Genomic DNA, 144,179 nt, shown 5'->3' with positions numbered 1-144,179 from the left:
GAAATGATAATCAAGAAAGAGATTCAAGCTATTTTGATCATTGTAAAGTTCAGAATATCCATTTTCGTAATTCTAGAAATGAATCTTTCCCATTAGAATCTTTAAACTTAGATTTTGCAAAACATAAGTATTTGAAAGTTTATGAAATGTATACGGTATATAAGCGAGCTACAATTGGAAATACTGAGATGTTTTATTATCCTAAGGAATTTTTAGAAAATAGGCCGATGTTCGTAATTAACACAAGCAAGCATAAATCAGTAACTGTAAGTGATAGAACTAATTTGAAACTGACTGTTAATTTTGAAAGCGATGTACCAGATAAAACAATTTGCTATGTTGTTATGATTGGTAAGAAAAATTTAGAGTATGATGTTGAGAAAGAAAAAATAATTGAGAAGATATAAATCAATTATATAATATGTTTATTAGATTAGTTTAGTTTGTAAGTGTTTTTATGATAATATCATAAAAACTTATTTAATAAAATGACTATGCCAGATAACATTCCACGTGAGAATTTAATTGTGTTAATTGAAGATACTATATTAAATCTTGAGAAGTTATTAATGAAAAACAAAAGGAAGTTTAAGAGAATAAAATGTGTTTATATTACTCTTATTACGTTATCAATTCTATTATCAGCTTCTACAGGGTTCATCAATGTATTTATTCCTGTTACAGTGTATTCAATTATTACAACTGCATTTGCTTCGGCTTCTGCTGTTATCACTGGTCTATCAACACGGTTTAATATAGCTTCAAAGAAAGAATATTATAAAAATATGGTGAATCGAATTCGACTGTTTAAAGATGAGTTTAATGTAATTAAGCTCATGAATGGTGAATTAACAGATGAAAATGTAAAAGATATTGTTAACAGAATCAATGACATACTTAACGAAATTCGAGGCTATTAGAAACTGATTTTTAAAAAGTTTTAATATAATAAATACGATGGCGAGTCATATTGAACTTTTAAACAAACTTGGAAGTCTTGAACAAAAACAGGTTATTGGATTAAGAGAATTAGAATTAAATACAGAATATAAGATTGTGAAAATGGAAAAGATTAAAACTAAGTTTGGAAAGAGTGTTTTAGTTGAATGTGAGGAGTTTAAGGTATTCTTCCACCTAGATTTACAAAACACTTAACAGATAAAATGATTGATGAGATCGTTAAAGATGGAATAAAAATCAAATACACTGGTTTAAAAGATAACTATCCAACTGTTGAGTTCTGTATGTGAATCCAAAAAATAATAAAAATGATCAAAAATATGTTGTCAGAAGTAAAAAATGGAGTGAATAGAATGGATCCTCAAAAGAAATTTATACTTACTAATAACTTCAATGTAATTGTGAAAAATGTGCAAACCGAAGTTCAAGTTGGTTTTGATATTAACGGCTGTCTATTCAGTTTGAATTATGATCAGTGGACAGAGTTTAAGAAGTCATTGTTTCCTATAGAGAACGAGGTTAGCAGAAGATTCCATTATCAGTATCCGAACTTGTAACTATTAATATATTAATTTGTAAGTATTATGTAATTATGTAGAATTTAGTTAACTTTTATGGTAAAATCATAAAAGTGTTTTGTAATTTTATTTTACTAAATTTAGTGATTTTTATAACTAGATTTAGTGATTTTTTTGGTTTTTGTAACTAGATTTAGTGATAGAATGCATTAGAAGTTATTATGAGTAAGATAGAAGTTATTTGAGATGTGATAGAAGTTATTTGGGAAATAGGGAGTGCGGTAGAAATTATTAGGGGTAGTTTAGAAGTTATTTGGAGGTAGGGGGATGCGCTATTGTTATTAGGAGTGCGCTATTATTATTGATGGTGTGCTAGATTGTTATTGGAAATGATGAGGTGGCGCAGAATCCCCATCCCACACCTACTCTTAGGTGTAAAGAAAAAGTTTTTACAAAAAATATCGTTAGAAACATTTACAACTGTTCAGGCCTTACAAACTGATTTACATAATCTGGAAAAAGCAAATGACCTAATGAAGAAATGTGATTACGTGGAATTACAACAGGTTATTTTTTCATTCTGCGATCAGAATTCACCACTCAGCAAATTTACACTCATCAGCAATCGCTGGCGCTTCCTTCCCTGTGTGTGTAACAACGATATAGTTATGAGTAATCCGTAAATATTGGCGATGAAGTCGCAGCGCTTCAAGGTTGCCCGTAGTTATGTATTCACGGAACGCTCTGCGTGAGGCTGTAATAAATGGTAAATATTGTGGAGGTAGCTTAGGTTTATGTAACTGAACTTCGATTGTTGGAATGGAACGTTGTGCTGCGTCCTGTATGGCTGAAGTTAGAGCAGTTATTGTTCTATCAAGTTCGTATTGTGAACTAGGCATAGTGAGCGAAGTTACGGCAGCGTCTAAGTCAGAACAATATTGGCCCCAATTTGCCCTTTGGTAGCAGTAGACCTTCTGAGGAGAAGGCCTAAGCTGAGTGCTAGGAGAACAGTGAAGTTCGACTTTGATCGGAACATGGTCGCTACCTATGGAGTCTAGTACAGATATATGGATGGACTGAGAGAGAGAAGATAAGGTTATGACTACGTCAGGAGTAGTGCCACTGATAGGACGTGTAGGTTTCGGTAAATTATGGAATTCAGCTCCTGTTTCATTCTGAACAAAATCTAAAAAATTGTCCTTGTCGCGTTGTGAGCGACTATGAAAATTTAGGTCGGCCATGATATTATAATGCCGGAAATTAGAATCAATGTGGCGGAAGAAATCATAGTTGATAGCTCGTACTGAACGATAGTAAATTGTGATAAGGGTAACTGTGCGGCCTCGAAAACAGATCGTCGTGATGTTATGTTCGGGAAGGTGAAGTGTAGGTGGAACCGTAACTGCACGATAAGGAAGATTGTGCCGGATACCAATAGCTGTGCCTCCGTAGAGACGTGGACCTGTTGGAGCATCGTGACGAAGTAGATGATACTTTGGTATATAACACGTTAAATATGGTGCAAGGTAAGTTTCATTTAGTGCAAATGCGGCAATCTGTTCTTCCTGGAGAAGCTGTGTGAAGAGCACTTGATGCGTCAACAGAGATCGTATGTCAAGAAACAGTATGTTGTAACTCATAATGATAAAGAATATAAGTGAATAGGTTGAATGATCCATATTAAACATAAACTTCAAGTGGTTGGATTTGGAAATGCACTATTGGTCCGGAGTAAGTTGCCTGAAGTTGTAAATTAAACAATAGTTTGGCTGCGTGCATGATTTGAGTTAGAATATGGTTGCGAAGAAATGGATGGATGGTCTTTAATGAAATGGATGACGTAACGAATTTGCTGGTGGAGTTGGTGCATCGACCGAACGTATAGGAACAACAAGTTCAGGCTTAACTGGATCAGGTTGAGGCTTAGCTTTACATTTATAGCTGTAGGTTGGGTGACGTTCAGAACAGCGATCACAACGTGTTGGTTCTTGAAGATTTGGACAGGTTTTAGTAGGACAATTTTTTTAGGGGTACGGGAATAGGGTAACATATATACATCTTTATTCATCAATTTTAGTTTTATAAAATAACTTCCTACTACCAGCCATTAGAGGGTTACGCCCTCTCTTTGGCATGGAGTTCAAAGTATCACTATTGATTTCAAGGTAATGATATATGGGCAAAGTGCAGTAATCATGAACACATAGATTAGTAAATGGAAAATAAATCCATAGATTATTTCTGAAAAGAAATATATATATATATATATATATATATATATATATATATATATATATATATATATATATATATAATAGAAAAGTGCAGATATATGTTTGAGGTGCTAGGATACTAATAGGAATTACAGTACATAAGAAATATAATAGAATAAAGAATAATGATTATGAAAATGAGGTGAAGTGCTTACACGTCACAAACACAGAGTTTGATTAGTGAGACAGATGCAGGGTTAAATCTTCTGTCCCGGGGCGGCTTAGGACTAATGAACACATTGGGAAGCCCTTGTTAGTGATGAGGATATATGTGCTAAGATGGAAAGAGATGAGGAAGATGATGATTAATGACATATAATGCATATATTTCCCTTTCAACCACAGGAAGATGTTCGTGTTTCACATACATAGATACGAAGATATTTAATGGGGAGTGCTTGTATCGGTATGCTGCGTCGATAAGTGCGTCAGTGTGAAGTATATCCAAGAAAAGCGGATGGCCTGTTTGGATGCGAGAGGTTATGTATCTATGGCGAAGTTGTGCGAGATGCTCGGTGATCTTTGGAAAGTCTATGTATTCATACGTAAGCCACGTCGGATATGGAAGTTTAATTCGATGCGCCAGTCGAATGGCATGTCGTTCCAGGATGCTAAGCTTTTCATACAAAGAAACGGAAGCATTGCACCAAGCGGTATGCCCAAAGGTAAGGATCGGACGAAGGAATGCTTTGTAAGTATGAAGCAAAATATCGGCTTTTAGTCCCCAAGTTGTTCCGGTGAGGCGTCGCAAAAGATTTAATCTAAGATTAGCTTTGTCCGTTAGTTTTTTCAAGTGAGCATTCCAACTGAGCTTTGAATCGAAAACCACGCCTAGATAGGTAGCAGTGGTGGAAGGGCGTACAGGGTACCCATCAACACTTAGGCGCAAGAGAGTTGGATTTCTATGGACTTTGGAACGACATTTAGGCGGTAGAAATACTAGAGGTTGCGTTTTCTCGGAGTTGATCATTAAGTGCCATTTCTTACACCACTTGACGAAATTATCGAGTGTTGCTTGTAAAGCAATGTTAAGCTGGTTCACAGTTTTGCCGAGTGCAAGAAAAGCTGTATCGTCAGCATATTGAAAAATAAAGACGTTGCGTGTTACAGAAGGGATATCGGACGCATAGAGGATATATAATAAAGGGCTGAGAGCTGATCCTTGTGGTACACCAGTTAGAGGAAAAATCGGCCAAGAGAGGGCTGTACCAACTGTAACATATGCAATGCGATTTGAAATGAAAGAATATATTAACCTAAGATAGCACACGGGAAGTTTGAACGACTGCAATTTTTTAATGAGGCCATAATGCCAAACCTTATCAAACGCCTTCTCTAAATCCATGAGAATAAGACATGATGGTAAAGCTTTGTTATATTGGTTAGTAATTATTGTACTGAGACGAAGTAGCTGGTCATTTAAAGAAAATCCAGGGCGAAAGCCCGCCTGATGGATAGGTAACAGAGAAGATGTGTCAAGATACTTATGGAGTCGACAAACGATAATTTTTTCCAGTAGCTTACTGAAGACTGAGGTGAGCTGGATGGGTCTGTAAGAGGATACTGAATGTACAGGTTTATGAGGTTTGTGAAACATGCAAATTTTGGAGACTTTCCAATCTGAAGGGTAGAAACCAGTTTTAAGAATGAAATTGTATATTGTTACTAGGAGTAGCAGGAGTGATGGCGGGGCTTCTTTGATATGTCGGTAAGAGATCGAATCGATCCCAGGTGCAGTATTTCTTTTTCGTGCTAGTGCCGTACGGAATTCATCGACTGTGATGGGTGAAGTAAGAGGATGGTCTGGGTCAATGGCGTGCTCCGTGGAAGGCTGTAAGGCAGTAAGACATGATATGTCTGTCCGTTCACAACGCTTGGAAGCGGCTGATGGTGTAAAAACGGCCTGTAACTGGGTAGCAAATGCATTTGCTTTTTCAGCGTCAGAATAGAAAGGTGTACCGTCAGCTATGAGAGGGTAGGTTATTGTAGTGCTTTTACCAACAAGCTGATGAAATCGCTTCCAATAGCGAGAAGGATGAGCTTCTTCGGATAAGGTGTTACAAGCTTTTATCCAGTTTCTACGTTTATACGCAACAAGATAGTTACGTACCGTTCTTTGCCATTGATGATGAAGCCGTAAATATGAATCATTCCCAGTCCTATAATATTCTCGAAGATGTTTTCGAGCTTGCTGTATAAGTGGAATGTAGGTTGGCGGTAATTTTGGTCTGTGTGCGTGCACTTGCTCTGTTGGCATATGGTTCTGAGCACTTATTTGGATGGCTTTAGTGACATTTGTAACACAGGAAACTAACTCAGTTTCATTAGTTGGAGACTTTTCACAATGAATAATGCGTTCAAGATCCTGCCGGAAAAGAGGCCAGTTAGCCTTATCATATCTCGGAACATGACGAGGGGCGATTTCTTGGCGTGGTCGTTGCCCTCGAGTTAGTGTGAGTTTTACTGGATGGTGATCGCTCCCAATCGAGTCCAAAACTTTTAGCTGACAGTCTGAAAGAAGATTTAGAGAAGTAATGACAACGTCAGGCGTGGTCTGACTGACAGGTCTAGTGTGCGATGGAAGGACATGTAGATGAAGATGGAGATCGTTAATTAAATACTGTTGAAAATCTGCTTTCTCACGATCACTTCTACTATGGAGATTAATGTCCGCCATGATAATAATATTTCGATAATTATTGGCAATGTATCGGAAATATTCTAGCGGGATAGGTTGACGTGGACGAATATAAATCGTACTAAAATTGATGATTATAGACGGAAAGTATATGGAGTAAAGAAGATATTCCGGGAAAGTACTGAAAGCTGGCGGATTGTACGCTCTAGTTGGATATTTTGGAGAAAAGCCTATTGCAACTCCGCCTTGTGCACGAGCTAAGTGATTATGATAGTCTTGGCGTTGTAGTTGATAGCCCGGAATGCGAGCTGGCATGTTTGGTTTTAAAGCGGTTTCATTCAGTGCAAAAACATTAATATGTTCCTCCAACAACAGCGCCTCTAATAATAGTTTATGTTGCGAAAATGATCGAATGTTGACAAATAAGAAATTAATACCCATAATGAAGAATACTATGCAGATTGTATTAAACAGTAGTTTCCAGTGATCCAATATGAAAATGAACATAATTGTTTGAATAAGTGGCATGGAGATTGATGTGAAAGATGGATTTTGCGGCTGTGATAATGTGGTGAAGGATATTGGTTCGCTGAAAGGGAAAGATATTTTGTAGCGAAGAAGATCTTCGAGTGTTAGCGGTGGTAAGATTGATTGGTTAGGTTGAGTTGTTGTATCGGTCGTTTTTAGTGGTACTGTTAGCTCCGGGTGCTCTGGTTTCGGTACTGGTTTCGCTTTGCAACGATAGCTATATGTAGGGTGATCCACACTGCCACAGGTGTTACACTTAGGTGGCCCTCGTAAGTTGGGACATGCTTTGGTTTCATGTAGACCCGAGCAATAACCGCACTTAGATGGGTTGGAACAAGCTGCTGTGGTATGGTCATTGTACGTCTGACATTTTTCGCAGCGAATAGGTAATGGTCCTTGTGTTTTGGATGGTTCAACGCGATGTATTTTCTTGTAAATGGGTGCACCAAAACGTAACAGGTAATCAATAGTGTCCTGTTGCTTAGAAAGGACACGAACCATGTACGTCGGACCATTATTATTCCTAATACGAATGTACTTTTCTACTGAGATTCCTTCTTGCTTTAATTCCTCTTGAATTTCTGCATCGGTAAGCTCTGGAGAGACACCTCTAATAACGACTGATAGAAATGGTGGTTTCCGAGGTGGTGGAGGTTGTTTCTGCCGCTTATCCGTCAATTTTGTTAGTTTTGCGTTTTTACCGAAGATTTCGTAGGAGGCTTTGTTGCGAATAGTAATTCCGAAATTCGGATCTTTAGATTTAAGAATGTAGCTGTTTTTAGTGGGAACAATTTGGACCAGAGTATCCCGTACCCGTGGAACATATTTCATGATTTGCAGGAAAATTAGTTTGGGATTAGTGTACTTTGCGTCGTAGTCTGTGAGTATGAAATGATAGACAGGATCGACATTCGATTGTACTGAGGATGTACCTTGAACCGCAGTAGCAATATTGGTATTCTGTGGAATGAGTTCTACATCCATTGTAACCGTTGGGGACCGTGACCGTATGCGTTTTGCTGACTGTGTTGAGTCATTAGATGGATGTCTTTCTCTAGATGTACACGGTAATGGTTGACTTCCCCAGGAGAAGTGACGAGTGCGGTTAGAAGGTGCAATGGGTGCCGTCTGTGCAGATTGAGCGCCTAGATTTGAAGGAACGGTAGCAGGTAATCCGAAATGCTTCCCAAGATTCGATTGCCGGTTAGTGTTGCTAGAGTCCGCCATCTTAATGAAGCTGCCCGGGGCCGAAGCCCAAACGAGGATGAAAAGGATGAACAAGATGATCAGATGAAGTTCAAAAAACAAGTTTGCCCTTCGAAAGTGAAAACTTCCGTCAACCCTCTAAGTGTTGTATGTGTGCTTTGCTCCCAAATGCGTATTGCAACACTTCTTCCTTGCTGGCACACTAACTAGCACAAGAGAGGTTAGGCTCCTTGATTCAGTATGTAGTAGGACAAGCAACGCGCCGTTGCATCTTACCAATATCTTTTTATATTAGCCGCGAGTACTTGAAATTTCTACCTGTTTATATAAAAATTCAGAAAAATGTTTACATTTTAAACACAGCGTTCAGATAAAGTTTATACTGTAAGTTAAACCTGAAGTTTATATTAAAATATCTGACACAGGTCTGTATTCTTTCGCGAAATAAGTAGGCTCAAATCTGCTGCCACTTATGTTCACATTTATGCTTTATACATAAATACTATAATTCGTTATGCCTCATGGTTACCGAAATATGAGGAAATAAAGAGCGACATTATAGGTACGTGGGACTAGAGAACAATTTAAAATAAATAAATAAATAAATTTTGTCCTTTATTCAAGATGAATGCTAAAAAGACGATAACAACGCGAACACTACTTTGTAGCAGAAAGTTAAGAGGTCAGCGTCACGTGGTTTTTGAGAACAACTGAAAATCGAACGCCCACTGGCTTTTTACTTCAATCTAAAGAAAAGTGTCTCGCAAGTGAAGCTTGGGTTGCCCGTACTGCGCTAAGCAGAAATAAGCTTTTGTGTAAAAGCCAAAGCGAAATAAAATCAAATAAAAGCAACAGGCAAGCTTGCGGCAAGCAAGCATGCTGTCTGGGTAAATATTCTACAGGATGTTCCAAAAATCATGATCACTATGGAGGAGGTCCAGAAATTCAGGACCATCATCATCATCAGCGGCAGTATTTAAAATTGGATTATTCTATTAGAATATATAGATCCTTACCTAAAGTATTTTACACCTTATAAAGGGTTTTCACGAAATCAAATTCGAAAAGTATCATTATTTTTCAAATTCTAAATTCAAGTAACTGTTAAATGTAGAAAAAATGGAAAAAATAATGCAATACAATAGAATTATTAAGCGTGCACTTTACAGTACTCAACTCGAACACATTAAACTTAAGATTTCCACCTATAACGATTTCCAGATCGACAACAACAAGTTCATCAAACATTTGCGGCTGTTTAACAGCGCCTATCTTAAACCGGCATACTATTCCCTCGGCAGAACTTCTGCGTACGACCGCATGGAGTGCGCACACTCAAGATTTAGGAACGTGTGTTACAAATGGTGGAAAACGATCCTGGTACGAGTTCAAGACTGGAGGCTTGTGAGACTAATTTTCCGCATGTGACGATTTTAGCAATTCTTTATGCTAATGCATTGTATCCGCATCACGAGCAAAGAGTAAAGGGATTAACCAATGCGGATTTTCATCCGCGGTAACTCTTTAGAAGGTGGTTCATTCGTCAGGACAGGAACTGTTTCTCGTTTCTGTCGTCTGTATAGTTTACGAATGAAACGATGTTCGGGAGAAATAGGATTACAAACTTACACAGCACACATCTGTGGACCGAAGAAAATCCCCATGGTCTCATCGCTACCAATCACCAAGAACGTTATGGCAGTAATGTATGGGCGGGTATTTTGTGAGATCATTTGGTGAGGCCCTATTTTCTTCTGCAAAGATTGACTGGTGTTGCACATGAGCGGTTCTTGCGCGACACGCTTTCTGTGTTGCTGAAAGATGTTGCCCTAGCAGTGTGCCAACGCATGTGGTTCATGCACGATGCCGCTCCTGCTAACTTTCGTGCTGATGCATGCCAATATCTAGATCGCACATTTCCAAGACGATGGATCGGACGGGAGCCCGTGTCGCATGGCCTATCCGGTTTCCCGATCTAAATCATTTGGAGTTTTATTGAAGAGTGTGGTACCATTTGAAGAGTGTGGTATATGCTACGCAATCTTCTGACACCAACGTGTTGGAGGAACGTCTCCGAGACGCCTTTCGTGCTGTTCACCAGGACCTTGGGCTCTTCACCATGCATTCACGTTGGAATGTGTGCATAACAACTCATAGTGGTAACTTCGAGCATCTGTAGTACAGCAATTAAAGTAAGTGGATTACACTGTTCAGTAGACTTTCTACTCATACTTTGGTTGTTTCAGAGTAGTTTCGGCCTACTTGTATGTGTCTCCTCTAGTCTTATGTTGTCATTGACCAGACATATTGGCGTGGGGTATGGCAATTTTTGCCTCTTCAGCTTGCACAGTATAACCGTTATTTTCAATGGGTTTAAGGGTAAATTGATGAACCGAGAATGAATTTTGTGTTTCTGATGCTTTTCTTACATTTCCGTCGCTTTGCACGTACGTTTGCTTGATACATATTCTGAAATTTATCATTGCTTGCTCCTACATTTATGAACCACCCTCTTCGTATCTTTTTGAGATATCGACTTATTATGTACAAATTATGACAAATTATGGTTACCAGATGGGAAATCCCTCCATACACAACGATTTCGGCGCATCTTTACTTGCAAAGTTATAGGTAATCCCTACGTTCCTTTGGGGAATCTCACGCACAGGTTTGCGGAGGTGTGAAGCATACACTTCTCAATAGAGGTGACTTCATGACAGGTATAACTTCAAGTGTCTTGTTTTAAACCGCACTCTACATTGCGTTGTTTTTGAATTACAGCCCTCTAAAGTTCATTTTCCCACGCTTCCGGCATTTTATATCACCGAAATTATCCTTCGTTGACCAAAGTTCCAGACGACTTTTTTCCTGGTTTCTGTGTCGGTAATCGGCTCCCGAAGTTTCTTCAAATAGTTTTACCATCCTGTCTATTCCACCGTACAATCGCCATTTAACCGAATACCACCAATACATCCTTTCAGTACCAAAAGAACATTATCACGATTTGAAGGAGAGTGGAGAATTCATGAGCAATCAAGAAATCTTCCTCAACGTCAATCCCCAGACACATTATGTTCACAGCAAAACAAGATAACGATGACACATTAGGCGCCATCTTCTCTCTCTAGAGTTGTAAATATCTTCTTAAATTTGTTTAAGATTATCTCAAGTACTATTGACTAAACATTACATAAACTGACATAAATTACCGGGTACTTACGGTTGATATGGAAAGTTGAAATTTTGTATGATTTCAACTAGAACCCTAGTAAAACTGCCAAAACTGCAGTTAGGAGTCTAAAGGAGGGATGAAAAAATTTCCCATGTTATTTAAAAGGTTTTTTACTTATATCATTTCTAGGTACTTTGTATTAGAAAAATGAAATTTTTAAGTTTAACGTCCCACGGTTATGCCGTTAGGCTAAAGGAGACGGTGATAATGAGAAATGAGTGAAATGGTGCAATGAAGAAAGTGGGAGGAAACGGGAGAATCCCGAGAAAACCCACGAGCACGGTGTTTGTCCACCACAAAGTCCACACGGCGCGAGCTGGGATCGAACCAGGCACCCCAAACACCGGAGATTAACGCTCTACCACTGAGCCACCGCGCCCCCAAACTTTACTTTGTATTAGAGTAAAAACTTGAAACTAGGTATGATTGTACGTTTTCTATACGGTTACTTATCAAAATCACTAGAAATGAAAATTTCCTACTTTAGAGTGGTTTTATGGGGTACTAAAAGATCTTCCCAATGTTATTTATAGGGGACGCTTTTATACAGTCCAAAATTATTGGGCACTTTCTGTAAGGCAAGGCTACAATGATTAAATTTGACATGAATGTATTATTTTGGGACTACCCTACAGGGAAATTGGAAGAAGTGAATATTTTAATTTTTTAGGGGTTTAAAGGGACAATGAAGGAATTCCCCATGTTATTTAAAAGAGCTTTCCTATGGACCTATGATCTCATCTTTTAAGTACTTTGAATTGCAATAAAGACTTGAAATTCGGAATGTTTGTACGTTTTTGTTAGTGTCACCTAAGTAAATTATCAAAAATAAAAATTTCGAACTTTGGAGAGGTGTTATGGGAAACTGAAAAATCTTTCCCATGTAATTTACATGAGACATCTTCTACACACCAAAATGTTTAGGCAGTTACGCCTGGATTAGAACGATTAAACTTGACATGATTGTAGCCTTCCAAGACTAACTAACAGGAAAATTGCCGAAAGTGAATATTTTTTAGATTTTAAGGAGTCTTAAGGGGGATGAAGAAGTATCCATATTATTTAAATGGGTTCTTTCTTGGGATACAAAATATTATCTTTTAGATAGTTGAAAAGCGAAAAGAAACTTGAAATTTGTTAGAATTGCAGGTACAAGAGGCGCAAGGCTGTAGAATGAGAAAACGCGGTGGTCAGGAAGCGAAGCCCCCAGTTGGCCAAATTCAGGAAATGTTTAGGCGGGAAATTCACTCTCCATGCAAAAGGCTGATACATGAGATGCGAGGCCGTAGGCCGAGCAAACGCGTGGATGTGGGGGCGGAGCTCCAAGCTAGCCAAAGGCTAGTTTTATATAAAATTATAATCTACTATTGGAGCCTTTCTACAGGACATAACAAGTAATGGAAATGTAGGAAGAGGTTCAAACTTCGTTTCTGTAAACATGAATCATTTTGTGTATTAATCAGTCTTCGTTAATCTCCCCTCTTCATAAAGTAAATAATGTAATTTTTAAAATTTATTGAGAAACCTTTTATTATGACGTAATTCAATCAAGGATATGACACATGAAAAGAACAAACTTCTTTTTGTTTGTAGTATTTTAATGGCCAAAGTTGAAACATTAGAACTAGTTGGTATCAACAACCATAAATAATAATATTAACTTATTGTCTATATTTCTACAGGACCCGCAAGACACTAACCGGTCCCAGGTCACACAGAAATCAATCATCGAAGAGATTTATGGATTGTTTAACACATCAACCACTACTGTGAGACCTCAAAACACTCTGAAGAACTGTTCGTGTAGTGAGTAAACATTCGACAACTTTATATTTTCGCTACCTTTTAGTGAACATTTTCATGTATTTTATTATTTATTTACTTTAATAATTTTCTCATATTTGCAAAATGGACTTCATTATTGTGGAATTCCGTTCAAATAAAATACCTGAAAATCAAGAATGTTTTAAACTTTTTTCGTTCTCAGTAAAAATAATGTCATTTATTTTCCTATTTTTCTTCTTATTGGTGCATGTTACACTTAAGTACACCAGAATTTGAAAAATTTATAACAAAAAATAAGTACCTGACTTTGATGTACTGTACATTAGGGTGGTTCGAAAAAAAAAACACTTTTTTCGAAAATGGCTTCCTACTAGTGCTAAGTTTGGCGAAATTGACAATAACAAGTGTGTAAAATTTGAACTGATCGGTACTGCATCGAACCTAAAGTTTCTCTCTCTCTCTCTCTCTCTCAAAAAGAAAGAACACATTTCAAACATTTATTTCTTCCAAACTACAAAAGATAGAAACATGATTCGGACGTTACTTGATTAAGACAAGTATTTAAACAGCCCGGATAGAAGTTCCAATCACGGCCACATTGGCGCTGTTGTTCGTTGTTGTTTGTCTGTATGGAAATGGCAGCGTCACCACAGGAGAAGTCTTTTTGTGTGATACAATTGCCAAAACTTGAGTCTATTGTTGCAGTTCAGCGAGCATTTCGCCGTCAATTTAATAAACAACTGAAGCATCATAAGAAAATTTACAAGTGGCATCGAAAATTCGTAGAAGATGGGAAGGGAAAAGCACGGGACGTCCACGCACATCGAACGAGAATGTCGAACGTATTCGTACACTTTACGAAAGGAGCCCAAAGAAATCCACATCGCGAGCAAGCAAAGAACTTAACATTTCTCAACAAACGGTATAGCAAGTTCTAAAACATCGTCTGCACATGAAGCCATACATACTGCAGTTACTGCAAGCATTGCACCCTGACGACCACAACAAAAGGTACGAATTTTGCATTAGCATGTTAGATAATATGGAAAAAGACAATTTTGCTCGACGATTAATTTTTTCCGATGAATCCACTTTTCATCTTTCTGGTAAAGTTAATCGCCATAACGTTAGAATTTGGGCAAGTGAAAATCCTGAGGCAGGTATTCAACATGAAAGAGATTCACCAAAGATGTACGTCTTCTGTGCGATATTTGTAACCAAAGTTTATGGGCCTTTCTTCTTCATGGAGAAAACTGTGACAGGATTAACCTATATAGACATGCTTCAAAACTGATTATTTCCCCAACTTAAAGATGATTCAGATGACTTCATCTTCATGGAAGATTGTGCCCCGCCTCATTTCTCTAACCACGTTCGACGTTACTTGAATGACACCATTCAAGGACGTTGGATTGGAAGAGGAGGAGCAGATCAACTTTATCGCCAGCGGCCTCTCAGGTCCCCAGATCTCACTCCGTGTGATTTTTATCTATGGGTTACGTAAAAGACCATGTTTTTATCCCTCCTATGTCTGACACTCTTGAAGGTCTACGACATCGAATTGTTGAAGGTGTGTATTCGTTAACTAGGACCAGCTAATTCGTGTGTGGCAAGAAATGAGCCACAGTTTTGACATTTGTCGTGTAACACGGTGTTCATATTGAATGCACCAATAAATTATATACTTTTCTTAATCAAGTAACGTTCGAATCATGTTTCTATATTTTGTAGTTTGTAAGAAATAAATGTTTGAAACCGGTTCTTTCTTTTTGAATAACCCTTATATATATATATATATATATATATATATATATATAGAGAGAGAGAGAGAGAGAGAGATAAACGTTATTTTTTGTAAATATTTTGAAAAAAAGTATATTTTATCTATAGATGGTATTTTGCTGCGGGTAGGTGGGTAAATCAATCCAATTTCCCTGTTGCAATGCGTAGTGGACTCGCCCAAGGTGCAAGCATCAACAAATTAGTATCGGCTTGAGTTCTGCCAGTGATGATGTGGTTCTTATTAGTTTGTTGCATTTTGAAAAACTTTGTTTACACTTTTAATATTTATCACTACGAGTATTATACTCTTGTGAAAGTATTACTTATTGGTAGGGCTATATTTCATTTGTTAAAAGTTTGAGATCAACATATTTTAACTAAAATCAGAGAAGGTGCGTTCTCATCAAGGGGATCGTCCCTTCGTTGAATATGATGAGTCTTGATTTCGTGAAATGATATTGGCTGTAGTGTCCGAACGTAGAACATGTGTTAGACTGTGTTATTTTCTCATTTTTGCGGAACAATAGCCAAGAAATCAAGTTCGAGATCTACTATGTTCATGACATAATAGGAATACCACAGGATCGTAGTGGGGTGCAGTTGACAACAATTTCATCTATCTTAATGCATTTTTTGTGAGAGAGACATTAGAAGAGAGCTAAATGCTCAGAAGGATCCATTTGCTAAAGAAATAGCTAGATTACTTGCCCGGAAACTAATCCACATTTGTAAAAAGGTTTCGATTAGCAAAGTTGCTATCTTAAGTGAACGAAGAATCATAGCTTAAATATTGGATTATCATTCAAAAACTCGCAAGCTTCAAATGTCGTTCAAGAGGTCATCTAGGGCTTCCAAGGTGGCTCATTTTTAGAAGATGGCTCATACTACTTTGTTTGATATTGCAAAGTGCAAATGTGTCAATCCACTTGTTCATTGCAATTGTGGAAGAAAGAATTCGGCTCCTTCTTTGGGAATACCCGTCTTGATTGATCAGCTCACACAAGGAAACATGTTTGTTGGAAGTTTAGACACAAAAGAAACTAAACGTTGACAAAACTAGATTCGTCGTAATGAAGAGAGGTCTAAATCAAGGTAAAAACATGAAGTTGGTGGTGCCTAAGTTTTACCACTGATTTCTTTCTCAATGAACCTGAAACTGAGACGAAGGAAACCTCGGATTCAGAAAAGGAGTACAACCCTTCTAAAAGACAAAACACGCCCATAAAATCTTTCCAGCAAATGAGGCTAAAACTTCCTAACTTCTCTAGTGCAGTTTATGAATGTAAATTTCTAAAAGAAAAGCAGGTCTTCTACCTTCGTCTTTTTGGAACATGTAAGCCTTGTTTCTGCTGATTGTAAAGAAAAAGTGATTTACTTAAACAAAGTTCTTAGAGACAGAGAAAGAAAATAGGCGAAACATTTGCAGAGGAAGCTGCTTCATCACTTAAGTCAAGTAAAGTAAAAGAGTTATATTTTGACGGAAGACGTGAGGAAACAATAATGATCCGAGAAAAAGGACATAACTCTTTTTGTGTTTTTGCGACGGAGGAGCGCATTGTTCTTACATAGGAGCCAGGGCCGAACTACATCGGTCACATAGCATTTACATCCGGAAAAGGAAACGACATTGCTGAAGCCATCCGAAATTTTCTCTTAGAAAATGATATTGAAATGTAGGGACTCATCGTAGTAGGTTGCGGTTGAACATCCATTAATACGGGACGGAAGTATGGTGTTATGCTTAAACTGGAATACCATCTCAAAAAGCCTCTTCAAAGATTTATTTGTCTTTTGCACACAAATGAACTTCCTTTGCGGCATACCATTGATGAAATTGATGGAAAAGTGTTAGATCTACGACGTTTGCAGGACCAATTGGAATGGCACTACAAGACTGAGAGAACATTCCGGTGCAACGGTTTAACTTATACGAGTACCTTGGACTACCGACTTAACGTAGGAGAACCCAACCAACGACCAAACTTATCTTCTCTGCATTTGTAAAGCTGTTTTAAGCGACCATTGCAACACTGGATGGCTGAGTGTCATACTTGGAAGTACACATCATGATAGGTGACTGACAACTGCTAATAGAATGCTAAGTCTGTACATTGCAACAGAGAATCCGTCTGAAATGTTGCAGGCAATCGTCCAGTACATTATGAACGTGTATACTTTTCTTTGTTTTTTATCAGGACAAAACCATCGTGCGTAGAAAGCGGCCGACACCACAGGTTCTTTGTTTTTTATCTACTTCCGGCTGCATGGACGAAAAGTACAAAAAAATTATCAATCCTATGTTGAAGAGAAACACCTGGTTTGCCCACTCGGAAAACCTTCTTCTGGCAATGATTTCTGATAGTGACCCAAACGTGCGGATATCTGGTTAGAGGAGACTTCTAGAAGCACGGTATTAAGTTTTTCATCTCCTAATGTTACCCGAGAATTCATAGTTCCAGAAATTGTGATCGACGCATGCAACTATGTCGATATGATTGATTAGTTTAAGTGCCAATCGTCTGAACCATCATTGACACGACACTTAAGTGTGAAACAAGCTTATTCGAGATAATATATCACTTATTTTCCCGTTCATACACAAGCAGTCGCAAGACATGTAAAAATGTGACAATGCAAGAGCGTCAGTGTGCGGCAAAAAAAAAAGCGTGGTAAATTTGTGTTGGCAACACGTAAATCGCGTGACCATATTCCATGATTTTAACTAAGGCTGAGTAAGAAATTGCTACATAGAAACACACTGGTTGAACATTGCATACTAAACCAATATTTATACAATTATGCAACAGTGGATGGGAGGGTGGAACTCGACCTGCAGCCATCTCCTAGTGATGAGTTCTGGGCTATTCTCGAAGAAAAGTTTAAAAAATAGACGGAGAACTGCAGACAAAGCATTATAAACCGTACGAGTTGTCAAAATAAATGCACTTTATTTTAATCGGAACAAAAAACTTAATAAGTAAACATGTACACATTTTGTTGATGTTAAGCAAATTTCGGCAAAATTTCGAGCTCAGGTATTCTTTTAGAGACTCTAAATGCCCATTAATATTATTTGTAACATTGTTTATATCATTTAGATATAACTGACATGCAAAATTCTCAAACCAGAGAAAAAATTCATGTTTTAAAAATTTTCACCAAAAGTACCATTTTTCCAATTTTTCTCAAATTTTAGATCCGATGCGGCACCTCAAGACTTTCACCAATCGCGCTCAAGCTTTGCACACTTCTTGTTAAGCCAATTTTACCAAAACTTAGCCCGAACCGTAAGCCAATTTCGAAAAAGGCGCTTTCTCGAACCACCCTACAGTACTGTACATGTAATGAACAAATATCTGTAGCTAGCAGAAATAAACAGTAAATGATAAAGAAAAAGTAAAAATTAAACTTGCGTTATATCTCCCTGAGCATGAACTATGATTGTTGACAAAAATAATTAAATAAAGCATATCACCATAAAAAGATTTACAATCTATCCCCCAAATATAATGTAGCGGCGATGGTTTCCCTAATGACTTTTGCATATCTAATATAAAGGATATTTGGGAAAGTCGTTGTTTTTCACGTAATTCACAATAATTCATTTAATTTAACAATTTAAGAGTTTACTTAGTCTTCGTAATGGGTCCGTGTGACACCTCGTGTTGAAGAAGAATATTCTGCTTCCTATATATGACAGGACTAAGTGCTCAAGTAGTATACCTAGGTGTACATTTCCCTATGGTGTTTCCTGCGAACAGAAATAGACGAGCACTCATAATGTGTGGGTTGTCACTTGACACATTCATTTTAGGATTATCGAGCACCTGTTCTGCTATATTTGGATTTTCTCATCTTATAAACTTATCGTTGTATTGATTGACGTGCCCAGCCGAGTGGTAGTTAGTCTCCTCGAAGACCATTATGTGCGAAAGAAAGGTTTCATTGTCAGCTATGCGTTCTAGAACCATCGGTGCGTGTAAGCACTGATAACGAACTTCACGAACTATCGACCAGTTCATCGGTAAGAAACCAAGAATTCAAACATATTTTTCTATATTTTCGTAAAACAAATTCTTTTAAGGTTTCATGGTTCAAGTCTTTGATTTGTTGCAATTAGGAATAAAACTTGCAACAAATGTTTAACATGATACTGAGTTATAGTCTATTAGCGGTAGACAGGGTATAGGGAGAAAATCTCGCGGCCGAACCATCGCCGCCCAAAATCTCGCGTGGCTAAACCGTCGTAATCCAAAACCTCGCGGAACAAAATTTCGCCAGGCCAAAACATCGCCTGGCCAAACATTCGCCGCCGAAACCTCACCATAAAGTTAGGTGATCCATCTCGTTTCCTTTCATGGATAAAAAAATGCCCCAAATTTAAATTTCGGAGGTTATTTGCCCAATTTTAACCTAATTTATCCTTTTTGATGAGGTCCTATTGCCTTATATGGTTATATGGGCATGTATAGGGGTTCATTCTCTTACATAATACATAGGTACATTGAGGAACCCTTCTTAAAATTTGGGAGGGGTACCTTGGCCAACCCCTTACATTTTGGAAATTGTCCAATTTAAGCATTTGGTATAATAATATAGGACCTTAATATGTATCACTATAAATTTGGATGGTGCATCTCGTTCCCTTTTATGAGTAAAAAAAAAGGCCAAAAATTCAAATTTCGGGGGTTAATGACCCCCTTTGATGAGGTTTTCTTACCTCATATTTTGGATATTGCCCAATTTAAACATTTAATATAGTACTTTAGGATCCTAATGTGTATAACCATAAATTTGGGTGGTCCATCTCGTTCCCTTTTATGGATAAAAAATGCCCAAAATTTAAATTCCGGAGGTTATTGCCCCAATTTATCCCTCTTAACGAGGACATTATTATTTTATACGAACATATGAATGTGTTCAGGGGTCTATTTTCTTTCAAAGGCTTACGTACATTGATGCTTTCATCTTAAAATTTGGCAGAGATACATTGACTCACCCCTTAAAGTTTAAAAATTGCCCCATTTGGTATAATAGTACAGGACCCTAACAAATATCATTATAAATTTCCTCCCCTTTCATGGGTAAAACAATTGTCAAAATGTACATTTTAGTAGTAATTGAACCCCTTTGATAAGGATGAATGTGTATAGGGAGTCATTTCTTTTATACTTTGATGCTCACTTTTTAAAATCTGTTAGGTACATAGAACAATTTCTTAAATTTGGGGATTACCAAATAACATAATTCGGTAAACATTCTCTAGGACCCATTGTAAATGTTGGTGTCCCTCTTATGACTAAATATTCAAACTTCGAAGGTTATTGACCTATTTTATCTTATTTGATACGGCTTTATTATTGAATGAGTACAGGATTTATTACTTTTTCTTACGACAGGTATATTTGTGCACCAATCTTAAATTTTGAGAACGGTACATTTAATTGGTAATTGTTCTTAGAATTGGGTAGTATCCCATTCTTTGGGTAAATCATTAGTATGACCACGTGATCACTTATTGACCTGATAGGATTATGGGTCCAGGACATTGGTACATTGATACCTTCCTCTTAGACTTTGTATTATAATTTTGAGAATTGACCAAATGAAATTACGTCATTGGTCTTGATTATTCCTACCTACGGCCAAAATATAAACATAGGCAATACGTTGTACCACGTGATTGACCTTAATGAGGTAGTGTACAGGGATTCATTTCGTTTTCAAAATTCGTGGGACTTATGAAATAACACACTTCCAAACAACAGTTGGTTCTGCTAAGATAAACAATTGACGGAGGTTACTGACCTCATTGAGAGCTAACTACAACATGTCACTATATGGTTAATTCTAAGACTTGGGTATATCGAGAGAGTGACATAGGACCATTCTTTAAATTTGGGACTTGTGATAAACAAAATTTTAGCATGAGGCGCGAATTTTGAATGTTTAATACCTGATTAATATGAAACAATACTTTGGAAGTTACTCACAGCTCATTGTCTAAGATCATTGGTGTTTTTTTTTACCTTGAGCTTTACAAACCTGATAGGTAACCTTATTGAATCTTATGACTTATAGTCTAAAGACAATATGATATCTGAAATGCTACAATAATTTGAACTCCCTCATAGTCTAAAGGGAATACACGCTACAACACTGAAATTATTCAAAAGGTAATGTAATCTGATCACTGGCAAATTATAATACAAAGTTTAAGAGGAAGGTATCAATGTACCAATGTCCTGGACCCATAATTCCATCAGGTCAATAAGTGATCACGTGGTCATACTAATGATTTACCCAAAGAATGGGATACCACCCAATTCTAAGAACAATTACCAATTATTGATTTGACAATAAGAAATGTACCCTTTTCAAAATTTAAGATTGGTGCACAAATATATCTGTCTTAAGAAAAAGTAATAAATCCTATACTCATTCATTAATAAAGCCGTATCAAATATGATAAGATAGGTCAATAACTTTCGAAGTTTGAATGTTTAGTCAAAGAGGGACACCAACATTTACAAAGGGTTCTAGAGAACGTTTACCAAATTCTGTTATTTGGTAATCTCCAAATTTAAGAAATGGTTCTATGTACCCAACAGATTTTAAAAAGTGAGCATCAAAGTATAAAAGAAATGAATTCCTGTACAGTGGGCCACATAAATTCTTGATGTACAAAATGCGTGAGATAGGCAACCCAACTAACGCCTGCTCCAAGATTAATTACGCCTGATACAGTAGCTAGAATAGCAGCGTGAAGTTGCCCCCACTTGTTAAAAGAAGAAATCCGAAAAGAGTTTTTTCGTGCAGAAGTAGAGTGAAACGGTGACTGACGAAATAACAAAAGGAAGTCTTTAGATACTTGTACTCACAGTAGTGCTTGTTTGTATGATGCACTTAGATTTAAAAAGCTAACGACGTTAGTGTTCAGATTACTGATTGAGCGCCAAATAAAGGAGTTTTGTATTTTGTTTTTAAAAAATCTGTAATGTTGATAATTTAGTGAATACAGTGATATAATGCCCTGCGATCCTGTGTTTTGCAAATCAATGTGACTATTAACAAGCTACTGTTTTGAGCGAGAAGAAATAGCTCGTTATTTAGTTATGTCGGAAGAAGTAACGCTTTAGATGAGTGGTGAGAGTTGTAGTTTTTTTACTCTGGTGGCCCGGGTTGGATTCCCGCCTTCGCCGTTTAACCTTTCTAAAATGTTTCATTTACAAGGCTAAGGTCCAGTTGGATGCTGCTAAATGAAAGATAATCTCCGGTGGAGAAATTCAGTGACGATGTAATCCTGAAAATAAAGGGAAGAAAATAAATGGAGAAAATGTGTTGCAGAGTTAATTTTGTGTATGGTTCGATATTTGATATTAACCGTTAATTTCGTGCATTTTTAAGTGTTTATTGACACTATATTATCCCCTTTTCTCTTTATGTCTCAATGTGTAAGATTTCTCAAATATTATACAAATCATGAACCCTCAGTTATATTTGTAACCTAACGGAAATACGTTGATAGGGAATAAATTCTCCAACTCGTTTGAGTGTTATCGAATTTTGCATTTTTAATATTTACAAATAAATTGCCAATAGTTAGTATTTTCAAAAATTATTTAACGAATAATGAAATCAGCAATTTCTTATTTCGAAGTAGTATTACGTATGAATCAGTACCGCCGGAACATAGGAGTTCATGCCCTATTAGATCCCCAAAATTTTCATTAGATTTCAAAATCAAAATCAATTCATCAAAATTTAATTTTGTTAGATTCTTGCCCCCAAACGATACATCCATACTTTTAATTGATTTGCAGGTAGGACTAGCGCGGAACTCGGCGCAAAGCTTTGGGTTAGTTAAAAGAAAATAACCTACCATATACCGCATAATCTATCCGTATATGACCTAAGTAAACTTGTTTGTATAATCGTCATTTGAGTTAATTATAAGATTAACTAAGTCCCCCGACAGTTAACTTCTCATCAGCGCCTCTGGTATCCGTATATTTTTTTAAGTGTCTGTGTATATTTTACATCATACAAACAAGCAGTACTATGAGTACAAGTATCCAAAGACTCCCTTTTGTTATTTCGTCGGCTAGCGTTTCGCTCCACCTCTGCACGATTTCTGCTTTTAACAGCTGAGGCTACTTCACGCTGCTGTGCTAGCTACCAGGCGTAATTAATATTGGAGCAGGCGTTAGTTGGGTTGCCTATCTCACGGACTTTGTACATCACGAATTTCTGTGACCCACTCTACTTAAAATGACTTTACGTATATGCGTATCAAATAATATACGGATAAATTATGCGCTATATGTAGTAGGTCTTTTGTTTGAATTTTGAAACAATTAACTGTAGTCCTACCTGCAAATCAATTAAAGTATGGAACGATCATTCGAGGAAACAGCCCAGCCTCCAATGAAAATTTTGGGGGTCTAACAGAGCCTGAGCTCCTTGGTTGCGGCGCCACTGATTGATAGGTAATATTTCGAAGAAGAACGTTTCCGATTTCATTATTCGTTCAATGACTTTTAAGAATGCTAAATATTGGTATGCAGTAATTTATTTGTAAATGTTAACACCCAAACGAGATGGAAAACTTATCCCTACTAAGCGTATTTCCCATTAGGTTGCAAATACAACTGGTGGTTCCTCATTTCTATAATATTTTTGAAAATTTACACATTGATACACAAGGAGAAAAGGGAATAGTATAGTGTTAATTAACAACAATTTAAAAATGTACGAAATTAACGGATAATATAAAATATAAACCCATTAACAGAATTAACTCTGTAACTCGTTTTCTCCATTCATTTTTCTTCCTTTATTTTCAGAATTACATCATCACTGAATTTCTCCACTTTAGATTATCTTAGTTTACCAGCATCCAACTGGAGCTCAGTCTCCTAAATGAAACATAGGAAAAAGTCTAAAGGAAGAGGACGCGAATCGAACGCAGACTGAAAAATTAGGAAATCTCCACGCTAACCATTCACCTAAAGCGTTACTTACTATGGCTCGCCTAAATAAAGAAACCTTTCATGTCACTCAAAACAGTAACTTGCTTATAGTCAAATAGATTGGCAAAACACAGGAATATGTAATTGAGAACTGGCAAGGCATTATATCATTGTATTCACTAAATTATCAACATTGCAAATTTAAAAAAAAAAACTAAATTCAAAACTCCTTTATTTTGAATTAAATACGGTGCGTATATTATATACGAAAACAGACTAAAGTCCAATCAATTAACGCGTAGTAATCGTGGTTCAGTTGTCAAGGCGCTCGATCACTAATCTGAAGGTGTGGCAAGTTTTATTTCAATATATAGAAACAGTTCCTTAAATATAAAGTTCTGTTTTGTAATGCTCGAAAAAATAAAATCAATTCGTTTCGTCAAATTTCAAACCTCAGTCACAATTATTCACAATGTCCATCATTTATATACGAAGACGCTAAAATGAGGAACGTTAACATTGCTTTAATTGGAACGGATTTCTGATTTGAATACCAACCTTAAATCATACGTCCAAAATGAAAATTATTTATGTTCCTGATACCTATGGCAATATACAAGTGTATATGTAGAGAAAGAGAGATACCTTGTGTGAGAGAGGGGGGGGGAAGAAAGAGAGAGAGAGAGAGAGTATATACGTGAGAGAGATAAACAATATATGCTTCTATTTTTACTAACAATGTAAAAAGTTTTTGTAATTCATAATCTGGATCTTTATGACGCGATTTGAACGCTTGAAGCGACTTAATGTTCATAAAACTTCTTTTTCTTAAAGCTTTTATAATTAATGTTGCAAATATTGCGATGCTTTGTAATGTGTGCCAAAGAAATAAATGCATGGTTTTAGCAGGATAGTATCGTCTACCACTTGCTTCTATTGATGGTATAAAACTAACGTTGAGTTTATGTTGAGTTTAACGTTCCGTTCAGCAGCGAGGCTATATGAGACGTTTACCTACTGATAAGCGTGGAAGTCGAACCACATGAGCTCACACCGGGAATTGAGCCGGGTCTCTTACGTCAAAGGTACGTACGCTAATCGCTTAGCCACGAAGGAACTCGGTATAAAAAGAGAATACCACATATTACCCCATATTACTTCACCGACATATTTCTGTTTTATGGTGAGTTACAATAGTATTTCTGGACATCGTTGTAATTTGTTATTTTATGTGCTATACGAAATATACAAAGAATAAACACAAAAACGAAACAAGGACAAAGATTCAACGTAAAATACTTTGCCTCTCTCGAGTAAATTTATCAGTGTATTACAAGTACATATCTCGAGCATTTCCAGTAGACTACTAAAACGCACTGACCTTGTAGCTCCCTGTGTGGCTTAGAGGCTAGCACGTGCGTCTGTGGTATGTGGGGTCCCGGGTTTGATTCCCGGTGAGAGAACTTTGGGAATTTTAAATATTCTCGATGTTTCTGTTCATGTCCCTGTCGATCAAGGTTACTGCAAATAACTGTAGAACGTGTATAACCGATTAGGAACACAAGTTATTCACAAGAGGAAAGGAGACTTTGCTAAATGAATTTCCGCGTTACCTTTCGCGAAGTAGGAGTGCACATTTAAAGTGTCAATATTACTAACTATAATAGCCAGAAAACCCGTCTGATAAATGATAGAACGCGTTAAGTTATCAAGAGGCAGAGTGAGGAATATCTATACCTAACGCAAAAAAAGGTCCCACTCGAGTCATTTTTCTTGTTGTAATTAATAAAGTAGCCATTTGTAACTACAAGTAAAATGTTTATTCACCATATGTTTATAATGCATACAACAATAAAAATGTTCAAATCAGTTGTATCCGTAAATATATTGACAGTGGCGTAATTAGGGGGTGGCCATCGGACACAAGCCCCCTCGAAATAAATTTCGTATATACACAATTTCATTAAAATTTGTCGGCACCCAAAACGAAAACGGTAAGTGCTAATTGAAGTGTTGTGCATAGCCCTTCCCAAAACAAAATCCTAAATACGCCACTGTTTATTGATGTCACTAGATATATTATGGTTACCACAGTCGTTGTGCAAAAAATGTTCTTGACGCTTCATATCCATGTCTGTGGACAGTGCGAATTACAAGGGATACCTGGGAGGAAATCCCCTTTGGTAATACTGGATATATGCTACATCCAGAGGCATAATTTGAGACCTTGCTTGAGGGGGGCAAGAGCACCACCGACATAAGACTTTCATGTTTGGTAGTAGTATATTAATAGAAAATTGATTAAAGTATATGTATTCCTCAAACTCTTGGGGGGGGGGGGTAATTGTCTCATCTTGCTCCCCTAAATGACGCCATTGGATACAACTGTTATAGTTTCCCATGCAACTGTCGTTTGAAATGACGCTCCTGGTTATAACATACATCCAGTATTACCAAAGGGAATTTCCCCTTATCCCTCTTGTAATTCGCACACTGTCCACTGATAAAGGCACCAAGTGCCAACAACATCTTTTACATAAAGACTGTGGTAACCATTATATATGTAGTGATATTAATATACAGTGGCGGATTTAGGATTTTGTTTCGGGGAGGGGCTATGCACAACACGTAAATAAGCACTTACATAAGCAAAAGAAGGGAACAAAAACGTTATGGAAATATGGGTTGGCAGGTCCGTGTTATGTGATCATGCGGTTAGCGTATTGGCCTGCGGAATCAGAGATCCCAGTTTCATCCGCGTGCAAAGTAAAAATTTTATATGTACTTTTTTTAACTCAAATAATAAGTTTATACCTTTTAACTTCGATAAAAGTAATGTATTTAACCGTAATTTATTAGTTTGCAAGAAAATACAAATTGCAACAAAAATGGTTTGGTTTTGTTGTAAATAACCCTATGACCTCTAATCATAATAACCCTAGTACTAAGTACCACATCATAAAGCTTGTATGCAAAACAATTATCGAAATTTGTATTGTGTGTAACTTGAATAAAGTATTAATTGAAGCTAAAATGTATAAAATTTTTATTTGGAAAACAAATAAAGAGATTGCCTTGCGCGGGTATACAATCCAAGACCTCTGAAGCAGGTCTTCAGTACTCTAACCATCTGACCACAGATTATGGGACTGATATTCTATATTTTCATAACCTTTTCTTACTCGCTTTTTGTGTGTCAATTCAATAGAGAACGATACTTTACTATGAATTTTCTAGAGGAGAAAGAAAATTGACTTACATGTGACACTTTTCAAGTATAACACTCCGATTTTTATTAAAATTTAGCAGGTAGATACTACACATAAACGAATACGTGTTTTTTTTTTTTTTTTTGTTTCTGCGGAACAACGGTTTTAGGTGGCAAAAGCCCCCATCCAAAATTGTAAAAGTTGACGTTCGAAATGTCAGAAGAAGTGAACCGAATTGAATGAAATTGTGCACAGATATTGTGGACGCAAAATGAAGGAATACGTATTTCGCATTTTCCTGGAAGAAACGCTTGGGTGGAGCATGGACCCTTTCCAAATCTTTGATCACGAAATATCAAAAGTGCTAAAGACAGTATGTCAGAAGTGCCTAAAGGACATGAAGAATTGCAACGAAATTTTGAGTAGTGACAATACGCAAAAAATAAATAAGTATGTGTTTTCTTTTTTTATGCCGAAAAACGGGTTGAGGCCCCACCCAAAATTTTGAAAGCGCATATGGTTTATTATAGAAGAATATATTTTACTGGGAATATTCTAGAGGAGGAAGACCAATTGACTTACAAATAACACTTCACAAGTGTAACACTCCGATTTTGATAAAATTTAACAGGTAGATACTACACATAAACGAATACGTGCTTTTTTACTTTCTGTGAAACAATCGTTTTAGGGGGCAGAAGCCCCGAGCCAAAATTTTGAAAGTTGAGGTCTGAAAGGCAAGAAAAAGTGGACCAAAGTCAATGAAACTGTGCATACAAATTGTAGACGTAAAATAAGGGAATACTATTTCGTATTTTCCTTTAAAAAGAAAGTTGGACGGAGCACATTCCTTCTAAACCATTGATTACGAAATATCGAAATTATATTTCTGAGAGGGCCTTGGCCCCAATACTGTTTTGGGGGCCAAGACCCCCTCTGAAAATAGTAAATTTTACAGTAGTAGCGCAGCAAGGACTGGACCGAAGCAAATGAAATTGTCTGTATTTATTGTATATGTTAAATAAAGCCTGTCGTGTTTCTCAAATGTCCGCATCCAATTTGCTTCAAATTTTGGACATCAACAGGAAATAGGAAATAAATCGTCACGTCTTTCGGTTTATGCGGAAAAACATTGTAAGGGTTAGAGACGCCTCCCGAAATACTATAAAATACGCTATACTGTTTGTGCTTACTGTTGATATGCCAAATTTGAAGAAATAGGATGGGGACACTTGTTGAACACGAAAGACCTTATTTTATATACATAACATCTACACACAATTTTATTCGCTTCGGTCCACTCTTTCCGCCACCTAACCCTTCGGTCCACCCAACATTTATTATTATTATTATTATTATTATTATTATTATTATTATTATTATTATTATTATTATTATTATTATTATTATTATTATTATTACTATTATTATTATTATCAGGAAAATTCGAATCACGTATTCCGTCATCTTATGTCTACAATATCTCTACACAATTTCATTAATGCTGTCCACTTTCTCTTACCTTTCAGACCTCAACTTTCAAAATTTTGGGTCGGGGCTTCTGCCCCCTAAAACGATTGTTTCACAGAAAGTAAAAAAGCACGTATTCGTTTATGTGTAGTATCTACCTGTTAAATTTTATCAAAATCGGAGTGTTACACTTGTGAAGTGTTATTTGTAAGTCAATTGGTCTTCCTCCTCTAGAATATTCCCAGTAAAATATATTCTTCTATAATAAACCATATGCGCTTTCACATTCAGAAACCGGATTTACTTTCAGATTCAAACTCAGATGTCTCGCACCAAAGACGAGGATGCTAATAATTAAAAAAAAATCATTCAACATATTTGCTCCTTGGCCTTATATTTGCTTTGAAACTTCTACACCTGTATGTCCTTTTATTACAACACATTAGAAAAAACATAATTTTAAAGATCCACTCCCGAAGCCGGATTCAAACCAACAACAGACATAGCGTGTGTTCTTTATCCCAAATCTTGTATCGGTACGGTTATATCACGATATGAGTTGAGTTGATCTTGAGTTTAACGTCCTTTTCAGCAGGAGGCTAGTCATAAGAAGTGAAAAATTAGAAAACCTGACTATCATTGATTGTTAGTATTACGATTTAAATCCATATTAGGAAGTAGGAATTTTGTATTTGGAAACATTTTGTAAATTGACAAAATTCTGAATTACACTTGCACCTTTTTATGGAAAACACAAGCATTCTATATGTGTTTATGCCTTCATAGTCCCGGAACGATCAATTATCTCGCGAAATATACAAATCAGGAAAACAAAAGCAACACTTGTTAAATATTTGGAAAGGCTATTCAATGATACCAAACGAAACCCCTATCCCTACCTTGAAAGGAAACGGTAAAAAAAAAGTAGTTAACGAAAAAGTACTGCATGTAGTGGAGAGGAGTCGCTAAAAATTAATTTTCTTTTAACGAGGGCGATTACGAAACATCACCTACTAATTGAAATCATGATTATTTTCCAATAAAGTAAAATTCAATAAACTTTCTTGTTATTGTTCGTCCCTCAATGTATACTCATCTCATGGTTAATTATCCCATATCGGACTTCCGAAGAAACTCATCGAAACAACTTATTGACCGTGCCAATAGCGACTACTCTCAGTCATGACTCCGTTTTCTTTCATTCAGAAAGAGAAAAGAAAAAGAAGGAAGTAGAAGGGTAAAAGAAGGAGTTAGGAAAAGGGAGGAAAAAGAAAAAAACAAATAGAGTATTTTAATAAGAAATAGATTACTGGTTAATTCCCGGGAATATAGTAAGAAGTCGGGAGAGTCATTGAAAGATGAATCATGTTAAGCGTTATTAACGACTAATCAATTTTAGAATGCTTCGGAATAGACACATGTTCCTCCCGACCTAGCTCCAGGCACCACGTTCGTGGGGTTGCCCAGACCTAGACCAGGAAAGGAGAAAATCGAAATTATTCTTTGTAAAGTTATTCCAAACGATGATTGATAACCATCCAGTATCTCTAGGATCGACCACACATATGAATTAGCCAAGGAAAAAAAATCAAAGTTATAATCTCAATATAAATTTATGTATCGTATCAATAAGGGTTTCAACTTCCTGGAAGAAAGATGTCATATTTAGGCTCATCCTGCTATTTTCGTCTCACTCCTAGAGCCGATTTAAACCGTTAGTAGCGGTCCTTCATGACCTAGGTTATTTACCTTAACACATATATTAAAACATGACACATATATTATAGACGTTAATATGACAAATGATATTACTAAAATTACTTAAATTAAATCTATCATGCATTCACTCGCTCACTCACTCAGGACAGTGTATATATGTTTAAAGGAAACCAACTAACTACAAAGGTACAAATAGTTTATTACATTCATAGTGAAAAGAAAAAAAATTAATTATAAAAAATAAAAAAAATATTAAAAGCACAAGTTCTTGGTTATATATCAATAGAATACATAGGGTTATACTTTAGTAAGTCTTTATACATATGATCATATTGACAAATGGGAAGAAAAAAAATAATTGCATGTATTATATCTTAGGCATGCTAAAGCAAAATTACGATTTGCGACATACGCAAAGAAGATACTTATTTCACTTAAAAAAATGGACAAAAAAGGAGGAAAAGAATAAACTTTTAGGTGTAATAGAACTCACGAGTCTCTACTTCACATTGAGCAATAAAATATTAATAATTCCGAGCGTTCAAATCACAGATCGCGCACTACTCGTAGCGTCCAAAATATTTTGCTCCATTTAACTTAGTTTGTGTTTATACATATATATATATATATATATATATATATATATATATATATATATATATAACTATTGGTTTATAAAAACCATTCATCAACTATATTTAATTTGTGACTATTAGCAGTTTACGTCTGCACTCGCATACTGCGACGTTTATACCCATGTAGGGATTTTAAAATCACTTTCCGCCAGAGGATGCTTCTCCTCTTAGTCAGTCCATTTACAAATTTATTAATCAGATAATTTTGAGTTACTTGTTCATCACTGGGACACGTCACGAGACCTTTCATTTATCCAGGATCACTTTTGTGTATGTATATATATATATATATATAGTTCGAATTTGAGATGATCTTCCACAGGTATAAGGAGTATAATGATTTAAATTAAGGAAAAACACTGGTCAAGTCATAGGATACATATGCAGGTGAGAGGGATTAAAGGTACACTTTCCACAATGGTTTTAGGTTGGTAGCTCAGGAATAATATTCATTATGATGTGGGTTACATTTAGACCTGCCGTTACTTCTTAATACATGCCATTAAATAATGATAACATAGGTTATGATTTACATCTATTCAGAAGAAAGGAAAATTATTTGAGTGCACGGCGGTATTCTTGACAAAAATCTATATTATTATATTCGTCGGAAACTTACTTGTAAACTATAGCAACCAATACACGTTTGGGGGACAGACACGAGCGCTCTTACATATATCCATATAATACATTTAATATCATACTTTTACTTTAACATCATATTCACATACTAAGCACATGTACATTTCGACGTATTCATTTATCTCTATATATATTTAATAAATGCGCACACATTTAAAGTAATAACCCCAACAATAATTTCAGAAAAGGTTGCAAACATTGTACAAGAAAAACAAATGACATCCGACATTACATATGAAAAAAGAATTGATTTTGTTTTTTTTTCTTACCTAATACCGCGCATCTATAAATTTCAACTTTCATATAGTCAATTCGTGCATGAATCGTAAAAAAAACTTTGTGAGGCAGGCACGTAACACAGAACATTCCTAAAGATATAAATAGATAAACCAAAATACAATTTCTGGGCCCAGGTTAACTACAAGGTAAATGAAAACCAAAACGGAAGGAAAGTGACCGATGGATTAAAAAAAAACTTAGAGGGACGACGATGAAAGAACGTAATTGAAGTGTCGTCAAATATAAAGTCGTTATTCATTTTGGCAATAGGTCAAAATGTGATGGAGAACCCAATCACTATCTACTCTATCCATGAATTGTGTCTTGCAACGTCTCAGCTGGTAATTTCAGATCAGAGTTGTACGTTAAATGAATTGTAAGCGACAAGTTCAAAATCGGGGTGGGGGGAAGGTTGAAATTAAAAAAAAATCTCGAAGTAAGAAGGAAGAGACAAGAGAGAGAAAGCGGCGCCAACGAAAGGAGAAAGATTAAAGTACTACTCACTACACAGAAGAGTGATCGAATTTAAATATATAACAACTCATAGCCAAAAATATTCACATATGCCGAAAGAGGATGGTTTACTTAAATACGTAAACTAGGAGGGAGGTCCTGCTGCCAAGGATGCAAGTTCTGTGTCCATCAGATCCCAATCCCACAAGAGTTTGCTTGTAAGATTGAAATCCGAGCCCCGTATCCGGCCCAGACCAGCAGGATAAAAGGAGAGGGGGAAGGGACCAGGTAACTGCGTCCCCAATTTTGAAATCTCTAAGGAAAAAATATTCGACCCCTCAGAACAACTAAGAAGGTTCTAGGACAGTAATGAAACTAGAGTAAAAGTATTAGCTAAGATATCCCTAACTAATGATTTGCCGAAATAATAAAAAAAAATTAAATAAACTGAATTTTGGATCGGTGATTTCAATTACCAAAACATCACCGATAGCTACCCTGCGGAGACATGCCACAGTCTGGGATGTCGTTAATTTCCCTCATCTAATTAAACTAAGAAAAGAAATAAAAATACTTAAGGGGACTAGGGGTCGACATCCGGGTACGCGAAAATAAATTTCAATAACTAATTGTTTTGATTCTGTAACCCTGTCAGAGCTGTCGCCTCCATGAATATTGTAAGCTAGCCCGAGTAGGTAACGTGAAAAAAAATCTCACGGAGCAGGATATTCTATTTTAAAACCGACCCAAAAAAGAAAATAAAATAAAAAATATAATTCACTACAGCCCCGTTGTGTAACAACTATTGTCTTTCCACAATTGATTAGTAAATATGTCCAGTCAGCGATTATATGATGCTACAAATATTATTTAACGAGATTATTATGAACGAATACGACTGCAATAACAAATTAAGCTATTAAGCACTAACATAGTCCGGCAATATCTCACCCACATGTTCGCAGGATGCTCCGGTGTAGGGACCAGAACCCGAGATGTTGCTAGCTATACATAATCCTTAACTATATATATATCTATTCTTTTTACCGAAACGTGACTAATCATAAACTGGGCTTATATATATATCTATATATATATGTATATGTGGGTGTCCTCTCATTCATTTCGTTTCACAATATATTCATACTATCATTTTATTCTTTTATTACGACGTCGTATTTCATAAACACCCTATTTCTTTAATTACACCCAGACTATATGCACACTTCGTCATATACTTCTAAATCTATAAATCATTGCCAACATTTCATGTTCCGGCCACCACACAAAACATCCGTCGAACTCAAGACTCCCTTACCACGCAAACGATACTATGTTATACTTCGTAGCTTCATGTAAAAAAAATATATGTATGTTCACAGAAAGTAGAGTTCTCCGCGATATTATTCAATTTTATAAAATTCTGACAACAATGAAATTATTCTGCAGCCACAGAGGAAAAAAATGAACATTTAATATAATTTCAAAGCGAAAAACTAGCATCATATCGCCTGACTTGTGTTAAGAATTTACGTATTGTTTATTTACTTAAATATTTCGATTTCTAGACTAAGTAGAATGTTGTAATTTTCAGAAAATATTAATTTTGAATCACTTAACCTAACTGTATATGCATTTGGGCTGGGAATTATATTTACTAGGTTTTATTTCGAAAAGAAAGGCCAATTCCATGGAAACTAAATCACTAAGAGTATCGACGTAAGAATGACGGTTAGTACTGAATTTTGACACTAGGGGGCTAGCGACGATATGATCAACCCTTGAACCACTGAATGTGACCTTGTACACGGAAATTTTGTTACTATGACACTCTCATTTTCGGATATTACTATAGATCGATATGTTACGTTTAGTTATTGATCGAATACGAATGATACACTGTCCATACTTCATTATTTCACACACTCTTCCATCACTTAACTACAATCACTACTAATAATACTACATTACAAACACATACATGCCACATCCATACTACACACTACATTAATACATGTTATAATACATATTAATCATTATTACTTACTCACATAAACAACATTCAGATTTCACCATTTTCTTTAAAATCGGCTCTATCGGTTACGAAAGGAAAGGGAAAGAAAGGAACAGGGCCAGCTGGCCCTTGTATTCACTAAATCACATTCTTAAACTATTTAGTTAATACCCAAACTATTTATTGAGAAATATATGCCCCTTTCCTGAAGGGAAAAGAACCTTATGACAACTATACTTTCAACCCATCCCTGCTGGAAGCCGTACCCCCAAGTTGGGAGTAGACAGGAGCCCTCCTGAAACTTTACACGTGCATTATGATCACTATCCTAACTACAAAGAAATTAAATACCGCCATGTTACTACTAAATAAGTACAAAAAGAAATCACATCCACTACATACACGAACACAAACGGCAGTGGGGCAGGCCTTACGTAACTCTTAAAGGAATAATTTTTTCAGGATGAGAATATTTTAAGGGAGAAACACTGCTCTTCCGAAACTGTTTATAGATCTTTATGAACAACTAACGAACTGATGCACTTCGCTTGGTAGAAACTGTCCACCACTAATTATATCTGCAAAAACATGGCGTCACTGAATTACGCTTCCTATTTCAGCTCTACAGTCCGGTTTTTTACTATGAAATTTAATGAATTATGGCTCCGTGGCTTCCTGGATGATAGTTATTCAATTATTACACTAGCTTTACCTTCTTAATGCAGCTTTTCCAGCTAATTTCTACCTTTTATATGCTGGGAAGATCTGGGTCTGCTGTGCAATATATTCTCGGCAGGGAACGGGAATAATCGCGCTCTAACATCATAGCGTGGGTGAATCCTCCAATCAAAACAAAGCATTTTTGGCGGTGGGGCTTTGAAACGAATAAAATTTGGTAAAATCTGGATTAAACTAGATTTCAGAAGGACCTAGATATCTAAAAGAGAGGTGAAGGGTGGTCCTGAAAATTCTGTCGAATTTTAGATTGGTTATTTATTGGAAAAGTTCTGTCCAATGGTGGACCTATATTTTCAGATCGCACTGACACCGTAAGAATTGTAATAATCCATTTACATATCCATATACAAGACTTATAACTAATTTAATATATAAATAAAGATATTGATTCCCAAAACTATGATTCCTAATGAATATTTTACAGCTTTCCATGTTAATTTGAAATAGAATAACAAACAAAATTACGAATTATATGAACAGCCAGAAATTTTTTGTTAAACGTCAAGTACAGTCGATGCAAAAAATTTCGGGCACCCTCCTATTAAAAACATCATCACATTAGACTGTAATGGCATATTACAACCTCCTTCGGAAGTACGAGGAGTAACTTTAAAATTTTAAATATGAACCCACATTTCTGATTGCACATTTGGATTCTGCAGGAAAAAATGATAAACGATTTAACCCAGAATGAAGACAGGCCCTTCACTGATGGCGCCTCAATCGACACACAAAAAAGCGAGAAAGAAATAGTTATGAAAATATCGATTTTCAATCACGTAGTCTGTGGTCAGATGGTTAGCGTACTTGAGTCCTGCTTCAGAGGACTTGAGTTTTATTCCCGCGCAAGGCACTCTCTTTATTTGGTTTCCTAATAAAAATTTTATACATTTTAGCTTCAATTAATACTTTATTCAAGCTACACAATACAAATTTCGATAATTGTTCTGCAAACTAGCTTTATGAAGTGGTAAAACCAAACCATTTTTGTTGCAATTTGTATTTTCTTGCAAATTAATAAATTACTGATAAATACATTATTATTATCGAGGTTAAAATGTATGAACTTATTATTTGAGTAAAAAACGTACATATAAAATTGTTACTCTGTGCACAAATTGGAATTAGGATCTCTGATTCCGCAGGCCAATACGCTAACCGTATGACCACACAACACGGGCCTGCCAATCCACATGGTCATAGTGTTTTGGTGCCCTCCTCTGCTTATGTAAGTGCTTATTTACGTGTTGTGCATAGCCCCTCCCAGAAACTAAATCCTAAATGCGCCACTGTATATTATTATCACTAGATATATTATGGTTACCACAGTCGTTGTGTAAAAATTGTTCTTGGCACTTTGTTTCTTTATCAGTGGACAGGGTGCGAATTACAAGGGGATATGGGGAAATTCCCTTTGGTAATGCTGGATGTATGTTATAACCAGGAGCGTCATTTCAAACGACAGTTGCATGGGAAACTATAACAGTTGTATCCAAGGGTGTCATTTAGGGGAGCAACAAGAGTTGGAGGAATACATATACTTTAATCAATTTTCTATTAATATACTACTACCAAACATGAAAGTCTGATATCGGTGGTGTTCTTGCCCCCCTCAAGCAAGGTCTCAAATTATGCCTCTGGATGTAGCATATATCCAGTATTACCAAAGGGGATTTCCTCCCAGGTATCCCTTGTATTTCGCACTGTCCACAGACATGGATACGAAGCGTCAAGAACATTTTTTGCACAACGACTGTGGTAACCATAATATATCTAGTGTTCTGGCTATTATAGTTGATAATATTGACACTTAAAATGTGCACTCCTACCTCGCGAAAGGTAACGCGGAAATTCATTTAGTCTCCTTTCCCCTTGTCAATAACTTGTGTTCCTACTCGGTTATACACGTTCTACAGTTATTTGCAGTAACCTTGAACGACAGGGACACCAACAGACACATTGAGAATATTTAAAATGCCAAAAGTTCTCTCACCGGGAATCGAACCCGAGACCCCGTATAGGGCTGTTCCGATAATCGAGTAATCGACAACAATTCGATAAAATTTCAAAACCGTTTCATCGATAAAGAATTTTAACCCTTATCCGGGCAACCGGGGCCTCCCAGGCCCAGTAGCTTCATTTTTCTAAAATTTCTCAATAACCATACATATTTCGAAGATATAAAATACTGAATTCTTCTATCTTTCGTCGAAGTTAAAATCATGAACATTTCAAGTTGGTAGAGCTAATGTTTTTTTTTTTTAATTTGTAAATCTTTTCCTGACGAAAACTTTTCCTAGGAGGCCCCGTGTAACTTTAGTGAAATTCCTGTTAAATATTAGATCAAATTGTCACATAATTATATATTGAGCACGTGACTATTGTAACCTTTAGTCGGAACAGTATGCGGCAACAGACATTGAATTTTAAGTTTTTCTGCACTTAAGATATATACTGGGCCTCACAGGCCCCGGTTGCCCGTTTACGTTACAAAAATGTCTTGCCCGGATAAGGGTTAATTTTATCGAATTATCGAACTTTCGAAACTCCCGAAATGTTCAAGACTCTCGAAATGTTCGAGACTCTCGAAATGATCGAGACTCCCGAAATGTTCGAGACTCCCGAAATGTTCGAGACTCCCGAAATCTTCGGGACTCTCGAAGTGTTCGAGGCACTCGAAATGTAAGAAACATTAGACAACTTTGAGGCACTTGAACTGTTCTAGAGTCTCGAATTGTTTGAAAGCAGCAAAAACAGAAACATATCAATATGATCGCATTTACCGAGTCACTTTTATATTTTGAAAAGTTCGGGATTATCGGATTGTTCGGAAGAAACAATGTATTCGAGGTTATCATAGTTGTATATGCGAAACATGTATGGTTGCGAAACATGGTCTCTTACTCTGAGGGAAGAACATAGACTGAAAGTATTTGAGAACAGGATCCTGAGAAGAATATTCGGACCCAAGAGGAACGAGAATGGGGAATGGCGGAAGCTTCATAACGAGGAACTACATAGTTTATACGGTTTACCCAACATTGTTAGGGTCGTGAAGTCTAGGAGGCTTAGGTGGGCAGGTCACGTAGCTAGAATGGAAGAAAGTAGAAACGCTTTCAAAGTCTTGACTGGTAGACCCATAGGAAAACGACCATTAGGAAGACCTAGGCGCAGATGGGAGGATAATATTAAGATGGATCTCGCAGAGATAGGAATACAAAGTAGAAACTGGATCCAATTAGCTAAGGATAGAAGTCAGTGGAGAGCTTTTGTGAACGCGGCACTGAACCTCCGGGTTCCATAGGCCATAGAGTTAGTTCATAGTTGTATATAATATGTATTACATATATGCAGTGTGTTCACTTTAAAACTTCTCTCCTTAGCAATGAAGTGAAGGAAAAGTTTTTGCCCATAGATCTGTATAAGCAGTCTGTCAGAAGAGAGAAAGAGGAATAGAAAACATGCATCACCGAATGGAATTGGAATCCAAGACACCACTACTAATAGTCTACTAATAGTCACTTTGCCGATTGCGCCAATAACGGGGCAGGCAGAAAAATAATTTTACGTATGATTTCGAGGATTTAATTTAAAGTTCTGTATAGAGACTGCTACTGATATAGGTAGAGGTAAGGAAATTCGATAAGGATGAAGACTTATCAAACTTCCGTTTCGAAAATTTACTATCCGGCGCTCGAATGCCTTTGAGTATTTGAGATTATCGTAAAACAAACCTCGAGAATTTTGGGTGCGAAGCTCCCTATTACAGGCCGTCATGTCTGTTTGTATGTGGCATCTGATGATAACTTTCGAACGGATTGTCCGATTTTGTTGGAACTCATTTTTAAATGCTCACGTTTTCTTTCACCAGACACCTATTGTTTTGGTTGCAATACGACAAGTGGAATTTTCCTGAATTCAAGTATTTGTTCCTACTTTGAGCGTGGGTGTGTGAAAACTACGATAACTTTCGAATGAATTGTCCGATTTTAAAGGGGATTGATCGAAATGCGAATGTCAGGTATCTGTTGCTCTTGGTTACTTTACGATATTTGATTTTGTACGTAAGATGCAGTGCGGGTCTGGGGCATTACCAACCTGAGATTCAAAGAGTACCTAGGAGGGGGGATGCAGGCGAAGCGTGGTGCCGACAACATTCATCTACGACTGAGATGAAGAAAGTTTGAAGAGTTAACTTCACACTCCTTATTTGCCCTCATGGTATGGTGTTATGCACAAGGGAGAACTTTACATATGACAGAACGGAGACTAAAGGAAAATGAAATGAAATGAAATCTTCCAGTTTAATGACCTACTATTATGTCTGTTAGGCTAAGGGAGAAGGATGATTAAGGCAAGTGAATGATGATGGAATAATTGGTGGAATAATAATGTGTGAGTAAACGGGAGTACGCCGAGAAAACCCACGGATACAATGTTGTTCACCAAAAACTTACTTGGTCGGGGATCGAACCAGGGAGGGACAAAAGGGATGAAAGGGAAAGGGGAGAAAAAATACATGCTCTGACTTACATTTCAATGGCTCTGATTCAATTTCCATATCAAATTAAAATAACTTCCGATCACTTCTTAAGGAAAAAAAGGAAAACATTATTTCCTCAAAAGTTCTCTCAGCTGCTTCGTATAATATTGCAAACAGACTTCTAAAAAAAGATGGTCATGCAGTTACTTGCTTTGCAGTTGTTGAAAGAAATATTAAACCCTATCTCTCCTGTAGTGTCCTGTATACAATAAAATACTTATCGCTATTTCTTTCTTTTCCGAAACAAGAAGTCAATGTCTTTGAAACCGATTGCGATTACATTGCACTTCGGTTGTAATAAGATTTTTCTATGGGAAACAAGGTTATACTGCTAATTCAAGCTGAAACGGTGCTGGAAAGTGTGTTTAAGTTACTGTAGTGAAAATATCAGCGGAAAGATAATATGAGATATTTGGATCATTCTGAAACTTGGATATTTGGATAGGGCACATACTAGTTCCTAAATAAAATCTTGACCCGACCACGGTAGATCCTATAGTATTGGAGCTATGGACTTATAAAGCTCATTTATTCATGTTTTCGGCAGCCTATAACTCCAAAAGTAAGCATTTATGCACCCAGGTTGGGCTATACTTTCTGTTTTATCTTGGTCTCAAAATAGGGTTGCCATATTTTGAAATTAGAAAAGCGGAGGATTCTAAACCGTAAGTACTGATGTGAACTTGTATATTACAAATACTGACGATCCTTCTGACTTTTTTTTCTTTCTTTTAGTGATTTCTTTGTTAAGTGACACTTCCAATATACTCGTACTTTTCTAACAAAACTAAAGTAAAGCAAATTTAATTTTTGCTTTTAATGTTTTATTAAGTTCAACAAATGTAAGTCTCGAATTGTAAAGTAATTATTAAGTACGTATTACATTAAGATATCTCTAATAAGGATATCTGTAAGCCAAGTTTTGAAAAAAAAAAGCAAGCGATATATGGCAGATGTTCATATGGTTTTCTCTCTAAGAAATACAAATAATCTCTGAAGTTTTATCGTAAGAAAGCTAAAACATATTTAGGAGTCTTGGTCCATCTCTCATAAAATTTCTAATCATTTTCAAAGATTTCTACTTGAAATCATACTAACATACAAAATTACCACAGTTTCACAATATATGAAATACAGTATAAACATTTAAAAAAAAAAAAATACTAATAATGAATCTAATCTAAACAAAATGCTAAGGATACCGTAGTTCAATTTGCAATCATTTCTGAATATATAAAGACTAGTTGTGCATATAGATTACGTAAGAACATAGACTTCTTCAGTTGAACTGGACAGAATGTCATCAAAGAAATACGCACCCATGAGATCATATATTAGTATTCATGGGTTGAACCAAAATGTGTATGATTATGCCAATTTTTTTTACATTTTTCATTCCCTTTAACTTTCTTTAAAAAATCTCGATTGCATGAAATCTTATCATAAAATTATACGTATGATACGTCTTTTATATTGTAAAAAACCAGTAATAATAATTTGACAATTTCTACGTTCATCTTGTTTCTGTTACCTGTCCACTCGCGATTGAGATTCGCTCAGAAATGCAGCGGTTTACGTTGAATATAACAACACTTTATCAACAAAGTCTGTTAGATTTTTCTCCAGTCCAAAAAAGCGTGTGTTTTTTTAGTGATTAAGAGGTGAGTAAACAGGGACGAATATAAGACCTGACAATCTGGTGGTATCCGCTAAAATCAGGTAATATGGCAACCCTACATCAGGAATCGCCTCAGAAACGTTGGCGGTGTTGTTTTGAAACAGTCTGAATAAAATAATGAAGCACGTTATTCTGAATTGATGCAAAACTCTTACGTTTTTAAAGTCTACATTATTCGTCCTGGAAGCAATCTGCCTCCACCAAACGACGCTTCTGGATCTGCTAGTGTGTGGATTCATCATAATGTACAAACCGACTGTATAAAACATATGCTACATTGTATATTCACTGTCGAGAAAATTGATTTATTTCCGTTTTTCATCTTCATTAAACTTAGTGATGATTTCAAGGTTTCCGCCGGGTAGGCTTACCATACGTCCTAGATTCAAGCCCGGTCCAGAAAATTGTCTGGGATTAACTAATGCCCGAAATTTTAGGGAAAATGGAAGACTGGGAAATTTCCCTGTGTTTGGTCAAGTGTTTGGCTTGCAGTTCTGTCTTGTGCTGATATTTATGAAAAAGTCAATGGCGATAAGGTGTTCTTCGCAAGAATACTTTACTCAGGAAAATAATTAAGACAATAATATAAAAATATATTGTAAGTATAGAAAATGAGCATAAGCATTTTTGGAACTTGAGATTAGACTTTTCTTAACTTATCAATAAACACACGCTATTCTTTAAAATATCCAGAAATTATGGTAATCTTACCCCGGGGGATTTTGAATACACGGAGGGTGAAAGTAGCAAAGATACTGGTAAGCCACGGTGAACATGATCAGAGATATGTTTGTGGGGGAATATTCCTCCTGAACAACCCCCTGAAATCACCACTGATTTGACTAACATTTATTTTACTGAAAGGCTAAAGGGGGAGTTTGCGCCCAAAGCATCATCATATCTGATTGCGGCAATGTGTGAACTAGTGGCCATTAAGACAAAGCAAACACCACACAAGATAACACGTTTGGCTTTAAAATAAAATTTTGCTACAACATTTTAGCAACACCGTACGTGATTAATATGGTTGAGCTGTTGGGCGTAGGGTATATCGTACGAAGAGCAAATTACCCTATTTGTACGTTTAAGACCGTATGTCTGGCAACACTGATACAAGAGTTGTCAGCAAATAACAAACAAGAGATAAAATTCAGGAAGAAATTGAACTTCCTCTGTGTGGGGGGGGGGTCGAAAAAGCAATCCCTTTCTGTACGCTTTCCATTCTTCTCACAAATACAACTTTGCAATAACTTATCAGATTAAAAAAGTTGTTTGACTAGTTTGGCTGCAAGAAGGAATCGTTGGAGAAGTGAAGGAACCGAACTGCCCATCACTACTTTTGATAATACCCGAAACTTCGATAATACTCGAACTTTCGATAATACCCGAAACTTCAATATACTCGAATGTCGATAATACCCGAAACTTCGATAATACTCGAAATTTCGATAATACCCGAAACTTCGATAATTTCAAATACTCGAACGGTTTCGAGTAACCGATGACAACTCGATAAATTTTCACTCCCGAAGTTCGATAGGTCTTCAGCCTTATCGAACACCCCTAACCCAGTACACCACAGACGCACGTGCTAGCCTCTAAGCCACACAGGGAGTTACAAGGCCAGCGCGTTTTAGTAGTTCTACTGTAAATGCTCGAGAAATGCACTTGTAATACACGGATAAATTTATTCGAGAGAGTCAAAGCATTTTACATTGAATCCTTGTCCTTGTAGGTAAATGTCTCATATAGTCTTGCTGCTGAAAGCAACGTTAAACTCAACATAAACTCAACGTTATATGCATTGTAAATAAAAATACATGCATATATTGTTTTTATCTCTCCCTCATACGTACTCTCTCTCTTTCTTCCCCCCCCTCTCTCACAAAGTATCTCTCTTTCTCTACATATACACTTGTATATTGCCATTGGTATCAGGAACATAAATAATTTTCATTTTGGACGTGTGATTTATGGTTGGTATTCAAATCAGAAATCTGTTGCCATTAAAACAATGTTAACGTTCCTCATTTTTAGCATCTTCGTATATAAATGATGGACATTGTGAATAAATGTGACTGAGGTTTGAAATTTGACGAAACGAGTTGATTTTATTTTTTCGAGCACTTCAAAACAGAACTTTATATTTAAGGAAATGTTTCTAAACGTTGAAAGAAAAAAAACTTGCCACACCTTCAGATTAGTGATCGAGCGCCTTGACCACTGAACCACGATTACTACGCGTTACTTGATTCGTCTTTAGTCTGTTTAGGTATATAATATACGCGCCGTAGTTAATTCAAAATAAAGGAGTTTTGAATTTAGTTTTTTTAAAATCTGCAATGTTGATAATTTAGTGAATACAATGATATAATGCCTTGTCAGTTCTCAATTACATATTCCTATGTTTTGCCAATCTATTTGACTATAAGCAAGTTACTGTTTTGAGTGACAAGAAAGGGCTCTTTGTTTAGGCGAGCCATAGTAAGTAACGCTTTAGGTGAATGATTAGCGTGCGAATTTCCTAATTTTTCAGTCTGGATTGGATTCGCGTCCTCTTCCTTTAGACGTTTTCCTGTTTCATTTACAAGGCTGAGTTCCAGTTGGATTCTGGTAAACGAAGATAATCTCCAGTGGAGAAATTCAGTGATGATGTATTCCTGAAAATAAAGGAAGAAAAATGAATGGAGAAAACGAGTTACAGAGTTAATCCTGTTAATGGTTTTATATTTGATATTATCCGTTAATTTCGTGCATTTTTAAAACGTTATTAATTGACACTATACTCTTCCCTTTTCTCCTTGTGTCTCAATGTGTAAACTTTCAGAAATACTATACAAATGAGTGAATTTAACCATCAGTTAAATTTGCAACCTAACGGGAAATACGCTTAGTACTAATAAGTTCTCCATCTCGTTTGAGTGTTATCGAATTTTGAATTTTTAATATTTACAAATAAATTACTGCATACCAATATTTAGCATTCTCAAAAGTCATTGAACGAATAAAGAAATCGGTTAAGTTCTTCTTTCGAAGTAGTGTTACTTATCAATGAGTGGCGCCGGAACCAAGGAGCTCAGGCCATGTTAGACCCCCAAAAGTTTCTTTGGAGGCTGGGCTCTTAACCAGAATGATCGTTCCATATTTTGATTGATTTTCAGGTAGGATTACTGTTAATAGTTTCAAAAGTCAGCACAAGGCTTTGCGTTTACTTTATAAAATGACCTACTATATATACCGCATAATCTATCTTGATACGCATATATGTATAGCCACTTGAAATAAGTTACCTCGTTTATAATCCCTCATTTGAGTTAATTATAAGATTACTTAAGTCCCCTGACTGTTATCTTCTCATCGGTGCCTCTGGTGTCCGTATATTTTTTTCTGGTATTGTGCTGTTTACTGTGGGTATATGTATCCAAAAACTCCCCTTTGTCATTTCGTCAGCCAGCATTTCTCCTCACTCCTGCACGAAAACACTCTTTACGAGTTGTTCTTTTAACAGGTGGGGCATACTTCATGCTGCCGATCTAGCTACTCTACCAGGCGTAATTAATCTTGGAGCAGGCGTTAGTTGGGTTGCCTATCTCACGCACTTTGTACATCAAGAAATTATGTGGCCTTCTGTACACATCAATCCTTATCAAAGGGGTTCAATTACTTCCAAAATTTACATTCTGATTTTTTTTTACCCATGAAAAGGAACGAAATTTATATTGTTAGGTTCCTGTACTATTATACCAAATGGGGCAATTTTTAAACTTTAAGGGGTGGGTCAATGTACATCTGCCAAATTTTAAGATGAAAGCATCAATGTGCCTATGCCTTATAAAAGAAAATTGACCCCTGAACACATTCATATGTTCGTATAAAATAATAATGACCTCATTGAAGGAGATAAATTGGGCCAATAACCTCCGAAATTTAAATTGTTGGCATTTTTTATCCATGAAAGGGAACGAGATGGACCACCCAAATTTATGGTGATACACTGGCCAATATACAAACTATAAGGTAGTAAAACCTCATCAAAGGGGTCAATAACTCCCGAAATTTGAATTTTTGGCAATTTTTACCCATAAAAGGGAACGAGGTGGACCACTCAAATTTATAGTAATACATATTAGAATTCAAAACTATTTTACTGAATACTTAAATTGGGCAATTTCCAAAATTGAAGGGATGGGCCAAGGTACCCCTCCTAAAATTTTAAGGGGGAGTGCACACATACACTTATGTTTAATAAAAGAGAATGAACCCCTGTACACATCTATATAACCATATAAGATATAACACGTGGTACAACGTATTGCTTACGTTTTTACCCATGAAAGGAAACAAGATGGCCCACCCAAATTAATAGTGGTGCATATTATGGCCTATACTATTATACTAAATGTAATAAATCTATTATTACTATTATTATTACTAGTACTATTATTATTATTAGTCCTATTATATTAATAATGTAATAATGTAAAGAAATGGTTCTATGTACCCAACAGATTTTAAAACGTGAGCATCAAAGTATAAAAGAAATGAATCCCTGTACACATCCTCCTTAAAAGGGATGGGCGAAGGTACCCCTTCCAAATTTTTAAAGGTGTACACCAAAGTACTCATGTGTTATGAAAGGGAATGGGCCCCTGTATACGACTATATAACCATATAAGGTAATAAGACCTCATCAAAGGGGATAAATTAGGTCAAAAACCTCCGAAATTTGAACTTTTTGCAATTTTTTTCCCATCAAAGGGAACGAGATGGAACCCCAATACTAATAGAAGTACATACCCAAGTCCTAGGCTGCCATACCCAATTTTTAAATGGCAATTTCCAAAATTTAATGGGATGCTCCTATATACAGTGCCAAAATTTAAGGGATGGGCCAAGGTAAGTAACCCTGGCAAAATTTAGAGGGGGTGTTCCTAAGTATCCCTATGTCATTGACCCCAGGCCAAGGGCATTGATCTTTGACCTATGACGTCACATAAAATTTGCTGACTCAGCGTAATATACGGGGGCCACTACTAATACGGGTTTTTTTATTTTCTGCTGAAAAATGGAAATAGGGCGTAAAATCCCCACCGAAATGTTTTTGGAATTTGACCCCGAAAGGCAGGAAGAAGTGAACCGATGTAAACGAAATTGTGCATAGATATTGTAGACGTAAAATGATGGAATACGTGTTTCGTATTTTTCTGGAAAAGACGGTTGTGTGGGGCACGGAACCCTTTGATCACGGAATCCTTAGATCACGAAATATCAAAAGTTCTAATAACAGTATGTCAGATGTGTGTAAAAGACATGAAGAATTGCAACGAAACTTTATGTAGGGACAATAAGCAAAAAAAGAAACAAAACGAATACAGGTTTTGTTTTTCTGCGGAAAAACGATTTTAGGTGGCAAAAGACTCCACCCAAAATTTTGAAATTTGACGGCTGAAAGGCAAGAGGAAGTGGACCGAAGTGAATGAAATTGTGCACGAATAATGTAGACATAAAATGAGGAATTACGGGTTTCGTATTTTCCTTTACAAAAAAGTTTGGGTGGTACACAGACCTCTTCAAAACTTTGATCATTAAATACGTATCAAAAGTGCTAATAACAGTGTGTCAGAAGTGCTTAAAGGGCATGAAGAATCAGGGTTGGAAAGAAAACAGTTTTTTTAAAAAAGGAACAAAACAAGTGTTTAAAACATGAAAAAGGTGTTCAAAATGTTTTAAACATGTTTTAAAACATACTCAAAAAAATGTTTTAAATATTTTGAACAGTTTAAAACATTATTTTAAACATATTTAAAAATCGTGTAATAACGTATTTGTTAAGAGAGTTTTGCTCTTGCGACCGAATTTTTCATTTATCTTATCCTCGTTAGGACTATACTGCGTTGGGTACAGAATATTTCAGTATAGATTAGTAATTCTCAACTTATTTCATATTATGACCCTCTTTTATTACACCCTCTTGCCAGTGATTCTCATAAGAACTTTCTTGGTTGAAATAGGATTTTTAAGTAGATTTTAAAATCTCCCTACTATGGAGATTTTACACAATCTATCAATATACATGTTGAAACAAAAGTGCTCACCACCCTTGTGCGTTGAGAACGAGCTGAGGGTGAATTGTGAAAGTTGGAAGTAGTCTGACACATCAGATGGTACTATCAAGCATCATGGCTGACATCTTTGCTTGACATTTGAAATTTCAAATGCAAAGTGAGTCATGTTACATGTTTTAATTCTAGAATTTTACCAAAAATACGGTTGTGCGGTAATGTTAGCCCAAAAACTAGTCATTTTGGTTGAGGTGACTTGAATTTCAGTTTAGCGTCCCTTTCAGCAGCGAGGCCATGTGAGACGTGGACCTACTGTTTTAACGTGGAATCCGAACCACCTGAACTCCCGCCGGAAATCAAACCCGGGTCTCCCGCGCCAAGTCATTTTGGTGTTACTGTTTCTGAAAGTTTTCTAGTTATGCCGTTAACGACTAAGCTCGCGTTTATTGGAGGCGGGTAAGAATTTAGTTGCAAAATTTGATTATATTTAAGAACACTGATGCTAATAAAATTATTTTAAAATAAGAAATTTTCCAAAAGTAATGTTTGAAGCACACTTCATGTTATGCTAACTTTAGAATATTTTCTTGGAGGCTATGAAATTTGTTGTTTTTGAGTCAATAATTTATCCAAGGAAAGTAATATTTGGGGCGTTCAGAGCACAATGGATCCAAATTCATTTTCAAAAAAGTTCAGTTTGGTCAGCAAATGAATTCTACAGTGGAGTCAGGGTAACCCAAACTAATTGGGAACGAACCCTGTTCGGATTACGTGATTGTTTCTATTAAATGGAATAACAGTGAAATCGCGGTTTGAAGTGGGTGAACAGGTTTATTGTGAAATTAATACATAGCGTATAGTATTTAAAAAAACACGTTTTTTTGACTACAGTATATGTATTGTACCGGGAAAGTGTTATGAAGGTCGGAAAACCTTGATGCCATTATTACAATACACACAGTTCGTAGTTACAAATCTTTCCTTTAGGGGTATTATTATTTTGTGAGTGTGTGTGTGTGTGTGTGTGTGTGTATGTAACGAAAATTTATTTTCTACGAAATCATTCACTGAATTTTATCCTTTTAGTAATTAATTTCCTAAAATTGAGTATTTTCGCCACAAAAAAGTTTTCCTGGACCTGTTCAGATTAAGCGGATGTTCGGATTGCCGTGACTCCACTGCATCTCAAAACGTAATATCTTTGCAGTGAAGAGTACAAAACAGACATAACTAAACCATGCTAAACGGCGTAGGAGATTTTCATATGAGAGCCGCTACCCCAACCCCCACCCTGAATTTCAGATTTTGGGGGCAGTAAGGCAGTTTTAGAAATCTTTCGATAAGCTAAAGTCAACAGAATAAGCTTGAGGTCTTCACACCGAATAAATACGGCGGAAATACATATGACTACAACTGGAATGTTGCTTAAGCTCAATTCCCAGAATTGTAAGCGGGCACAAAACTCGAAAGTAGAGAAATTTTTGGAATCCTTAGGCCAAAAAATGTAGAAGAGAGCGTCATTGACTATGGCATTCGGAGCTTGATTTGTTAATCTTTTTCACACTGCAGCGCACATAATAAAATGTTAATATCTTAAATTTATGATCAAGGAGGGGGAAATTAGCCCTCCTCGCCCGTTGCATCAATGATCTTGTCTAGCGGTTGTTCTATGAAACTCTAGTCCACACTCTTTCACGTGGTTTTGTTTCATTTATTTCGTACTCTTGATACAAAGATACTACGCGTGCTGAGTAAAAGTGAACCTTTCTGAAAAAGGACTTGGATCCCTTGTGTTCTAATGCCCCATATCTAAAAATATTAGTGGAGTCAAATTTATCCCGTAACCAAAATTTGTTCGAAATGCATAAAATTTGTTTGTTTAGTTTGACTGATTACAGTTTTGCATCAGTAGCAAGGCTATATGAGACATAACTTATTGTTTAAAGTGGGATCTGAACCAATAATTTTGAAATTTTATGTTCGTTCACAGTCAAAAGCTATAAAGCAAATTCTGACGTCTCGTGTCTCTACCCTCAAAATTTAATGTTAAAAGACCGAAAATTGCGCCCTGTATAGATAGACGAACAAATTAAGATCAAATTGTCCCAAACACTGACGTTCGGCACTGATGTTACAATAAGTATCACGCTTTAATGGTTAGTTAACCAGGCGACTGCCTTACCTTGCGCTCTCTCGCCTGGTCCCTTCATACAAGCTGTGCCAAGGTGTAAAGTTTCTAAGAAAATTTAGAACTGAAGTCGGGAAGAGAGGCGAAATAAAATTTAATAATAAAATTGATATTGTTGATACAAAATTAATTGTTCCCTGAGGTTCCCAGTTGCATCTCAACCACATCACTGAAGTTAGATGGAGCAATTTCCGGATCGACACTTTTCCCATTCGTTTGGGTTTCCAGTTTTTTCACAGCACACGGTTTTACATAATGATTCTTCATTCATTGAAATAAACCAACCATTTCGTTCTTACACGTTTTGCAACGAGCGCGTACGGCCGTTTTCTTATCTGATGGAGTTTGAGTTACTTTAATATATTTGTCCCATATGATGTCCTTTTATTTTCCCGTAAAATTCATGTTAAACGAATCCAAGTTGTACGGAGACTGAGAACCAACATGTACTGTATCCATGAATGCCTGCAATATTTTAATTTCAGAACCGCAATTTAGCCAAAAATCCTTTGTTTGTTTTCTGAATACAACACAAATATTTATTTCATTTCATGATAATTCTTTTATTTATTTTTAATATCATTTCTACAAATAGTCCAACCTTCGACTACGACACTTTCTTGCAAGGTAACTGATAAGTAGAGAGCGGATTTTAAGGTGCAGCACATTTTCTAAAAATGTAGTTGTTATAACAACCAAAGTTCAAAATATGTACTTCCGGGCATAAAACGAACTGAAATGAATGCACTTTGTTGCACCTTTTTCGTGAATGTTGCACTTTTTTGCTAAATTAATAAAATTCCCCCCTTTTTTATTTATTTTAGCCTTCAGCACCTTTATTGTTTCTTTTTTCTATTTTTTTTTAAATTTGGACAGAACAATATCTTTTTTTAAAAAATTTTCAATCTGGTTTACACATAATATTCCATAAATTTAGGCAGAGTCGACTGATTTGCTAGGGACAAATTTGAACTGAATTTGAGAAACAATCCGGACGTAGAAACCTTTGCAACGTCAACTGAACTTACTGTCCATGTGTTTACAATTTATGCACCACTGGTTTCCATTGATGTCGAGCAACGTTTAAGTATCACCTGAACTTCAAGCGACAGAAATTAACATTCGAAACCATAGAAATGCTGTGCATAATCAAGTATAACCAGTTTCCGAAAACTCCGTAGTATGTAACGGTTTCTCAAGCTACAATATTGCTAAATTAGAGTTTTTTCTTGAAACACCCAGTTGGTTTTAACCACAATTTTATTACAAGAATGTTGAACGCTGTACAAGTTTGAAATTAAATAAAACAATTTTGCAATTTATGTCAAATGTTTAATCAAGTTTTTAACAATCTTTGCTCGTGTAATTAATAAAGAATGTTCACGTAACTGTATACTATAGCACTTATTAAAGATATCTTATCACCTTTTTTTTTGCATCTTTTTGAATGATTTTTCAGCACCTTTTATTCCCTTTTTTCTACTACATTTTTGCATCTTAAAATCCGGTCACTGTTGATAAGCATTTAAACAATACAATAAACGCTAAAAGCAAGGGAAAAAAGAGACAAATTAATTGTAGATTACCAGATTGATATGCTGAAGCCACGAGAAATCAAAACGTTCAAATGGCAAGAAAATAGTCTTGTAAATGGGAACACTTTGACAATTTTCTTTCTCTAGCAGATTTTTCTACAAAAATAAAATAAAATAAAAATAAACATATGTTTAAAACAAACCTTAAAAATTACACGTGTTTAAAACAAAATGTTTGAAACGTATGTGAAGTTTGTTTTAAACAAACGTAATTGTTTAAAACAAGTTTTAATCATTTGTTTAAGCATATTGTTTTAAACAAAACAACCCTGTGAAGAATTGGAACGAAACTTTGTGGAGTGACAATACGCAAAAAATAAACGAATACTTTTTTTATTTTGTGCGGGAAAACTGTTTTAGAGGGTAAAAGCTCTCACCCAAAATTTGAACGTTGACGCCCGAAAGGCAAGAAGAAGTGCACCGTAGTGAATGAAATTGTGCACAGATATTTTAGACGTAAAACAAGGTAATACGGGTTTCGTATTTTCCTAGAAAAAAGCGGTTGGGTGGGGCACGGACCTTCTAAACCGTTGATTACGAAATATGAAAAGTCCAAATAAGTATAAATTAGAAGTTCCTAAAGAATATTGAGAATGCAACGAAACTTCGTATAGGGAAAATTTGCAAAACAATAAAAGAAAAGTGTTTTAATTTGTGTCGAAAAACAATGTTGGGCATATGTCCACTCCAAAAAAATAAATTTTACCGTAATAGCACAAGAAGGAGTGAACCGAAGCAAATGGAATTGTGTGTAGATATTGTGTATGTAAAATATGACTTTCGTTTTTCTGAAGTGTCCTATCAGATTTGATTTAAATTTGGCACATCAACAGTAAATAGGAAATAAATCGACACGTGTTTTTACTTATGCGGAAAAATATTATAAGGGTTAGAGGAGCCTCCTGAAATATTATAAAATACGCTATACTGTTTGTGATTACTGTTAATTAGCCAAATTTGAAGAAACCGAATGGAGACATTTGTGAAACACGAAAGGCCTTATTTTAAATATCCAATGTCTACACACTTTTATTCTCTTCGATCCACTCCTTCCGCCACCGAATACCTCGGCCCACCAAACAGTTTTTTTTTCAGGAAAATACAAGACACGTATTCCTTCATCATATCTCTGCAATATTTGTGCACAATTTCACACACTTCTGTTCACTTCTTGCCTTTCGAACAACTTTCAAAATTTTGGTTCAGGGGGGTTTTACCCCTAAAACCGTTTTTCCACAGAATATAAAAAAACGTGTTAGTTTTTCTTACGTATAATCACTACATACAGTTTCGTTGCAATTCTTCATGTCCTTTGGGCACTCCTGACATACTGTTGTTAGCACTTCTCATATTTCATAGTCAAAGTTTTGGAGGGGTCCGTGCCCATCCCACTGTTCCTTTTTTCAGTTAAATACGAAGCACGTGTTCCCTCATTTTATGTCTACAATATCTGTGCACAATATCATTTACTTCGGTTCACTTCTTCTTGCCTTTCGGGCGTCAACTTTCAAAATTTTGGGTGGGGGCTTTTGCCCCCTAAAACTGTTTTTCTGCAGAAAATTTTTAAAAAACGCGTATTCGTTTATTTTATGTGTAGTATCTACTTGGCAATTTTTACGAAAATCGGAGTGTTACACTTGGGAAGTGTTACTTGTAAGTATAAAAATCACTTAGACTTTTTTGTTTGGTTTACTGATTAACTTGCCATAATATACTATGTATATTACATTACAATTGCATTACATCTAGCTATCCATTTTCGCAGACTGTGGAATAGCAAACCAAGAAATAAGAATTGTTGGAGGGCGTCCTACTGGAATTAATCGTTATCCATGGATAGCAAGACTTCTTTATAATAATCGGTATAAATGTGGCGGAAGTCTTATCAATGCGGACTATGTGCTTACCGCAGCGCATTGTGTTGATGGGTAAGGATAAATATTTTCTTCTGATTCTTTTTGTTTTTTAATATAATAATGTTGTTTGATATTGTTAATTGTCTTAGTTATTCCATTATTTTTGAAGATTTAAACAGTATAATGCTATTTAAAAAATGATTGTTTATTTTTGTATGAACCAAACGAGTATAAAGGCAAGACAACTTGCGCTCTCTAATTGAACGCCAAAATGTAGAGAACGATCAGTTAACGATGTGTTAAGTTCTCTGAGGACGGTTTGTTAGTACTTCAAACCACTCAACAGCCTCCCTATACGTGCATTGGGTGTATTTTTCTTTTACCCCAATCTGCAACACAAGTAGGTTGATACACAGATCAGTTCACGTACGCATTGGAAAGTTGAAAGACATAAGTAGATTCGATCATGGATCTCGCTGGACAAGTATCTTCATGGACAAAATTTTTTTTCACTTGATTAATGTAATGTACCTTTGGTAATTTTGGACACCTTTAACAGGGATAATTTAAAGAAAAATTTTCGAGGGAAAGAACTTTACCTTGACGTCTGATAATTCTCAGCGCTTATACAAATATACAAGTAAATAACGTTGTGTTTCGGTTGTAGAAGGTTCATTTTACAACCAGTTGCAGCTTCATTATGTCTGCATAACGTATTTATGTAAAAATATTTTTATCTCGTTATGAATGGTCTTTTTATGTGAAAGCAACTATTCTTGAACTGGCTGCTCATTGGTCAGAGGCAGAAAAGCCAAACTAAAAGAAGGCAACAGAGAATGCGGAGAGAGGGCCCTGAGTGCATTCATCGTCTTCCTCAATCTCAACGTTTGAGAGGCATACGCCTAGCACACACTGAAGGGAATATATTGCAGGAGGCTTTGAAAATGAAATGCAGTCTTTAAGTTTTAGGTCCCAGGATTATGCCGGTTAGGCTAAAGGAGACGGTGAAGACAAGAAACGAATGAAATGGTTGCATGAAGAAAGTGGGAGGAAACCGGAGAACCACGAGAAAACCCACGAGCACGGTGTTTGTCCACCGCAAAGTCCGCACGACGCGAGCTGGGAGCGAACCAGGGACCCCAAACAAGGAGGTTTTGCTGATAGTACCGTTGAAGAGAGGGGACACAGGATGCAGAGAGAGGGTCCTGAGTGCATTATCCGTCTTTCTTAATCACAACGTTTGAGAGGCATATGCTTAGCACATACTGGAGGGAATATATGGCAGGGGGATATGCTCATAGTATTGAACCTGGGCTTGACTGTCCAATCCTCTGGTCAATGTGTGGCTTCCCATAGAGGTGAAGTGAGAACTACTTTAACTAAAATACTAGATATATCTGTAGGTAAAAGAATATACAAATCAATTTGACTCGGTATTTTGTCAAATATTGAGTTAGTTATTGCCAATGTAATTTCTGAAAATAGGTTCTAATTCTGTTATGAGGAATTTCTTTCCCAACATTTTTATTAATAAAACAGGTTTTGTGCTACTTCGTAAAATATTATACAGTAGTATATAAATTTGTGAACAATATATCTTGCGATATACAGCGTGAGCACAGAAACAGTACCTGATTTTAAAGTGCCATATAATTAACATTTAATTGAATATTTACATGGAATTTTGTACAAAGCTCAGTAAACGCAAAGTATTTTTTCCACCTATCTTTTCAGAATCCTAGTTCTGACCAGGGCAGCTAGAGGCGTTCACCCCACAGCAACGAAGCTGGTGCGTTTTACATTTTGCAAAAACAAGCAGTTTTGTGAGAGTGCAGCGTGATTTCAAATGACAATTTAATGCTGATCCACCCACACACAAATCAATTGTGAAGTGGCATAGAACGTTTATTGAGACGGGGTGCATTTGTGATCAAAGAAAAGGACATTCAGGGCGACATCCAGTCTCTGAGGAAACTGTGGAGCGCGTAAGAGCAGCCTTCGTACACAGCCCACAGAAGTCTACACGTAAAGCTAGCAAAGAGTTGCAGATGCCACAAACAACAGTAAGCATGATCTTACGCAAGCGTTTGCTGTGTTACCCGTACCAACTGCAGTTGGTTCAGAAGTTATACCCACAAGACAAGGTAAAGCGACGTGAGTTCTGTGAGACTATGCAAAATTTCATGGAGGACGACGAGAACTTTCTGACGAAGATCATTTTCAGCAATGAGGCGACATTTCACTTAAGTGGAAAGGTGAATAGTCACAATGTAAGGATATGGGGAACCCAGAATCCTCATGCAACTGTAAATGTGGAACGTGACTCACCGAAAATCAATGTTTTTGTGCAGTATCAGAGCGTCGGGTGCACGGTCCGTTCTTCTTTCAGGAACAAACAATTACAGGTGAAAGTTACTTAGCATTGCTACGTAACTGGTTGATTTCGCAACTTAGCAATGCAGAGATAGACTACTTCGTTCTAGAACAAGATGGAGCGCCGCCACACTTTCATCGTGCTGTACGCAGGTTTCTAAACGAGAACCTCCCAAACCGATGGATAGGGCGCTATGGAGTCAATGATCAAGTTCTTTGTAAGTGGCCTCCAAGATCATCTGGCCTCACTGTTTGTGACTTCTTTCCGTGGGGATTTGTGAAGGACAAAGTGTATGCACCTCAACTACCCGTAACTCTGAACGATCTTCAAGAACGCATCAGTGATGCTGTCAATTCCATCACCCCGAATATGCTTCACAACGTGTGGTTGGAGCTAGATTACTGCCTCGATATTTCCTGCGTTACAGGTGGTGCGCACATCGAGTGTTTGTGATTTCAATTATTGCTACAAAAACCTTTTGAGTTTATGCATCACTGTTCAAAATTTCAGCAAAATATTCCTTCGCATATTAAATTTACACTAATTTGAAACCTGGGACTGTTTCTGTGCTCACCCTGTATATTTTTCTCATAGTATATGAACCATTATGTACTTGCATGTACGCTTTGCATTAACTGGTCCAAAGACTTCATACTATTGTCAAACATTTGATCCCTGTTCTATCCAAGAACAATTTCAAGTAAATTTATTGTTGGTTCGTGAAGAAAGTACAAGTGACAGTCAATTTAAAGGTTTGCAATATCGAACATTTTCCTTCAATATTCAAGTATAGTATTTTGTTTGACATTAAATGTATGATTACAACAACTTTTTCCATTCGAATTTTATCAGGTTTCAAACAAACATTCGTTTACTCCTTAGTATCAGACATTGCCAGATTGAGAATAATATATAATTAGTAGGGTAAATGTGCCAGTCCTCGACCACCTAACTCATTTTCTTAGGGTTCTTAATCGGTTTTCACTCAATGGAACAACTTAGGAGGATGCAAGTAGCTCACATGTGTTCCTAAAACTATATTTTATCTATACTTTATCCAAAACTGAGATAACTTATACCATTTATGTAATATTAGTCGGAGAAACACCAGTAACTGATTTCTTTTAGTGTCCGACCATTTTTCGTTAATGTTCGACCGCCTACTGTTTAGTCATCGACCACTACTCGGTTAATGTGCTTTTAATTATAGTATGAAGGCTAAAGCATAACTTTACCAAACTAATAGCATCTGTAGATGTTACATTATTAGTTTTTCAGATGTCACTTCGCAATTTCGCACAATAGTCGCCGAGATTAAGTAATTTTGTGATAGTTTTGTCAAGAAAGGGACCACCAAATTTATTTAAGGTTCAGTGGAATGCAGCACCAAACATGCTTCGTCTTCTCTGGGTTGAAGGGGTATAAACCCCATCTTCTAAATTCGTTTTTAATTACTAATTGTGTTGCTACCTTGTATATCACTCTTTTAATTAGTGGTGCAGAAATAACACGTGTAACATTTTACTCAGTTTCCATGTAGAACTCTCGAAAACGATTTGAACAATTTTTCAGTGCTCATTATACGTCGCAGGGTTGAAGAATATGTGTGTTCTTTGGTGAAAGGCAGTAGAGTACTATAGCATGGCTGGAACAAAATTCGCTTACTTCCACTGCCAAGTGAGTCTTGTGACCGTCGATTAGCAGAAGGACTGGTTTCTTAATAGAGGGATCATTCACCCATTTTAGGAAGCCGTTTGCTATCCATTCGTAGTGTTTCACTTTTCATCCAGCCGCTATCTGACCTGACCTGCCTATGAAAATCTCTGAAGAGACTGCACTGATGACGTCCTTTGGAAGATGTCTTACATACAGATATACGATCATCGGGGATACAATTTCTCCTGCTGCGGAAAAAGTGCAAAACAGTGTTAATGTTTCTTTCTCGTTGCCCTTCACCTCGTACATATTTTTCCACGCTTTGGACCCCAACGCCTTTCCTGATTTGTGACACAGTTGAAAGCTGGATTCATCAGCATTAAATATTCGCTTAGGATCATTTAGAATATCAGATTGTCCCGTTTGTTTCAAGTATTTCTCAAGGTCCTAAAACCACAAGCGAATGTTTTCCTCGGTTACAGGGTCTTGTTCAAAGTTTAGGGACACGATTTGTGGGTGTCTCCTCAAGTAAGTGTAGTGCCAGGTTTCACCAGCTCGATTGTCTTTGAACGGCGTTTTGCCTTTTTCTGAATCGACAATTTTTAACACTGTTCAGAAGATCGTATTTCTTCTGTAGAAAGCCCTTTTGCTCACATTAAGAAGCCAGTTTGCTAATCCCTCTTCTTCTTTCTCTGTTAGGTATGGTTCTGGATCTATTTTTCGCTTTTTGGGACTGTGACCATGAAATTTGTCCATCAGCGTTACCCGAGGAATTCCATAGATTACTAATGCCTTTCGTATGGAGCGCTTTTTTTTTTCGACAAGCCTCCAGAGCTTTTTGTAGATCCTCGTTTGAATATGCTGGCAGTTTGAGCTTAGGTCTACTCACTCATTATCTCTGAAAGAAACAAAAATTCTTAAGGACATGCAAGGAAAACATATGTATTCCAGACGTAAGCTGATAGTAGCTATTCCGCTAACAATATTTGAATGCGTTCCACGACGAAACGAGAATAGTGTAGTTCAGTATTAAACGAATTAGACCAAATATAATAAATTTATTATTCAAATTAAATGTCATACTCTAAGAGTGCCATTAATTTCTTATGAAAACGGGAAACTACATGAATATTCAGTTACTTGAATTTGAATTTATTTTATGGCCTTTAGGCATCTACGGTTCCGACCGGGATAGGGTGGGGGAGAGGATGTTGGAAGTTAGAAGGCCAGGGCCTATTTTGAAGATACCATCCCAGCATTTGCCTGGTGTGACTGAGGAAAAACCCGAAAGAACTCAGTCAAGATGGTCGACAGCTGGGATCGAACCGAGGACCTTCCGAATGCTAAGCCAACGCTTTACTATTTTTTTCAAAGTTCGTCTCAGCTGAGACATTAAGTCAGAATGCTCCTCGAGCCAATTGGAGGTAATCCAATCCTGACAGGGACACGAACACAGAAATATCGAGGACAATTAAAAATACCCTTGCTCTTGAGAGGGATTCGAACCCTCAGTGGATTGCCTCTTCACCATTACCACTGAGCTACGGCCATTCGGTGAATATTCATGTATTAACGGTAACACTCAGCAGATGATTATACAAATGTAAATTGATCACTGAATTAGAGTTTGAATCAAGAAATTCTGCGAGAAAATACAAACGCAAAGCATGGTCGGACACTGAGAAAGAAACAGCTAATCTTCGACCAGTACAAATGTATTACGAAAAGTAGTGGTCGAACACTAGTAAATGTTTTCGTATCCCATTATAACTTCAGAATTGGTAACTAGGTACTCATTTCATGCAGATGAATCGAAAGTTAGTCGTTACTGATATTTCTACAATTTTTCAGTGCTCGACCACCCTGTGGTCGAACACTAGTTAACAAAGAATATTTCATAAGTCATTGTCCGACCACTACATTTTATTGATTTATTCTTCATACCTTACAGTTATCACTAAAATTTAATTACTGAAATGTGCTCTACAGTTCCAAGTAACAGAATAATATGTGCATTTCTTATCTGCTGAGATAAAACTACGGAAAAGCACGAAAAACAGGCCGCTGTCGTTCCCATTTGCAACAGATTAAAGTTGTCGAAAAGTCAGTGCGTCTTCCGTAGGCATACATTTGATTGGCTATTACCGAATGCATGTGCAATATATTTTGACAGTGTCTTTGTGATTGGTTCAGAATAAGCTGCAATTCAATTATAACGGAAAAGCATGCTCTTTTATCGGAAAATAAGCCTAATATATGGTTTTAAAGTGAAAAGTGGTCGGCAACTAGGGGGTGGTCGAAGACTGGCACAACCACCCTATAACTACTTAAACTTGAAATTACAAGTAGGCATCAAAATACATTTCTTAGTTCTGTAGTTAATAAATGATTATTTACGATCAATATGCATGGGATGTTTAAATTATCTGAAATTCTGGCAAGTAATTTGTATTTGTAAACTTTATATGCAATTGAAACACATATCCTTCTGTTTTAGATTGAAACGATCGAGAATTCGTGTTGTGCTAGGAGATCATGACCAATCCTCCAACACTGAAGTTTCTACCGTTTCCAGAGGAGTTGCTACAATTATCCGCCACAAGCATTATGAGTTCGATTCGAACAACCATGACATAGCTCTCCTGAAATTGAGAAAGCCTCTCAACTTTACCAAAAGAGTTCGACCGATATGCTTACCGAAACCAGGTGAGCTACAGGTTTGTTCTTAAGCAATTTTTGTAAACGACAATATTCCAATAGTAATGAGAACAGTAGGCATTGTTTATAAAGTATATTTAGTACTTGACAGCTATTACTTTTCACCAGTTGCGTTAAGCTGTGTGAAACAAATCGAGTTTTATCAACAAATAATGTTTCGCTTTTAAGGATAAGTCGTCTACGATATTTAGTTTGTTGACATCTTCTGGGGTGTTTTTTCTTTCCTCAGAGCAGATGGGAAATAGTACAAAAACGAAAAGTATGTTGAGTTGGAGGTAATAACTCTCTTGATTAAACTGAATAGGCAAAAAATAAGATTTTCTGGTGATGGGCTATTTCCTCTGCAGGAATATTACTTCAAGGTTCTTAGTTGTAAGTCTTGTAGCTTGTTACTATCTTGTGAATGAACTTAAGAAAATAATTTCTTATAAATTAAGGGAGAAATATTTTTCTTTGATATTCAGTAAACTGCACTTATTGGACATGTTACTCACAAGATAACAAGGCAAGTGTTACATAATTTCTTTGTTCTGTACAATAATTTAAATGATAGCTTATTTATCTTTGCATATTTAGATCTAATAAGAATGGGAATGGGGAATGGCGGAGTCTTCATAGCGAGGAACTACATAATTTATGCCGTTTGCTAAACATTGTTTAGGTCATCAAATCTACAAGGTTCAGATGAGGGTACAGATTATGTAATCAGAATGGACAAAAGTAGGAACGCTTTCAAAATTTTAACTGAAAGTCCAATCGGAAAACGACAATTAGGAAGACCTTGGTGAAGATTGGAGGACAATATTAAAACAGATCTCGCCCTAATAGAATACAAATTAGAAACTGCATCCAGTTGGCTAAGGACACAAGTCAATGCGGAGCTTTTGTAAACACGGCATTGAACCTCCGGTGGTTTTGGTTTAACTGGATAGGCCACATTTTATCATATATTTCTATCTTCAATAAGAGCAAATAGTCTTCCCTGTGCTCATCCAACCGAGAAATGTCTTTGAAAGTAATCAGATAAGAAATTTTGCAGGTGTCCACTGAGCTGTGGACCCAGCACCTTTCGTTATCTTTCGATTAGCTTTTTCTGCTAAGGTCACTACAAATATTCTCCAAAGAAGTGATTCATTGGCACGCATTAAAAATAACAGGAAATCACTACCTAGTTCATTTTTAAAATACTGATTCCATTTCACAGGTATCGAAGTATATGAAAGCACAATTATATATAATTCTCCAAAATTCATTTATATTCCAGTTCAACTTGTCTAGTATACGTATATATCAAATAAATACCAAATCTTTGTGAGACCCGAACCACTACTCACGTTTGCATTTTCCTGGTTAACAATTTTAGAATTCCAAACTATACTATGCATAAATATCACAAGTCGTATAGAAAAGTTATGTCCGTTCATCTGTCCTTTCAACATTGATCGGCATTGCAACAAAAACGATAATATATGGCAGTGATCGAAATGATAATATATACTAGTAGCACCCGCGAACATTTTCGGTAGATCGCGTTAACGCCTCGGTTGGCTAACCTTGATTCCTTCACTGAGCTGACGCAACAAATGTAAGAGTTTTTTCAGTTAGTATTTCTTTCGTTTGGTAGCTCAGAAGCTTCATAACTTTAACGACCACTGATATATAGCTTCAAGCTGTTTTTTAGAATTGATTTAGGTTTACAAGAAAATATGACGTGGGTTCCTGTCACCACGCCATAGCGCGTCCTCAGGTTGTGGATCGAGGAGAAGGCCTCTATATATAGAGGTTAGCTGCGAATATACTGAATAAGCAGTCGCGAACAGACGACTAGGAGTGGTCCTCCAGTTTGAGGATTTGGGTAAGGCTAACAACCTCATCCTGTACAAAAACACACTTGTTCAGAAATATTCACAAAAGCCTCGGACAAGGACTGATAACTTGGCACGACCTCAGCAGAAGAAAATGGACATGAGATTTGGAACATGGAATATTAGAAGTCTTTATAGGGCAGGCGCGTTAAAATCCGTAACGAGTGACTTAGAGAAATACAGGATGAACCTAGTAGGACTTCAGGAAGTTAGGTGGGAAGGAAATGGATCTGTGAATTCCGGAAAGTTTACGTTCTTTTACGAAGAAGGAAATAAAAATCACCAGTTAGGAACAGGGTTTTTCGTTCACAAACGAATATTACCAGCAATTAAACGGGTTGAATTTGTTACTGACAGACTTTCTTTTATTACTCTTAAGCGATGGTGGTGTGATATTATTTTAAGTGTGCATGCCCGAACTGACGACAAGGATGACGATATAAAAGATAGTTTTTACGAAGAAGTGGAACGGATATTTGACCAACTCCCGCGATACCTATTAGGGGATTTCAATGCGAACGTAGGACGAGAGGATATTTTCAAACCGATTATAGGGAACGAAAGTTTGCATAAGGAAAGTAATGACAACGGTGTTAGACTCGTGAACTTTGCAACATCCAAAAACCTAATCGTGAAGAGTACAAAATTCCCACATCGCGACATTCATAAATACACTTGGAAATCACCAGACGGAAAAACACATAATCAAATTGATCACCTTTTAGTAAATAGAAGAAGGCAATCTAGCATAATTGATGTCCAGTCGTTTAGAGGAGCTGATTGTGACAGTGATCATTACCTGATAGCAGCGATAATACGAGAGAGATTATCGTTGAATAAAGGTAATATTCAATGTCCGAAAACGGACAGATTTAATTTAAAGAAATTAGAAGAGACCCAGATAAGAGAGGAATACCAGATTGAAGTTTCGAATAAATTCTCGGTTTTAGAAGATTCGGAGTGCACTAGTGTTGAGGATACTTGGATTGAAATTAGAGATAGCATTAAAATTTCAGCAATAGAAAAATTGGGACACGTGGAAATACGTAGGAAAGAATCATGGTTCAACCAGGAATGCATTAAATTAGTGGGGAAGAGAAAACAGGCAAAATGACGCTGGCTACAAAATCCGAATGAAATAACTACACAAAATTTTGCAGATATCAGGCGGGAAATTTAAAAAACTTTTAGAACAAAGAAACGCGAATTTTTGAAAGCTAAAATTAAGGAACTTGAAGATAATAGTAAAAATAAAAACATTCGGGCCATGTATAAGGGAATCAGCGAATTTAAGAAAGGCTATTAACCTCATGCTTATATATTAAAGAAAACTGACGGTACAGTTCTCACTGATACGGATAGCATCTTAAATAGATGGAAAGATTTTTTAACAATTTGCTTAACATGCAACCACAAACTAATGTGCGTTGAGAAAAGGAGATACACACCGCAGATCCATATATTCCAGAACCCAACCGAATAGAAGTAGAAACCACTATAAAGAAATTAAAGAAACAAATCTCCGGGTGTAGATGAAATTCCGGCTGAGTTAATTTTAGCTGGATGCGAAAAATTGTGGAAGAAGATACACAAACTCATTCTCATTATATGGAACAAGGAAAAATTGCCCCAATTCACAAGAAAGGCGACAAAACTGACTGTAGTAATTATCGAGGCATTTCTCTTCTGCCAACATCCTATAAAATTCTTTCAAATATTCTATTAGCAAGATTGACCCCATACGCAGATAAAATTAGTGCAGATTATCAGTGCGGATTTAGACGAAATCGATCAACTATCGATCAAATATTTACCAAATACTCGAAAAAAAGTGGGAATACAATACCCCGATACATCAACTATTTATTGATTTCAGAATGGCACACGACTCGGTTAAGAGAGAAAAATTATACAATGTTCTTACAGAACCTGGAATACCGAAAAAGCTAATTAGATTAATTAAGATATGTTTAAATGAATCCCAAAGTAAAGTCCGGGTAGGAACATTTTTGTCCACGAGCTTTCACGTCGAAAATGGCCTGAAACAAGGAGATGCGTTGTCGCCATTATTATTTATCTTTGTTCTGGAATACGCTATAAGGAAAATCAAAGATAGCAACCAGGGCCTAGAGTTGAACGGTATTCACCAGGTTATGGCATATGTTGATGATGTAAATTTAATAGGGGATGATAAGAGAACAATAGAAAGAAATGCAGAGATCTTATTAAACGCTTGCACGGACATGGGTTCAGAAGTAAATGCAGAGAAAACTAAATACATGGAATTGCGTCGGTACCATAATACGGCAAATTACGGATGCGTTAAAGTATTAAATAATACTTTTGATAAAGTGAATAGTTTCACGTATCTAGGATCAATATTAACAGACGAAAATCGTATTCACGAAGAAATTAAATGTCGACTAAAAGCAGGGAATTCGTGTTACTATTCGGTTCAAAATCTCTTGTCGTCGCGAATTCTGTCGAGGAATTTGAAGCTTAAAATATACAAAACGATAGTCATGCCCGTTGTTCTGTATGCTTGCGAAACATGGTCGCTTACTCTGAGGGAGGAACATAAACTGAAAGTATTTGAGAACAAGATCCTAAGACGAATATGCGGACCCAAGAGGAACGGGAATGGGGAATGGCGGAAACTTCATAACGAGGAACTACATAATTTATACGGTATACGCTGATCATCATACTGAAAATCATGTATAAAAAAAGCAGTTTTTTATATATGGATTGAGTACCGCCAGAATAGTTTTCATCTCCGACTTTACTCCTATATAGCAATCTAAAATGCTAGAAATTTACTATTATACCCTACTTCATGTTGTAATATTGACTGCGATAGATCAAAAACGTTAATAGAAGGCGACTAACTATTTTTATCTGGATTTAGTATTCGAAGAATAGATTTTATTTCAGATTTATTATTCTACTGAAACAAGAATTAGTAAGAAAAAAATAGTAAAACTTTCGGTTCTAATATTGATTTGGATATGGTTATAATTGTAAGACATAGCAAGAAACTGTTTTATAGCTATATTGAGCGTCACATGAACAAGTTTAATCTCTCACTATGCCTAAATTGCGGCCGGAATTTGCACATCTGTTTCAATATTGCATTCTTATAGTTTGAAAGTTTAGTGTAGCTTCACAACTATGAAATGAAACTCCTTTGTCCAGAATTATATCCGATTGAATTGGTGGGAATATAGATCATCATGCAACGTGAAATTTCTCGTGGCGGGGAACAAAGGCTTCAATAGTGATGTGCCCATTAACCCTCTCACTAAATTAATAAATAAATTAAGAATTATATTATAAGTGGCAGACCTTTACTCACTACGGTATCTGAGTGCAGGACAAAATCTAAGCAATATGCTTATGAAATGAAAGAGATAGAATCCAAATGGGTTCTGTTGTTGGAGAATTAAGGTAGAAATGAAAGAAAGAATATAGAAAGGAACGTACTTATTTCTTTCCTCTAAAAACTTTATATTAGTTATATTTGCCAATAAGACAAGCTAGTATAGACTCTATAATAAGCCAAAAATACTTCACGTCAAAATTTAATCCACGTCAATTAAACCTCAGGTCCATTTTAATCTAAATATACAGTATAAAACGAGATGCACTTTCCAGCAATCAGTTACCCTTTATTTATTGTTAATTAGATTAATGCATAACGTCTGAGTTCTTGTTTCAAATCGAAGCATTATCTTCTTTTTTTTCTTTCTCGCTTTTGTCTCCTCTTGTAGCTACGAAAGTTTGGTTTTTCTAGATATCTTGGATTGCATTTCAATATGCTTATGTCCAATCAATTGCTGAAAGTCTCTGTTCTGAGCTACACAGAATTTATCCGTACATAATAGACCACATTCATTGTATGCTGGCGGGTATAGTGCCGGTACCCTTTGATTCCTCAATTAGTTGCTGAGTTCGACGAAAGACCCTTTCATAGAAGCCAAAATAATCAACCAAATCTGCAGTTTCCTATTCTCCATTGCATATATATATATCAGGCCACTTTAAACTTAGCGCATTGCTAGAAATGTTAAACGCAAATCACTCCTTTGCGTGTACGCACTGATTCATGCTGCCTGTATAAACTTTTTAAACTTAGTGTTTGAACTGCTCTCTACACAGACTGCAACAAATGGTAGAAACGTACCTTCACATTTGCACTCGGTCAGAAAATATTTTTGGACATTGTTCATTATCGCCATTTCGAAGTTTATTACAACAGTCAAAGAATGAAGTATTATATTTAGAGAAACATACTTTTGATGCTGTGTATCACTTCTTTCTCTTAATAGTAGGAACTTTATTAATATGAGGTATTTAAAGTATTAAAATATTATTATATGTGTGTCTCTGTATAGAATATGGAGTCATTCTTAAAAAAAAATATAATTATTTCCAACAAAACACCCATCTTTAAGTACAGTCTCGGATTCGGCTGGATTGATCAATAGTGATCTCAATCTCGTCTCGAGTAAAAAGTCACCGTCTCGGTCAACATATGCTTGCCTCGATCTCGTTTTCGGTATCTAAGGCCAAGTCCCGGTCTCATCTCGAAAGTCTCGAAATAAATGATGAGAAATTAATATTGTAAATATATTATTATCGTACAGTCTGTCGTTTCCACTTCTTATTTTGTGTATTTATTTTTGACTTAGAATTATGATATGGTGTACCTCTTCGTAGCTACTTTGATAGCGCTAATACTTTTCATGCGTGTATTCCAGGTTAAATCATCAGTGGATATATCATACTTGGGATAAAACCCTCATAGTAACACATATTTCACTTTCAGCAATAGACTTTGTCTCAAATAGTCTCAGTGTTGCCTATACTATTAAACTCTATTAAATTATCTCCAGTACTCAATAGTAGTTTATTCCCTTCATTTGAATCAGAATTGTTCAATACTTCCTAACCGATAACGCAATACATAGCAGCACGTTGTATTTAATCGTACCGAAATTGAGATTTTACAATTTCTTATTTATTATCCAATACATTCTGCTCTGATTGACATTTTAAAAACAGAATATAACGTTCATTATCTTAACTAATAGGATAAATTATTACTACAATATATTTTGTTTCAAATTGATAAAATGCTTCATTATCGTTTCACATCCCCGTGTTAAATTGACACTTTATAACACAAACTTCCTGAACCCTGTGGTGGGAGCTACGGCACTGATCTTTGCTATGTGTGGTCTCGGGTTGGACCATGAAACAAGTTTTAAAAAAATGAAATGTTTGAGTTTTACGCACGGTTATGCCGGTTAGGCTAAAGGAGACGGTGAAGATGAGTAATGAATGAAATGGTGGAATGAGGAAAGTGAGAGGAAACGGGAGAACCCCGGGAAAACCCACGCACACGGTGTTTGTCCACCACGAAGTTCACTTGGCGGGGGCTGGGATCGAACCCAGGACCCCAGGATCAAACAAGTTAGATTCAAAGTCCGATGTTTCGCACTTCAGTTTCACAGTTCGTGTCTCACTTTAAGTAGATCTACATTCTGTTTCTTATATAAGTTCATAAGGTCGTAATGCGTTACATAAGCATATATCGAGTCCATAACTTGGCAGGAGTAACTGGGCCAGTGCTAAGGGAATCCCACCCGTAAGGCCCCGAAAACACAGTCAGGCTTACTATATTTTCTACTCTGAGAACTGACTAAAGGATAATACCTAAGAAATTGAAATATTTAACTATAATATGGTTAAATTGTCATGAATACTACCGACCTATCTGTTTGTACGCCGGGAAAAATGTTGCCCCTCGGTGGCGACAAAATCAGCTTTGGGGGTACACAGGGTATTGTTACTCAACTACGTAGGACAAAACACTAATTTGTTTTCGTTCGGAAAATCTTGTTTCACTCTACATATTACTCTTCGCAGTAGTTTATTTGAAATATAAAAAAGTTTTAAAAATTAAATATTTTTTGCTCTGATTAACTACAGAATTTCAATGATGTCGTGCAGAGACGAAAGCTGAAGTTTATTTTAGGACATGGAGTTCAAAACCTTTCATAGTAGTCCAAATTCAATACGAGGACCAATTGTAATAAAATTTGTAAAATCGCCCCTAAAATTGGGTAATATTTAAAAAAAAACGTCGGTATTTCAAGGGATGGGGAATTTGGATCACAAAACCCATCTCCTACGCGTCCTTGATGTCATGTATCTTTTAATGTAGCTACGTTGAAACTTTAATAAATTATAGAAGCAAGGAAAGTCGCAATCATTATAAAAATTTAACACAAATACGTCATTTTAAGCAATATAACAGTCACTACCGATATATTTAGTATTTCTGAAACGGTTTGAAATAACAATTGTTGTAAATGGCATCATGATCATTTAAGTCTTTTGGAGGCATCTACAAGATGGGACGTGGTATGTCAGCACGTTTTCGAAGTAAAGTCGTTAGAAAAATTTAGTGCGTGACACATCCATAAGGTGTCTGGGCCACAACAACCGATTTTGATGAAATTGATAGGCTAATAACACATCTTGCAAAACTAATGTAACTAGCAGGAATTTGTCGAAAAGGCTGTAGTTTCTGAGATACAGTCGATTCATTAAAGATGACATTTGTCGTGATATCTCGAGAACGGCTCTACTCAGATCAAGCAAACTTTGCAAGCCATAGTAGGTACATGATAGCTTTAAAACGAAATTAAAACGAATTGTCTGCACCTCTGCAGTGCTCAAATAATTGTGCGCATGCGCATATCTCGAAAACGTGAGGACTGCCATATATTTTTCTCTTGCTTAGTTTGAACTATATGACGAGTATAACGTAATGCAAGAAAAAACTAGACCGAAAGGTGAGCGTTTGCAAGCAATTGAGGTGAGAAGAAGTTGGGGCGATCTGCCCCCGGACACCCGTCTCTAGATACGCACTCTGTCTGGCTCCTCAGTCATACATTTCCATTACACCTGTGTAGAAGTCATATAGTTAACGTTAATAGTCGCCATATTCAGGTCGTAGTGATATCAAGTACTGTAAGTCATCAATATTGCACAACAGTACCACAGTATTAAGAGAGCGTAACGATAAACTATGAGGCCTATAGTCGCGATCTATTGAAACTAGTGGTAGGCACAAAAACATACTTTTCGGTTTTCGGTTTTTAGGAAAATCGAAACCGGGTTTTGAAAAGTTTCAAAAACCCGATTTTTCACCGAAACCGGTTTCAAAAGAAATCGGTTCGGTTTTCACCGAAACCGGTTATTTGTTTTCTACAAAGCAGGTTCGGTTTTTCACCGAATCCGGTTCCGGTTTTCTTCAAACCCGGTTCTGTTTTTTTTTTTCAAAATTGGTTCTATTTCTGACCAGAATAGTATCCGTTGTTCTCCGGAAATCGATTCCGTTTCCACATAAATAGTTTTATATTTTCAAAAGTTTTCACAGAAATCAGTTTTGGTGAGAAACCGAACCGGGTTTTGGAGAAAACCGAAACCGGTTTCGGTGAAAAAAACTAACAGATGTTGGAGAAAACGAACCCGGTTTTGGTGGAAAACGAACCTGTTTTGGAGGAAATGAAACCGGTTTCGATGAAAAACGAACTGGTTTTGGTGAAAACTGGACCGGTTTTTGGCGAAAACCGAAATGTCGGTTTTCGGATTTGGTTTTCCTAGAAACCGGTTTCCGGTTTTTATAAAAAACGGTTTTGCCTATCCCTCATTGGAACCAGGCTATACTTTTTGTGACGAGACTGTTTCACGCGACGAGATGAGACAACCCCGAAGGTCTCGTCTCATGGCCACACTACACTAACTATATATAGGTAAAGCTATGGCCTATGATTTTGCAAGTTTCTTTGAAGCATCACACTGACGTATTCCAGTAGACCGCGTCGATGATCATAGTATTTGATGCTAAGATAGAATTGATGCGCATTGCACCGTCCATGCCATTTGGATTATTAGAGATCTTCAAAATGTTGATGTTAATGAAATTTTATTTTATTATGTTGTATTTGTTACAGTGAATAATGTATGTGGTATTGTGGTTTCATTTAATATCTGAATTAGAAATATGTAATACCTTACGTAGTTCAATTTGAGAAAATACAATTTTATGTTGCGTTGGCGGGACCGCTTGTTTAGCTAGTGGTATTACAGAGTATCTAGAAGAGTTTCCCCTTCAATATTACACACAACATGGTACAAAATATCAACATTTTTAATATATATACAGGCGCTGATCCAAGGGGAGGGCTATAGGAGCTATAGCCCTCTTTGACGGTCAGATATACACTGGGTGAAATAGGCTTCAATACTGCTTACTGTACACTGGATAAACCGGTAAACTATGTTTTGAACCTCCCTTGATTATATATATATATATATATATATATATATATATATATATATATATATATATATATATATATGTGTGTGTGTGTGTGTGTGTGTGTGTGTGTGTGTGTTTGTGTGTAGGGAGAGAGAAAGAGAGGGAAGGCTATATACATCAGCAGTGGATTTCTTTTTCGAGAGAGGCTTGAGGAAGGAATAAGAAATACTTTTGTTGTACGTGCAATGAGAAAAAATGATCACAAATTTATTTCGGGAGGGGCTTGAGCCCGATAGCCATCCTCCTAAACACGCCACTGTACATCAGTCAACGGTTCCCATGTTATCTAACGCAGCAACGGAACAACTTTTGAGTAAAGGCAATTTTAATAGCTATCAATATTCGAGACGAGACCAAGACTTTCGAGACTGACCTAAGTCTCAGTCTATAGAGGTCTGGATTTATAGAAGTCTATCTCGGTTTCGATCACGTCTCGGTTATATAAAACTCTGTCTGGTCTCGGTGCCATCCCAAAATAGAAGACGCATGGCTCAAGCTTTCAACTCCTATGGCCACACTAAATATCTTCAACAAATAACTATATATAATACGTAGTGGTTGTACAATATGCAATGATAGGCATATTAATTCAATTTCTGGATATTTTTGATCTCGTGTGTACTATTAGATCAAAAAGATTATATTTGTAATTCAAAACTTTAAACATGCTAAATTTTATTCATCAAGTCGTGAGAGGAAAGGTGGAATATATCCGCTTGTATTTTTAAGCCTATTTTACTTGAACAACTTGCAAACCTTGTGATATTTTTCATTAAAAAATTAACATCTCCTTTTCTAAAATGTCATAATTCGTAAAGTATTTTCTTTAATCACTTCTATATTTTCATTTGAATAATGTATTTATATCAGGACTAGGAGGCTTAGGTGGGCGGGTCATGTAGCTAGAATGGAAGAAAGTAGAAACGCTTTCAAAGTCTTGACTGGAAGACCAATCGGAAAACGACCATTAGGAAGACCTAGGCGCAGATGGGATGACAATATTAAGATGGATCTCGCAGAGATTGGAATACAAAGTAGAAACTGGATGCAGTTAGCTAAGGATAGAAGTCAGTGGAGAGCTTTTGTGAACGCGGCATTGAATCTCCGGGTTCCATAGGCCATAGAGTTAGTTAGTTAGTTATTCTTATTCTTTAAGTCTGTGTTTTTTTAAATACGTATTGCATTTAAATCTGATCTACCTAGGCTTCCTTTGAATAATGAAAATTTAAATTAAATACGTATATTCAAACGGAAGTTATGTAAATGTTCCCTTATGCCATCTCTTGGAGACAAGAAACAGTAGTGAGAAAACTACGCCTTGTATAATGATTTCTTATTTAATAATTGATTGTAGAGTTAATGGACACATCATTATTGATACATTTGTTCCCCGCTACAAGAAGTTTGATTTTTTATGATTATCTATATACTCACTAATTTCTCCAGATGTATTATTTGCAGTATTTATTTACTACATATATTAGACAACTTGAACCGGAATAGTAATTTGAGCTTCATTTGCTCGCTACCTGTGAAATGGAATCAGTATTTTAGAAATGAATAGGTAGTGACTTCCTGTTATTTTTAAATAGGACAATGAATCACTTCCTTGGAGAATATTTGTAGTGACTGTGGAAGAAATAGCTGATCGAAAGTAACGACTGGTACACCAATAAAAGTACCATCAAATTAACAATGTTGCAAACCCAACATAAAGCTATATTTTATTTACCACATAAGATTATTACACACTGATGTGAGAGAAATCTGTTCTCCGGATAGCGGTATATTGTACAAATATACGGAAGCCTCTGGCTTACTATAGAAATAAGTATGGAACATACGTTATCCACATGCTTCATACCCACTGCGCTTAGATGTTACACCATGGCTTTGCAGGATGTCTGACATCTAACAGCTTTTCGTATATCACATGCATATACTTATGTTACATTTCTCAGCTATATACTATATACGTCCATTCGTATGTGAGTTCCTGACGGTCTATATTGTTTCATACGGAAAGTACGTACAGATGCAACACTTATACGGAAAATATTATAAAACATGCGTTTTCAGTTATACGTCTGCTGCACGTTGTCCAAAAAATACATGAATTACGCATCTAACCTACCATTTTTAGTACGGCATCTACATTTTTTCTCAGTGCATATTTCAAACATACATTTTAACAAAAGAGACACTGACCAAAGCTTAAAACCCACTTTATTTTAAATTATAATTTGTAACTTTGGTCAGTGTCTCTTTTGTTAAAACAATCAATCCAAAGCCATGAATAGTCTTAATACATTTTAAACGAAAACTTATCATATTACACTTATTATTCAATGTTGCAAACTAAGAACTCTACAGTATCACAAACGTGGAAAAAAAACTAAACTTCGTAGGCTTCTATAACAATAATAACGTGAATGAGTTGGACGAGGTAATGCACATTCAAAGTGCCATAGTAACAAATACTATGGTCACGATATGATGTATTTCGAATAAATATGCTTAAAGTTCCAAACAATTAAGAATTTAACTTTTTTAAGGAAACTTTTTTCGGGAAACTACTTTAATAACTACCACATCCAATATCATGGATGATTCGGATTGGATGTGAAGATAATAATGTCGTTCGTACCAATTTGATTTCTCAGTCAGTTCCGAAATATGGTAAATTCTGGCGAAGTTTGCAACACAGTTTAAAATTTTGCAATTTGGAGAGGTTTTTGTAATTCCAACTACCAAAAACTATTGTTCTAATGTTATATAAGTAAAGAAAAACTACAATTGTTTAGAAAGTACCAAAATTGTACAATGTTAAGGAGTTAAGTCATTTTTAAAAATGTATTTCATATGTCCAGAACGGTTTGAGATATTCAATTGCTGTGAACCCATTACCGATGTAGCAGAGAAACTTTACCCCTTGAAATTATTACTGGGAGTAATAATGCCCTAGGCAATTTTTTTCCCTCGAACCTCCATTTACTTAAAATGATTGAAATAAAAAAAGGCGTACCATATCAAAAGATACATCAAAGAAAAGTTTCAGCGAGCAAATAATAGTACCCTAGGAAATTATTACTAGTTTGATTTACTCTTTGTTTGAAATGCTTCAACGTAAAGTCATACCATATCGAAAGATATATCAAAGAAACACCCCGACCATGGAGCTAATAATACGTTAAGAAATTATTTCCCCCCCTCGAATCCCCGTGTATTTGAAATGTCTGAATGTAAAACCATAGTGTTTCAAAAGATTCCGAAGGAAACACTCCGACGAAGAGGATAATAATACCCTGGGGAATTTGTGGAATTGTTACCACCTCAAATTCCCATTTATTGGAAATGTCTGAACATAAAATCAGAACATATCAAAAGACACATTAAAGAAACTCTCCGATGACGGGCCAATAATACCATAGGAAATTAACACCTCCCTGTCAATTTCTGGTTACTTCAAAGACAAAGACAAATTTTACATTATAAATTGATATTATTTTGTGTTATCTATTACTAGACTCATCTACTTTGACAAGATAATTTTATATCCGAAAACTTATAGGAAAATTATATTCTAGGAAATTAATACCTCCTGTCTATTCATCTTTATTTCAAAGACAAAATCAAATGTTAGATTAAAAATTCATACCATTCCGTGTTACTTCTCAACAAATTCATTTACTTTGGGCAAGATTGCTCGATATATGGAAATTCGATAGGAAAGTAAAATTTTCCTAGGAAATTAATATCCCGTAACGCTTTACGCTTACTTCAAAGACAATGTCAAACTTTAGATTATAAATTAATACCATTTTGTGTTACCTCTTAACATATACATTCACTTTAGGAAGATGGTTTTAAAACCGAAAAGTTCATAGGGAGATAATATTTTACTAAGAAATTTATACCCTCTGTTGTCCCTGATTACTTAAAAAACATACACAAATGTTACATTATAAATTGATACCATTTCATGCTATCGGTTAGCAGACGCACTCACTTTGAGCAAGATGACTTTATATCTGAAAACGTGATAGGGGTATTATTTTCTTAGGGTATTTCTATCATGTGGAAGTACCATTATTCTAAATGCTTCAGAGAAAATTGAATTCTGTATCAAAATATATCAAGGAAATACCCTGACAAGCGGGCAATAATATCCCAGAGAATTATTACCCCATCCTTAATTACCATTTATTGGAAATATTAGAATAGAAAAGCATACCATATCAAAAATACACCAAAGAAAAATCCCGATGAGAAGTTAAGAATGGCTTAGGGTATTACACCTTCATTAACGGATTATCTTATATATAAAGGCAGGCGTTTAAAGGGCTGTTCTCTGAGGCAGATTAACACGAGAAAGAGTCAAGCCTCAACACATGAACTTTAAGCATAATTATTTTCAGAATGTTGCCAACTCTTTCGTGGATATCTGATTTCCAGACTTCATATCAAAATAACTAAAACTTTTGTTCGGTCTATTCACACATACAAGAATAAATGTCCATGATTTATTGCTTTATTAATTATTATTTTTGTATTAAATTGGAAAAACACTTGACTTCTAATTTGTGATTACAGAACTGTCCCTGTGTACGCGCATTATGATCTTCATGTCTATTGAAAAACATCTATCTTGACGGATGTGATACTTATCTGAGCACTTTCGAAATAAAGTCTCTTGAAAAATTCAAATTCTCAGTCTCGTATATATTCGTTCCTGAAAGTTGTCACACAACATTGTATAATCATCATAGTATTTGACACTAAATTACTTTAGACGTGCATTGCCAATGTGCATTATTTGCGTTATCATGCTTTAGAAGCTCATAAACTTTTATTGCTATTTGCTGTAGCTACCTTAACTTGCAACACTAAAAGGTGTGATATATTAAGTTTTCGTTTAAAATGTACCGTTATTGTCAAAAGTCTGAACATCCTACTGACTTTTCAGAATTTTCCAAATAAAAGACATTGGGCCTTATACAGTGTCGTTCTGACCCGTGATTAATGCAATACCAAACAGTTGAACAGTAGAAGTATTTGCGTTTATTTACAACTTCCAATTAGTGTTTCTACATTTTCCATTAGGTTTTGTACTTACACTCTAATACTCTAAGTACATACACACTAACTACCCTCGTTAAAGTAGCGAATACTTTAATTACTCTGAGTACGTACACTCTAATTACTCCAGTACACTCGTTGAAGTACTGAATGTATTAATTGAAGTACAAGGGCCCATTTGTATTTGAGCTTTATTGTTACTGCTTTTCTACTAGTACTTTAGGAACAACTACTGACATGTAATTACACATGCTTATGATCACGTTCTACTGGACTGTAGTCTCATTCTTTATTGTTGACTTTTTTGCGTATGTGTCATTGAAAGTACTTAGTTTTTGTGCTTACACTGATTACCTGTAATTAGCATTACTATGTGTACTTACTGTATTGCCTTTTGAGCATACGCAACCTCGAAAGTACATACGTTTTCATTACTCGTATGCAACTTACGTTTTCTCGTATGTAGTTTCTGTTCGAACTGTAATTGAAGTTCATAAGTATTCTTAATATACCTTATATTTCAATCAAACTTGTGGCATTAAGCTAATTACTAACCTTTCGCCACTAATATACGGCTGAAAGACACTTACCCTTTATACTCACCATTCCTGGAAAGAAGGAAGCACTTTCTTCGTTGAAGACCATTAATTTCCAAGGTCAAATCTCAACGGTTTAATCATCATCATCAAACGCATTTCATTCTCATCCAAAGATGGGCGGGCCGTAGAAGGTGACGCCTTCTCTTGGCCAGAGTAAGAAATATATTATGGATACAAGTGAAGGTAGATGGTCAAAAGAATATAAATGAAATCTGGTGAAGTATTGTAAGCGGCCTATGTGTCCAGCTGAATTTTAAAAAGTAGAGTGGTCGGTAGCACAGGAGACGATTAAAACATTAAAGTGAGTGTTAGTTAGTGAGGATAGATTGACGGATGGCTGCGATAGATGCGACGAGCAGGGTTGTAGTCAGCTGTATTTGCCTCTCGTTCATATATTGCGAGTAGATGGTCCAGGGGTGGGTAAGCTCTGCGTGGTACTGCCGGGGTTTGATCCAATAATTCGGCTATGATAGGATGGTTGCCTAGTATATGTTGTACAATATAACGTGTGCGGAGGCGGTATATATGATCAAGAAGAAGAGGCATAGTGGTGTGGTTGTAGACAAGGGCAGTGGGTGTTCTGACTGGAAGTGAGTATGCTATTCGGATGGCTCGACGTTCAAGGACTTGGAGGCGGTCATAAAAGCGTTGATTTGCTGAGAGCCAGGCAAGATGTCCGTAGGTTAATGCAGGACGGACAAAGACCTTGTACGTGTATAATAATAGCGTAGAATTGAGGCCCCAGGTAGTCCCTTTAAGGCGACTCAGCAAATAAAGGCGCCGGCGTATGTTTGCCTCAAGAGTTTGTAGGTGAGGTCTCCAAGTAAGATGACTGTCGAATTGAACGCCGAGGTATTTCGTACTGTTGCGCAGAGGGATAGTGGAGCCCATGACAGTAATGCGTAGACGATCCGGATTTCTGGTGGGACAGAACTTATTTTTGTTAGGCCCGAAGAGCGTCATTTGAGTTTTGATGGGATTAATTTTCAATTTCCACCGGAGGCACCAGGCGAGTAGCGTATCAATTGCAGATTGTAACTGAAGAGAGATTCTATCAACAGATGACCCCAAGGCAAGGTACGCCGTGTCGTCAGCATATTGTAGGGCGTGGACAGGTGGTGGGGGCTGAGGCATGTCAGCAACGTATAGTATATATAAAAGAGGGGATAGCACCGAACCCTGTGGTACCCCAGCTTTTAATGTGAACTCTCGAGAGCGTGCGCTATTGATGGAAATAAAGGCACTCCTGTTCGACAAGAAATTTGCGATGAGGCGTACGCAGGTAAGAGGTAGAATGCTTTTCAATTTGTATAGTAAGCCTGCATGCCAAACTGTATCGAATTCACGTTCGATGTCGAATGATATCAAGACTGACGGGAGGCTCTTGTTGAAATGATTTATGAGAAGTGATGAAAGTTTCAATGGTTGGTCGCTCGTGGAATAAAAGGGACGGAAGCCTGCTTGGGTGGAAGGAAGGATATGACGGTGGTGCAGATAAACATGGAGCCGTTTTACCAGTATCCGTTCAAAGGTTTTGCTGAGGACGGAGGTCAAACTGATGGGTCGGTAAGAAGCCACTTGTGTTGGATCCTTCCCCGGTTTCAAGAAAACTATGATTTTGGCTAGTTTCCACTGAGTGGGAAAGAAGCCCGTGATAAGGATGGAGGTGTAGAGCAGAGCGAGTAACGTGTGAAACAGAGGTGGCGCCTGAGAGAGCTGTCGGTAGCTGATGGCGTCCACGCCCGGTGAGGTGTTGCGTCTGTTATGTAGGACAGAGTGAATGTCGTCGGTCGTTATTGGTGCGAGAAGGCCAGAATGGTCGGTAGGCTGAGAGTTGAAAATCGGTTGGAAAAGTTGATGGTCTGGATTACCTGATTCAGCGATATGTGGGTGGGTAGGATGACTAAAGATAGCATCTGTGTGCGGAGTGAAGATTGTCTCAAAATGATTGGCGAAAGCTTGGGCTTTTTCTACGTCAGTGGATGGAGCGGCATCATCAATCAGAAGAGGATATTGTGGGCTGGTGTTTTGAAACGTGAGTCGCTGAAACAGGGTCCAGAATTTGGCTGGATGATGTTCTGTTCGGAGTTGGTTACATGAGGTACGCCAGTTCAATCGCTTTTGTGCTATGATGTAAGATTTTATCATGCGCTGAAATTGTTTGTGCAACTGTAGAAAGTGCGGATCTTTGGTTCTATTGTACTCAACCAGATATTGCCGGGAACGTGCCAAAAGAGTAAGAGCTCTAGGAGGGAGAGGGGGTCGAGATGTGTGTGCAGGTTTGGTTGGGACTGCATATTCGGTACCTCGGTGGATGGCATCAGTAAGGGCGTCCGATAACAATGTTATGGAATCTGCAGTGGCGAGATCCGTGGGAGTGTCCTCTAGCGCCTCCGTAATGTAGGCTTTATATTTATCCCAGTCTGCCCGATGAAAATTATAACGAAGAGGTGGTGGGACGGGGGCTGCGTCCCGCCCAGGGTTAGTAACGGTAAGCAAGACAGGAAGATGGTCACTGCCTATAGTCCCCAGAACTTCAAGAGCGGAAGACGACACTAAGTTGTGAGAGAGGAGAACAACATCTGGGGTAGTCCCGCTAACTGGGCGAGTTGGTTGTGGAAGCGGCATGAAGGAAGCTTTGGTTGTGAGTAGGAAATCCTGAAAGCGCTGCTTTTGCTCGGCTGTACGAGAGGCATAATTGATGTCCGCCAAAAGTGCGTACGTTTTGAAGTGCGTATCAAGATAGGTAATGAAACGGTAAGGTAACGGTTGGGTGGATCGGACATATATAGTGGCAACTGTGATGATTTTATGTGAAAAATAGATTGTGGCAATGACGCTCTCCGGGTAAGCATCAGCGGGAGTGGGTTGAATACGTCTGTATGGCAAAGAAGATCGAATAGCCACTGCGGCACCGCCCCGGGCAACATCGTGAGCGAGATCTGAGCGCTGTAGATGAAAACGTGGAAAATAATAATGTTCGGAGGTTTTTAAGAATGTCTCATTAAGGAGTATGCTATCCACGTGATGCGCTGTGGCCGTAGTTTCTAGAAGAGTCCGATTCATGGGTAATGAACGGACATTTGCAAAGAGGATACGTATCGGTCTCCTTCCCATCAGTCTTGGATTCATGTTTCCGGATCACAGTGGAAATGAAAATATGTAGATAAACCAGAGTAGGTGGCAGCCATATGAAGATGGAAGATATCGAGGGCTGCTTTAGTGGCATGGTGAAGAATGGCTTCTCGCTGATTAGGAAAAGTATTTTGCAAGACAAGTGTAACAAATTGCAAGATGTTTTCAACGGTCGGAGGTGGCAGGAGGGAGGTTTGGGTGCCTGTCGACACTTGAGTTGCAGGATGAAGACGAAGAGGTACGACCGTTTCTGGTTTGTCTGGTAAAGGCGCAGGCTTCTTTGTGCAACGATATGAATAAGTGGGGTGTGGGCCATCGCACTTATTGCAGGTAGCAGGCTGTTGTATGTTAGGGCAGTTTTTAAGTTTATGTGACCCCTTGCAGTGAGGGCAGACTGTCGGTAAAGTGCACTTATTGGTCGGGTGAGTATTGTACGAGAGACAGTTTTCGCATCGCAACGGGATTGGTGGCGGCGTGCGAGAGGGTTCGACACGATGATGGCATCGAAAGATGTAGACGCCGTTGCGAAGAATATTATCTATAAGCTGTTGATCATCGGTAAGGACACGCACCATATAAGTAGGTCCGTTGGCGTTTTTGATGCGGATAGCACGTTTCGGATGGAGTCCCTCCTCTTTCAGCTCTTCCAGGATTTCCTGTTCCGTTATTGTAGGCTCGACACCGCGAATCACCGCCGAAAGAAGAGAGGTGCGGCGTGGAGGCGGTAGTGTTTTCTGATGAGAGGATGACAATAGTTGGATTTTAGCAGTAGGGCCAAACATAGCAGGACCCACCTTGTTGATGAGATGGGTATACAGTTGGGCGTTAGTGGACTTCAGGATGATACCATTCTGCGTTTTAACAAGTTGCTTCAAATCCAGTCGGGTGCAATGGCGCATGAGGTGTTGGTAGAAGGCTTTGATAGTGCTATAGGTTGGATTGAGGTTTGTAAAGAGGATATTGTAGACAGTAGTGGTGTCGGCGCCTTCGTCCATAAGATTTTCAACAGATGAGGCAGGGGTCACTTGATCGGAATTGGAGATGGATGGACGCTGCGATTGTTTCGGTGGACTCTTGAGGGCCTCCGTATAAGAAAGCTTAGGTGGTGAGCGAGAGCGATCTTTGTCTCGAGGGGGTGAGCCCTCGGAAGATTGAGAGGTGCTGAGAGGTTTGGTACGCTTTTGAGACCTAGGAGCGTCACGGCGTGCTTCACGTGGAGGTCCCATGACAGTTGACGGAAGGCCTTGATGTTTGCCCTTAGATGACGAGAAATCCGGGGTCTTAGGCATTTGGTCGTCGTTAGAGTGACGTCGGAAAGGCAGAGCCTTTCGTCAGTCGAGCGCTACCCGGAAGGAGGAAAGAGACCACTGAAGATGTAAAATAGATGTTATATATAATTCGGCGTACCGCTAACACCGAAGTGTTGCGTCACCAGCTAGTGGGCGTTAGTAGGAGCCTGACGTTTCGCTCACACAAAAGTGTAGCGCCCCGTGCAGGTAATAAGTGGACTGTGCGACCAAGTTAGTAAAAACAAGCCCTATCTATAAATGTGCGGCTCGGACCGTGAGGCCGATGTCGATTCTTGAAGAGAATCCTCCGCAAGTACCAAGATCTAACTAAGAGAACAATAATTCGCCTAGATAATTAGTACGAATATAGACCAAGAGATGTCTATAGTCGCCAGGTGAGTATGACGGTTTAATTCTTTACAACTCTTATGTTCATATACGGAATTGATTTGTGTGTAAGAAATATTAATCAGATATCTTTTGTAATTGTTTGATAGGGATTATCATATTTCTATTTTTACATAAGTTCAGAATTATTTGGTTGCGTGTAACGACGGCAGCACAGTAATTCTCTTTACTTGGATAAAAAGTAGGGGAGAAAAATTGAATTAATTTTTTAAACGACCAAAAAGCGAAAAGACGGGATGAAAAAAAGATTTACTTTCCTTTGTTTGGTATAACTGAATAAGATCGCCGAGGGTTTTATGTTAATTTGTTTTTTATTTCGTATTGTCTAACAGGAAACTTATATGTTTGAGAAAGGTCATATAATAGCAAAAAAGTTGACTGTGTTTTCTGAGAGAAATAGCAATGGTATTTCTATTCTTATATATATATATATATATATATATATATATATATATATATATATATATATATATATATATATATATGTGTGTGTGTGTGTGTGTGTGTGTGTGTGTTTGATCTGTAGCACTATCAGAAAAAGGATCTATAAATTGTATATTTAGAAAAGATAATATGTTATATGTGAGGCTGAGTAGTTAGGATGCTATGATTAAAAGTGCAGTATATTTCTAATTATTTTTTGTGAGTTTATATAAACAAATTTATTTCGGAGGAGTTAAATGGAAACATATTTATTTCGTTGACGGAAAACCAAGTATGTGTTTGTATTTCGGAGGTTTTGTTCCTTGATTATATCTTTTGGACAAAGGAGAGGGATTAACAAAGTACGCATTTATAATTTGGAGGAACTAGAATGAAAGAGGAAACGAGACAATTCTGGGCACAATGCTTTGTACTAGAAATACACTCTGAATGAACGAAAAGCATCTCGTTTCAGAAGTGACTTTTTATGAACAGTACTGCTTGGCTGAAGGATATTTCTTTTAGCACTGAAAACCCACAATTATTTTTCACTGAGACTTCAATAGCGACTATATGTATAAAAATAGTAGATTAGTACAGGAGATACATGTAATAACAGGTAATGTATGTTAGGACAACTTTCTCATAATCTAAACAGTGTAGGTAGCGACATTAATAGTGCGTTTGTTTTTAATAGGATAAGCTTTATATACAATTTGAAACATTTGATTTATAATAAGGCATACCACTTGGAACACTATAGTTTCGTTATATTGCTTTACAGCGTCAGGTAGAAGGAAAGCAGCAGCACAATTGCCGACAACTATTAGCCTGACCGTATACTATGGGTTTTCGTATGAATGAGTGACCGAGATGCTATGTCTATTTAATAATAATAGGTATGATTAATTAATTTTGACACCTAGAACATTATGGAATCAAAATTTCAACTGTTTTGAGGGTTGCAATCATTTTCACAAGCAGCCTGATACGATTTTAGTTGAGAAGTGTGCTTAAATATTAATGTATTAAACAATTTTCTTATACTCTTAAAATGAAGAATAGAATATGTTAGATAAGCTAGAAAATATTCCTACAAATTGCTATGGTATTAGATTGAAATGCTGAACTGAACTATTTTTAGGAAATTGTTGAGTTACCGTTTCACTGGTTTTGTGAATGATTAAAATTTAAGATTAAGGCCACCCGACACGGGCGCTGTTGTTTAAAGTGGAATTTAACCTACGACTCTAATTTGTAACGTAGGAAAGTACTTCCATTGGGAAGATTTCAAGAGTAGGAATAACTGGAGTTAATTCCAAGCAAATGTGAAGTGGCTTGTTCAAAGATACCATTGGTTAACGTTTATCCTTTAACTGCCCTACGCACCGTTACAAAAGATGTAATAAGTATTTAAGTAGCTCTATTAAGAGTTAGGATATCTTGCCTTTTAGATATAATGAAAGCTTTATGCAGAATAGTTGACATTAATGCTACGTAAAAATAACGTATTATTTTTATAAGGTTTCATAAAATAGTTTTTGTAAGTTTGTGATTTCTGTGACAAAATTTGCATTAGCAATGTATTTTGTATTTATATAATTACTACAATAATTATATTTGCTATAGTTCAAATAAAATCAACGACGCTCAGGCCTAAAAAATGACTGCTTATTTTTTTATTTAACAAAACATTTTGCCATGAAATTGTTTTGTTTGGAATATCAGTGTTCTTATACTTGGTGTTGAGGAATTTTCAGGTGTACTATGCGCGTAAGACTTCTAAGAAGGAAGTGAAGAATAGCAAGCGAAACGAAAACGGCGCCAACTGTGTGTAGATTAACAATTTAAACTTTTAATGCAAGTTGGCTACCAGTGTGCAACTAACAAATTGTGAGAATCTTGCAGATGATCGCTTTTTGATAACTTAGAGATCAGGAAACTTTTTATAGCACCGAAGTTCCACAAGTCTAGTGCAAGTTAAGTGCAAACTTATCCTATGTGAGATGTGATAAACTCTGCAATGAAGCAGGAACGGAATTGATGGTACACATGCCTAGAATAGATGAAAGATGGACGAGAAGTGTCATACATTGGATTTTCTAGAGATAAGAAGCGATGTACACAGAAGGCAACCGAATGCAAAATGGATAAATATAACTAGTCGTTTAGCAGAAACTATAAAAATTGCATGATCAGCTGACAGAAACATGTAGGAAAAAATGATGGAGACCTTCGTTCAGCAGGTGATTGATATTACTTGAATACATATGAAAGTTACACATTTTATATTTAAGCTGTATGTTATAATTTCTCTACAGCGTTCGGGAAATTTTCTATCAGTTGGCAACACTGAAAAACGTTAAGAACACAGACGGTGGATGGTTTAAATTATTTATTTTGTACGTCCCAATATCTTTTTAGTATCACATACATCTCTTCTATTTACTTATCTTTATTATAAGCATGAACATGAAAACACTTTGTTCATACGGTTAGTTTTAATTATTGGATGTTATTTGATACTGTACTGAGGCGTAAATTGTTTAAATTACGAGAAGATTGTTGAAACGTTTTGTGTAGCTAGACGATTATGGAAACCTTAGAATATTGTGTTATGAACATGTTTTTAAGTTACAGGAAAAGGATGAAACAGAAACATAATGAAAAATAGTAGAAGGAGAAGTGTATGGAAATAAAAGATTCTTGAATTTTGAGATACAATTGAAATCGTATTTAGTCATTAAACTAAAATATGTGATAAATATTTTTTTAAAATTGTCTTCTCTAATTTAATCTGTCATATCCAGTTAAAAATGCGCACGCTATTTACATGTAATTAGACACGTATTTGAATGCATTAAGTGGTACTTTGATACTTCTTTTAAAGATATGCCTCAATGTTATTTTCAACGATATCTAATAGTTTTGAGTATATATCTGAAAAGCACTCATACTGATAAATATTTTGGCTATGTGTCTTGTTTTTCTAAGCTCTATTATGTAATATAAATTATTCAGCATTTCATGAACTTATCCCGTTTATTCACTTTTTGTATGTATTGAATTTGTATTAGACTCTCAAAGGAAAGGAACATATGAATTGTAAGCATATCAGTTGTAACTATTGTTTTGGCACCTTGTATGAAATCAAATGAGTTTCACAATGCATGAATTCTATGAACTTTAAACTTTGATTATTTATACAGGACAATGTTTGGTCATACGGAAAATTCATAAATAAAATACGGATTGAGTTTATAATTATTGCTATTAACACTAATAACAATGATTGATGTTGAGCTACAATTTTCTTATGTGAAGAGGGTCTCTACAACATCATTGTGTCTCATCGTTAAGTTTTACCCTTAGTAATATAGTATATGTTAGTCATTTTGTTGCCGATTTACTTGTAATTTGACATTTGCTTGCATATCTGTAGTTATTCTGTTTGTAATATTTTAATTTTAATGTTGTTTTGCAATTTGTTGTACGTTATGGAAATAATGTACAAATTTTTCGACCGAAACTTTTTACACTGTTTCGATAGCTTGGTTTCTAGTAATTTAACTTTCTAGTAAATTCATTTGGAATTAGATATTATTATCTTAAATATTACAAAAAATAACTGATGATAGATTTGTTAGTTTTCTTCACAAAACATTTTAGTATCATTTCATGGAAGAAATTACATTCCACAATGTTATAAATTTCTTCTTCTATAACTGACTCACACGAACATTTAGTAACATTAATTTTCGTTACAAAAAAACATATTATCACTTTTGCACTAAACTCATTCTTACAATATTTTGTTATTAACGTTTTGGTAAACTAAATTCCGGAAATATTTTTTCTTACATAAAATTTTTATTACATATTAAGATTTTTCATAAATTAAAATGTAGAAATTTTTAAACATTTTCTTTGTTGTATTACACATCATTTGCACAAAGAAAGCATTAGTACATTATTTTTTGTAAAACTAAATTGAAGTATTTTTGTACTTACAGAAAATTACATTGTATATTATTTATAACTTTCGGTTAAACTAAAACTTTTAAAAATAATTTTGTGGCAACATTAGACAAAATAAATTTGTATTATTTTTACTATTTTACATTGTTCTTAACTTTTTGCTAAATAAAATTCCCATAAGCTCTTTACTTTAAATTTATAATATGCAAAACCTTTTTGTTACACTATTGTAAGTGTGCAAACCTGTTATATACAAAAAAACAATGTTTTAAATCTCAAAAAAGTAAGGAATGAGGACATCTTCTGGTGAACTACAGAACATTCTGCTTCGTATAATCTGTGGTTGAATTTGTGTGAATATGTGAAATCAACTTGAATCAATATCGAACTTGTTTATAATGTTATAATAGGCAGTAAAAGTTTGGTAAATATGTGAATTGGCAATTAATAGTGCGCACTTCCGCGTCCGCTACCGTAATCGTCCGTGTGTGTTCCGCCGGTTTCGCGATTACATATGGGCTAAAGGACTGCTATAAAAATAGAAGTTTGAAGTAAGATATTATATTAATATATCGACTCTATACAATTAAGAAATGTGAAATTCATGTAAGTATCAGTATACAACGAAATGACTTCCCAAACAGAAACAAATCGGAAACCATAACCATTCGCGTTACATATTATACAATAACCTTTGTACTGAAAAAATCTTTTATTATCATATTTTGTTAATTTTTTGTTAGGCTGAGTTCCAGTAATTTTTCTCTTCCAAAAAAATATACTACATATTGTTTTTAACTTTTCAGATAAACTTAAAATAGAGAAACTTTACAGTAACATTTTTTCTTACAAGACTATGCAATTAATTTTTCACTAAAACTTTTCTACTAACATACTTTGTTAGTAACTTTTCCGTTAAACTAAATTCCAGACACTTTTTGTACAACATTAACCATTAACTTTTTCATCAAATTTTTATTAACATTTTCTTACTAACCTTTTTCTTAAACTGAATTCCAGAATATTTTGTGTTGAATTCCAGAACACTACATATTGCTTTTACTTTTGTGATACGCTAAAAATATATAAAATTTCAGTATCATTTTTTGTTACAACACTATAAATAAATTTTATATTAATTTTTTTACTAATATTTTGCTACAGATTTTTTCTTAAAACTATATACCAGAAAATTTCCTCTTGCAGAAAATTACACTAAATATTGTTTCTAAGTTATCTGATAAACAGAAAATTGTTTTTTTACATTATACATTAAATTTTGCACTAAAATGTTTATTAACATTTTGTTACTAACTTATTTTGGGACTAACGTTTTCCAGAAATTTCTCTTGTAGTAAATTACAGTACATAAAATACTTTTTTCTAATTTGTGATAAACTATAATGCAGAAACGTTTTGTTACAGTAAACATTAACTTTCGCACTAAAATTTTTTATTGACACATTTTGTTACTAACTGTTTTTTTTTTTTTTTTTTTTTTGTAAAACTGAATTCCGGAAACTTCTGTAAAATTTGTAGTGATACTTTCTTATTAAACTAAATTGCGTTAACGTTTCTTTCCATTAAATATATTACGGATTCATTTAAATAATATGAATTCAAGCATTTACCTATATAGATAATAAACAAACGAACTTTAAAGCAATACTTAGTTTTGAAACTAAAGTATCCAAAGAAATCGTAACAATTGCACTTACAATTTGAATCCAATTTTGAATATTTGAGATAGTTACCATCTGAATCTCCACTGCTGAAGACGTACAACTAATTATTTGCTGAATTATGAGTTTTTATGATTTGATGTGTTCTTCACACTAATAACTATTTGGATCGTAAGTTAAGAACTTCCTGATTTGAATGTGGAACTGATGTATGCAATTTAGTATCCTACGTGATAACAAAATGCAAAATAACATCAATATTAAAACATTACAAACATAATTGCTACAGATATGCAAACAAACATCAAATTACAAATAAATCGGCAACAAAATGACAAACATATACTAAGTCAAATTTAACGATTAGATACAATGATGTTGTAGTGGCCCTCTTCACATAACAAAATTGTAACTCAACGTCAATTATTGTTATTAGTGTTTATAGCAATAATTATAAACTCAATACGTACTTTATTTACGAATCTTCCCTATGACCCAACATTGTTTTAACTTATATCCAATTAATAATTTAAAATAATTTTATAAGTAATCAAAGATAGAAGTTCATAGAACTCATGTCGGATAAATCTCATTTGACTTCTTACAATGTGCCAAAAAGCTAGTTAAGTCTGATATGCTTACAATTCACATGTTCCTTTCCTTTGAGATTCTAATACAAATTCAATACATACAAATAGTGAATAAACGAGACAAGTTCATGAAATACTGAATAGTTTATATCACATAATTAAAAAAACTATCAAATATTTCAGTTTAATGACTAAATACGATTTCATTTGTATCTCAATTCAAGAATCTCTTATTTCCTTACACATTCTCCTACTACCATTATTCATTATGTTTCTGTTTCATCCTTTTCCTGTAACTTAAAATCATGTTCATAACACGATACTCTAAGGTTTCCATAATAGTCTAGCTACACAAAACGTTTCAACTATCTTCACGTAATTGAAATAATACAATTTTCAGTAATGTATCAAATATTATCAAGTAATTAAAACTAAACCTATAAACAAAATGCTTTGCATGTTCATGTTTATAATAAAGAAACGTAAGAGATGTTAGTAATAATAAACAGGTATTAGGACATTTAAAATAAATAATTGAAACCATCCACCGTCTGTGCTTTTAACTGATGGAAAATTTCTCTAAAGCTGTAGAGAAATTATAGCATACAGCTTAAATATAAAATGTGTAACTTCCATATATATTCAAGTGATATCAATCATCTGCTGAAAGAAGGTCTCCATCATTTTCTTTTATATATTTCTGTCAGCTAATCTTTTCTATATGTACAGTTTCTGCTAAATGACTAGTTATATTTATCCATTTTGCTTTCGATTGCCTTCTGTGTACATCTCTACTTATCTCTAGAAAACCCAATGTATGTCATTTCTCGTCCATCTTTCATCTATTCTAGGTATGTGACCCATCAATTCCGTTCCTGCTTCATTGCAGAGTTTATCACATGCCACATAGGATAAGTTTGAGCTTCACTTGCACTAGACTTGCGGAACTTCGGTGCTATAAAAAGTTCTCTGATCTCAAACTTAGCAGAAAGCGATCATCTGCAAGATTCTCACAATTTGTCAGTTGCACACTGGTAGCCAACTTGCATTAAAAGTTGTAAATTGCTAATCTACACACAGTTGGCGCCGTTTTCGTTTCGCTTGCTATTCTTCACTTCCTTCTTAGAAGTCTTACGCGCATAGTACACCTGAAAATTCCTCAACACCAAGTATAAGAACACTTATATTCCAAACAAAACAATTTGATGGCAAAATGTTTTGTTATATAAAATAATGATCAGTCATTTATTATGCCTAAGTATCGTTGGTTTTGTTTAAAGTATAGCAAATATAATCATAGTAGTAATTATACAAATACAAAATGGATTTCAGCACTCTTCCTAATGCAAATTTTGTCACAGAAATCACAAACTTAGAAAAAATATTTGATGAAACATTATAAAAAATAATACGTTGTTTTTACGTAGCATAAATGTCAACTATACTGCATAATGCTTTCATTATTTCTAAAATGGAACCTATCATAACTCTTAATAGAGCTTCATAAATACTTATTACATTTTTTTGTAATGTTGTGTAGGGCTGTTAAAGGATGCACTTTACCCAATGCTATCTTAAAACAAGCCACTTCTCATTTGCTTGGAATTAACTCCAGTTCTTCCTATTTCTGGAATCTTCCCAATGGACGTATTTTTCACGGTTACAAGTCAAAGCAATAGCTCAAATTCCACTTTAAACAACAGCGCCCATGTCTTGTAGCACTTATTTTAAATTTTAATTATTCAAATAACCAGTAAAAGAGAAACTCAACAATTTAATAAAAATAGTTATGTTCAGTATTTCAACCCAATATCATTGCAATGGATGGGAATATTTTCTAGTTTATCTAACATATTCTATTCATAGTTCAAAAGCACGAAGAAAATTGTTTAACACATCCAATACCTAAGCACACTTCTCAACTAAAATCGAATCAGGCTGCCTGTGAATGTCATATGCAACCCTCAAAATAGTTATGAAATGTTGATTCATAATATTCTTGGTGCCAAATTAGATAATCTTATTTATTATTATTAAACACACAAAACACCTTTGTCTCATATTCACACGAAAACCCATAGTTTACTGTCAGCCTAATAGTTGTCACCAATTGTTCTGCTGCTTGCCTTCTACCTCACGCTGTAAAGCAATATAACGAAACCATAGTGTTAAAAGTGGTATCCATTATTGAAAATCAAATGTTTCAATTTGTATATAAAGCTAATCCTAATAAAAACAAATGCACTATTAACGTCGCTACCTAGAATGTTTACATGAAGCCAAAGTTGTATTAACGAGCATTACCTGTTGTTACTTGGCTGTTATAACATCTTTTTCTTGACTTATATAAATAAGCAACTATGGTGATAAAATGGCACAATGGTAATATATATAAGTAAGCGACTATGGTTGTTTCACATACTCTACAATACCATCAGGTTAACAGCATTGCCAACCCAATATAAAGTTATAATGGCTCTACGTCACTGGATACATATTTACAATCTACAGTCATTGTCATAAGTCTGGGACATTTCTGATTCTTAAGAATTTTAACACAAAATAAACTCTACACAAACAAACGCATATTTGTTGGACATCTTTTGCGAAATAAACTCATCGTTCACAAAAAGGAAATGAAAGTGCACTGCTCTGCTTCCATTCAGAAAGTTTGCACTAGTCGGAATGCCAAACCTTAGTCTTAATAACAGCATTGCAAAATTCAAGCATTTTGGACCAATTTATTCAATTATTGCAAGGCTATGCAGTTCGAACAGCTTTGAACAGATTTCAGGAAATCTTCAGTATTTGTTGGCATGTGTTCACACACTGTCGTATGAAGTTCATCCCACAAGGTTCTCGATGAATAAGAAATCCGGAGATTGTTGTGCCCATTTCACTTTTGTGGTGATGTGAATCTCTGCTTTGCATATAACTACTACAGAACTTTGGAGAATGTTTTGGATCATTATCCCGTTGTAGTACAAAGTTAGAAATCAAACTCCGCGTTCCTAATGGAATTGCATACTTTACTTAAATGTTATGATACACGTTTTTGTCCATTATTCCGTTGATTTTAACTAAATCACCAACTAGTTTGCCTGTGAAATTTTCCGTGTTTTACTGTAGGCATAAATAGTCAGGATGAAAGCGCTTTTTGGGAAGACGACGTACAACATCTGGCTTCGGGAATCGAAAAGTTAAATTTTAGATTTGTCAGTCGAGTATATCCTCTTCCATTGTTCATCTGTGCAGTCTTTATGATTTTCCAGAAGAATACGATTTTGCAATTTGCAATGTTTTTGCTGCTGTCGCACACCAACACTAAAGTATGCACGTTTCGGACCACCGTTCTTTCTGACACCGATTGGGAACGGTTCTTCCGTAGTTCTGGTCTGGTACCAAAACTTCATAAACAGTAAATAGTACTGTCAAAAAAGTCACTTCTGAAACCAAATGCTTTCGTTCATTCAGAGTGTATTTCTAGTACAAAGCATTGTGCCCTGAATTTTACCGTTTCCTCCTTCAATCTAGTTCCAACAAATTATAAATGCGTACTTTATTAATCCCTCTCCTTTACCCAAAAGATATAATCACGCAACAAAACCTCGGAAATACAAACACGGACTTGGTTTTCGTCAACGAAATAAATTTGTTTCCATTTAACTCCTCCGAAATAAATTTGTTTCCGTAAACTCACATAAAATTAATTAGAAATGTACTGTATTCCTAATCATATCATCCTAACTACTTAGCCTCATATATAATAATTATGTTTCCGTTTGGGGCTTAAAAGATGCAGAGCTTTGCAAATACAATAGTTTAAGTCGATTTTCTAAAGGTTGAAGGAAAAGAATTTACCAAAGACAACAGTATAATATTTGTCAAGTAAGGAAGGAAACAGAAGGCAGGAGGGGAGAACATTTTTTCCTGCATAACATTTGCTACCCTCTTTAAAATACTTTCCTCCGTTCTATGCAGTAGTGTTGTCAGGGGTAAAGAATATTGTCACATGTCACTTTGAAGAGTTTCATTGTGATTGGTTACTTTGGTAGATATTGATGCACCCCTCAGACAATCCTGGATCCGGCTCTGTATTTATATATGTATTGATAGATAGATAGATAGATAGATACAAAACAGAAATACCCTTGGTACCTGCATAGAAAACACAATAACCTTTTTTGCTATTATATCTTCTTTTTCTTAATAGAGGCTATATAACTAAGCAACCATGGTGATACAATGACATGATTCCATACAAATTACTTACTGCAGACATTTCAAAGATATAAGTTTCCTGTTAGACAATACGAAATAAAAAAGAAATTAACATAAAACCCTCGGCGATCTTATTTAGTTATACCAAAAAGAAACGAAAAGTGAATACTCTCTTCTTTCAACCCGCCTTTTCGCTTTCTGATCGTTTAAAAAATTCATTCAAGTTTCCTCCCTCTCTTTTATCCAATTAAAGAGAATTACTGTGCTGTATAATGTTGAAGCAATACAATTAAATATTAAATTAATTAATTACGAATTCTTTATACATGCTCTATGTAATTAAATGGCGTCATTACACGCAACCTAATAAATCTGAACTTTTGTTAAAATAGAAATATGATAATTCCTACCAAACAATTACAAAAGATATCTAATTAATATTTATTACATACAAATCAATTCCGTATATGAACATAAGAGCAGGAAACAGTTAAACCGATGAGATTTGACCATGGAAATAAATGGTCTTCAAAGAAGAGAGAGTGCTTCCTGCTGTCCTAGAATGGTGAGTATAAAGGGTAAGTGTCTTTCAGCGATATATTAATATTAATGGCAAAAGGTTAGTAATTAATATAATGCCACAACTTTGATTCAAATGAAACGTACATTAAAGATACTTATGAACTTCAATTACAGTTCGGCAATGAAACTACATACGAGAAAACGTAAGTTGAATTCGAGTTATAAAAGTGTATGTACTTTCGAGGTTGCATATGCTCAAACGGCAATACAGTAAGTACACATAGTAATACTAATTACACTTAATGAGTGTAAGTACAAAAACTAAGTACTTTCAATGATACATACGCCAAAAATGCAACAATAAAGGAATGAGACTACAGTCCAGTAGAACGTGATGATAAGCATCTGCAATTACATGTCAGTAATTGTTCCTAAAGTACTGGTAGAAAAGCAATAACAATAAAGCTCAAATACAAAATGGGTCCTTGTAATTCAATTAATACATTCAGTACTTCAACGAGTGTACTCGAGTAATTAGAGTGTATGTACTTAGAGTAATTACAATATTCTTTACTTCAACAAGGGTACTTAGAGTGTGTGTACTAAGTGTAATTAGAGTGTTTGTACTTGGAGTACCTAGAGTAATTAAAGTGTAAATACTTAGGGTAATTATAGTGTATGTACTTATATTACTTGTAGTATAAGTGCAAAACCAAATTGAAAAAGGTAGAAACACTAATTGAAAGTGCTAGAGAAACGCAGATACTTCTACTTTGGGCTAACATATGTTTCCTGCAGTAAACAGGTTTAGTATGACGACTCTGCGTAAGAATCATTAGCTAAATACAAAAGTCTGTTTGTTGATCTTGTTTTGAAGAATAAGCATTATTCCTACAAAAATGCAAACATTTGTGATTTTGTTCACATTAAGACATGTTTATTGAATAAAACTGCTTTATAGTAAACATATAACTACGAACAGGTAACAAACGTCGCGCTTCGTCTGTCGGTGCATTGTTTCAACTATATCTAGTGGTAGGTGTACGAACTCTTATCAGGATTTGTACATTTACTCCATGAACAGTTGTATGTGTACTATTGAACCATGTCGTATATTGATAAATTTGGGTGAAAATATGTGGTATTTGATTGTGCTGTTTTTATTCGCGTAGACAAGTAAATAGTGTGATTACCGTGCAAACACTAAAAACGTGTAAAATAAACGGTGAATTAAGTGTCGAACAACGTGCTTAAGTTGTTATTTTCAGAGAGAAGGGTTTTTTGTCTGCGGAAAATCGCCCAGTAGTTGCAGATTTCAGTTGACGCAGTGCGTCATATTGCAGAGAAACAAATTTGTTATCCAGAAATAACAACGTCTCCTTAGGCCACATTAGGACTACAAGCGAACGGAATAGACGTTTTACCACTTCGAAAATAGTAACAGAACTACAAAAGAACCATTTCCAACCGGTATCAGATGGGATAGTGGTCCGAAGCGGGCATACTTTTGTCTTGGTGTGCGAAAGCAGCAAAAAAATTGCAAATGGCAAAATCGTATTCTTCGGGAAAAACTTCAACACTACACAAATGAACAATGGAAGAGGTTATACTCGACCGACAAATCTAAAATTTAACTTTTCGATTCCCAAAGCCAGATGTTTGTACGTCGTCTTCCCAAAAAGCGCTTTCATCCTGACTATTTATGCCTACAGTAAAACACGGAAAAGGCATTGTCACTATACGTGAAAGTTTTACAGGCAAACTAGTTGGTGATTTAGTTAAAATCGACGGAATAATGGACAAAACCATGTATCTCAACATTTAAGTAAAGTATGCAATCCCATTAGGAACGCGGAGTTTGATTTCTAACTTTGTACTACAACGGGATAATGATCCAAAACATTCTCCAAAGTTCTGTAGTAGTTATATGCAAAGTAGAGATTCACATCACCACACAAGTGAAATGGGCACAACAATCTCCGGATTTCTTACCCATCGAGAACCTTGTGGGATGAACTTCATACGACAGTGTGCGAACACATGCCAACGAATACTGAAGATTTCTGGAAGTATTTTCAAAGCTGCTCGAACAGCATAGCTTTGCAATTGAATAAATTGGTCCAAAAATGCTTGAAATTTGTAATGCTGTTATTAAGACTAAAGTTTGGCATTCCGACTAGTGGAAATTTTCTGAATGGAAGCAGAGCAGTGCACTTTCATTTCCTTTTTGTGAACGATGAGTTTATTTCGCAAAAGAAGTCCAACAAACATGAGTTTGTATGGATATAGTTTATTTTGTGATAAAATTCTTAAGAATCAGAAGTGTCCGATACTTATGACAATGACCGTAGATTATAAATATGTAATCCACTGACGTAGAGCCATTACAACTTTATATTGGGTTGGCAACGCTGTTTACTGGATGGTATTGCAGATTATGAGAAACAATGTCCGGCTGTTGATATTTGCATGGTACGAAATTTCAGCGTTTCATTTATCTGTTACTTCGAAAGTTACAAAAGTGTTTCAAAATGAATGATGCACTCTGTTTATACTTTCGTCAATTCTTAGACTGTTATTAATGTTTAAACTGACAAATATAAAACTTGAGAGAATTAAAACATGGTCTTCTGTACTTAGTTTTTCCTCATAGAGTTTGAGTCAACAGATTAATGGACATAGGTGAAAGTGATGATAGGAGCTCCTACAGGAGGTGACAAGGTATAAGAAGAGGTTACTATCCTCCTAAAGTTGTTATTAACTCAGACTTTTAAGCCCGAAAATGTAGTACGTGGTATGTCACAATGAAGTTTGCGAGGCACCTTATTGTTACCGCCTCTATGAAGGGTGAGCAATTTGTGCCTCCCAAATTGAAATATTTGCGTGGACTAGATGGACTACATCACACATTGGTATCGGTAATGTACAGTGTTTCTCTTCTGTAAAATGAAGTAGGTGGGATCTTATACCCTGCCACTTCTGCAGGGGAGGAAAATCCTTGGGATACCTCTCAAATGGGCCACTTAAAGAAAGTTGTTGCATCCGGGAGATGGAAGTTGGACCCTGCACTGTACCTTTTGACACTGTTGAACAAGTAGGTAGGCAGTTGGGGGATTTAAGCTTCCTCGAGTCTGCCCGGATTTCCTACTTTGGGTTGGGGCTCTGCCAGGCTGTGCTTATAACATGGGATTCGGTAACTTCGAAATCTTGCACTACAAAGGGGAGATGAGCTTGCTTCATGACGCTCGGGAGCCTACACTGCACACGATCATAGGTCTCTACTCGCTAGAGAGGCTAGAGATGGTAGGCAGAACTTGGAAACACAAGGCAGTCTATCGTCTGGTTATTCGGACATTAGTGCTGTCTAGTTCTATTAACTTAATCCATTACCTTTCTTCGGGAGAGGGGGTAGAATGAAAGTCTCTTTGTTAGCGGAAGCAAACTAAGCATTCTGGCACTGTTAGAAATATCTGACAATTCAGTGTAAAAACCGGCCATAAGTGTAAGGCTAGTCTAAAGAATTGTTTAAGGCTACTCTAAGTGTAGGTAACTTACGTAACCCAAATGGGGTAAACGAGAATTAATATAAACAATCGACACACATACCTACCATTTAATACATTATGGTGACATACGCCGTATAAATTACAGTACTGTTTGAACACTGTTACGACTGTTGCAAAAAAAAAAAAAAAAAAAAAACAATCTCCCGAAATTTCACCATAAATCTTCAAGAGCTTAGTAAAATATGTGTATAATTTAACTTGTTCAAAACTCTAGAGCAATAAGCTATCCGTAGATCATGATGCGATTCCCCCAAGTTCTACTGACATGTTCGTTCAAAGAGTAGTATGCGCTTTTAAATTTCCTCAGTTTTTTATATTTTTTTTTCGGCACAGTACACACAAAACAGAATAGGAATAAAGGAACAACTACATTAAAAATTATTGCAATACTCTCTTTGTTAAAACGAATTTTTGTGAGTAAGCCTCAGGAGCTGAGTGGTAGAGTGCTCATTCTGCTGCGTAGAGGTTCCTCGCTCGATCCCAGCTTGCGTAAAGCGGTTTTGTTAATGAACACACTGTGTGCAAAGGTATTTCTGGAGTTCTTCGTTTTCTTCCCACTTTTTTCATTCCACTATTTCGTTTATTATGATTGGTTTCTCCCTTAGCCTTGAGACATAATCGTAGTACGATAAACTCAAAAGAAGAAAGAAACAGAAATAAAAGATAGAAATCTGTGTACGTGCTTTGATGTTCGGTATAAAATATAAAGCTATTAATACCTTTGCTCTGGTGCTTATATGGCAAATTGCAACTAACTATCAGTTCAGTACATTTTTAAAAGATGGGAATCAGCTACTGTAAAGAAAAGGTAGGCATGCGAAGTATGTGATAAATAAAATTTTAAATCTTGTATTTATTGGCAAATTGCAACTAATTATCAGTTCAGTACATTGTTAAAGGATATGTATCAGCTAGTGTAAAGAAAAGGAAGGCATGCGAAGTACGTGATAAATAAATTTTTAAATCTTGTATTTAATCCACTAGTTCATAATGTTTCCCAGAGGTAATTTTTCTGTACAATGTGTTATAATAGGCTAGTTTTGCAACACTTTAAACATATGTAATGATCTCTATCTGAAATTTTGATTGTAATGGGCGGGAAACGCCATCTCGTTATCCCCTGTAACGTTTCTTTTCTTGTTATCTCTTGTAACATACAACGTTAATGTTTTTATGAAGTGATTGTGGTACTTTTTTTCATAATATATTTTCTGAAACTTACATGCTTATTGTAATTCATTTCTTTTTCGATAAATGAGATCACATACACAGGAAACACATGAAATAGTATCCTTTACCAGTAGTCTTATAGTAAAAAAAAAAAAAAAAAAAAAAAACTTTATCTTTCACACAAAATTAACACTTCGTAACTTTGTTTAACAGCAGTAGTTGTTTACTACAAATTGACATTCCTTTACACCTATGAACAAAAATAAAGAGAACTCATTAACAGTACTGTTAATGAAAAAATATGAAATATGGTAATATTAATTTACTGTTAATACTGGAATACTGGAAGTCTGGTTTTACATTTTCAGTTGCTAGCTATCTTTTCTCTTTTCCCCTCAAAGCTATATTTCCAGTATTGGAATTTATGGGACGTAGAATGCTTGAACATGGAACGATTTATTAAGTGTAGTAAATGCACTTGACATTAAACTTGCAAATAAATGTATTTTATTATCTAAATATTATATGAACATTCATCAGTATTTCACGTACTGAAATTAGTTTTTTTTTCTCGTTATCTCCTGTAACACACAATGTTAATGTTTTTATGAAGTGATTGTGGTACTTGATTTCGTCATATATTTCCTGAAACTTTCATGATTATTGTCATTCGTTTTTTTCTATTTTTTTAAGTTATAGTTATTCTAAGAAAGGTGAATTTCATTTCACATTGTGAAACAACAATGAGTCAAATAATTTCATCATTTCTAGTGACAGCGAAAATTCAAGATTTCAAAAACTGCAATTTATATTCCAAACAATATGATTACCATCTAGATAAACAAAGCATAGCCATATATTCATAACTACTATCTAGGAAAAAAGCCATTAGCATATATTCATGAATACTAAATAGGTAAAGAAAACATAAGCCTATATTCATGATTACTATCTGGGTAAAGAAAGTAAAGCAAATATTCATGACTACTATCTAGGTAAACAAAACACAAACCTATATTCAAAACTTCTATCTAGGTAAAAAGCCTATTCCTATATTCATGGCTAATATGTGCTTAAATAAAACATAGGCCTATCTTCATGACTATTATCTAAGTAAAAAAAGCATAAGTTTATATTCATGAATACTATCAAGGTAAAGAAAGTAAGGCCCATAGTTAGGACCACAATCGTGATAAAGAAAGCATAGGCCTATATTTACGTCTACTATCTAGGTAAACAAAACATAGGCCTGTATTTCTGACATATTGAGTAGGTAAATAGAAATAGGCCTACATTCATGATTACTATCTAGTTAAATAAAGCAAGGTCCACATTGATGACTGCTATCTAAAATAAAGAATGCATATGCCTATATTCATGACTACTACCAAGATAAAGAAGTCATAGGCCTATATTCATGAATATTATCTAGGTAAAGGAAGGAAGGCCTTTTCTTTATTACTATCTAGGCAAAAGAAAGCGTAGGCATATAATCATGACTACAATCTAAGTAAAGAAAGCATATTATTATATTCATGACTACTATCTAGGTAAAGAAAGCATTGGCCTATATTCATGACTACTCCCTAGGTAAAGAAAGCATAATCCTATATTCATGGCTACGATCTAGGTGAAGGAAGTACAGGCCTATCTTCATCAATATTATCTAAGTAAAGAAAGTAAGGCCCATATTCATGACTAGAATCTAGATAATCATTAGCCTATATGCATTACTACTATGTTGATAAACAAAAGATAGGCCTATATCTCTAAGTATTATCTAGATAAATAAAGAAAGCAAGGCCCATATTCATGAGTACTATCTAGGTAAATAAAATAGGCCTATATTCACAACTACTATCTTGATAAAGAAAGCATAGGCCTATATTCATGTCAACTATCTAGGTAAACAAAGCATAGGCCTATCTTTATGACTATAATCTAAGTAAAGAAAGCATTGGCCTATAGCCATGACTACTATCTAGGTAAAGAAAGCATAGGAGTACATTCACCTAGCTAAAGGTAGCATAGGCCTATATTCATGACTACTGCCTTGAGCATAGGCCTATATTCCTGAGTATTGTCTAGCTAAAGAAAGTGTAGGCCTATATTCATGAATACTATCTAGGTAAAGAAAACAAGGCGCACTTCCATAACTAGTGTCTAAATAAAGAAAGCATAGACCATATTCATGACTACTATCTATGTAAGGAAATCATAGGCCTATATTCATGAATATTATCTGGGTAGCGGAAGAAAGGCCCTTATTTGTGATTACTATCTAGATAAAGAAAGCATGTTACTATATTCTTGACTACTATCTAGGTAAAGAAAGCTTAGGTCTTTATTAATGACTAGTATCTAGGGAAAGATAATATATGCTTATATTCATCACTAGTATCTAGGGGAACCAGATGTAGTCTATATTCATGACTATTACCTTGATAAAGAAAGCATAGGCTTATATTCATAATTACTAAATAGATATAGGAAGCATAGTACTATATTCCTGACTACTATCTGGGTAAAGAAAGCATATGTCTATATTTGAATTACGTTTAGTATCGTGATTACGTTTTCTTGCTTTCCTACACGTTCATTTTGTTTATTCGTTAAAGATTCTTCTTCGGAAACTCAGACAAAAATTATAATTCTCTCTTCCATTTGAATATCTATAGGTTATATTTTAAAGCAAAAGTAATCGGTTTCATATGTAACACATTCTTTCGAACCCACCGAAAGTAATTTCCCCAGAATTACTGGGAAAAGTAGTCAATATCATATTTTATTAAGGGCGGACTCTAGGCCATTGCCGCCCCGTGCAATCAAATCAGTTGCTGCCCCCTTTCTCGAGAAAGAACAAATAAAGGGTTGGATGCAAGAACCAAGTATTTTGTTTGGGCGAATTTGAGATTTTGACTTGTTCCAGTAGGAAAAATATCACTGTATAATATGTACAACAACCATGTAGGTCCAATGATTATATTCAGTGTTATAATGCAAAGGACGTTCATACATAAGTGTTAATCGTGAAGTTAGAACAAGAAACAGGCAGCTCCGAAAAAAAATATTCTAAAAGTGGATTTAACTAGTTGTTGCATCCAACCCTTGTAATCTTAATCAAATATGCTACCCCATCATAAACAACAAAGAGGAGGAAAGGGCAATCGCACCCAGAAAAAACTAAGCACTACAAATACGATCTGGTTATTTGTGTTTCTAAGTAATAATCTATTATGTTAGTGAAAGATAAAGCAAACCCTTCTGCAGAAAACGATGGTAATTCTTTTTATAGAGTTCAATATCGAGCTTCAATTTCAATATATCAGTTTCCAATTTCAGTGCAACTAGATCTTTTATCTTTATTTCTTGATTTTCCTTCTACGTCTGGTAAAAAAAAGAAAAAAAAAACAACAACTAAAATTTGTTTCCACTTTCAATAATAAGGAACTTGTTTATGACAAAGACAAGACTAGCTTCCAGATGAAAACTGTGATAGCTAACTAAATGGAACGTGTGTTCACTACTGTTCCGGAATTGAGTTCTTGTATTTGACAGCAATCAAGAAATTTATGCTGGGATATTTTTGACCATTTACTTTGTTTAACACTGTCCATGTGACCTTAAACTAACTTGACCTAAACATAATTTATGAATGTAATATTCAAATAGAAGGTCAGCTTAGTAAATTTATCTAACATCATCATGAAGTCTGTTTCCGACAAGAAATATTTATTTATTTTAAATAATAAAGTTAAGACAGATTTTGCAGCCCCTCGAAACTTGCTACCCCGTACAAATGCACGTGTTGCACATATGGTAGAGGTAGCCTTGGCTCATTCGTAGGCTTTCAAAGTATGGAGATCTGATTGAAACCAGGAGCAACAAAGATAGACTATAAATGAAGAAACCTATTCCTGAATCGTCAATGATTTCTCTCTATTCATATCAGAAAGACATTTCTAGCTATCCCTTATGTTGTTTTTCTCTAACATGTTTCGACAGACAAAAACATGCGTATTATTCGTTCAATAAGACCTCCCTAGTATAATTTGAAATTGTACCTAGATTATAATTTGCAAGACGAGCTGAAGCAAGCATGCAAGTTTCAGTTCATCAGAGTTCAAACTAAGTATGTATAACTATTTGTACTACATATATACACTACGAAAAACACCTGTAAGTATTTGAAACATGTGGTTTGATTCAAATAGTTTATTATTAAAGAAATATTGCAACAATTGTATTAATACTTTTTAGTAACGAGTAAAACTTTTTTGTAAATAATCTAAATTCATCTTAATGTTTATGAAACAATATGCTGGTATTGTCGGGTTAATGGAAGTAAGTAATTAGTTATACAAGAAATTATGGCGATATTAGGAGAAACAAATCTGTGATACAGTTATTCTATATAAGATATTTCTGCGAGAGCTCTGCATCAATTTTTGCATTTCCCTTTCCTTAATGCCATTTTCATTCATATTCCAGGAGCTGACTTTGCTGGTAAAACAGGGATTGTGGTAGGCTGGGGTCGAACATCAGAAGCAGGAAAATTGTCTGCTATCTTACGAGAAATACAGGTTCCGATTCTTCAACAACAGCAATGTAATGCGAGCAATTTTCATCCATTCGAGATAACCAGTAACATGATTTGTGCTGGAGGGGGAAAGATAGATTCTTGTCAGGTATGTATCTTTATTAAATTACTGAATCACTATTGTATATTTAGGCCATATGTTTGGTGTTCTAGAAAACAAACTGTAACGTGCACCTATGTCTGGGAGATCTTTTAAAATAAAATATTTGGTTTCATAATTCGATTATCTTCACGGCAGTTACTAACTATAAGAATTTCGAAATATTGAAAGTAGAATTTCAATCTTTACAAATTGAAATGTCATTATTAGGAAACTGTATTCCATTAAGTGATGGAGCACAGTAACTCAGCGGTAGGGAGCTTACATCTGGTGCGTGGGGTTCCTGGTTCTATCCCCGACCAAACAAAGTTATAGTGGGTAACATCGTGCCCGTCAGTTTTCTCGGGGTACTCCCGTTTCCTTCCACTTTCTCATTTCATCAATTCTTCCATCATCATTCACGTGTCCTTACCATCGCCTCCCCTAACTTAAAAGGGTATAAACGGGGGACGTTAAACTCAAAAATTTCATTTTTTCCCACTAAGTGTTATTTTCAAGATTTTTTTTCTGTAGATTGTTTTACAAGAAAACTATCAGAAACTGTTCCTAATTTGCAGAATATGTTTAATTGTGTAATATAATTATAAATTCCATTTTCTCCTGTTATATTTTCTCCAAAGTGCTTTCTCTCAGCATTTTTCTTTTTTAGTAATAGTATTCTCGATCCTTTTACTGAAATCATTTTCATTCTGCGACTTGAACATTCCGATCCTCAAAATCTTGCAAGGGTATTTCTAATTTTATAAATTTTGAATATTTTAGAATTGAAATCGAGTTTCAATGATCGGTAGTGAGGATAAAAAGTATTAGGTTCTATGTAGATCTTATGTGCAATCGTTTATTGCATAGTTAATATGAAGGAGAAATAGGTTGAATTTGGTTTCTTATCTTTGATATCTTTGGTTGGTATCTTTTTTTAAGAAAATCCAATTTTGTATTAAAATCTTCAAAATTGTTTTATAAAATCAATTATAGCAAACATCGTATATTTTCTCATATACAGTATATAAATATATTCCTTCTATCATAGAGTAAGAATAATGAATCCAAAGTTTTAATAGTTGTAATTTGATTTTAGGAAAAAAAATATTTAGTTTAGTATTTTGATGATTACTGCTAAGATCAAAAAAGAAAGCAATTTAATTACAAGCTAAACGGAATTATCCGTTTATGTTTTACCCCCCCAAAAAAAATATAAAAATAGGGGGATTAAAATTGAATAAGAAAAGTAAGAATCCGGAGAAGTATAGCACCAGAAATGGTCCGATATCCTCAGTCTGCAATTATAACCACCTTTCCGAATAGTGGATTTACTGTTATACATGAATTTGCTAGTGATACACCACGCATCGCGATAGTTTGAGGCTGAGATAGACATTCGATAGTAAGATTTTGCACGTGATTGATAAACTTCAAAATTTATTTCTGTTTGACAAATTGGAGTCGCGAAAACGTACTACTTAGATTCAAATTGCTGCACTAGCTCGAGAGCAACCGCAGTTGAACTATCCGGGCTCACAAACGCAGGACAATGGTGGAGGAACTCCTTATCGAACACAACCTGAAACAATTCCAACGACTTACCTGCTGAACCTAGCACGTTAATTTGATGGTAGAAAACTTGCAAGTCTGATAAGTCACGATTTTTACTTCACTTGGCGTGGGCGTGGGTGTGTTTGGCGGAAACTCCATGATAGGTTGGATTCTTCGTGCATGGTATTAAAAGTCAGGACGGTGAAAGTCGATGTATGATATTGGAGTTAGGTCTCCGGTGGTTGTAGACAAACAAATGAATGATGTCCGGTGTCACGATCTCTGACAGATTTGATGCATCCCACTATGTTGAATTGCCCTTCCATAGCGTTTATCCAAAACAATTATCTTTCAACATAATGTTGCATCTAACCATCACGCATGTTCAGTGAATGAATGAGAATGGTTTGAAGAACATAACTTTTAATTGCAGCATCGCCCATTACTCCCGAAGTTCCCGGATTTCCAGATTGAGCAACTGCTGAACACTGTGGAACGGTATATCTAGTACCTCAAGACTCGTCGTATTGAAGGACACAATTAGTTGGCAATACCAACAGATGACTACCAACATCTCATTATATGCCTGTTAAGCCAGATTGCTGCCACACCGAAAACAGAAGAAGAACCTCGACATGGTATTAATTGCGAATGCCCAAAGAGTAGTCAACCAGTAGTTCATAACGAGACACTTTTATATACAAACTTGAATGAGCCTGTTCAAAACAACGTTACCACCCATGATGAAAAAATATAAATGCTGTTACCTTCTTATTAGTTTTGCCACTCCATATTGGCTAATTTCCTTTAACAATAAGTTAGAAATTTTCAAAACATACGCCATATCTACACAATGCTGCTTTAATTGGTACCGTCCTGGATTTTACCTAATATGTCTCCCTAAAATTGTTGAAAACTACAAATGAATTTTTTCTTTAAATTATAAATTAATATCCTTCGTGCGATCTTTAAAAAATACTGCTTTTATTAGCCATCGATACTCAATCAATAGCAATTGTATATTTTGTTATTCACTGTTTACCAATTATTCAATTAGTTCTGATATTTAATGAAACAATAAGTACATAACTATCACTATATCTTATATTTTCGTAGATGTCCAAGTTTTTAGTGTAAATTTTCATAAAGTGTCTCAGTTCTTTAGTCTGAAAATCTGGAAGCATACTCAAACGACCTTAGTATTGGAAATGCGTGTGGTAGGTTGGCTATCCGTGATGTAAATAAACTTATAGAAGTAATACATAAATATTTCTTCTTACATGTACCTCATAAATTACAATGTGTTAAACGTAAAACTTACACACAAATTGTTCGATAAACTTATTTTTTAAGTTCTATTCCGTAGATTTCAGAAGAGCTGAATCACATATAGACAATTAAAGGGTATATCCGGATAAGACGGTAAAAAGTCCCCTTACACAGGTTGCTGTGATATTTATACCAAAGGCACCTTATATCCAAACATAACTTTGGCCAGAAAATCAACTTCAAATTCGTTCGAATTTTGAAGTTATTGGTGAAAATTTGAAAATCAAAAATTGATCATACCTCGGAAACGACTTAAGTTACGATGGTGAAACAAAATATGAATATATTTTCCTTGAGGGGCATTACCGAAAACTAGAAACGATTTATTTCCCCCTTCAAATTTCTAACGAAAAGCGCGTCAAAAAATATTCGAATTAAAATATTTTTGTTTCATGTATTAGTGACCACCTTCTTTTTTTCACCATAGCAGCAGCTGCAACTCACCTTGACAGAGTTCAAATCTTTGGACATCCGTTTCAGAATGCCAAGATTCCTTCTCGCTTTAGAGGTTATACTCGCTAATGCTCGCTGGGGGCTCCGCCGCCAGACCCCCTGTCGTGGCTTTGCAATGAACTTTCTCAACTTCTGGAAAACTATTCTGGAGAAATTACTTCTCTTTAAAGAATATACTTATCACCAACACATACGTCAATTCAACCCGTATTATTTCCTGAATTTCACTTTGAACAGCAAATATACAATTTATTAAAAAGAAGTATATTCCTACGTGTGCACTGACAATCATGTAAATGGCTTATTATGCGCGCCTCGTGCACATCTATACGTATTAGAGACAACAACAGTACTTATTTTCTGCCACATAATAGCGGAGAATGTCTTGGAATCTCTTACTTGATAAACCTTACAATATACATTGTGTTGCAGATTTTTAAAAATTTATATGTAGTATTTTCAAAAACACTACCCTTTGCCGGGTAATATATTACAATGTATTATAATGGTGCACTTGGGGATAATTTCACAAACGTATTACCTGCAGCAAAGGTACTTCATATCTGTTATATAAAAGTGGGAAAATATTTGTAGTCTTCCGACATACTTATTTTTATATTTTCAACGAAGACTACAATTTAGTAAATAATCGTTTCTGAATAACTCAAAATCATATTTCTAATTACAATCAGCTAATAAAACATGAATTCGATGATAATTTGCTGTAAGAAAACGCATACATAATGCCATCAGTACTCCGATTTTGGAGGTGTAATTCCATAGATGCTGACCCCTTATGTATCCTGTGAGTAGTAAGTAGAAACTTGAATATGTAAAATTTTAAGCAGTCCAGTAGTCTAGTAGAAGCATGTCAGACTACTGCGGGCGAGACCTGGGTTCGATCCCCCTCGATTTTTTTCTTATTTCTTTCTTTCTTCAAACTTACATTTCGTTAACATATATTGGTTGTCAATAAGGTTGAGTCTATTATACACGGCATTTCATTCGCACCTTGCCCGCCAGAGAAACTATTGAATCGAAAGAAGCATTTTTCTACTTATCTCATATATTATAGCTATTTACGCTGCCGACCACACAACTGCCAAAAGGTGTTTTTTTACCATCAATTATGACTATTTTCTAAACCGTTGTTCCGATACTAACGTACTTCCGATTTGGAGGCTAGATGTGTGGTATACATTGTAAACTTGTTATACGAGGATCAACTACGGGAATAAACGGTGAGATTTTGTGCGATCATTTTTCCGATTTCTTGCATCGTTCCGGGAATATCAGCTAATTTCCGGTTTGAAGAACACACTTTTATCGCGAGTGATGCCCAAGTACAATATCAATATCGTACAAGTGATGCCCAGATTTTCTTCCAGATCTGTACTTCTTTGGGGGGAGACACCGCCCGAGCTTTGAGAGTGCCTCTTGCAGCACATCGAAAGAATACCTCTTATAATACAAAACGTGGTACTTCTGAACAGGAGACCTGCGTTCGATCCCCATCAAATTCTTTTCTGATTTTATTTCTTCGAAAATTTATTTTTATAGCATAGATGATTGCCAAGAAGGCTTGACTCTATTATATACGGTATTTCATTCCAACCGGTCCCGCCACACAAACTATCAAATCGAAAGGGGCACTTTTCCACGTATCTTATATATTATAACTATCTACGCTGCCGACGTGACAATTTTCAAGAGGAGGAGAGGCAAACCCTGCTCCTGCCAAGTGAACTTTGTGGTGGACAAACACCGTGTGCGTGGGTTTTCTCGGGGTTCTCCCGTTTCCTCGCACTTTCTTCATTCCACTATATCATTCATTACTCATCTTCACCGTCTCCTTTATCCTAACCGGCATAACCGTGGGACGTAAAACTCACAAATTTCATTTCATTTCAATTTTCAAGAGGTGCCCATTTCTGTGTGTGTGGGTGTGTATGAGTGTGTGTGACTATTTCCTTAAAATTAATATTTTATACTTTCCACTTGTGGTATTGACTTCAAACTTGGTATAAGCATGTATCTTAACGAGGGATATAAAAGGGGAGAGAGATATTTTGCAACCATTTCCGGTTTGAAGGAGACACTGTTGTCGCGAGACAAAATGTATTGTTGTCTTGTATAGACACAATATTGTGAAAATGATGCCCAATGTTTCTCTTAGACTCTTTTTGGGGGACACTGCCTCCTTAGAGCGCCCCTGGAGGAGATCAAAATAATTCGTTTATAATACAATAACAAATAGAATATTATCAGCAGTGCCCCCGGACTAATAATTCCCCCCTCCCCGGAACATTGCTTCCGAAATACACACTGGTGATGCTCCATTTCCAAAGCTACATATGTTTGATTTTAAATACTTCAGTATCGTCTCGAAACTTCACACGAACATACTGCCTCGTTTCGGGACTATCTCAAAAGTTGCCGTATAAATATATATTTTCCCTCTACGTATGTAATAATGAAAATATTTTGTTTCCGCAATACGAACAGAAAGTACTTTGCTAGAAGAAATGGAGATAAGAAAAAAATAGAAAACCGTTTAGTCGAGAGTAGAACCCAGATCTGCTACTTAGAAACCCACACGTTACCTCTGAGCTATTCTCGTACGTTGATTCATGTTTGTTGTATTATGCTTAACATAGCTCATAACAAGGCAGATCAAGCCAATTCAACAACATGAAATCTTTGCATTCAAGATGGCGACTTCTCCAATGATTAGTTTCTTCATTGAAACTGCACTACATCCTTAAGAGTATAACGAAACATAACTGTCCTACCGTGAGAACAACTTACAATTTTCATGGTTACAAACTTTTGAACCGCCATCTTGAATCGAAGATGACGACTTTTCCAACATGTCCGATTTTTCCTCTTACTTACGCTGTAATCTACACACTTGAACGCATTTCCTGATTCCACTATATCTACAAGTTGTCTAGAATTAGACGCCCCTCTAGAACATTCCTAGCAATTTCTTACACCGAAAATGACTATCTTTTCAAGTACGCGAAGGGCGGATTCACAAACTACGCATCAGAATAAACATCACCTCGGAATTTCAACTTCCTAGACACAGCCATAACAAATTTCACATTTTTTCGATTTGCACCGCCAAACCAAAACGAATTTTAAATATCTTTTTTCTAGCATAAACAATGTTGCTATCTTGACTGTCTCACAAAATATGACGTTTCTATGATGTGCGGAACTACTTTAAAAACCAGCATTTCGAAACGAGGAAAAATTTCGACACTTCATATACATGGAAAATGTCGCCTTTTTCATGATATCCGAATTTTCCCATTACTCACATCACATGACGAACAAGTATGCAAACTTTGGTGTTTGTTTGTTTTGCAGAAGTATGCAAACAATTAAGTGTGTTTCCGACTTTAGAGGTATATAATATTATCAAGATCTAGTTTGAAATACAATTTCCTGTCAAAGACAATACCTAAATCTTTAATAGTTTCTACAATTCTAATTGGAGTATCATTTATAAATAAAGTAAATTGGATTTTTTTATTCGCAATTCTCATTGAATAGCTTTAATTAAAACTTAAAGGTAAAACATTATTTTTAGACCAAAGTAATGTTTAATTAATATGATTTTGGAGCAACAAAGAATCATCCTAATTTACAAAGGTTTTGTAGATTTTTAGGTCATTTGCATACATCACACATTTACAATCCAAATTTTCAGTTATATCATTGACAAACATAAGAAATAGAAGCAGTCCGAGATTTGATTCTTGCGGAACACCGAAGTAAATGTTACATACATCAGAAAGACTAATTTTTATACATAACAACAAACTTTTTTTGGGGACAAGTATGATACTAATAAGGCAATAAATAAAGTGGAAACCTCGTAGGATTTTAATTTATAAATTAAAATGTCATGTGGTAGCATATCAAAAGCTTTAGAGAAATCGAAGTAAATTACATTGCTTAAGAGTAGGAAGAATATCAGCCATAAAACATGTCAAGTTTGTTGTGCTTGCTCTTTTTTTCATAAACCATATTGATACATAGTAATGTTAGAACAAACATGATTATACAAATAATTATATATCAATTTGTCAAATATAATCATAATAATTATACTACTACTACAACAACAACAACAACTACTACTACTACTACTAATAATAATAATAATAATAATAATAATAATAATAATAATAATTTTTAAAGTTGTCCTAAAATTAAGTAAAACTTACAGAAAAGTCGGGATTTCGGGGACGTGGTCCGGACCTCCAGGACATCTGTGCAATTACCCACATATTATACAAAAGCGTTGCAGTAAAGTTTCATGTAGTACGTTTTAATTAAAATAACTGTAATAAAAATAACTGATTATCACTGAACACTCATGTAATAAACTAACTTTTAGGATATGAAGAAGTAATTATAAAAGCTTTGCTACAAAAATACCTACACAGATCATAATTCGATGAGCTGCGAAACACAAAGTAACGAAATAGCATTCAAGATTCAGACTACGGAGCAATTGTTACTTGAAGAATGGACATACACTATTTCGAGAATCGAGATAAGACGAGAAATATTTACGAAACTGTTCGTCTCGTCTCGATTGTTATCTTCAAAACGAGACGATAATTTGAGTTAGCCTCGTCCTATCCCGAGTGTCAAATGTTAATTCTTGTCTCGATTATGTTGGTTTTGTTTTAGAAACGAGATGAGAAGTTCCTCTACTTGTAGGCAACACTAAACAAAACTGCAATATTCTTGCCAAATGTCACGTTTCTGCTTGTAATGGTATGGGATGAGCGATGATAAGCTCCTAACTTTTAACCTTCAACGAGATAATAATTATTATTATTACTATTATTATTACTAAAATTTTGGTAGTTCAGTATTAAAATATCCGAGTATTTAAATATCTGAAGATAATAAAACGTGTGTTATCGCCACCAAATGACCACCAAAAATTCTAAAGTAAAAAAAAAATACTTGCCGGCCGTGGATCCGATCCAAGAACCTCCGGATTAGTAGTCGCGGTAAAACCCTTAAACACTGAACCAAGACCACTTCGCAGTAAATGGTCCGTCTTTAGTGTGTTAAATTAGGTTTCTTTGCCTCCGCTTACAAAGTTCTACTTTATTTTCCCTCGTTTAAAAAACGTCTTTCGTATTATTTTTATGATGATATAAGTCAATAATCTTTGGCATACTTTATATTAATAACTTGAGTTATTCTTAAACCTTTGGTACACAATTTTGTTTCTCCTCTACACGAAACTACAAATATGACAGATTTAATTCTCATACTCTGCATTTGGTTCCAAAGCAGTTACAATTACCTGGTGAAGGACTTATGTCCGCCATGATACAAAATAGAATGGTGTACAAGATGATAATACAAAAATATTCAAAATGTTTTTGTTATGTTTTTCCTGTATTAGGAAATATTACAAGGAAAATGAAGGACGCAGTATATGGAACTTGCAATGTTAAACACTATTTGCATTTATTACTGATATGACAAGACCAAGAACACAATTTGCTTAAAATCTCTGTATTTCTTCGCGGAACTTGGCTGCCATGCACTGCTGTGCATGTTGAACAACAGAGAGAGAGAGATTATGCAGAACACAAAAGTGTAAATTTAAAGCTTAGAATACGATGTCTACCGTACTAAAGCATTTACAAATTAATTTCGCTCTTCGTTAGGCATTAATCACTTGGGATTACTATTTGCATAAATACTTCTAGAGAAATATATTTACTTCGAAAATTACTGTATTTCAATTCTTTTCAAAATGTGTTAGAAGAAATGTCTTTTAGTTCTGAATTGTCATGATTTAGCAAATGAACCATTCCAAGTCTTTATTTTATTTTATTTTAAGCTTCTAAAGTTAATTTTAGGTTTTTACTATAGTGCAGTGATTACCGGTATAGCATCATAATTAAGTATACATTTGACATGTTGTTTAGTTTATTTGAAATTTAATGTTCTTATTGAGTGTTCAAGCTATGAGACATATGGAAGCAGAAGGAATCGAGAGACGTGGGATATAAACCATATGAGATCCCATCGGAAACCCAGCAGGGTTTCTCGCTTCGAAGGCTGTACTTAAATCCGACGCTAAAGGACAATCCACGAGTGAATTCATATTAATATACCACTTGATATGAGGGACAATTTGTCATTTAATTGAAATGTAAAGAGCAAGTTTATCACCATTATTAACCAGGATTCTCCCTGCACAACTTTGAAGGTGTCATATTTTGTTAAGAATAAAAAGTATATTTTGAAAAGGGAATCAACAACTATGGGCTTATTAATACTCCTCAAAATATAAAGGTAATCAAGAACGTTTTCTTGATTTTTCACCAACAATCTTCGAACATCGATATGTCATCTAAGACGTACCACGAACATCAAAAATAGTCCCCATCAGCATCTACGACTTACTTCCAACGTTCTCAAAAGTTCATGCATTCTATCGCGGTAGAACTTGGGGGGCCGTGAAGCGAAGGTATCAAGTGCATTTTGCACCTCTATTAGGGATTTGAATTGGCGTTCTCTAACGTGGTTGTCCAAGGAATGGAGCAGGTGGTAATCGGACGATGTAATGTCTAGGGAGTATGGCGGATGCAGTAGTATTTCCCATTCGAGGCATAGAATGGTGTCCGTGTCATCCTAGCCACGTTGGGCTTAGCTTTGTTCTGTAACAGGAGGATTCTTTGCGATTCAGAAGTGCTGGCTCCAGAGTTTTGAGTTTTTCTTGAACACGCTCAACTGCAGACAGCACACAGTTGCATTCATGCTCTCAGCAGCTGGTGGTAGTTCCCGGTGCACGATGCAGCGAGCAGTACACTAATAGTGCAGTCAAATTAGACAAAAAAAAAGCTGAACCCGGAAACAAATCATAATAAGCTGAAATTTTGCACATACCTTTTCGAAGGTGTATACAACAACATACTATAATTTCTGAAATATTCGCTGACGGCTTTGGCTGCCATATTGGATAATTTCCGCCAAACCGAAGTGTTTAAAGGTAATAACTGGTTCTCTCTTTAATAGCTATAAGTGAAGTTATATTTGCACTATTGATATCATTTTTATTTCATTCGAATAAAAAACGACAACACTTACAGGTCATGCATCGTACTTACCAGTTTGGCCCGCTTCTAAATGCGGGAAATAACGGAGGGATTTCCTTTTAAAAATCCCCAAAATTTTCCTTCTTCCGGTTAGTTTTCTTATACATTAACCCATAAGATCATAACAAGCTAAAAGTTTGTACATATCTTGAGAAAGGTATATGTAACAACATACTAAAAGTCCTGAAATATCCGGTAAAAGATTTGGCTTCAATATTGGAAAATGTCTGCCAAACTATTATTTTAAAGGTAATAACTGGTTCTCACTTTAATAGCAATAACTCACGTTGTATTTGCACTATTGATGTTATTTTTACTTCATTCGAATAACAAAGGACTAGGCTTATAAGCACTTACCAGTCTACTATATATGGAGGAAGTAACGGAGGGATTTCGCTAAAAAAAAATCTTGCTATCATTTTTTCCAAAAAAAATCCCTTCTTCCTATCATTTTTTCTCAATCTGTTGATAATCTTGTCCTCTGGGAGTGGCAATTAAACTTACATTAAATATACCATAATACGCAAGATATAGCCTCCAAGTTTCATTGAGATCATAATGATAGAAAAGAAACAACAAATTTTTATACAACTAGAGTAGGAGGGTTCTGCCGGGGGCCAGTTTACCCCTAATCTTAAACAATAAATCATCTACAAGTCACGAAATTCTCTCTAATTTATCAATAGTAATACTTACAAGAAATAAAATATTCTGATAACATGCACGGTCTACAGTAGTTTCAATTAGAAAGGCTTTTACAATATTTCCGTGTATCCGAAATAAAAGTCACTAATAATTGTAGAATTCGTTGAGAACCGAGTGCCTTTTTCTGTACACAGTGCTTCTAAGTGCAGTCCGGATTTTCAATAACGATTATTATGTTTCAATAGTGTCCATGTCCGTTTTCTCATCCGGGTTGATTTCCTCATGATAGGAGTTGGTACAACTACTGCCATTACAATGTCCACACAACGAGGTACATATCAGTCCTGCTTTTCTGCACATACATTCGCATTCACATCCCAACTTAAAGTCTCAAGAAAGAGTCCGGAGTTGGAGCTTTCACTGTCATGATTGGTTCCAAACATGTTTCAGTCTTCTGCCATCCCCAGAAAGTAGAGGGTAGCTTTTCACCCTTCCAGAGTTGCACCTGATGGTAAACACGAAATAAGTGCTGATAGGCTGCTGCACTAGTACGAAGCAAAGCTTCCAACTGAATTTCACTTGTGACTGGGCATTTTACAATAGCTTTCATGAATGCTTGGTAACGCAGTTGATCTAAGGTGAGCACTGTCCTTTCAACACCGTACAAAGTAAGAAAAAAATTACCAGCAGCAGTGACGGATTCAGTATCGCATTGCCACAATTGGATATGCTGACTCGTTCTTGTAGGTCTTTGCCTTCCTTTACCAAATGGTATCCCTTTTTATTTTTCCTTGGCTGTAAGGAGCTGATGTCGTATCGCAATCTGTGAGAGCATGCACAAATAATAAATTTGTCTTCGCGTATGCAAGATTTTGCTGTAAGTTTCATGAACTGAGGCCTTTAGAAGGGACTTTCTTCTGCCACGTTTAATAAATGTAACATCTATTTCTTTACTTGCTAATGTGGACAAAAGTTCAACCAGATCAATATCTTCAGCAATAATTGATACTGGATCTCGGTGTTTGAGAAAGAGTTCTATTGCTGTACATACAATTTAGGTATCTGCATGTGCAGAGGCTTGAAGAACATTGATGCCAGCAGCCGTGAGATGTTTAGAAAGTATTTCAATAAATCCAGATTTGTTCTTCAGATTTGAATGGAACTTCTCATCAGATCTCATAAGATAAATCTCTATGTTGAACAATGAGCACCATATATCAATCTCAATATTGCTATGTATGTAATGTCTTGTTTCATTATATACTGTATATTCAGAGAAATAAAAGCACTGACCACACAAGAATCAGAAAATGCTTGAAAGTAGATGAAAATATCAGATCTAGAACAGCTGCTGGAAATAAGTTTGTAAACCATTGCCCCCATTGATATACGTTCTTCAATTCTCCTCCTTCCAAGATCTTTTTCTTTTTGGAGAAGAGAAGATCTTGCTTGTCACACTGAGAAGACATTGAAATTGAAATTGAAAGATTTTAAAAGTTTGAGCCTTACGGGAATTAGAAACCGGGTCCGCCGAAGAAAGGTTCAATGCGCTAACCGCTTATTTACCGCGTCACTCCAGCTACCACTCAAACTGTTAGCCAGTTAAAATAGACTCACGTAAAACTATACAGAATACATATTAATGCTCATATAATGAGACGTTCCTTATTTGAGTGTCACAATGACTTACTTGAGATTTCCTAGTTTAACACTAAAACAGTTATATAGACCTTCCTTAATGAGGAAAATATCACGAAAATATCTTCAGGTTGAGGCTGCGTGATCGGTTTCAATGATGATTCCGATTTACATTTCATTTTTTCCTCACTGAAGAAAATACGTCAGTTTTTTGCATTCTTTGAATTGTATCAACACCTGTAGAAATAGAGTTCTATTTTTTAACTTCCGTAAGTACTAGTTTACTTTCTTATATTTGTATGAGGAGTTTGTGGCAGAGTAGTAAAGATTCAATTTTGAGTGGTAAAGACTCGCAGATATTCGGGTTCGATTCCAATCGTGGCAACTATTTTTCATCTTTTCGGAAGGTATTGTTTACATAATTGTCATTTTAAGTCTGTTATTCCATTATTATTATTATTATTATTATTATTATTATTATTATTATTATTATTATTATTATTATTATTATTATTATTATTATCGCAAAGTCGACACCTGCTTACATATTTTGTATTTTATGAAGTTTCTGACTGGTTTCCAGGTCTATTTGTTGAACAATCAACACACTCCGTTGTAAGGGTTTGGGGTAGGGAAATGTCATGTTGTTTTTCATTTTGTTACTTCCACGCTACACCAAGCCTGGATACTGTATTTCACCTCCCTATACCTACGGAAAGTACCCTAAAGGTTTTAATGATCATAAGAAAGTAAGTTAATGAGTGACGAGATCAATGAACTTTGCGTATTAACAACATTTGTCGGAAGTATCAGGTTGTCGGAAAAGTCGACGTATATCCGTAAAATATGACAAATGATGATTTGCGGATATACTAGAATTATTCGGATAATGTAATTGTTATTTCATGAATAGGTAAGATGTTGAGCGTTTTGTGTATTAATATTGCTCTTTGTTTGGTTTGGTTTTACTGATTTGACAACACATAGAAAATGGAAAACCAAAAATTGCATGTTTCCATATTTTATTATTTTACTTCAGGCAAGGGAAGAACGCGCGAATAGTGTTTGTGATCTTTACTGTCCTCGATGTTTCTGTGTTTTTGTCCCTGTTCTTAAAAAATTACTGGAAAAATTAGAAAAGTGACTAAACCACGTAAAAATAGGAAACACAAGGTAATGAGGAAGGTTTGCTAAATTAGTTAACTTCTTGAAAAATAATCCAGTACCCTGAAACACCAGATGCCAATGAATATGAGAATTTGTCCAGTGCCGGCCTGAAAAATCAGGAACGATGCGGAGCATACGACAGCGCCTCCGTACATATGAGTGAGATAGCTAAAAAAGCCGCTAACTCCACCATGATTGGCGTAAGAACATTTTCAAAAATGGTTTTCCTTGATTTTAACTGTAGCCCCGCTCGCTCCCTTCAAGACACGCACTGTGCCTATCAAGGGTTTCAAGCACTCTAAAGACTAATTTCTCCTGCATAGCCTTGCGCGTTTGTATGTCTTTTTAGTTGTCAATTTAAAGTTGAATTCTCTGGACTATTCTTTCTGCATAATACTTTACTATTTTATCATGACTGAAATCAGAGAGTTTCGTCATTCTTACATTGCAATCGTAAAACTGAACAATTTACTGATTTCACCATACATCCAGTTTTTCTCCTTCTCCCAGAACAGTAATGTTGTAGAGTGCACTCCAGGCTGGTCTAGTGGTCTAGTAGCTAGCAAGTGTGCCTTTGGTGTACGGGGTCCCGGGTTCGATTCCCGGTGGCAGGGCCTTTGGAATCTTAACCGTTCTCGATATTTCTGTATTCGTGTCCCTGTCGTTCCAGGTTATTGTAAAAGCGAGTTAAACAAGTGAAAAGCGACTAAAATTAAGTAGGAACTAGTAATAAGTAGATAAGCAAGTTATTGAGGCACTTCGGTGAATCAGTTAACTTAAAAAAGAGTAGTGGCTCAAGCATTAATTTCTTAATCCTCAGGTCTCGAGTTCGATTTCCGTTGAGGTATTTAAGGAAATTTTTATCATTTGGAATATTTTTACTTTTTATGTATACTAACATGAAAAATATTCAATTTCTCTTGGCCTCAGAGTGGAGACGACTTTCTTCACATGTGAAATGCCAACAACACAAAATTTACGTTATCTGTATGAACCTTGTTTCGTACTGACTGGGAACGTAACGTGTTTAGCCAAGAAATTATGAATACGTGAGGCTCATCGTAACTGTTAGTATGTGCCAAAACTGGGTTGTTGTTTCCTAGAAATTGTTCCTACCTGTGCACAAATTGCAGATAGTGATCGAAGTTATAATTCTAGTCAATAGAATTATCTTATTTATGATGTCTCCTCACCTTTCTACATAGAAGAAGAGCGAAACGAAATTCATTACTGTTATGAGCTAACAAATATTTACACTCCATTTCTTGTTATAAAATGAAAATTCTATCTGTAAATTCATAAACGTAATAATATTGTTGGATTCATGTGTAAACCTAAAAAAATGTGACATATATCTTTTCTGTTCCTATGAATAGCTTCGACTATGCGACTGTTTCTTTCTTTCTTTTGTCGTAATAATAATAATAATAATAATAATAATAATAATAATAATAATAGTAATAATAATAATAATAATAATAATAATAATAATAATAATAATAATAATAATAATAATAATAATAATAATAATAAATAGGGAATTGCAGAATTAAAATACCATTTACGTAATCAATTCCTGCCAACAAAGAAAAGATAATAATTACCGCGATGGGATTCGAGCCGGGTCGCTGTAACGGGAGTTTCCTGCTGTCACTGGGCTACACATTCCTTATACGAAGATAAAAAAAATAAACTGGTAGTTATGAAATATAAATAAAGAACTTTCTATTTCTACACGTGTATCATTGATGAAGGTCTATATAACCGGTTTTTAAGTTAAAGAAGGAAATCTCGAGTAGTCATTTTGGCTCTCATATAAACAACGTCTCCTTATACGAGTATTAGTACCATGAAACTATTTTAACTAGCTAATAGTTTGGCTCGGAGATGAAATGGCGCGGTAGGTTAATGGTTAACCCATTGAACTTCTGTTCGGTAGCCCCGCGTTCAAATCCCAACCAGGCTCATTGTTTTTAAATATTTCAATTTCAATTTAAATGCATGCTTAGTGTGACGAACAAGATCTTCTCCTCTCCAGAAAGAAAAAGACGTTGGAATGAGAAGTTCTGTCAATGAGGACATTTCCTGAAGTTATTCTAGATTTGATATTTTGGTCTACTTTCAAGCATTTTCTAATTCATGTGTGATCAGTGTTTTTTATTTCTTTGCACATACAGCATATAATGAAATAATATATTACATACACAGCAATATTGAGATTAGTATATGGTGCTTATTGGACAACACGCACCGAACCATAGATGTTCATCTTAGAATGGTGACTTGTTTCGTGCGTCATCTACTCACAATTGTACTTATAAAGAAACCTGACTGAGAGCTACCAACTGCTATAAGTGCCGGGAAACGTTACGTGTAATTTGGGTTGCATTTGTCCAGGCGTTTAAGAAACTGAGAATTATCTGGACCCTATATTCCACTTGAGTTATAGTTTTTAAAGTAAGAACCAGTTATAGCCTTTAAAAAGCACGGTTTGAGGGCCATTTCTAAATATGGCGGCCAAACCCGTCACCGGCTATTCCAGGTCTTTAGTATGTTGTTATATACACCGTTACAAAGATATGTACAAAATTTCAGCTTTTTATGATTTTTTCGGGTTAATGTATATATTGACATTACTGTAAACACACTGGAGGACCTTCTTGCAGTGCTGGTTATAGCTGTTTTGGAACCAGTTCATGCGATGCTAACCAATGATGACGGCGCCGTGAAGCTTCGTACAGGATCCACTTGTCATCACATGTTAACACCCTGTCCAGAAATGGCTTCTTCCTCAAACGAGACAGCAAAAGAAAACACATGTCTGCTCGCGTTGCCTTCTGGCCCGGAGTCAAATTATGTGTGACCCATCGTCTCAACTTGTAGTGCTTTCCAAGTTGACAGAGGTGCTACCGAATGATTTTTTTAAACTCACATTGAATTGTAGTCCCAGTTCCTCATATGTCTGGCCACTGTTCGCCTCAATTGCTGTCTTAAGATCTTCATTGTGTGTATGACTTCATACAAATATTGTTAGAATATATCTGTTGCCGTGAAGTTTTAGTTCTACTTGCCTGTGTGAATATGTTTGAAAAATGAGTGGCTTTCGTAGCGTAGAAGTAGCAGCATTAAACAGCAGATTCAGAATAACGATTTTATTCTTTTGGTTATGTAACAATTTTTCGTTTTCGCCTCTTTTTAGTCTCTCAAAATGCCATGCTACAACCGAAAAATCAACACTTAGTTTCTCTGGAACACCTTGTGTCTTTTCCGCAGATCTGCTTCGGGGATCAGCTTCAATTCTTAGTGTCCAACAGCTGAATGCTATTAGTAATCTATCCTATGCTCAAAGCGTTAGTCACCACGACAGAATTTTCGAAACCGGCCTTCGATTGTATGTTTGCACACTGCCTTAATTTAATTTTCACTGACATTAATGTTTCGAATCGTTTGTGCTCCTCTGCGACCGAATTCGCACAACGCTGAAGTAGATTTTGCGAAAATCGTGTTTTGGCTTCCTCTTCTCTCAGGCGTCAAAATAAACGAATGTACAGATGTATCCAATGATATATATATATATATATATATATATATATATATATATATATATATATATATATATATATATATATAAAGTGCTAAACATAAATTTTCGAATGACATTAACAAACCGTACAGCGAACATGTTTTGTAGTCATTGGTATATCAAAGCAAAAATACCTGAATTCTTACTTACTTTTGTGTAACCCAACCATAGAGGAATATCCTGCAGTCCATCAGAACATTATATGCTTAGAAGTCTCCACGAAAATGGTTACTTCGTTCGTGCAGCTCAAGCCATGCTGTATTTAGAATGGGCCGCCTCGCATCCTATTACTAAATTAATCTATCAAGACTAATGTTTGTACATTTTTCAAAAGTCAAATAGAGTAGACTATCGACTATACGACCTAGTTAAAAAGAATAAAAATTAAATAGGAGAGAAAAGCTCCGTAACGAAATGAAGAATATTTTTATCAACGATCTAATCCTTGTGACTTTCATAAAAAAGTACCAGAAAGAAGCAGCTGATTATCAAGAACATTTTCAGAAACTAAAAGCTTGTAGGGCTTCTTGTTTTGATTCTTGTAGCGCTTCCTTTTCACATTTGTGTAATCATTTACAGCGTTAATCGATTGCCGAAAACTGGTTCTCACTACCAACATTACCGTTTTTGTTCTATAGTAATCGAGAGAAATTGGCAAATTGTCGATTGCTATCACTTCCTGTAGATGCATCACCTCGGTCACCGATCTCGTTTCCTAACTTTCGGTACTTTACATCCTGGACAAAATTGTTGGTGATCCATCAAATAGTTTGTTAGATTCTTTGGTCTCCCAGACAGACAAACACACGGACAGACATTGTAAATATATAAAACAAGCTTCATAAACCCAACTTCTTAAAAACTAACGAATAAAAATATGCACGAATAGCGCAGAAAATGTCAGTAATAGGCTTCAAGCTTTCATGCTAATCAGAGTCAATAGGTCAAAATACCTATGTAACTTTACTGCATTTGCTCCGAAAAAAAAACGAATCATGGACTTACGTACTTTCTTTCTTATTTCTCTACCGTGAAGCATTATTATTCTTAGTAATAATTAAAATTTTACCTATTCTTATCAAAACTATCTCGTGATAATTGATATTTATTTTTTAACATATTTTGTTTCCAGGGTGACAGTGGAGGGCCTCTGCAAGTAGCGGAGAAAGAGAAGCATGAAGTCGTAGGTACGTTTAATTACAGAAACCTTTGTTTGAGACGCCTAGTATCAAAATCCGCTACATCCATTTCGCTTATGTTCAATTAGTCTCACAGAACGTGCAGTGAAGTTCCATATACACGTGTACAAAGTCCAATATTTGAACTAGTGTTTTAGTATGAAATATTAAACTTTAAACAAAATTCTGTTTCCATGGAATTCCTTTAAATCAAACCTGTAACAAGCGATATATGGCTCAATTTCGGTTCAAAAAATGGAAATGGCGGGTTTTAGTACTAGGCACCTCATTTTAACATTTCAAGACATTACGAGTTTTTTAATTATAATGCTATGACAGTGGAAATAATCAAACAATTGAAAGTAATTTCTTGCAACAATATGTTAACAGAATTAGGTATATTGAAAGAAATGTAAATCAATAAAACAATTCTGTTTCGTAGTATGAAATATAGTAACAGTAAATATTCTTTCACAATACTGATATCCTTCATGTAAATACCTAAAAGATTACATATTTCAGAAGTCTTCGGAGGTAATAAACTCTTCAATCAGATTTTAAGGCGTTAATTACTAGAGGACTTCTAAAAAACAAGCAGATAAACAAAATTAAATGATGCCATGAATTATCAGGAATAAAATGTACTCATTTTAGTTGCCTCCAATATATTGTTCTCCTTAATAGCATCTCAAGGCTTGAAGACTAGCGAAATTAAAAAATAGAATCAGGAATTACATTCTCGTCATTTGTTTTTGGAAGAGGTGAACGCAATGAACTATAAAAATGAGAATGAAAGCTATTCCAGTTCATTCTTACAACTGTAAATTTGAATGTGTCATAACTAGGGCCCGGATAATTATTTAATTACATATTTTTGTAGGAGTTATATTTTTATACCAAATCAGTGTAATAATGTCATTTGTGACCCATAGTGCCTAAAAACACCCATTTGAAAGTACATATATTTACATATTTTACACTTATGTACATATAATTACATATTTTACTCATGACCACATAATTTTACATATTTCTTGATATTTTCATGTTTTATAGAGATTTTTCATACAAAAACTGTTCAACAATAGAGTGAAAAGAAGAAACCACTCTCCTCTCTTTGAATTTAAAGTGCTTGCTTTATTTTTAATTTTTAGTTTTTATTTATTTATTTATTGTTTCACTGCGTTACACCCTTTTAAAATAGTATTGAAGCGTAGTTTGGCGGATTGATAGGGAGAGTTGTACACAATCTGATTTGATTAGCAATCTTACACTCTCGGTCGCGGTAGTAGCGCCCACATCCTTATGTGAGATTAATAATTCAATCGAATTACTATCGCGACGCGGTTTTACTATTGTCTATCGTGTTGTTATCGCAAACTCGCCCCACTAATATTTTCCTTCGGCGGAAAATATTAAATCAGATGGGGAAGTTTGCATTCACGCAATTGGTAACACTGAACTCTTGATTGACAAAAGTGAAGCCCCTGCCGCTACAACGCACGCCATAGGGAAAGTGTTAGCTTCTGTCACCAAATCCTGTTTCCAAGATGCGAAAGGACAAAACCCCGTTGTCAATAAGATTTAAGCATTTCACGGAAGAGTTTGAGCATTTTTCCACCGATGGAAAAGTGCTTTATTGCCAGGTTTGTGAGAAGGGTGTCTCATGCGCTCAACGTTCCCAAGTTGTGCAACACATATCCACATCGCGCCATCAGACCCGAGCTTCAAAACCTAAACCACAAAAGCAGTTGCTAGTAACTGAATCTCAAGCTTAAAGTAGTTCAGGGCCACGGAAGTCTCAGTTTTCAAGTGATCTGTGCCGTGCTATGGTATGTGCTGATATCCCTATTTGGAAACTAAACAATACAGAACTTCGTGAATTTCTGCAACAATACACACACGAAACAGTTCCAGATTAATCTACAATCAGAAAGCATTACGTGCCTGATTTATATGTGGATACAATGAACTCTATTCGTGGGGGAAATCGGTGATGGTCCTATTTGGGCGTCAATTGACGAAACAACTGATGTAGAGGGGCGACATGTTGGTAATGTTGTTGAAAGATAAGAAGTCAGCAAGCCTATCTTGTTAACTAGTTATTTGTTACCGCGATGCAACCATCAAGCCATTGCAAAACTCTTTAATGATTCTATGGGACTTTTGTGGCCTGATGGTATCAAGCATAACAATGTCTTCCCTCTAGTGACTGATGCAGCACCGTATCATACATATGCAAAGCTGCAGAAGCGTTGCAAGTATTGCATCCGAAGCTGTTACATCTAACTTGTCTTGCCATTTTATCGTGTTGCAGAATGTGTTCGTTCTAGATTTCCACATGTGGATGCATTAATTTCAAATACAAAGAAGATATTTTTGAAGGCTCCCAGTAGAGTTGAGAAATTTAAAGAACTGTTCCCTGAACTACCTCCTCCTCCTCAGCCGGTACTAACGAGGTGGGGAAGCTGCATTGATGCTGTGTGTTACTATGCTACGAACTTTGATGCAGTGAAACAAGCGTTACAATATTTTGATTCTGAAGATGCATCTTCCATAGAAATAGCGAAACAAATGTTTGATGACGGGAAGTTGAAGCATGATATTGCCTACACTCAGAGCAATTTTTTGTGTCTCAGTAGTACTATTGAATCCTTGGAGAAATCATCTAGCCTTTCAGACAATCTTGAAATTGTTCGCACAACAGTTGTTTCTCTGGTAGGTTTGAAAGGATCGGTTGGGGATGCAGTGAATAAGAAGAAAGCTTTCGTTTTGAAGAAAAATCCAGGCTATAGAACAATCTGTGTTATTAGTGGAGTGTTAAATGAAGCTAAATCCGATGTCGTGGCTATTGAATACACACCTGATTTGTGCAAGTTTAAGTATGCACCAATTACTTCGTGTGATGTTGAACGATCGTCTAGTCAATACAAAGCTCTGTTGCGTGATAACAGGAGAGGTTTTGTGTTTGAAAATTTGAAACACATTTTCGTTCCATACTGTTACAGAGATTGTCTGTTGAAATAGTGAAAAGATTAAAAAATGAAATGAAATGTTTGAGTTTTACGTCCCACGGTTATGCAGGTTAGGCTAAAGGAGACGGTGATGAAATGGTGGAATGAAGAAAGTGGGAGGAAACGGGAGAACCCCGAGAAAACCCACGCACACGGTGTTTGTCCACCACAAAGTTCACTTGACGGGAGCAGGGTTTGAACCCGAGACCCCTAGCACCAGAGGTGAACGCTCTACCACTGAGCCACCGTGGCCCTTGAAAAGATTAATTGAGAATGTTTTGTTCATCACGATATTTTTTACTAAAATGTTTTGAGTGTGTAATGTACGGGAAGATTCTATAACGCTGGACGCCCATCGTAAAACTTCCTTCCTATATAAGGTTAATTAAGGTTAATTGGAGATTAGAGGGGTTAGGCTATGTTAGGTTAGGTTAGTATCCATTGTACATGTAAGCGTGCCAGTGTTCTAGAATTCTCCCGTAATGTATAGTTGAACGATCTTTCGGTGATTTCTGAAAGTATAAATGTGCAACAAGATTTTGTGTGAAGTGAAACAACCATTTAGTGCATAGAAACTCTTTTATACGCGATAACAAGATAAGTTTTCTGATTGAAAATTTGAAACTCATTCTGTTTCTTAGTGTTGCGGAGATCATGTTGGAAAAGTAACAGATAGTAAACATTGTAATTGAATAAATAGTGTATTTACCACATTAAATGTAGAAAACGTAATAGAAAATGCTGGTATTTTCATATTTTGCTCTTTTGGAAGGGTTTTATTACATATTTTTGAGATTTTATGTGCATATATATGTACATATTTTCATTGTTTTTAGTACATAATTATCCGGGCCCTAGTCATAACCAAGGACCTCCCGATAAATACTGCCTTTACGAAGACACTTGCGTATCGGATGGAAAGCATTGTGTGCTACGTTGAAATTTATTGCTATGTCGGCCGTACTTTCCTACCAAAAGGGTCACCCCTTTCCGATTGTTCTAAATGGAATAGCCAGACGAATTGTGTTCTGGCAGAAAACAGCAGTTCTCCAGTATTAAAGTTGGCGGAAATCATAGTGATTGGTACGGCAACATGGATATTATTCCCAAGCGTGGTCAGAATGACTTCAACGGGTAGGATTCTACGGCAACGGGAAACCACCACTTTATTTTTCCCTACTTTACTGCCAGTAGAAAGAGAACACATATACAATTGTCTTTCGCAGGTCAAAATATAGTTGCGCAGGTAAAATATTTCCCAGTCTCATCTCCGAAAGGGGGTTTCTTTCGAAAGGACTATTGGAGGAGAAAGTAGCATTCTGGGCAAGATAGACAAAGAAACATTCCACGTTACATGAAGGGAAATCTTAAAGAAGAAATGAGGCAAAATAATCTAGATTTTGTAAGTGTTTAAGAAGTTAGATGGGAACGTAATGGGAGATATTGAACCGTGAACGACATAGGATGTAATGAAAAGGGCGGTCATAATGGATAGGAAAAATTCTCGGCAAGCACTTACAGAGGAGGTAGTGAAAGTAGAATTTGTTGATGATAGAGTTATGATGTTAAGACTTAGGAAACAAAAGAATTATTAGCGATACGGACATACGCACCGACGACTTGCCATACAACTGAAGAAGAAGAGGAAAGCTCTGAGAAAATAAAAGAAATTATAGACAGGGAAAAGAGAAATTCATGAGTAATTGAAATGGGTGATTTCAATGCACCTGTAGAAAGAAACTGGAAGGTAGTGTATTAAGCAAATATAGTTCATCCGAAAGTAATGAAATATAAGAGGGACTTGTCAATTTTTGTAGACATAATTGGCTAATAATCGGGATACTTTGTTCAATAAGCTCGAGTGAAGAAGATATACATGGAAATCATCAACATACGGCCGTTAATACAGATAGACTATGCTATTACTAAGGTCAGGTATTGGAATAGCTTGAAGAATGCGAGGACTCTACCTGGGAACATTTTCTCGAATCATAACCTTGTGCTGGCCGAAGTGGATATTCAACTGAAAAATGTAGGCAGAAAAAAGCAGGCAAGAAGAAATTGAATACTGAAAAGTTGCAAAACGAGGACGTAGGAAATATTCTCGTTGACAGATTCGAAGAAAAATACTCAAACGAGGAAAGCATAGGTGCAGGTAGTAACAGAGGTGGGAGCATATTAAACTTTAAATACAACATGCTGCAGAAGTAGTAGGTTACCACAAACACAAAATGGTTAAGAAACCATGGGTTACAAATACAAAACAGGTGTAGCAGAAAATGAGGGAAAGGAAGATGTGGAGACAGGTTGATAAAGAAGAAGACATAAAGATGTGTAAGTTAAAGAGCGAGTTACGAAGGGAAAAGATAAGCAAGAGAAGAATTTTACAGAAGGAAGGCAAAGACTAAAAGAATCAGAAAGAGTTGAAAAATATAAGGTAAAATCTATGGAGTTTTGGAGAAAAGAGACGGTGTTAAGATGGCAGTAGAAAATAAGGATGGGAACGTAGACAGAGTAAGTAGTGAAAAATTAGGAAGATGGAAATAATATGTTGAGGACTTACATGAGAGTAGAGATAGATCATCTACCATAGATATTGAAGTATGCGAGGATGTTAACCCCTTAACGGTCGAATTTATTTTAGAGAAACGTCCCGAAAAGGTCATATTTTTTTATTTCATATTTTAAATCTATCATAAATGCGTGCTAACACGATCTATTTTAAAAGTCAATAAACCTAAACAAAAGACGGTTAATTTGCTTGTTAAGATTTGCTGCCTGCACCTTTTCTTCTCACAACGAAACATTTCGCTTAAATACAGATTCGAACGGAAAAATATAATTTCAACGTAATGACTCGGGATAATTCAGATTTACATATTACCCTTGAACGTAATAATTCGGGTAAAACCGTTAAGCGGTTAAAGGGTTTGGTACTTTTTCGGAATGAGATTGAAAAAGCCATATCGGAGATTAAAAATGGAAAGGCAAGCGAGATAGCTAATATACCAACCGAATTCATAAATAATATGGGAAGCAAGAGCAAGAAAGAGTTATTCCAACTCTGCAATGAAATATGTGTAACAGGAGAATGGCCAAACATTTCCTGAAGACTATCATGATACCGATGGCTAAGAAGTCAAATCCTGAGAAATGTGAGAAATATAGAACAATTAATCTCATATTGCATGCAGCAGAAAGTTTGCTCTGAGTACTGAATAGAATGTTCTATGAAAGAACAAATGAAAACGTTGACGAAGAACAATTTGGTTCAATAGAGGCAAGGGGGCAAGAGATGCAATGTGATTATCAAGTGTGTTAAATGGAATGTTTATAGAAAAAGGGAAGGAAGTGTATGTTGTATTTATTAATCTAGAAAAGACTTTTGTTTGAGTGAATTAAGAATTGATGTTGTGAGTTATAAGCAATATTGGGTTGAAATATAAGGAGCGAAGACTCATGAAACATATATGAACAAACGAGTAAGTATTAGAATAGGGAAGGAAATGACAGAAGGAAGTGCAATTGGAAAGGGAGTTCAACAGAGGTGCAGTCTCTTGCTAACATTATTTAATATTTATCTAGGAGAGATAGTACAAAATAACCTACATAAAAAAGATGGCATTTCGATAGGTGGAATAATTAAATCTATACGGCTTGCAGATTATATGGCAGTTGTTGCGGAATCTGAACAGAAAATTAATAACATGTTGCATAACTTGAGGAAACGTTTTGAAGAATATGGGATGAAAATAAGTCTTAGAAAGACGAAAGCCATGGTGATTGGAAGAAAGCGGCCGGTGCCAAATATAGAAGGAGAAGAAGAGAAAATAAATAGGTGATTAGTTTTCGATATTTGGGTATATTGTTAGTGATTATATGAAGAACAGACGTGAAATAAAAGAAAGGATATGAATGGTGAAAGAAGCCTTTAGAAGGAAGAAAAGTATGACCTTGAGTGAAGGGTGGAAAAAGAAATTCATAAAATGCTTCGTATAGAATATTGTACTGTATAGGAAAGAAACATGCACATTAAACAAACATTATGAAAAATTACTGGAAGCTTTCGATATGCGTGTGTGGAAAAGCATTGAAGAAATTATCTGGTTCGTACGGAAAATGAATGAGACGGTGTTAGAAATAGTGGAAGAGAAAAATTTTAGATATTGAGAAGAGGAAGAGAGATTGGTTGAAACATTAATTAAGGAGGAACTGTATCATAAGGGATGTACTTGAGGGTATGGTAGCAGGATTGAGAAGGATGAGGCAAAGGTAGCAAATGATGGTGGACGAAATGAATACGGAATAACGTACGTGAAGACGAAGAGATTAGCCGAAGACCGTGGAGCATGGAAGCTTCCCAGTTGCGGAAAGCGACCTGCCAATAATGACAGAATATCTATGATGATAATAATCAAAGGAGCTGTTAACAAATAGAAAAATAATATTTACATTTCCTCTAAGTCAAAGAAGATCACACTTTTCTCGTAGATAACTATTAGGTGGTTCTTATCATGGGAAAATATCCTGTGTTCTGATATTCTGGTTGGAAGCATAATGATATGGATTTAACATGACTTACGTTGTGAGGTAAGTACACTGTTGGTGGTTAATTATTGATTTGACGTGGTGTTCATTAAGAGAATGAGTGAATATTTTGTTATCTGACATAATTATCAAAAGTTGTATACAGTTAGAGAGGTAATTAATCTATGTCGTGACAGTTGTGATTTATTATGAGTAATATATTTTCAGTGAGTAATAAATACATGGGAGACTAATTTGGTTGGGTTGTGTATTTACGTATTAAGTATTTATTATGCGAAACAATTAGTAACATCGACTAGGAAGCAAGTTTGTTATGTTGCTAGTAACAGCATCACAGTTCCAATTTGTATTTGATAACCAAATGTAAACTATCCCAAATTTGGCGTAAACAGAGGCAATTATCTACATATGATGGGTATTGTAATATCATTGGTTCTAAAGTTATACATATTGACAGAATTTACGGAAAGATGGATGATTTTGTTGCTGCCGGATTTTCTAAGATGAATAGTAGAATCAGGATATTTAACAAAAGATTGGAGAATTTTGAAAATAACACAGAAGATCATGAGCAAGAATGATTAAATGGGTATAAGATGAGTTCTGGACAATTGATAGGATTACAAATTTTAAAGGTGCGTTAGAGAATCAGAATAGACTAACATAAATGCAGTATAAAAAATGACTTGACAAAACTAAAATGGTACGTTGTATATTTTAATATTTTTATCACTTGTAAACTTGTAAAGTTGGGGGTAAAGTATTTTATATATGCAATAAACTAGATTACTTTTGAAGAAGAAGAAAAAGTTAGTTAGAAATAGTATCGATTTTAAGAAAGAAGATATTCATATGTTATATAATTTTTAAATATTAGGATTTAGGTGCCTAGTTGTCAAGACATCTAAGTATAAATAAATGGAATCAAAAAAATAAGGGACGGAGTATGTGTTATTTAATGGCTCGAATTTAATAATACAAAAGGAACCGGAATAGTGACTATTTAATCGTTAAATATATAGTGCCGGAAATCGGGATGGAAGGAAGAAAAAGTTGATTATCGTTGCATATGGTGTCCGAAACCCGAGACTGAGTGATTGTATCGTTTCGAAGTTGAGTAGAAGCGGACAACATTGAGCCAAATATCAATTATACTCTGTTGAGGAGTGGCCGCATCATTTATAGAAACAATGTGAGTACTACAGATAATGGAACGATCGACAATCTAATAACGAATTCTTCGAACCACATGATGGACATATTAAGGGAGATATCTCTACAGATTAAGGATCAAGCCCATCAAGTTCAGGAGATATCTCAACAGATCAAAGATCAATCTTATCAAGCTGACGAACAATTTGAAAGAGTGAATCAGCAATTGGAAAAGTTGGACCAAAAGACGAATCAGCAAGGCCAACATTTTGATGAGCGACTAGAGCAATTGCAAAATCGTAATGACGGTTTACAACAGCAATTGCAACAAATGAACCAACAAATTGCTGTCAAATTTGAGACAACGGTAAAGGAACATACCAATTAGATTAAAGAAGATTTGTCAGTTCCCGAAACTTCATCGTCAGTTAGCAGGAATAGGTTAAATGAACCTAAACCTTCTGCGGATCCAAAGTTGGCATCGACGAAGAAATATGACATTATTGATTTGCATGTTTGTATGAAATTAGCTGAATGTTCGTAGAAGCATACTGCCGTACTGATTGGATCAGATTATCCTAACTTTTCTCTTCGTTCAAATGTTTTTAATTGTCCTACTGATGATGTGTATAATGAAGATTGTGGTATGTATCAATGTGCGGGAAGTTATCATCTCATGAATGCTATTGATAGTTTGTATTCACGATATATTCTACATGATAGTAATGCTGGAAATGAGGTAATGGTAATAGAACCGTTGAATGGCATGAACATGACAGTACCTCATGCAGCAAGAAGTAAGTTGAATCCAGTATTTGTGAAATTCAGGAAGAAGACGTGTGTTCCTGATTACCAGATTGAGTTGAATCAGTTGGACGGTGCATTTAGTGACAAGACTAATATGATAATCGTGAGCAATTCGATGATACCTTTATGGAACATCACACAGTGCGTTGATGTCAGTCATCTAAGCATGACTTTGCAAAGTTTTGAAAATCCATCAATGATGCAATACATTGCTAGCTTGAATCAAACTAACCTTAATCAAAACCAACTTCGATGTATTCATCTGCGAATGAAGTGTGATTCGAATGTGCAGGAAGATGTTAAATTCATGTGTACCGGTGATACAACCGAACCTAATCACAGAAGAAACAAAACCTGTGGTAGGACAAAGTACTGTGAGCATTGTGAAAAGAATCGGTACAGACATGTTAAGAGATACGATATCTCGACATCAGTAAAACGAAAGAGAACCGAACTTAATTTTACCGGTGATGTAAATGAACCTAATCCTAGTAGTAGCAGTGGTAGTGATTGTGTAACTCAACCTAATCCTAGTGTATTACGATCACCTAAGAAGCATGTAAGCATTAGATCTAATTTCGTTCAATGTGGACTTCGTAAAAATCTCATAGATGACGAAAATTCTCAACGTAAGAAACGAAGAACTGAAGAAGTAAATAATGCGCAATATTGTGTTTATATTTGTGACTTTCAATGTGATTGGAATGAGCTTGTTGGACATGTAACTTAGACTGGAATTCCCATGTTCGGTACGACCGTATTCAATGGATTTTGGAATCAATATCATTATGATTTCGTTTGTTATTCGTACCTTATTCGAATTTTATAAAGTTATGTAAATGATACATAACACATAGCATCTTGTTTCAAAAGAGAAAAACAAAATAGTTTATGGATATGTGAGTTGGTTTATTGTAGTTTACTTTATGTTATTTAATCTTGGGTTCATGTCTATGATCGCAGTTACTCAATTTATGTCAGTATATGCCTTAATGTTATGTGTATTACTTAATATTTGTGTTTTATACTATTTATGTGTTTTTCTTATGATTGCCAAGATGCAATATCAATCCCATTATTTATGTTATGATGTTAATAAGACGTTAATTATTATGCTATGTCTCGATTATTATCGATATTTCAATCTTAATCAATATTTTATTGAACCATATCTTATATTTGATTATTTTTGTGTTCAAAGAACCACTATATGAATATCACATACATCTTTTTAAAAACCTTCTTCATGATGCCCAAGTAGATAATTAATAACTTGTAACCAGCATTTAATGGACCCGAAAAAGGGACTTAAAAATGAAATAATTTGTAAATCAAATTTCGAATGTGCCTTATTGTTGTTGAAACGTAGAAAAAAATAAAGATGATGATAAAGTTTAAAATAAATACGATGATAACAATGGTAATAATATTTGTTATAAAATTAAATATGATATATATATATATATATATATATATATATATATATATATATATATATATATATATATATATATATATATATTTGAATTGTAATTTTCAAGTATACGAGGTGCATACGAAAATTCAATGATGAATATGTAAAAGTAAATGGTCCAGAATTCTTTTCCTTTTTATTGAATAAATAAATAAAAAGTCCGTCGGGCACCATTATATACAACGGTAAGTTTTATATTTTTATATTTGTATTACTTGTAAACTTGTAAATTTGGGCGTAAAGGATTTTTATATGTAATAAACTAGATTATTTTTGAAGAAGAAGAAAAAGTTAGAAATAATATCGATTTTAAAAAACAAGATATTCATATGTTATATAATTTTTAAATAATATGATTTTGGTGTATAGTTGTCAAGACAACTAAGTATAAATAAATGGAGTCAAAAAAATAAGGGACGGAGTATGTGGTATTTACTGGCTCGAATTTAATACAAAAGGAACCAGAATAGTGATTTTTATCGTTATAAAACTTATGTGGATTTTGGTATTTTAAAGGTAGACATATAATCCTTAAGGGAAGTCGTTAGTTACTGGAGAAGAATGTATTAAGTTTGGAACAAATATATATTTTTTATTTAGATTTATCTGTGAGCCTGGTTTTGCGTTAGACCATTGAGCACGTAATGTGATACAATTGACATTGGGGGGAAATTCAATTTTTTATAAGATAACTCGGGGAGGATGTTAGGTAGTTGTTAGAGATGTCATAGATTTTTGAAATGTCATACAAAGTGTTATAGATTAACATATCTTTTGTTTTAAGAAAGATACACTGTTGTTTTTCTTTATTTTGGTCCATGCTCCATGTAGTAGAGAATGAAACAATAATTGTTATGTGACGTAGTTATCAGTAGTTGCAGGCAGAGAACTGTAATTAATGTATTAACACACTGTGAGAGAGTTGTGATTTGATATGATATACCTTTTCAGTGGAATATAAAATATATGGGAGTGAAATGTGGTTGAGTTGTATCTTAAGTAGTGGGTTGTTGTGTTAAGTGTATTTGTTACATACAGCAATTACAGACATTGATTAGAAAGAAAGTTGGGACATTTTTAACAATGAAAACACATAAACCACCTTAATAATAACCTCAGACAGCGTATACATCTTGCAAGAACTAAATACCTGTCTACATGTTAGCAATTTATTTTCTTTTACTCCTTTTCCAACAATTTTTTCACGAAATGATTTTATATTTTCTCATACTTCACCTAAAATTCAAAGGTCTTCTTACCACACTAATAAAATTTGTCAACAATGGTAAGTAGAGTGGGGACATTTGGAGGTGTTTTTCCCACTGCGCATGCGCAAACAAACTGCTTCAGTTCCTTTTCCAGTTCCGGTTCCTGTTCCAGTTCTGATTCCTGTTCTGGTTCCGACTCCCTGTTCCGACTCAAGTTCCATTACCTGTTCCGGTTCCTCCGGAGCAGATATGAGCACTTTAACACAGCAGACAATGAACACATAAGCTAATCAGATATTACACAGAGACTCGTTCTTTTTCATGAGCATAGTTTCCAACCCTTATTTAAACATAGCAGAAATTACATAGGACTATGTAACATAGCAGAGCTAATAAAAGACGATGGCTTATTTAACATAACATTGCAAAGATTCGTTCCCTTTTATAAGCACTTTTCTTCAACACCTATTTTAACATAGCAGAGAATAATGGGGGTGTATTCTTCCCTTTACAACGTAATCGTCCTCCATTTTGTATTCGAGATTGGAGCCGTGCGCTCAGAGATATGGAGGCCAATTTTTGACCTACTGCGCATATGCGCAAACTGTTCCGATTCCGCCGGAGGAGATTACGCGCAACCATAACACTTCCGTTCTCGTTTACGAGAACTAATAATTCTCGAGACTATGGCAACATAATAGAGCAGAGATTAAAAATAACACCTACACACACTTGATGCGCAGATTATGAGCACATAACAAACTGTTCCAGTTGCAGTGCCAGTTTTGGTTTAGGAGCAGATTACGCAAACTGTTCCGATTCATGTTCCGATTCCCCTGGAGCAGATTACACGCATGTGCAGAACTGACGTTCTCTTTATCAATGTCAACAGAACACACACACACACACACTTGATGCGCAGTTCCAACTTCCACAGCAGACAGCAGACTATGAGCACATAACAGACTGTTCTGCATTCTATACTTTTTTGTGCCATTTAAAAAAATTATTGGTGTGTCCTATTTTCTTTTGTACCAACGAAAAAAAGCCGAGAAGGATCATTTTTAACTGGCTTAGAATTTTATACCTTTTTGTAAAATTTGTACCAAACAGAAAAAGCAAGGAAATACCATTTAACTAACTAATAATTTTTGTGCTAACCAAAACAAGCGAAGAAAGACCATTTTAACTAGCTCAGCATGTTATAACCTTTTGTGCTACACATTTGAGTGGTCTTTCCAATTTTTTGACCATGTTGTACTATTTAAACAAACAAAAGAATAAATCTGTACTAACCAGACTCGAAATTTTATATCATTTTGTAATACTCAAATGGACGAAGGAATAAAGTCGTGTGATATATTCACTTTTGTAGCAAGCAGAAAAAGGAAAGAACTAACATTTTGTATTAATCAAATTTGGGTGGCCTATTTAGTTTTACCCATTCTTTAACTAGCTCAATATTTCAGTACCATTGTAACTAACTCAAACAAACGAAAGAATAAATTTGAGTGGCTTAAGCAAAGAAGGTCAATGGTAACTAGCTCAGAAATTATACCTTTTTGTGCTATTAAAATAAACGAACAGTTAAATATAAGGGACCTATTCAATTTTGTACCAAGTAGAAAAAAATTGAAGAATGAATAAATTTTGTTTGCTTCTTTACTTTTGTAATAGCAATCTAAAAAGCGGAGAAGGTCTATTTTTAAATAGTTCAGTATTTATGTACATTTTGTACTACTCAAATAAACGAAGGAATAAATTTTGATGTTCTACTTTCTGTACCAACCAGAGAAAAACAAAGAAAGACCATATATTCTGCTACTCAAACAAACGAAAGAATAAGCTCAGAATTTCTGTGCCTTTTTGTGCTGTTCAAATAAACGAGGGAAGGAAGAAGGATAATTTTATATCCTTTCGTACTAATCAAATAAACGAAGGAATAAATTTGTGTGACCTATTCACTTTTATAGCAAGCAGAAAAAGCCCCTTTTAGTTTTGTACTAACCACGAAAAAAGGGAAGAAGGCCCATTATAACAAGCTCGGTATTTTTATACCATTTTGTACTACTCTAATAAATTTGGGTGTTCTATTTCATTTTTGGAACAATCAGAAGAAAAGTAAAGATGATACATTTTAACTAGCTCAGAATTTTATACCTTTGTGAGGGATTAAAATAAACGAGTGGTTCATTTTGTATATTTTTGTGTCATCCAGATCAGTTTATTTATTTCTTTTAAAGAAAAAATACATTATTCTCAGTGACAATTCAGTTGCCAGTAATTGAGTATTTTAGCTCTAACTATTATTTACATGTGTTAGTCCAATGTTTGTAATCTATTAAATTCTTAAAATTACAATACTACAAATTGATCCATTTATAAAATAATATAGTTAACTGTTCCATTCTGTGTAACCATTTGTAATTTCTCAAATTACATCAAAGTATGTAGCCCTGATATGTTCGTCTATTAATACACAATCAAATGCATATGCTACAGTGTCTCAGTGTTCATTTACAGAATTAAATAATTGTTTATCTTTCTCTAAAAACATTTCTACTATTTCGTTGACATAACAATCACACTCTGTAATGTATTCATATACCAGATTAAATTTTTCTCCAAAGTTAAAATGTTCTTAATATTACAACCTTTAAAATGCTTCTTTAAATAAAGTTTATAGATTTTCTCTCTCATTTCTTGTTTAATTACGATCGTCCACACCTTTTGTAATAATTCGTAATCATACTGCAGGAAACAGTTGTGATCTTTTCATTTTCATTATGTTCAGAACATGCTTCACATCATAATACTGAATTTGATGCGTACTCATTAAATAATTGTATAACACATGTATCAATAATACTTTCACTAGTACACTCGCACTCATTAGCTTCCACTTCAAAACAGTTAATATTTGAAACACTGTTATCATCACTTTCCGGGAGTATTTCATCATTATATCTATTATAGCGTCTAAAATAATACACTTTTTCTATTTCTTGTGATGGATATATGATTCTCACTTTATCACGTAATTCATCTGGCAAATCGGGGTCAGACGTGTGAATTAACAGTATAGGTTTTTCGTTTTCACGCCGAATTTCTTTTTCTCTAGGTGAAACATAAACAATCTCCATGCAAGTCATTTTTTCTGCTCTTCAGCAAAAACAAATCAAATAAATATTTTTTCAAGTGTGATACATCTATTTATATACCTACAATAAAAACATTCTACCATTCTCCGTCTTATATTAAAATCAAATAATATTTTATTCGAATTCTCTGTTTAATAATATGTTTCAAGGCAATACAAAATAAATCTTTTCCAAGAAACAATTCGTTAATATAACATCATGCTGTATGTTCTATTATTTTCCACATATATTCCATAAACTTGTATTCCATTATAATAAAATATATAAATGCAAAAATATATATTTGTCTTTTTGGACTTAATAAGTTTCATATAATTTACCTTAGACGAGGAAAGAAAGTTTTAAAAAATAATTCCATTAATGAAATATAATTGAATCGTTGAGCAATAGGCAGCCCCTTAGGACCCTCACTATACTAGCAATACAAATGTTAGGTAACGCATTCGTAACGTTGCTTAAATATCTGCAGCAACAGAATGAATAATTCAGCACTCATTATAGATGCTATGGAACATGGAACGTTGAAAACTTTTCTTTTCCTTGATAAACTGATTCCTACTTTGATATTCTTCTTCTTCTGACATTCCTTCTGCTTTTTCCTCTATCAGCACTTTGATCAAAAATGGTCATTCATGCTGTTTCTTCTTTTCTATTATTGTCATGATTTGTCGTCCTTCATCAGTTTTCTTTGCTGTTCCTATGGATTGCTATGGAGTCAGTTCTACTGCATTAAGTTATAGTTGAAATATGACGCAACTCTGGTTTGTTAAACCTCACTTCAAATATTTAGTTAGTGACCGGGAAAGGTTGGACTTTAGCGTCGCCGTTAGCTACCTATATTTTGTCAACCTATACTAAATGTAAGACCTATTTCGCTAAACACACGTCAACATTCATATAAATATGAGCCTTTCTTAGTGAGAGGAGAGGCAATTTAAATTGCTATCTGGATCACGCAAAAATATACAAAATGTAGCACCACAACTAAATGAACCACTCGTTTATTTTAATCCCTCACAAAGGTATAAAATTCTGAGCTAGTTAAAATGTATCATCTTTACTTTTCTTCTGATTGTTCCAAAAATGAAATAGACCACCCAAATTTATTAGAGTAGTACCAAAAGGTATAAAAATACCGAGCTTGTTATAATGGGCCTTCTTCCCTTTTTTCGTGGTTAGTACAAAACTAAAAGAGGCTTTTTCTGCTTGCTATAAAAGTGAATAGGTCACACAAATTTATTCCTTCGTTTATTTGATTAGTACGAAAGGATATAAAATTATCCTTCTTCCTTCCTTCGTTTATTTGAATAGCACAAAAAGGTATAGAAATTCTGAGCTTATTCTTTCGTTTGTTTGAGTAGCAGAATATGGTCTTTCTTTGTTTTTCATTTCCAATTGCACTTTCCTCTGTCATTTCTTCCGGTATACTTTCATATTCTTATTGGTTCATGTATAAGTTTCTTGTGAATCTTCGATCCTTACAACTACAACACTATCTTCTTTAGAACTTCCACCAACATTTCCCAGTTTACCCAGTCAAAAGCCTTTTCTACATCAATAAGCACAACTAACACTTCCTTCCCTGTTCCTAAAAGCCTTGCACCGTTTACCCTTAATAAACTAATTATGTCTCTTGTGACCTTATTAGTCCTAAACCTGAACCGTTTATTCTAAACTATATTTCGCACTCAGAATAGGACTGTCGTAACTCAAAATATGATTTAAATTTATATTAATTTTATTGTCTAATAAGTAAAATTTGTGTGTATTTTGAAAAAGGTTTTCTTTATATAATTAATGCTGTGTATAAATATTGAAATAACGTTATTCCAAAAGCATAATAAAATAATCAAGTTTATTTAGATACTGTGATTTTCCCCTTCTTCCCTCAAAGCTTTGTAGGTTATAATTATACATATTCAGGTTGCAACAACGCCCAAGGCCTCTACATCACTGAGTTTGTCGTAAGTAAAATTGTATTAGTTACTGTAATTGTTCATAATAAATGTAAGAAATAGAGTATCGGTTATATTATAATTGATTTATACGTTATGAAAAGTCACTTAATATTAAAATTAACCTAATTGCAGAATGTTAATTAGAGAATAAAAAATTGAATTAATGGTGAGTTCTAAAATTATTATTATTATTATCATTTCCTATAAAATTGGCATTTTATAGTTACGACTGTCTTATTCTGGGGTTCCAATTTGTTCATTCATAAAGCGCTGCAAGACGAGAAATTTTCATGTAAACCTTTTATTCAAAATTACAAACTTCCAAGTTTCAGAACTCTTCCAATAACCAAATTGATAAGCAATGTAATCTCTAATAATAAATTTCTTTCCCAGGAACATATTAAAGTATACAATAAACAAACAGCTATTCTCATTAAATTATCCCGAACGAAACTTTTGATATAACTAACCTGTAAACAACGTTTTAGTTTAATACCATTTTCAGTTATGTCAAATATTTTGGTAAAGAGTCAGAGTTTTGAAAAATGAAAATTATTTACGAAGAACATATATTATTGTAGATAACTTGAACTAAGGGAAAATGATAATGTAAATATTTGTAAAGGGAAATCAAAGTAATAGTGAATAAACTATTAGGAAACATATATTGTTCATAATTTATTCACTGTTACACTTACCAAGGCTGTATCTATAAATAAACCTCCGCTACGTTAAAAATTTTAATTAATTAAAATGTAATATAGTACAGAATAAACAAGCAAATTTATGTTGCTTTGTTCAAAGCTTCATTATCTTAGGATAAGCACCAAAAGTTTATATCGCAACAACAACATATAATATTCATTATTATTATTTTTTTTGAAAGAATACCATATACATTATACTTACACTAGTTTATGCTACAGATGTTTTTTACTCAGATCTTAGTTCCAAGTTTCTATTTGAGTTCATATTACTGAATGTGTATATTTCCCACACTTGAGATACAGTTATTTTAACGATGTTAATGGACATTTTTTTTATTATTGTTTTCCCCTAACGAATAACAATTTTTTTTTATGCACTCAATCTTCGATTAAAACTTCGACACATGGAGAAAGTCTTATTGATTTTATTGCACAGAAAGTAATATAAATCAAAATATCGGTTTATTTTATATAATATTAAGCAAAATTTTGAAGGTTTTCATGTAGAAAAAAATTGCATTTTATTGCTAAGCGTTAATACAATTATACATGTTAATTCATTTTTCTGTTCTCCTAATTAGAAGACTGTAGTTTGAAAGTATTTGAGAACATGATTGTAAGACGAATATTCCGACCCAAAGGAACGGGAACGGGGAATGGCGAAAAATTTTAATGAGTTACTATACAATTTATACCATTTACAAACATGGTTAGGATCATCAAATCGAAGAAGCTTAGGTGGGCAGGTCATGTAGCCAGACTGGAAGGAAGAGGAACACAATCAAAGTCGTAACTGGAAGTCCAAACGGAAAACTATTAGGAAGACCTAGATGCAGATGGAAGGATACTGTTAAGATGGGACTAACAGAAATAGGAATACAAAATAGAAAGTGGATCCAGTTGGCTAGGGATAGAAGTCAATGGAGAGCTTTTGTGAACGCGGTTTTGAACCTCCGGGTTCCATAGGCCATACAGCTAGTTCTTCTAGTTGGTAATCAATAGTAAGAAATAGAAACAGCGAAACTTGAATCAGAAATACAAATAAAACAAAGATATTAATAACTAGGTAGTACTATTTACACAGGCTAACTGAAGAAGTTATGCGACTTCTTACACATTCTGAATTATTTCAAAACTAGTAGGTCTAAATAATACATTTACATTGATTATCCTCTCAACCATAACACTATTAGCTGTTACAATTAAGTTAATACATAAATTATTAAACGTAAACTAAACTATAGCGAGTGAGGATCCCATAATAGATGAAAACCATGTAAAAAAAAAAAAAAAAGAGAGAGAGAGAGAGAGAGAGAGAGTGAGTGAGAGTGAGAGATTCGTTATAATGTCACTAATTACAAGGATCATGCAGTGGAACTTACAACATTGTACTGCTAGTACGTCCACAGTCCGTCTCTTAATCCACATGTAGATTTAAAGCACAGTTCGGTGTATCTTGTTCATCAATATTCGAGTGTTGAAAATATTTAAGGAGGGCATACAACGTGTTCCTACTTGCCGGATTTGTATTATGCCTTTGATTGACACCGCGCATTCTATGCAATAATAATGGGGATTTAGTTGAATGCAAAATTACTACGAACTTTAAGGTGAAATTGGAAGCCTTTAGTGGTTCGAAACGAAGTATGCCTTTCTCCATGATATCTTTACCGGAAATACATTCGGTAAAGGCACGTGGGGGCGTAACATGCAAAATTGTGATTTTGGGTTATGAGCACCATGCATGCTTATTTAAGCTGCTCTATCAACCATAAAACTTTCAGATCTGAATTCCTTACATGAATGGAGATATGAGTTGTCTGCAAATGGTGTATCTTGAAATTAAGCGTCTGTAAACATCTGCTAAAAGGCGTAACTAACACATAGCTATTTTCCCGTAGATTATTTCCTCTGTGATTTCTATGTGTGAATGAGTAAACTGGCACAACTTGCTACTAGAAAGAAGAGAAAAGGAAAGACATTGAACACATCACATACTATGTTATTAAAGCGAAAAGATAATTTCACCGTGACCTTTCTTCAGTCGTGCTTTGAAATATGCTCCCCAAGTCCAAGAATTAAGTGAGGTGCTGAGAATAATAACGGCAAATCATAATCAAAGTTCATTTTGAGAAAAATATGTTCATATCTTTTACATCCAAATGCTCATTTTCACTAGATCGAATTTTAAAGGTGAAATATGAGAGTGTTAGAGATTCTACTTTTCTATTTTTGACAACATATGGTATACTCTGACGTAAAGTTAGCTCATGCTATAATCATTATTTTCTACAACATTTAGTTTGGTGAATAATAGTATGCTGAATATAAAACAGTTCCTTGTTTTGCTAGGTATACAATAAAAAGACGATTTAAATGTACCAAAAGTAATGGGAACCGTATTACAGTTGGTACTGTGAGCAATTGCTATGTGCAGGATTAGTTTGTTTCAATAAAAATAATATTTTCTTTAGGATTCTTATACACTATTCTTACTTTCTAACACTAATTACTAACTAATAGATATATCCTCACTCACAAGGAAACCGATTCAAGCGTGACTCGAAATTGTGAATGAGTTTATGCGCAATCGAAGTGATTTTGTGAACAATGAATTCCATTAGAGGGGGAAACCCTCGATCTCAACCGTTCCGGAGATATAGAGGGATAATGGGAGAGCTGGTGTTCTGATATTTTGTGGATCTTCGGCTATATTGCTAGTGAATATGTTTGAACATTGCATTTAAATGTTAAGAAAGATGCACTAGAGCGAATAAAATGATGAACGTTGAGGTGAGTGGCGTAGCTTTTACCTGGGGCCATAAAAAAGAAGGGGCTATGATAAACAACAAACACCATTGACACGAAAACAAAATTATATGATATTACCTGCTTGTATATCATGTCTTTAGTTCGTAGAAAATAAGAAAAGGTTATATGAAAATGTAATAATTATATTACCAAAGGAACAGAGAAATTATAATGTGAACAAATATACAAGGTCATATTCTGTGCAAAAGTGCTTTAGAAAAACAAATCATATAATATGAAACATAACACATATTGTTACAAATGTAAGTATTACAGTACGTATTTGTGTGACACAAATTAAAACGCAAAGTATGAATCAATAAACAAAAATAGTCTTTCACTAAAAAAAAAGAAAACTTGTACATCTTATATACTGTGTATCACATAATATTGTTGCATGTGAACAACACGGAGGTCACAAAGCAAAGTAGTTGCTTATGCCGTTATAAATGTTTGAAAAGTTCGGACGGCCACCATGTTTTACATATTTCATCTTATTTGACGTGATGAAGCTTTCATTTGATTCAGCGTACCAAGAAACCTATACATAAACACCTTACACGCCTATTTTAGGCAACAATGAACTCGGTTATTACGCCTTCCCCCTCCAAAACATTCTCCAACTAGAATATTTATGAACATTCAGTTTTGTCACCCTCATGTCTAAGGCGACATATTACTAAAGTTTCCTGCATGAAGTAATTCTTCATTTTTAAAAGCCTCTTTTACTTGTCCTATCTCTCCAATTTCCAAAAAATTGCAAAATATCGGAGCACCAGCCTTCTCCTTATTTCTCTATATCTCCGGAACGGTTGAGTTCAAGGGCTTTTCAATCTAATGTGTTTAATTGTACACAAAAGCACTTCGTTTTCGCATAAATACCTCCACAATTTCGTTTTACACTTGAATCGGTTTCCTCGTAAGTTCAAGATACGAGTATAATATTAAAAAAAAATATTTAAAATATAACGTACGAAAAGAAATCATTCTTACTGATAATTTAATTTGTTCCTTTCAAAAGAAATAGCACATTTAGGCCTACGTATATCACGGACATTTCTACTTCCTGACCACAATTACAAACACATTGGAGTGTCATCAGCAATGATACATAGCAGTGGTAATTAGGAAAGTACCGTGGCTCGTAATTTCACGTATTATATTATTATTATTATTATTATTATTATTATTATTATTATTATTATTATTATTATTATTATTATTATTATTATTATTATGGCCACACTCACTTTAGCAGTTCCTGAGTGGCAAAAGAATGTTCCAGTATCTGAAGAGGTACGCTACCCTCGCACTAAGAAACATATTAGGATATTGCCTAGGCGCGCCCCATTCCTGGTCATCAACCTATCCTGGTCGTTATTGGTGTGTCTTATTTTTAATTTTTCAAGGGCATAACAAACCTTTTCTTTAGAACAAAACCGGCGGAACGACGTAACTGATAGAGGCACATTTTTACCACCAAAGTACAACGTGGTTAACGTGGTGGTAGTGTCTGCAGAAACACTAAGATCAAAGCTTTTTTGGAACAAACTTTGGCAATCAATACTGTGTTGAAACTGAAGTGAATAGTAAGGTATAATATTATACGAACAATTTTAAATCGCTTTCCTGTAAAATTTAAAATATATCAGATACGCTTGTACGTACCTTTACCGACTATATTGTTGGAATGGTTGTTTCCATGAATTGTGCAAAATCTACATTTCATTGTTGTTAAATATTCTTGAGTTGTTTGCACTGAATATATATTTTTAAATCAAAATATTACTTATATACGCAAAAAATTCTTTCAAGTAGTATAAGTTTATTAATTATTTGTTATTATTTGTTTTACGAGCGAAGTTAAAGCTCTGAAACTTTCTCCATGCACTTAACCTCTCACATATGTGAACTTGCATTGTTTTTGAAATACATGAAATACGGAAAGATTACAAAATACAAGGATTTTAATTTTATATGTGGTACTAAGAAAAATAGATAACTTGTATGAAAAAGAATTCTGCGAAGAAACAATACAAACTGATATGCAAACCACATGACACAGAGTGCTGTATATTTGTTTTGTTAATCATATTTGTGCTTTTTCTCTCGGAGAAGGAAATCAACATATATTTTAAATTTGACATCTGTTGATTTGTATTGACTGAGGGAAACTGATGTTAGGTCTTTCAAAAATATTATCATTATTATGGATAAAAATTGTTAATTAGATTTCAGTTATGTGTTTCCAATTTTAGAATAAATATTGACTGTGCAGTACTAGCATAAAAAGAGAGAGTTTCTATAACTAATACAATGCTACTATTGTATAATTAACACAATGAATTAAAATTGTTAAAAAGATGTTTCGAAATTTTATATGTTTGAATTCTCTACTTTTTAACATTTTATTTCACGTCTGAGTAGATTAATGTCACCTGTTCCTGTTGAGCACGAAAATACCTCAGTACTGAGGAATAGGTTTAACTTTCCTTTGTTAGGATTGTTTAGAAATTAATTTACTTCAAATTTATGTAGAGTTTATAAAATACAACGAGAATATATTATGTGACTTTTAAGAAAGTTTCTAATTCTTTTGTTTTTTCTCTGGTTTTCTAGGAATCGTATCATGGGGTATTGGTTGCGCTCATCCAGGATACCCGGGGATATACACACGTGTTAGCCGTTACATAGAATGGATAAAAAGAAATATGCGTGAAACTTGTCTTTGTGTCGATTGAAGCTATTGATAAATTTTTATTGTGATAATCAAAGTTTTTTTAAAAAAAAAAGAAAAGTAAATATATTATAAGTGAACTTTTTGAAATAAATATAATTAATTCCTATAACGTCATCCATACAAATAAAACCATATAAATCTCAAGGTAATTATCATTCATTTACTCGAAGTCGTGTACAAAATTTTATAAATCTCGACCAACTTCTTTCTTACAGGAACTCAAAGACGATTACCATTGTTGCACCCACTACATTCCACAGGATTGTGGCAATCACTAGAAGACGTTAAGTATATTGATTGCTAAGTGCAAATATTGTCAAAGTCACATATTGTCAGTATAAAAGTAGGTTTTGATTTTCCAAATTTCCAGAAAAAGTCGTCATTTTTCATTCCATAGGTAAAGTGGAATCCGTTGATGTTATATGATTATGAAACCCGAAATATACGGTCCCATAAATTTTACTCCATTATCTTTATGAAACCATTCAATGCACAGGGGTGCCGACCTTTGCCTTTTTTTTGCCATTTGGTTTAGTTATGCAAAACGACAGAGAGTAATCAAAGAAGAGGGACAAATATT

At 35.3% G+C, this 144,179-nt stretch overlaps 1 protein-coding gene across 1 annotated transcript; it reads left to right on the top strand.

The window, feature by feature from the left end:
* The first annotated feature begins 46,128 nt into the window (after window positions 1–46,128).
* On the top strand, window positions 46,129–143,679 carry LOC145685411 (trypsin-1-like). The gene is made up of 6 exons (XM_081757804.1): window positions 46,129–46,170; window positions 52,869–53,047; window positions 59,503–59,711; window positions 101,137–101,333; window positions 119,974–120,028; window positions 143,479–143,679. Exons 1-6 carry the CDS (start codon window positions 46,129–46,131, stop codon window positions 143,598–143,600), a joined length of 804 nt encoding a protein of 267 aa, XP_081613930.1. The 3' UTR covers window positions 143,601–143,679.
* The last annotated feature ends 500 nt before the right edge of the window (window positions 143,680–144,179 follow it).

Source organism: Thermobia domestica, chromosome 5 (genome assembly GCF_964235325.1).
Source record: "Thermobia domestica chromosome 5, izTheDome1.hap1.1, whole genome shotgun sequence".
Classification (NCBI taxonomy): domain Eukaryota; kingdom Metazoa; phylum Arthropoda; class Insecta; order Zygentoma; family Lepismatidae; genus Thermobia; species Thermobia domestica.
This window is presented reverse-complemented; position numbering and strand designations above follow the sequence as displayed.

What these genes read in the sequence shown, in the direction of transcription:
- LOC145685411 (XM_081757804.1), top strand. Translation starts at nt 46,129, where the DNA reads ATGCTCCTATATACAGTGCCAAAATTTAAGGGATGGGCCAAG. An exon ending in GCAGCGCATTGTGTTGATGG is followed by an intron (nt 53,048 to 59,502) that starts GTAAGGATAAAT and finishes CTTCTGTTTTAG; the next exon opens with ATTGAAACGATCGAGAATTC. An exon ending in GATATGCTTACCGAAACCAG is followed by an intron (nt 59,712 to 101,136) that starts GTGAGCTACAGG and finishes TTCATATTCCAG; the next exon opens with GAGCTGACTTTGCTGGTAAA.